This window comes from Acipenser ruthenus, chromosome 1, assembly GCF_902713425.1.
Source record: "Acipenser ruthenus chromosome 1, fAciRut3.2 maternal haplotype, whole genome shotgun sequence".
NCBI classification, from domain to species: Eukaryota; Metazoa; Chordata; class Actinopteri; order Acipenseriformes; family Acipenseridae; genus Acipenser; species Acipenser ruthenus.
The window spans coordinates 102,242,294-102,374,136 of NC_081189.1; the positions used below are offsets into that span (position 1 = coordinate 102,242,294).

General features: G+C 39.6%; 2 protein-coding genes across 21 annotated transcripts; both read left to right on the forward strand.

Moving 5' to 3' along the window:
- Positions 1 to 346: 346 nt before the first annotated feature.
- LOC117421337 (prominin-1-A-like) lies at positions 347 to 105,168 on the forward strand. 20 transcript variants are annotated; one of them, XM_059035344.1, is made up of 31 exons: positions 348 to 687; positions 15,071 to 15,677; positions 50,280 to 50,338; positions 51,037 to 51,063; positions 52,658 to 52,863; positions 68,011 to 68,131; positions 68,336 to 68,399; positions 68,998 to 69,087; positions 70,048 to 70,071; positions 70,979 to 71,196; positions 71,533 to 71,607; positions 74,650 to 74,713; positions 77,472 to 77,631; positions 77,858 to 78,010; positions 78,097 to 78,220; positions 78,922 to 79,025; positions 82,034 to 82,118; positions 82,432 to 82,578; positions 82,872 to 82,943; positions 83,955 to 84,047; positions 84,686 to 84,703; positions 88,250 to 88,303; positions 88,543 to 88,623; positions 88,718 to 88,786; positions 89,710 to 89,799; positions 94,399 to 94,514; positions 97,835 to 97,858; positions 98,357 to 98,425; positions 100,096 to 100,196; positions 101,517 to 101,556; positions 101,773 to 105,168. In XM_059035344.1, exons 2-29 carry the CDS (start codon positions 15,455 to 15,457, stop codon positions 100,169 to 100,171), a joined length of 2,706 nt encoding a protein of 901 aa, XP_058891327.1. In that variant the 5' UTR covers positions 348 to 687; positions 15,071 to 15,454; the 3' UTR covers positions 100,172 to 100,196; positions 101,517 to 101,556; positions 101,773 to 105,168. The 20 variants fall into 20 exon arrangements, with proteins under 20 accessions (XP_058891339.1, XP_058891362.1, XP_058891327.1 ...); XM_059035350.1 differs by having other exon boundaries at positions 348 to 579; XM_059035356.1 differs by lacking the exon at positions 84,686 to 84,703 and having other exon boundaries at positions 347 to 687.
- A 9,694-nt stretch (positions 105,169 to 114,862) lies between these two features.
- LOC117421347 (fibroblast growth factor-binding protein 1-like) lies at positions 114,863 to 116,566 on the forward strand. The gene is made up of 2 exons (XM_034035642.2): positions 114,863 to 114,910; positions 115,479 to 116,566. Exon 2 carries the CDS (start codon positions 115,510 to 115,512, stop codon positions 116,191 to 116,193), a length of 684 nt encoding a protein of 227 aa, XP_033891533.1. The 5' UTR covers positions 114,863 to 114,910; positions 115,479 to 115,509; the 3' UTR covers positions 116,194 to 116,566.
- The last annotated feature ends 15,277 nt before the right edge of the window (positions 116,567 to 131,843 follow it).

Below are 131,843 nucleotides of genomic sequence, written 5' to 3' on the forward strand. Positions count from 1 at the left end.
CTAAAAACAATATACAAAACAAAACAGATGAAAAAATACAAAAGAAACAAATCACAACAATAAAAAAAAAAAACAGTGGCAAGAGGCCCACAGAACACAAGTCCTAAATGCACTGTATCACTCTGGTGAAAAAACAGCCTCTTGATTAGATTGTTTATTTAGAATCAAACAACCAACAAAAACGCATATCATTGGCGAGTTTTGCTTTATAGCTACACATCAAATCAATTGGAACAAACGTTTTGCCCTAACATAGCCTAGGCTGGCAGTGGAGGTCCAGAAAACAAACAAAAAAAACCAGCTTGATTTGGATGCTGATGCAGAGTGTATGTATTCAAAAGAATGTCTGCTTTCGGCAGCAGTAACAAAGGACTCATGAGTTTCTCACCGCGTCTCGAATCGATCTCAAAAAGAAAACGCTCCATGCAAAACCAGATGATCCTTTGTGGTTAATACAGGAGTTTGCCGTGACGTAGAGGGGTTTTTTTTTATTGGCTGTAGGACGGAGAAGCGGCTCCTGGGGTTCCTGAGAGTTTGAAAACTGAGAGTAAAACCTTTATCTCCGAGTGGCGAGAGAAGGTAGAGTTTTAAATATATTATCACAATGAAAAACATAGATTAACTATAACCAGTTTATTTGCTACTTAAACGTATTTATGTGTTAATGTGTCAAGCTCAAGAATAAAGGTAAGTACAGTAGCTGCTGTTTTTTTTAAATATATTTTTTAATAGGGTTTGAAAATAGGAGATAGCTTTTCCTGTTGGGTAGGCTACTTTATTGTAATGTAGAGATTAAACATTCCCACAAAGGTATGTCGTTTCAGGGACATTTTTAAATTAGAGAGAATATTGAGGAATGGGATCGTATAGTATTTAACAACATAACCTTTCAAGGATTACTGTATGTTTGATCTGAATGTGTATTTAGAGAACATGACGAGTAATACTAATAGCAGATTGCCGTATTTACACCATTGCTCTAAGTTTGATGCATACTACAAGCGGGGTTTGTGACGAATGAAGCACTGGTTGGCTTAATTTAAAAGTGACCAGTTTTCATTTTACCATTTTATTTATTTGCCTTACCACCGTTACCGTATATATATATATATATATATATATATATATATATATATATATATAATCTCGAAAAACTTACAGAATGTGTGTTCATGACAACAGTATGAGAGTCCTCTGCATACCCGGAGTCGATCCCCCAGACTACTGATTGAAGGACAATGGGGTTTCTTCGCTGTTTTTGCAGGACCATTTTTAATTATCCGTAACTACAAATACTGTATACCCAGTGTTGAGATATGTAGCAATACTAAAAAGAAACCAATTACAAACGTTTGGTCTCGAAGACTTTCTCAATGTTTTTACTAAACTAAAAAGTTCAGACGTTTGTCAGTGAGTTTTAAATGTTTCTGTTAGTATCACTACGAGACAATTTTCAAACATTTAAATTTAAATTATGCTATTTCTTTTACTTCATAAACTAAATGCTTCATAACAGCATGCCTGATCTGGTGTCAACTACAATAAAATAAAAGGATCAAAGTGATCGTAAAGTGTATCAGCAGAGAAAAGAATAAGTTGGGCAAAACAAAGTTTCTTTGTATTTTTTTATTTTTTAAAAAAAAAAAAATTTTATTTATTTTTTTAACAAACAAATGTTATGTTGCTATTACTGTTAATCTATTTAAAAACGATTTGATCCAACACAGTTGTTCAGCTGCTTTATATATCGAATTATATCTGGGATGGCAATTTTATTTATTAGTCTGTTCTTTTTTTATTTTATCATTACACCCTAAAGCACTAGCAAAATCTGGATGTAAATAAGTGACCCTTGAATACTAGGCAGTTAAGATATTTTTCATTTTCTAGTGCCGTACAGGTGGCTGCAGCAACCAGTATGTATTTGACTGTTCAAATTATTCTCCCGTGCCTACGTGGGTGTGTTCTCGACATAAAAGCTATACATCGCACAACTAGACTACTTTTTTTTTTTTTTTTTTTTTTTTTTTTTTTGACAATTGGGTCATTTTCCCACTGACCTGATTTTGTTTTTGATTTAACAGTCGTTTGTAGGATTGAGGCTTGGTTTGATTCAGTGTATTCAAACCCGTTTTTATTAAAGATGCAATGTATTCAACCATGAATAGTGATGCATTACCAGGGTTCTCTCTCCGTGCTCGTTTGCAGTGGCTGATTGATATTTTGGTTCTGGATTTTAAAATGCCCTATTGTTTTTTTAATGACCTGTTGTAGGTGGACCAGGGAATAATCGCTGATAGAGCAAATAAAGCCAAATTACTTTCAACATTATCCATTTGGAATAGTGCAAACTCTGAGTTGCAATGATTTTTCTAAGATTTTTTTAAAATATAATTTATAATTTAAAAATCAATTGGGGGGGGGGGGGGGGGGGGGGTTAAGTACTGCACTAGCTCTAGTTCAAGAGTTACAATTATATAATGGAAATTGTGGATGCAGATTTCACTTAAAAAAAAAAAAAAGGGGGGGGGGGGGCATCATTCCCTGTGGATTGTGGAAAACTGATATTTTCCTCTCTCAAGTTCTCAGAGTGAAATGAGTGGGAACATTGTGTGACAACCACAGCTAGAACCCTAGTGACCCTTGTGTCTTTTGTGTAACTTGTATCATCATGCCATGGCTGTGAAATTGCTGTTTGTACGTTAGTAGACAAAAAATAACGTAAATTTAAAAGTGAACGTTTCTTGAGGTATGTATCATAACCCTATCTGTAGAAGTCCAAGAAAATGAATGAGCTGACTTAATGACTTGTTTCTGTTAACGAGATAATGACCAGTTAATAATAAATAAACGTCCTCAATGATGAAACCTTTCCGTCCTGTTGCTTTGTGTAGGAGGAGTTCACAGTCTTCTATGTTTAAAATCTGAGACAGAGTAAAGGGTTTTATACTAGCTACATGCAAAAACGAACTCAAACTACAGCCTGTTGTGTGTGTGGTTAGTTCACATTGACAGAGAGGTAACAGTGCTCTACCACCTTTAGGCATTGCAACCAAAATTGCCTCCTGCAAATCATATTTTTGTAAATGGTGGGGTTCTGCTCCTATACATTTCATAATCCTACAGAGTAACACAAGCAGCTCAGCTATAGGAAGTAACAATGTTCTTGCCTTTGATGGAAACTTGAATTGAATGAAATAATAATAAAAAAAGCACTATCCCTCTTTTCAGAGGCTCATAAAAGGTATAGACACCACTAAGGTTTAAAAGAGAGTACTCGGTTATCTCGGTTTCTGCTTTCTGTGCATTTTTAGCCTTAGTTTTAGGAAAGTGACTGCAGAGTAGGTCAAGGCCTTTTCAAGTGCATATTGTTTCTTTTTTTCTGTTCCAACTTCCAGCCTTGAAAAAAATGTAATTTGAAAAAAACAGATATTTGAAAACTGTATTGTACATACTATCTATCATACAGGGTTTGGGTTTAAAATGTAAATATACTGTATAACATGTCAGCCTAGATTTTGGGTATGTTAGTTACTTAAAAATGTCCTTACCCTGTATAAACACAACAGTATAATAGGTTATCTAGTTACAAATACTGATAGTCCATATGGGCTTATGGTATCTATATTATTATTATTATTATTATTATTATTATTATTATTATTATTATTATTATTATTAAATGTATGCCATGTGTAATAGAGTCAATTGGCAGTTTTTGTTATTTTAGCCGATAATGCACACTGATATTCATGCTTGAATTTCTTCCAGAACAGAATATAATGTTTGGTCAGGCACGCTTACTATACTAATGACCTACTTTTAAGCTCGGTAAAACTTACGCGAATAGGAAAATATATATGTGCGACAAATGCTGTGGAAAACGGTTGATGTCGACTTTTAAGAAGTTTTTACTCGTATGACAAGCTCGCTCGCTACAGGTGGTTTTATTTTTTACTCACATGACAAGCTCGCTCACTACAGGTGGTTTTATTTTTTACTCACAGCGACATTTTATTCGACACTTGCATGGAAAGCTGTAACGAGCGTATTTCTAGTCCTGGCGCCCTTCCTGTCCATTCCAGTGATGTGAAATTGTTTAATGCGCATGCTCTGATTGAAAGAAAATGTCCAAAATGTCCAATTCATGCCAAAGCTGCCCGATTCCAGACTTGCTGAAGCACCCCCAGATCATCACCGATCCTCCACCACATTTCACAGTGGGTGCGAGACACTGTGGCTTGTAGGCCTCTCCAGGTCTCCGTCTAACCATTAGACGACCAGGTGTTGGGCAAAGCTGAAAATTGGACTCATCTGGGGGTGCTTCAGCAAGGCTGGAATCGGGCAGATTTGTCTTTGTGAAGGACGCATGAATCAAGCCAAGTACAAGGTTGTCCTGGAAGAAAACTTGCTTCCTTCTGCTCTGACAATGTTCCCCAACTCTGAGGATTGGTTTTTCCAGCAGGACAATGCTCCATGCCACACAGCCAGGTCAATCAAGGTGTGGATGGAGGACCACCAGATCAAGACCCTGTCATGGCCAGCCCAATCTCCAGACCTGAACCCCATTGACCAGTTGTCATTTTCTGCAAATAAATGCTCTAAATGACAATATTTTTATTTGGAATTTGGGAGAAATGTTGTCAGTAGTTTATAGAATAAAACAAAAATGTTCATTTTACCCAAACACATACCTATAAATAGTAAAACCAGAGAAACTGATCATTTTGCAGTGGTCTCTTAATTTTTTCCAGAGCTGTATATATATATATATATATATATATATATATATATATATATATATATATATATATATATATATATATATATATTGTAACACAGCAGGGAGGGGGTTAATCCTCCCTGCAGGAAAAAACATGTGCGAATGCACATTTGTTTTAATTTAATTGTTTTGCATTATTGTTTAATTTAATTTGTTAATTGTTCTATTGTTTAATTATCCCCTGCACCTGGATAGTAATTGTAAATTAGGACCAGGTGCAGGGTATAAAGGAGAAGCAGTCTGTTCAGGGCTGCTGAGGAGAAGGAGGCAGAAGGGGTGCGCTGCTTCCAAGCAGTCATTAAAAAGGACAAAAAAAAGTAAGTTTAAAGTAGTGTTTTGGTGTTTAGCAGGTAAACGGCTTAGCCGTCCTGCCATATAGTTGAGGTTCCGGTGTGTTTAGTTAGTGCTCATTTAAGATCTAAGTGTTTATTTGTATTTTATTTATTTTGATTTTGTGTTTTGTGAATTAAAATTAGCGCGTCAGTGCAGTTAAAATTGCATTTCCTGTTCCTGGGTCAGTGTTTTTAAAGGGGCAACGAACCGTGAGTGGTGCGAGTTCTGTTACATATGGTGGCCTAGAGACCAAGAAATGGATTTTAAAGAATTGATCGAGCACATCAATAGAAACACCGCTGCTCAGAAGGAGCAGACGAAGAGATGGAGAATGGAGTTAGGGCTGCCGGAGCCGGAGTTCACAGAGCTGCTAGGTCCCTCCGGCGTTTCCAGGGAGGGACCCAGACGGCTTGTCCAGGGCGACCACAGCGCAGGCCGGTGACCAGGAGCACGGACTGGCAGGCAGAGGCGCGTGGCTGTGGACCGGCGCAGCGATGTCTGGGATTCCAGGGGGAGCGGAGCAGTAGGCAGGGGGAGTGGAGCAGTAGGCACTGCCGTCCCGAGAGCCCAGAGGGGAGGAGCCGCCGCTCCCAGAGCCCAGAGGGGAGGAGCCGCCGCTCCCAGACCTCAGAGGGGAGGAGCCGTCGCTCCCAGACCTCAGAGGGGAGGAGCCGCCGCTCCCAGACCCCAGAGGGGAGGAGCCACCGCTCCCAGAGCCCAAAGGGGAGGAGCCGCCGCTTCCAGAGCCCAGAGGGGAGGAGCAACTGTTGCAAGTCAAGGGGGAGGATGTGCCGCCACCCCTGCAAGCCAGTCCGGCGTTGCCCTTGTCCTGGCAGTGTGGACACCACACCGGAATGCCCAGACCTCCCTCCGCTTGACCTGGCTCCCAGGTCGCAGTACAGCCAGACACAGTCACTTGCTTGGTCCCTTGCTCCACTCCCCCTGGAATCCCAGACGTCGCTGCGCAGGAGGAAGACGTCACTGCGCAAACGGCAGACGTCGCTGGTGCTCCCCCTGCTGGTTGCTCCGTTCCCCCTACCTACTGCTCCGCTCCCCCTGCCTACTGCTCCACTCCCCCTGCCTACTGCTCCGCTCCCCCTGGAATCCCAGACATCGCTGCGCCGGTCCACAGCCACGCGCCTCTGCCTGCCAGTCCGTGCTCCTGGTCACCGGCCTGCGCTGTGGTCGCCCTGGACAAGCCGTCTGGGTCCCTCCCTGGAAACGCCGGAGGGACCAACCCACCCTCAAACCCGCCCGTGGAAGAGGGCGAAAATTGACATTTGTGGACTTGAGGGTGGGTGGTCTTTTAAGGGTGGAGGGAGGTGGCCGTCGAATGGCCGGTGTCTTGAAAAGACAAGGGGGGGGGGGGGGGGAGTGTAACACAGCAGGGAGGGGGTTAATCCTGCAGGAAAAAAACATGTGCGAATGCACATTTGTGTTAATTTAATTGTTTTGCATTATTGTTTAATTTATTAATTGTTCTATTGTTTAATTATCCCCTGCACCTGGATAGTAATTGTAAATTAGGACCAGGTGCAGGATATAAAGGAGAAGCAGTCAGTCTGTTTTTTATATATATATATATATATATATAAAACCAAAAAACACCAAGTGCAAAATAAACAGATGCGCAAAATAAATGTGCAAACAAATATCAAATCCCCAAATAAAATCAAACTGCATAACTAATTCCTGCGTTTTCACAGGCCATGCAGGCCGTGGTGGGGTTGCACTTTGTTATCAATAAGTTACAGTGCAAAAGGCATATTCAGTAATTAATAACGCTTACTGAAACATAAGGTGTATAAAATACTAAAAAGAGAAAAAAAATATATATATTCCTGAAACAGGTTGATTTAAATAAAGGAGGAGAAGGCCAGTAATCATAAATAAACAATAACCAAATAGATAATTGGTAATCATAAATAAACAACTAAGTAAATACAATAACTAAACAATAATACACAGAAATCGTTAATAAACAGCAAAAGCATTAGTAATCTTCCAAACAGAAGCGTTCTTTGCAGTGGTGTGTTTTCCCTTCGGGGGCCCATTTGCGTGACTCGCTTTCAAATACGCTACTCCAAAACCTATTTTTTTAAATATATTGCGTCAGCACACCAAAGAAACCAAATTGTTTTTCAATAAATAAATGCGGTAGAACATTTCTAATAAAATGTAAACTAAAAATATCTGTAAAGAAATATTACTATTATTTCTTAGCTGAAACCCTTATCCAGGGTGACTTACAATTGTTACAAGATACCACATTATTTTTACATACAACTACCCATTTATACAGTTGGGTTTTTTACTGAAGCAATCTAGGTACCTTGCTCAAGGGTACAGCAGCAGAGTCTCCCACTTGGGATTGAACCCATGAACCTCTGGTCAAGAGTCCAGAGCCCTAACCACTACTCCACACTGCTGCCCCTTATTATTATGTAACTGGTTCAAGTTTCATTTCCATTTAAGGTGCTTGCTCGGTAGAATATACTTGCTAGACGCGAGCAAGTAAAAAAAAAAAAAAACTGGAAAATCATCTAGCGAATATATTTTATGCGAGCTGGCAGAAAACGTTGCGCCACATGCAAATTGGCTCTGACATCATCAAAAGAGCAGTGTTTGGATTTTTTTTTTTTAATATCTGAAGACAACAATAAGATAGCCCGAGTTGTGTGCAGCAGAATAGACTTGATGCTACATTAAATCCAACGATGAACTGTGAATAGAATATTATTCTTTTTTTAAAAAGCTCTCTCTGCGTTCCAACAGCAAAACAAGTCCTCTTAGTTAGCGCAGACTGCCAGGTTGTTAAATTATTATTTATTTATTTTAAATTTAGTTATCACCAGTGATTTTTACCTCAGCTTTCTCCCCAATTTGGAATGCCCAATTATTATTTTTATCCTGGCTCATCGCTGCAACTCCCACGCCGACTTGGGAAACGGCAGCAGACACACACGTCGTCCGAAACATGTCCCGTCAAGCCGTCTTTATTCGCGCTGCAGGTCTACAGCGAAGCCACCAGACCCATAGTGCCGGAGGACAACACAGATCTGAGTGGCTTCTGTAGCAGACCCGCAGGCGCCCTGTCGGCCACAGGAGTCGCTGGTGCGCGGTGAACCGAGGATTACCCTGCCGACCTGAGCTCTCCCCACCCGGGCGGTGCTCGGCCAACTGTGCACCGCCCCCTGGGAACTCCCAGCCACGATCAGCAATAGCATAACCTGGACTTGAGCCAGCGATCTCCAGGCTATAGGGCACATCCTGCACTCCACGCAGAGTGCCTTTACTGGATGCGCCAGATATCATTAATATTATTATTTGTTTATTTAGCAGACGCCTTTATCCAAGGCGACTTACAAAGACTAATAGCTTATTGATCCCAGAATCTCATCAAGCAGCTTCTTGAAGGATCCCAGGGTGTCAGCTTCAACAACATTTCTGGGGAGTTGGTTCCAGACTCCCACAATTCTCTGTGTAAAAAAGTGCCTCCTGTTTTCTGTTTTGAATGCCTCTTTATCTGTCCTATCAGTATTGGCCGATATAGGTAGAACATCTTTATCGCTGGAGTTTATTCTCGCCTTTGTTACCATATATTATAATGAATACAATGCTGAGCGTGGTTTATTGGCACCACCGCCTGGGTATAATGTAACAGCCTTTTTTTGTGTAGAGTTGGTTGTGTATTATTCTATACCACTATAGTAGCTATCCAGTGTTTCGAATCTGAGTAGGGAAGGATGGATTTGAACAGTGGAAGTATTTAAATTGTGCCATGAGTCCTGTCATACAGTAGCAAATAAATCCATCTCTATCTTATAATTATTAACCATCCCTGGACTGCTCATATCACAAACTGCTTCAGTTAAGGTTTACGCATGATAGAGAGAACACCTTGACATATTTGGCATACAATGTTATGCTGTTAATCCCTCTGTCAAGGTCTGTTCAGGCTGTTACTTTTAGTAAAAAATAACAGTTTTACAGCATCATGGTTTTAACCTCTGGCACTATCAATAATAGATAATTTATTTACTCTTTTGTGTAAAAGCTTTTGAAAATCCACCTCAGTGTTTTCACATTTGCTACACAGTTTCTTCTGTGACTTTTTTATTATTTGTGTTGTCCAATAAAAGTGAACCATTTTGTTGCTATATTTGAAAAAAATGTTAACAATACATGTTAAAGATTGCTTTTTCCAGTTTACAATCACTGTTTTCTATCCATTTTACTTCATGTTTACAGACAATCCTATCTGGAATTTTGTGTTGCCGGGATGCTTTATATTTGATCACAAAAACTTCTCAGTTATGATGACACAAGAAGTTTATGTATTAGTAACATATTATATTAATTGTATGTAGTTTTAGCCTCTTGTAGATACAGATATGCATTGTATAAGTGTATTTATTCATACCCCCTACACACTAAATATCTTGGCATCGCTGAACAGATACTTGCCACGATTGTAATGTAAAATCCCTCTGACTACCAGTGAGGGGGTAAAATGAGCAATTCCTATAAAATGGATCAGACTTTGTGGCACCGCTGCAATTCTGAGGCTGCTTCCTTATTAAAATCTTTTGCTGATTTTTGAAGAGGAGTTGATTCATGTATTCCGAGTAAACAAGGGGATTAAGTTGGGTAAAGCTGGCAAGACATGCCACACCCAAAATCGCCCATCTGTTTTTTTGCTGGAAAGTTGTGTATGTATGTATGTGTCATTTATGTTTTATATTAGTGTAAATCTATATTGAATTTGTTGCAGTGGATACATTATTTATTTACTCTTTAAACAGACACTAAGCAGCATTAAACATGTTCTAAATGTACTGAGAGACCTGGAGACAGTGTGATTTCCATTTGACCATAGTAGAGGCTTCCTGGGGTTTCTATTTGTAGTGCTTATCAGTTAAGTGTGGCTTGTCTGTAGCCTGGTACAAACATGAGAACACTAGTCTTTATCTGGTTTATGTAATGTTCTTGAGGTCAGCTTGTCATGATCACTGTAGGCTGGTCATTACTGCTGCTCGTTGAGAAGAAAGCTGAATCCGCTTTACATACAAGCATGCTTTTAATCTTCAATCAATATAAACAATGTTGGGGTAGAATTGAAGCGCTTTGGCCAAGCATTACATGTTATAATATGCATCATTTGGTTCTAGCGTTCATCTATACACTTTGCTAGCAAAGCTGTTTATGAAAAAAGTGCAGTGCCCCTTGCTTTCACCCCCCACTGCCCCAATGTTCACGTCTAGTAGTTGTCTCATTTTTTTATTTATAGTACTTTTTGAGGTTAAGCATCTTGTGCATACATAAACATTAATGTAAGCTATCATTAGATCACAAACTGTAAAGTAAATGATATACAGATAGACAGATATCTGTATACCCCCACAGTCTGATACTCTTAACAACTTGTGCTAAAGGTGATAATTTGCAAGTTTCCTCATAATTGGACAAGCAGTTCCCTCGGTATATGCAAACAGGTGGAAATATGCCTGTATCACTACTGTATATCCTTCAAAAGAAATGGCCAAGTAAACAAGACACCCTAACATTTCCAATAAACAATGCCATGTAAACTATTCTGTTGGCAAGTAAGAGAAGCTGTTTTTGTTAATTGCAAGAGCAGTCCTTCTCCACTGTTTCAGTGAACATCATGTTACCAAAGAGGGTAATTCTGTTTGACAACCGCATGTCGCAAGCAATGCAGCGTAATTCAGCTCAGCCAGATGCTTCCCTATTATTTTTTTCTGTAAATTTCAACAGTCCCCTCAAACAATATGGAATGAAATCCTGTGTCTTCCACTGCACTGACCAGTTTAATGCACTTTAATGGGGTTTCTGACCCAGAAGCCATTCAGAAAGAATCCCTCAAGTTCTATCCTTTCTACTTGTGTGCAGTGTTCTATAGTGACAAAGAGGTGGAGGTGGAGTGGATGGGGGGAGTCTATTAAATCGGAATGCCTCTGTGTTTAAATCAATACAATAGCTGCTATGACTATGACAGCGTATTGACTTTCATTAAAGATACAGTCTGCTTCATTCTTTACTAATGTTATACTTAATCGATAACTAAAGGGTGCATTGTGTATGTGTGGCGATTTTATTTTATTTATGTATTTTTTTATTTTTTTGCATTTGATAAAAACCGAGACAGCGCTGTAAATTCTAGTAGGTTGTTATAAATGACATTGTTCATAATATGTGACAGAATCGCCTATTGAGGTGATATTTTTAGAATGGGCATAAAAGACAGTATTAAATAAAATCTTAAACAATCCCTTACTGATCTAATGGACATCTGCTGAAACCAGATACAACTGTGGGTAAAAAAATACAGTTACCAATGTATTATCTAAAAGATGTTGCACCCTGGTGGGTTTGCTTACATTTTACTTCAAAACAAGGTATTTTGATTTAGATTTTAGCTGCTGCATTTTTTATTTGAAGAACCACTTTATTCTTGAGCCTCTAAAACAGGGGTTCCCTTCAGAGACTTTTTTTTTTGCTGCACCCCCCTTCTAGTAAACAGTACAATATTTAGAAAAATGTGATTTTCCTAAAATAACATATTGTAACATAAAAACATAAGAAAGTTTACAAATGAGAGGAGGCCATTCGGCCCATTTTGCTCGTTTGGTTGTTAGTAGCTCATTGATCCCAGAATCTCATCAAGCAGCTTCTTAAAGGATCCCAGGGTCAATCCCGGCTTCAACAACATTACTGGATAGTTGGTTCCAGACCCACAAAATTCTCTGTGTAAAAAAGAGAAATTCTGTTCTGAATGCCCCTTTATCTAATCTCCATTTGTGACCCCCTGGTCCTTGTTTCTTTTTTTCAGGTCGAATATTGTCAATACCTTTTAGAATTTTGAATGCTTGAATCAGATCGGCGCATAGTCTTCTTTGTTCACTGAATAGATTCAATTCTTTTAGCCTGTCTGCATACGACATGCCTTTTAAACCCGGGATAATTTTGGTCGCTCTTCTTTGCACTCTTCTAGAGCAGCAATATCCTTTTTGTAGCGAGGTGACCAGAACTGAACACAATATTCTAGGTGAGGTCTTACTAATGCATTGTAACATCGTGTGTAAAATGAAAGCAGGCTCCACACAGGCAGTAGCTTCATGCTCGAATTATAGCACAGGTCAAATAAACAATTAAGGACCACGCCAAAGCAAAACAAAATAATAAAAACCTCTCTGTGCTAAATTCCATTCTACCTCTCGCTCTCACAGAGACAGCCTCTGTCACTCACACAACTGCGCTCAGGAATGCACTCCTGTTTATCTCTTTGCATTAAACCGAGCCCTCCATCCACCTTCACCAATCCCTTGCATTCTGGGGGTACAAATGCATGTGCAGGATTGGTGAACCCGGACAGATTGGCAACCCCCTCCCCAGCTAGTGGCGTGACAAAGCAAAACATTATGTAATACAGGAACATAAAAGACAAACAAACGGGACAGTCAATAAGTCTTGCAGTGATGGAAATTGGCGGGTCGTTACAATATTGTAGCATTGAGCGTGCTGTAGGTTCTAACAGGATACAGTGCAGCTGGGACAGCGGCAAAGGTGCAACATTTAAATAAGCGACTAACCTTTCATAAAGTTATAAGATATATATATATTTAAGATGGATACACTTTATTACAATCACTATTCATAATTGTATTAACATCAATACATAGTCACGTATTCTTGTTCATTCCACATTTGGAAAGTAAAGACGTGGAAGATTTAAAAGCCCATTTAATTGTTTCACAGCCAAACCCCGTAAATTAAACTGATTGTACTATTATTATTACAGTATACCTTTTATTTATATCACGGCCTGTTTTTACAAGTAGTAATGCCCTTAGTGCTTTTAATCTACGATCATTGAAATTTCAGTTTGTTTATGTTTGTGAAATAAAAGGTATACTTTATTAACAATACTACAATAATAATAGTTATAAAATCAGTTTAATTTACAGTGTTTTGCTGTGAAACAACTAAATGAGCTTTTAAATCCCCCAAGTCCTTATTTTAGCATTTAAAAGCAGAATAAAGAACCAGAAAATGAGGGTGCAACATTTTAATAAGTGACTAAGTGAATAAGCAGTTATGAACAGTAATTGTAACATTTGTCCAGCTTAATTTTTTTAACTAAAAACTAAGACCCCCCCCCCCCCCCCCCCCCCGTTTTATAAACTGCAGGTGTATCTAAATCTAGTTTTTAATTTTTTTATTTGATTTTGTTTGTGAACAAAATGTATTTGATGTTAAAACCTGGCGCCGTTGCACTGTCAAATGAAGGAGGGCTGGGTGATAGAGTCGCTGAAATGACACAAGCTCTGTGGACGGGATTGGTCAGATTAAACATGATCCCTGTGTAGTTGATTGAGTCAATCATCCTGGAGCCCACTGAGTCTGCCATTTACCGTGGAGGTTTTACAATCGCCAGGAAGTCCGAAAAAATGATTTTCCAGTCAGGTATTGGCGCCCCCCTAATAACCTTGTCGCGCTCCCCCAGGGTGGTGTGTCCCACAGTTTGAAATCCTGTGCTCTAAAAGGTCATGGATATCCTTAAACGATCTCCACAGGGAATTCTCTCCTACTGCAGCTGGTTCATTACTGCATTTCTGCATACAGTGTGATACTGTAGACTGGTGAATTCATCAATTGCACCAGTTACCCCCACCCCCTCCTTTATTACATTTCTAAATCCAAAATACAGGTTAATGCCAGACTTATTGAAAAGCCCTGATTGTTTCTGTTTCAGAGGAATGGCTTATATCATTGGGATTGTTGTTGGCTGTCATTGCTCTTGACAAAATAAAAGATAAAACCACTAGTGGGTAATTGTAGGAAGTATTTAAGGACACACTATCAGTCCAAGTACTTTTGAAGTACTTTTTAAACAAATCATTGTGTTGATGCTAAATTAGATTTCTGTGATATTTGGCAGTATATGGGCAGCAGTGTGGAGTAGTGGTTAGGGCTCTGGACTCTTGACCGGAGGGTCGTGGGTTCAATCCCTGGTTGGGGACACTGCTGCTGTACACTTGAGCAAGGTACTTTACCTAGATTGCTCCAGTAAAAACCCAACTGTATAAATGGGCAATTGTATGTAAAAATAATGTGTAAAAAAAATAATGAAATTGTATGTAAAAGATAATGTGATATCTTGTAACAATTGTAAGTCGCCCTGGATAAGGGCATCTGCTAAGACATTAATAATATTAATATCTATTAGACAGAAATAGCAAGTTCTGTTTCTCCATGTTAATTTTACTGTTCTTCCTTGGCTGTGTTTATGGGTGCAATAGGGTTCCCACAGTACAGCTGGACATTTTATCTGTTCACTTCCTGAACCTGTGTTGGTGCCAACTGTGTTGTATTCTTATAGAAAAAGAATAGTTTTAATCCACCTGACAGGGAAAAAAAACCCAGCTAAGAAAAAAAGCAAAAGCCAGATACTTTAATGCACAACCAGGCATGTTCATTTACCTTGATGTTAATGCTGATGCACAGAATAATTTGGTTGGTGATCCTGGTGTTTTGCTTTTGTATCTGCAGTTGGTAGTTATAGTAGAATCTTGCAAAAAAAAAAAAAAAAGGCTTCTGGGTTTAAATAGTTTAAATGGTTGATCCCTCATAAAAGTTAACCATATTAAAAGCATTGGTAGATTTTTTTAGTAAGCAAGATTCTAAATGGTAAATGTATCTGCTTCCAGTTCCTTTGCAAAATGCTCACTTGCGGAGAGGAAGTAAACATATTTACAGTATTTTGGATTGTGGTAAAGGATGGAGGCTACAGAGTGCTAACAGGAGCATATTACTGGGGTTTACTGTAAATCCTGTACTGTAAAGTATACAGTTACTGTTTATCTTGGTGCTTATGGCATTTCCTTCAAAGATTCTACAGTAGCTCATTTGTCTTTGTTTTCTGTGTTTCAGGTTTCTTGCTGTGTCTCGGGCCTTTCCAATAGGAGAGGTGCTTGTCTGAGCCGTTGTTTCCCATCACTGCCAGAGATGGTGCAGTGGCTCCGTTCTGTTAAGAGCTCCCACAGAAATCCACTTGTCATTTAGAACTGAAGAGTGCACACACACCCACACACACTCATGGATACACACTTAATACTGTAAAGAAGAGGATTGAGAAGCTTTTGTTTTTGTGTTTTATTCCAGTGGACAAATATCCAACCCTGGGAGAGCTGTTAGCAATTAATTCATCACATCAGCTAAGGAAGTACAATTTAAATGTAACCCTTTTGTTCTTCAAAAATTCTGACAAGAAACAAAATATTCCTGAAATCTTAATCTGTATGAACACTGGCAATCATGATTGGTAAAGCAGGGTTGATCTTACTGATGCTGTGGGGCTGTACTCTATGTGGAAGCCAAACTTCAATGCAGAAATCGCCACAGGGAACTTTGGATTTTGGGTTTGTTCCCTCTGGAGTTTATGAAACGCATGCATATTTTGAACCTGGACCTATAGGAATCCTTTTTCACATGGTACACGCTTTCCTTCATGTGGTGCAGCCCAATCCTTTTCCTCATGGTAAGTCCTTTTTAAATGTGCTTTATTCTCCTTGTCCTTGTTTGTCGCTCAAGATATGTAACCAGGTAAGCAATCTGTGCTTACAACATGTATAGAGCTTACAACAGATGTTCTAGTAATGTATAGCACAAATATGGAGAAATGGTATGATATTTGTTTTTTGTTTTTTCTTTGTAGACTGTTTGTTTTTATAATTGATTTACAGTTTTGCCCATCATTAAAAAGGTTCTTAAAAGAATCGATTTTAACACAGTGTTTGTGTTGTTGAATCAATAATAGTTTTAATGGGAAAATGTAATAGGCCAACAGTCTATCAGCTGAAAACTAGTTTCATTCAGACATCTGCAGTCCTATTTATAGTAATAGCCTTCAAGGGAAAAGGATATTTTTTATAACAAAAAAAAATAATTGGAAAGGATTACCAGCATCAACACACTGGAGGACGAATCAACAATTATTTTTATTTCAACCCGGGTCACCACTGTCACTGCCGTGCTGACTCGAGAGAGACGAAGACAGACCCTCCCCCACCTCCTCCTCCCTCCTCTATCTCCCCTGATGACTTTGCCTCCTTCTTCTCTTCTAAAATCTCAGATATCCGCAAACTCTTTAACACCTCTCCCTCCCCCGCACCCCCTCCTGCTCCAACCCCTACACCCACTACATCCCCTACTAACTCGCCCTCCTTCTCCACCTTCTTGCCCCTCTCAGACTCTGACCTCTCCTCCCTGCTCCAGGGTCACAAACCCACCACGTGTGCCTTGGACTCCCTCCCCACTCACCTCTTTCAAGCTGCTGCTCCTGCTCTACTCCCCTTCATCTCCTCCCTCCTCAACACCTCTCTACTTTCTGGTATCTTTCCCTCTGCCTTCAAAAAAGCCTCTATCACTCCCCTCCTCAAAAAACCTACCCTCGACCCCACCTCCCTCCAGAGCTACCGTCCTGTCTCCCTCCTACCCTTCCTCTCCAAAACCCTCGAGCGTACTGTACACCGCCAGCTCTCTGCTTTCCTGTCCAACCACTCTCTGCTTGACCCTCTCCAATCTGGCTTCCGCTCTGCTCACTCCACCGAAACCACCCTCCTGTCTGTCACCAACTCACTTAAGTGTGCCCGAGCTGCCTCTTTCTCCTCTGTCCTAATTCTCCTCGACTTCTCTGCTGCCTTTGACACTGTTGATCACTCTATTCTACTATCATCTCTTGCTGACCTGGGGATCTCTGGCACTGCTCTGGCCTGGTTCTCCTCCTACCTCTCCAACCGCACTTACCAGGTAACCTGGCGTGAAGCAACCTCCACACCTCACCCTCTCTTAACTGGAGTCCCCCAAGGGTCAGTCTTGGGTCCTCTCCTGTTCTCTCTCTACACCCGCTCCCTGGGCCCCCTCATCGCATCCTATGGCTTCTCATACCATTTCTATGCTGATGATGCTCAGATTTTCCTCTCCTTCCCCACCTCTGACTCCACCATCTCCTCCCGTATCTCTACCTGTCTGTCTGCTATTTCCTCCTGGATGCACTCGCATCACCTCAAACTCAACCTCTCTAAATCTGACCTCCTTTTCTTTCCCTCCTCCTCCCCCTCCTCTGATCTCTCTATCTCTGTTCCTCTTTAATCTGCCACACTCTCTCCCTCTTCCTCTGCTAAGAACCTTGGAGTCACCCTGGACCCCTGCCTCTCTTATTCCCAGCACATCTCCACTCTGGCACGCACTTGCAGATTCTTCCTGAGCAACATCCGAAGAATCCGACCCTTCCTCACAAACTATGCTACCCAGCTCCTGGTCCAGGCCCTGGTACTCTCCCGCCTAGACTACTGCAACTCCCTCCTGGCTGGCTTCCCTGCGTCCGCCACCCGTCCGCTCCAGCTCATCCAGAACTCTGCTGCCTGCCTGGTGTTCTCTCTGCCTCGCTTCGCCCACACTACTCCACTACTCCGCTCGCTCCACTGGCTCCCGATCACCGCTCGCATCCAGTTCAAGACTCTTGTACTGGCCTACAGATGCCTTGACCAGACTGCACCCAGCTACCTCCAGACCCTCATCTCTCCCTACACCCCCACTCGACCTCTCCGCTCCGCCTCCACTAGAAGACTTGCTCTACCTCCTCTACGCTCCCCTGCCTCCAGATCCCGCTCCTTCTCCACCCTTGCTCCACAGTGGTGGAATGACCTTCCTACAGATGTCAGGACTGCCCAGTCCCTGACCACATTCCGGCGCCTCCTTAAGACTCACCTCTTCAAACAGCACCTGTAGAACTCCTCTGTTTGTATCCTGGGACACTATCACCCTTCATTTAAATGTGCTTTATTTTGCTCTTATCTGCCCCCTATCTTACTGCATTTAATCCTGTACTTCAGAATGTGTTTAACCTGTAGTATTTTGTATTTAATCATATCCTTATGTAACTATCACTATTTAATCATATCCTGATGTAACTATCACTATTATCTGCTGTATTGAATTGTGGTTTGTCACACTTGAACAAAAGTTATTGTATTTCTTGCTTTTATTGTATTACTTGTATTGTAACACTTGAAATGTATTTGCTTACGATTGTAAGTCGCCCTGGATAAGGGCGTCTGCTAAGAAATAAATAATAATAATAATAATAATAATAATAACAACACACGCGTGGGGTCAGTCGTCCGCTTCTTCTCACTCTGCGGGCCTGCCATGCAGCCACCTCAGAGCTTCAGCATTGAAGGACCACGCAGCTCTGGGTAGCTTACAGGCAAGCCCGCAGGCACTCCGGCCAGTTTACTAGGGTCGTTGGTGCGTGGTGAGCTGAGGACACCCTGGCCGACCTAGGCTCTCCCCACCCTGGCGGTGCTCAGCCAATTGTGCGCTGCCCCCTGGGAACTCCTGTCCACGGTCAGCAGTGGAATAGCCTGGACTCGAACCAGCGACCTCCAGACTATAGAGCGCTTCCTGCACTCCACGAGGAGCGCCACTCAGGAGCCCCTGTGCCAGCTCTTTCAAACAGGTCAGATACACGTATTTAACAAATACATGTCAGATAATTTTTGTTTCTCAAAGTATTTGTTTTAAGGAGGAGTATTAAGGTTAGGGTCCTTGTTAGTGGGGGTGGGAGCGATTAGGTTAGTGGGGGTGGGAGAGATTAGGTTTAAGTCTGTACCATATCTGTGTTTATAATCAATTAGAAAATCTAGGGATGAGGAGTGGCTTTGAGTCGCCTGCTTAATTAGGTCATTCTATAATCCCCTGCACCACATGTCGCTGTGTTTCATTTTCACCTTGCAATAGTTGGTCATGTATTTATGCAGTGAGACAAATGTGTGTTTTTATATCTCGGATTTAATGTGCCCCATGGAAAGAGGAAGAACATACATTGACTTCCAGATTCTATTGTACAGTCAATTACAAATGGTCAGACTGAGTTTTTCAGAATTCTGGAACTACTAGGCAGAATGTAAATAAATACAGTATAACTAATGCAAGTAAATACTACAGGAAGTGATGCATTCTGTCTACATTTACAACAAATATTGTGTAGGACTTGAACATGTACTTCAACAACTTATATATTCTGAAATATATATATATATATATATATATATATATATATATATATACAGACGTGCTCAAATTTGTTGGTACCCTTACAACTCATTGAAATAATGCTTCATTCCTCCTGAAACGTGATGAAATTAAAAGCTATTTTATCATGTATACTTGCATGCCTTTGGTATGTCATAGAATAAAGCAAAGAAGCTGTGAAAAGAGATGAATTATTGCTTATTCTACAAAGATATTCTAAAATGGCCTGGACACATTTGTTGGTACCCCTTAGAAAAGATAATAAATAATTGTATTATAGTGATATTTCAAACTAGTTTACAATAGCTTACCTGCACTGTCTATTATTATCGGTATCGGACGATATGGGTAGATAACCATCGGCTGTTGGCCAAGAAAATCTTTATCGGTGCACCCCTATTGCCAAGATATCTAACCCCACTCTTATCTAATGGTTAACTTTGAATAAGTCTATATGTACTTTTGACCCCTTAACATATTAATTTATAAACCGGAATGGAAAATGTGAGGCAAAAGTAAATCCTAGAGCTATGTCCTTAAACATCATGAACAATGAAACAGATTATGACTGATAAAGGTACTGTAACACTCATTTAATGTTCATGATACAGTTTTTAAAAAATGTACAATTCCCCCAGGTATGGCAATATATGTGGCTCAAATGAATGTATCTATACAGTTCATAGTTGTACATAATGCAGTATGTATACTTACTGTATGGACCACATTCACAAAAACATGTTTGACACATTTATTTTGTAAAAAATCTTGGTTTCTTGTTTTTATTTTCACAAAAATGGTGCAAACTTAGCATGGGGGCAAATGCTTTGTGAATATGGATATATGACTAAAGTCTATATAGTAATCCACTTTTTTCTTCAAGGAGAATCCATCAAAGGAAATCCTAAATATCTGTAAAAGCCATGGGATCCTCCATGTAAAGCAGAAAACCTGTATTCTGTTAAAATGCCCAAATATCTTGGTTCGTGTGACAGAGGGAGTTCTTAGATGTGGACCAAGCCCCATCTGCTTTGAAAGCAAATTAAATACATACCACACAAGCAAAATTTTACTTTATGCTTAACAATTACTAGATGCATGTATGAAAAGGCCTATTGAAAATGATCAAACTCAGACTGCACTATACAGTAAAAGATTGGCAGTTTTCAGGACTGTTTCCATGGCAACAGATAATCATATTGCATATCATTTGTCTTGCTGTTTTGTTTTATATGACTTTTTTCAAATCAACTGAGAAATTATATATATACAGACGTGCTCAAGCTATTTTATCATGTATACTTGCATGCCTTTGGTATGTCATAGAATAAAGCAAAGAAGCTGTGAAAAGAGATGAATTATTGCTTATTCTACAAAGATATTCTAAAATGGCCTGGACACATTTGTTGGTGCCCCTTAGAAAAGATAATAAATAATTGGATTATAGTGATATTTCAAACTAATTAGTTTCTTTAATTAGTATCACACATGTCTCCAATCTTGTAATCAGTCATTCAGCCTATTTAAATGGAGAAAAGTAGTCACTGTGCTGTTTGGTATCATTGTGTCACAATGATCAGCTCTATGTTCACAGACGAAAAAATGAAGCTTTCAAAGAAAAGAACACCATACCTACAGTGAAACATGGATGAGGCTCGGTTATGTTTTGGGGCTGCTTTGCTGCGCCTGGCACAGGGTGCCTTGAATCTGTGCAGGGCACAATGAAATCTCAAGACTATCAAGGCATTCTGGAGTGAAACGTACTGCCCAGTGTCAGAAAGCTCTGTCTCAGTTGCAGGTCATGGGTCCTCCAACAGGATAATGACCCAAAACACACAGCTAAAAGCACCCAAGAATGGATAAGAACAAAACATTGGACTATTCTGAAGTGGTCTTCTATGAGTCCTGATCTGAATCCTATCGAACATCTATGGAAAGAGCTGAAACTTGCAGTCTGGAGAAGGTACCCATCAAACCTGAGACAGCTGGAGCAGTTTGCTCAGGAAGAGTGGGCCAAACTACCTGTTAACAGGTGCAGAAGTCTCATTGAGAGCTACAGAAAACGTTTGATTGCAGTGATTGTCTCTAAAGGTTGTGCAACAAAATATTAGGTTAGCGGTCCCATCATCCATGCCATTTTCATTTGTTTTCTTATTTACAATATTATGTTGAATAAAAAATCAAAAGCAAAGTCTGATTTCTATTAAATATGGAATAAACAATGGTGGATGCCAATTACTTTTGTCAGTTTCAAGTTATTTCAGAGAAAATTGTGCATTCTTCGTTTTTTGTGGAGGGGTACCAACAAATTTGAGCACGTCTGTATATATATATATATATATATATATATATATATATATATATATATATATATCACTTTTGAAATCTAGATGAACAGGGAGATGTATTTTGTTTGCCACAAACCAGGTGGAGTGCACCGCTGGAGTGTCATGTCATTCTATCATGTTCAGTACCGTGTGAGACATCCAGCAGCAAAGAGCAGTTGGCAGGAGAACATTGCCTTTTAAACTGTGCCTAAGCTTTTATTGGTAGTGAGTGTTGAGTTTCAAGGGAGGTTGTGGTAACACTAATCGCAGTCGGAATCCCCGAGAAACTGTAGGTGCTGTTGAAGTAAATGAGGTTCTATTCAGTTGCCAAGGCAACATTCTGGAAGTCTGTATATTACATGGCAATACATGTGTATTAAAGCTTTACATATATTTTCCTGAAGTATACACAGCCAGTATGTTTTCCGTCATTTGCAGCTGCTGGCTGTTAACCATTGCTGTAAACATTGTTATCTCCGTAGCCCTAAGCTTTTATTCTTCATTTTTAGAAGATTTCAAAATCTTAAGAATCAACTATTTAATGTTAAGGAATGTTTATGCTGCTAAAATAAACTGATAAACTTTGCATTGTTTACCTTTTTTCTTACCATATATTTAGAGTCACTACAAGTAGAGAACAGACCAATCAGCTGACCCAGTGTGTGTGTGTGTGTGTGTGTGTATATATACAGACGTGCTCAAATTTGTTGGTACCCCTCCACAAAAAACGAAGAATGCACAATTTTCTCTGAAATAACTTGAAACTGACAAAAGTAATTGGCATCCACCATTGTTTATTCCATATTTAATAGAAATCAGACTTTGCTTTTGATTTTTTATTCAACAAAATATTGTAAATAAGAAAACAAATGAAAATGGCATGGACAAAAATGATGGGACCGCTAACCTAATATTTTGTTGCACAACCTTTAGAGACAATCACTGCAATCAAACGTTTTCTGTAGCTCTCAATGAGACTTCTGCACCTGTTAACAGGTAGTTTGGCCCACTCTTCCTGATCAAACTGCTCCAGCTTTCTCAGGTTTGATGGATGCCTTCTCCAGACTGCAAGTTTCAGCTCTTTCCATAGATGTTCGATAGGATTCAGATCAGGACTCATAGAAGGCCACTTTAGAATAGTCCAATGTTTTGTTCTTATCCATTCTTGGGTGCTTTTAGCTGTGTGTTTTGGGTCATTATCCTGTTGGAGGACCCATGACCTGCGACTGAGACAGAGCTTTCTGACACTGGGCAGTACGTTTCGCTCCAGAATGCCTTGATAGTCTTGAGATTTCATTGTGCCCTGCACAGATTCAAGGCACCCTGTGCCAGGCGCAGCAAAGCAGCCCCAAAACATAACCGAGCCTCCTCCATGTTTCACTGTAGGTATGGTGTTCTTTTCTTTGAACATAGAGCTGATGTGACTTGTCAAAAAGCTCCAGTTTTGACTCATTTGTCCAAAGGACATTCTCCCAGAAGGATTGTGGCTTGTCAATATGCATTTTAGCAAATTCCAGTCTGGCTTTTTTATGTTTTTCTTTCAAAAGTGGAGTCCTCCTGGGTCTTCTTCCATGGAGCCCACTTTCACTAAAAAAGCGACGGATGGTGCGATCAGAAACTGACGTACCTTCACCTTGGAGTTCAGCTTGTATCTCTTTGGCAGTTATCCTTGGTTCTTTTTCTACCATTCGCACTATCCTTCTGTTCAATCTGGGGTCGATTTTCCTCTTGCGGCCGCGCCCATGGAGGTTGCCTACAGTTCCATGGACCTTAAACTTCTTAATAATATTTGCAACTGTTGTCACAGGTACATCAAGCTGCTTGGAGATGGTCTTGTAGCCTTTACCTTTACCATGCTTATCTATTATTTTCTTTCTGATCTCCTCAGACAACTCTCTCCTTTGCTTTCTCTGGTCCATGTTCAGTGTGGTGCACACAATGATACCAAACAGCACAGTGACTACTTTTCTCCATTTAAATAGGCTGAATGACTGATTACAAGATTGGAGACATGTGTGATACTAATTAAAGAAACTAATTAGTTTGAAATATCACTATAATCCAATTATTTATTATCTTTTCTAAGGGGCACCAACAAATGTGTCCAGGCCATTTTAGAATATCTTTGTAGAATAAACAATAATTCATCTCTTTTCACAGCGTCTTTGCTTTATTCTATGACATCAAACAGGGCAGCAGCGTGGAGTAGTGGTTAGGGCTCTGGACTCTTGACCGGAGGGTTGTGGGTTCAATCCCCAGTAGGGGACACTGCTGTTGTACCCTTGAGCAAGGTACTTTACCTAGATTGCTCCAGTAAACATCCAACTGTATAAATGGGTAATTGTATGTAAAATAATGTGATATCTGTATAATGTGAAATAATGTACAATGTGATATCTTGTAACAATTGTAAGTCGCCCTGGATAAGGGCGTCTGCTAAGAAATAAGAAATAAATAATAATGACATACCAAAGGCATGCAAGTATACATGATAAAATAGCTTTTAATTTCATCACTTTTCAGGAGGAATGAAGCATTATTTCAATGAGTTGTAAGGGTACCAACAAATTTGAGCACGTCTGTATATATATAATTTCTCAGTTGATTTGAAAAAAGTCATATGAAACAAAACAGCAAGACAAATGATATGCAATATGATTATCTGTTGCCATGGAAACAGTCCTGAAAACTGCCAATCTTTTACTGTATAGTGCAGTCTGAGTTTGATCATTTTCAATAGGCCTTTTCATACATGCATCTAGTAATTGTTAAGCATAAAGTAAAATTTTGCTTGTGTGGTATGTATTTAATTTGCTTTCAAAGCAGATGGGGCTTGGTCCACATCTAAGAACTCCCTCTGTCACACGAACCAAGATATTTGGGCATTTTAACAGAATACAGGTTTTCTGCTTTACATGGAGGATCCCATGGCTTTTACAGATATTTAGAATTTCCTTTGATGGATTCTCCTTGAAGAAAAAAGTGGATTACTATATAGACTTTAGTCATATATCCATATTCACAAAGCATTTGCCCCCATGCTAAGTTTGCACCATTTTTGTGAAAATAAAAACAAGAAACCAAGATTTTTTACAAAATAAATGTGTCAAACATGTTTTTGTGAATGTGGTCCATACAGTAAGTATACATACTGCATTATGTACAACTATGAACTGTATAGATACATTCATTTGAGCCACATATATTGCCATACCTGGGGGAATTGTACATTTTTTAAAAAACTGTATCATGAACATTAAATGAGTGTTACAGTACCTTTATCAGTCATAATCTGTTTCATTGTTCATGATGTTTAAGGACATAGCTCTAGGATTTACTTTTGCCTCACATTTTCCATTCCGGTTTATAAATTAATATGTTAAGGGGTCAAAAGTACATATAGACTTATTCAAAGTTAACCATTAGATAAGAGTGGGGTTAGATATCTTGGCAATAGGGGTGCACCGATAAAGATTTTCTTGGCCAACAGCCGATGGTTATCTACCCATATCGTCCGATACCGATAATAATAGACAGTGCAGGTAAGCTATTGTAAACTACAATAGCTGACATAGGGCCTATATTTAATTTTTTTTTAAATTCTAACAAAAATTTAAAAAATGAACAGATATTGTTTACTTGTTGTATATGACAAAAATGAGCAGGTATTGTTTTCTTGTTGCATTTCAGTTCACGGGTGGGAGCTAGGGCTGCGTGAAGAATATGGATTAGTATTTAGAGGCTTATCCTCGAGGGAGTGATGATGCACTGCGGGCCAGGAATGCTTGTGATGATGGCCTGCGGGCCAGTACTTCAGGGACTGATGATGGCCTGCGGGCCAGGATTGCTTGTTTTAAACTATTGGTGGCTGTAGCAGGTCGGTAGTGAGCCCTGTACATTTATTTATTTGTTTATTTATTTTTAGATCGGGGTCTCCCCCTCCGCCCCTGTGCAGTGTATTTTGTATTTGTTTTTTATTTTATTTATATATTTATATGACGGTGAAGTGCCGTGTGTTCTGTTATTATTGTTCTGTTTAGTTATGTATTTTAAATGACAGCGAGTGCCGTGGGTTTTGTTCTTGTTTTGTTTTATGTAAACGTGTTCTGGCAGAGGCGAGATTGGTGCTTGTCCTCTGCCAGGAATAATTAGAAAACTCGTGCAGAAGGTGGCCATCTCCCGAATTAATTAAGTGATTAATTTTGTTGCTAATCGGGAGATGGTCACCTGAATATAAAAGCCTGCAGCTCTCCAGCTCGGGGTGGGTGTTAGAGAGGAGAGAGCAAGCGAAGGAAGTGAGAGGAGCGAGAGAAAGACGAAACTTTATTTAAAAAATATACAGGAACAGTGACAGCGACTGCCCAGCCTGACCTGTATTTATTATTTTGTGTTTGTGATTTGTTTTGTTTAAACCTTTTATTTTGCTCTGCGAGCACAGTCTTTTTCTGTTTAAATATTTATTTTATTTTTGTTATTTAAAAAAAAAAAGGCGCGCCGCGTCATTTACTTTAAACAGCAGTGCCTGGTGTCAGTGTTTTTCCCGTCCCTGCTTTTGCCTGCGTCTACGAGGCGCTGGTGATCCCACTCTGACACCATGTGTGGCAGGACTGGCTGGGCAGTGACGGCAGAAGCAGGGACGGGAAAAACACTGACACCAGGCACTAAAATAAACAAATAAATAAATGTACAGGGCTCGCTACCGCCCTGCTACAGTGGTCTACAGGCCAGGGCAAAGGACACGGTCCGGACTTTATACCGCAACAACCTCGTACTGCGGAGGTCGGCCCCATGGGCCCCCGGGACCCCCTGAAAACATAGAAATCCTCTGACTCTGCAGAGAATCCTTGGAGACGCGGCCTCGTGGACCGGGCCATGCCTTCAGAGAACGGAAAGGTTCATAACCTGGAAAGAAGGAAGAAAAGAGAATCCCTCTCCAGGAGCCACCCTCAGAGAGGTGAGGCAAGTCTTCCAGGGCCAGGCACCGGAGTGTGCCCGCAGGGATGTCTGAAAGATAGAGTTTTGTTAGTATTTGGATTTTAGAATTTAAGAATTGCAGAAGACCACCGCTCCTACTGGTACAGTGAGAGAGAAACAACAGAGTCTCTGGGCGAGACAAGAAAAAGCGCATGAGCTGCGAAAGAACAGTGTGGCCGGTGGTCCCCACTGACTCGCTGCGGCGAGGACCCCCCCCCCCCCTTTTAACGAAGGCATGAGTAGCTGCAGTTGACTTGAGGCTGGGGAAGTGAGACTCACTTACCCCCCAAAAGGATGGACCACTGGCTCCCCGCAAGGACTGCACCTGTGAAGACAAACAAAGTACTGCGTGCCAATGCGCAACAAAAAACAGAGAAGGACAAACAAGGACAAAGAGAGATGGTTAGTAAGACAGGCTGTGTGCAACCCTTCTCTATGTGGAGAGGAAACCCCCTCTGTTAGGAGGAAACCTCTGGTGGGAAGGGTGCCCCCACTCCGGGCATACTAGCAATTGATTGGTGAGCTGCTGAGATGTCTGTAGGAAGAGAACGGATTTAGGAGTGAACTGCTGCTCATGACCAGCGACCCATAGTTTTAACTCATAATCAAGACAGATTTCCAGTCTCATACCACGTCTCTCACCATTTATTAATGCTTGTAGTATTTGAGAGGATGAGCGGACATTTTAGATGGGGATTAGCGTTAGCCTTGACTGCGGAAATGGCTGCCATGATCTGAGTATCCGGAGGAAAGATGGAGCGTTGGAAGCTTTGGAGGAGGGTTTCTTGCTTCTGAAAGATATTTACATGAGAATCCAGGTTTTTGTAGTTGACAGTTTTTTTGCAGTCGTGGCGACAGCGAGAAGGCGCGATATGAATGTTCTGCCTTGGGAATAATGTGAATTGCGAAATTGAAGTGGCCAAAGGGAGTTAACAGGTTGCGTTTAGAGATTGATTTTGATACTTGGAAGTTGTTAGTGAGCTGACGAATGCGTTCCAGGATTGTCGAGTGGGAGGCTGGCTTCGGATTTGACAGTGTCCCAGATGATTCAGAGGAATTCTAGTCAGGCTGATGGTTTATTTTGAGAGTGGGATGCCTACTGAAGAAAGCAGGGGTCGCAGATTGAAGATTGCTTGAGCGAGGGGGTCCGAAGGTGGGGATATAAGGAGAAGGTTGTCTTCCCCGCAGATCCCAAACAGGTCGTGGAGGGAGGGATGAATGGGCATGATTTAAAAGAGTCTAAATTATCCACTTCTGCGAGCCAGGTGCCGTGGCCTGCTGCTTTGATGGATTTAATAGCGTTGGAAGCTGTAATGTAACAAAGGGAGAATTGATCATGGGAAATTAGGGCGTTGAGACTGGAACTGCCTCTCGGGGTGGAAAGATCGATGATTAGGCGCTTTCCCTGATATTTTGTGGGTCACTGTTCCGATGGGGCTAATTCTGAAGATGGGGAACAGAGCTGGGATGGAGCCGGCCATGAATTCTTTGTCCATGTCGACTTGGATTAGAGACTCAGTGATTCTGGGTTCGGAGGAAGCAGAACGAAGATTTTTGCATATGAATGGGACAGAGGGAGATTACGAGGGGGGCCAACCAAGGCTTTTAAAGTAGAGCGAGTCTGTGACCGTGGGGTGGTGCAGTGTATGTGTGTCTGTGACTGCGGGGCGGTGCAGAGCATATGTTTGTCTCGTGTGTGGAACTTGGCTTTCTTTATTACTTGCCTTTGGATCAATGACAAGAGGGCATGATGTCGGATGGCGGCTGCTGATTGGGAGCCTGAAGCAGATGCTGTAATCAGGTTGTACTCTGGAATGCTGATAGATGGGGGCAGGGCCAGAGCTTTCTGGGCTGGGGTGAGCAATGGAGCCACTGAAACAGAAGGTGTAATGAAAGAGGGGGCGAAAATTGGCACATGAGAGGCTGAAGGAGGAACTGCAATGCTGTTGGAGCAATTGACTATGCTATCTAAACGTGTGTTTATTGATGACAAGGCGTTGCTGGTGCTGCTGAGCGAGCAGTGGTGGGGAGTGAGTAAAAAATTCGGCTTAGCTGGGGTAAAATCGAATATCTTTAGTTCAGTAGCAGTGAAAACTTGAAGTGTACAGGATGGGAAAGTCTAGTAAAATACCATTGAAAAGCCTGTTTCCCAAAATTAAACAACAACTCAGCAATTTTAGTATTTGCAAGCAGTCTCTTTCAAAAAATAAAATTAAAATGAGCTTGGAAAATAGCTTTGAGAATCAAACCATATGTGGTGGCTGGACTTCATTTCTGACTACAGGCTCTTGCTGTGGACCATTGAGGGCGGCTGATGCCCAGTTGTAGGTCGGAACGTCAGCTGTGGGGACCGGAAGTGCTGAACCCGAAGAGACGGCGGCCATGATTGGAGTGGTGAATACTGGCTTGAAGTAATGGAGAAGCAACCCGTTTGTCCATATCGTTGAGCCGTGCGTTAATTGAGGCAATTGAGATGGTGATGTGGTGAATGAGAGACTTCATGTCCTTGAAAATGTTGTTATGAAGCTGAAGGATAAGTTCGGGGGCGTCTCCTGGTTGCTGCGCTTCTGTGCTGAGAGGAGGCGATGACCATGACTGGAGAAGGGGGCTGCTGCAGCCTGTTCTGGGAGCTGCAGCCTGTCCTGTGAGCGAGTTGTGCGAGCGAGTTTGCGGAAGCGCGCTTGTGAGAAGGAGGCAACGTGAATATAGCAGATATAAAGGTACAATTTATTGTGAACAATGCCATACACTCGCTTCCAGCCGGGATGTTGATATTGTTGTTGTGCAGGGTTTTTAAGAGTTTGGCGAGTGGCCGATCCTTATAATATAGCTGCTCCGGAGGCTGAGCCTGCTGGCGGGGGCGTTTTCATCTGCGTAGTGCCGGGACAGCAGGTCTGGTTGCTGGGTAGAGGTCTGCATTAGAAGTAGACGGTCCATTGGAGAAATGAAGGAGATATTTTGAGGTGAATCTGGCAGGAAAGTTTCCTGCAACGTATGCAAAAAAGCAAAAGCAAAACGCAAGAGAAGGCACATAAATTGTGACGTGGCTCAAATAGGCAGATAGCTTTGATAGGCAGGAGAAAGATAGGAGCAGCTCCAGCTCCCGACCCCCGAACTCCACTTTAAAGTTAACATAAAATGAATACAAAGCATAACGGAGTATTATATTGTGTGCTTGACAGTAATTTATACATTTGTTTTACAACAGTCACACAAAAATAACACTTTGCATTTGTAGTAGTAAAAACACTTCTGTAGAAAAAAGTATATAATGTGACATTAACTTTTATAGCCACTTGCTGTAAAACATTGCTTATTATAACTTCGAGCTATAAAATGTAGCCTGTGCAATGTGAACTACATTAAATTTGTTCTTTAAATTCTTGTTTTAAGCATACACTGCTTAAAAATACAGCCCAACTTAAATTGTTAACTTAATCAAAAACGAAAAGATGTCATAAAAATATCCAGTTACAAAATTCAGTCAAACTTGAATTTGTTACTTAACAAAAGATGGCACAGTAATCAATTCCTGCTTCAAAATTCTACCGAATACACCCACAACCAATGCAGATTAACTAAGCAAGATAAACAAAAATTACAAAAGGTAATTTTGAAGTACATAGTGTAGTCATAATAATAATAATAATAATAATAATAATAATAATAATAATAATAACTTTAACCATCAGTGTTATTTAGGATTCGACCTATTTTTTTTTTTTTTTTTTTTTAAAGCATCAGAATAATATTCTACTCACAGTTCATCATTGTTAATGTAGCATCAAGTCTGTTCTGCTGCACACAACTCGCTATCCTATTGTTGTCTTCAGATATTTTAAAAAAACTCGAAGCACCGCTCTTTTGAGGCTTATTTACTGCAGGATGATCACACTTTACACAGCACTGGGAAAACGAGTGCCTCAATGTTCTTGCGTCATCAGTATGCGCCTGACCAAACATTTAATCCTGTTCTGGAAGAAATTCAAGCATGAATATCGGTGTACATTATCGGCTAAAATAACAAAAACTGCCGATAGCCGATTGTGTTTTTTTTCTTTATCAGTGCCATGTTGATAAGCTACTGATTATCGGTGCACCCCTAGCTTGCAACTGTAATTTCATAGGTATCTTCTGAAAGAAAAGGATTTACAGTACATTTGCATCCAAACACACTTTGAGACAGTCCAGATTTATAGTGTTTTACACGTTTATAGGTATTCAACTTATGCATCTTATATATGGTTGTGTGCCCACAAATCCAGTATTATCTCTCTGTCAATCAAAGGGAATAATTAAGACTATATTTGGTGATAAGATGCTGCAGTATTTTAAATGTTTTTATGGTACGTACTTTTAGTAAGAATAGGCTTTTCTTAAGAATACTGCAACACCGGAACGTCTTTCTACCTGTGAATGGAGGAGAAACAGGAATAATACTGTGTACACAAGTAGAAAGTTAAAGATTCTGTAAAAAAGAAGAAAAAAAAAGTCAATTGAATTGCCAGGTTTTAAATATCCCTGACTTAACATTGTAGACACAAATTAAAGCAGAAGATTGAGGGTAGAAGGGCTGTTACAAAGAGGGTTGAGAGGGATGGGTAAGGGTTAAGGTAGCTAATGTGGTGACGGAAGGTTGGCCCAAAAGGTGAATCAATTACTTGGGCGGTAATGAGGGGTATTGTTGGCATGCAGGAGATGTAGCTGAAAGCTGTAATGAGACACACAGGAGAGGCAGTCAAGGTTTACCACTGTCAATGATGAGCCACAAGGTGCATTTTTTCTTCAGTTGAGGTCTGTTGTATTTGATGTTGTAATGCTTCCCCTGGGTTGGGTTGCATGAGATATCCATGATTGATTTTGTTGGTGTGTAAACCTTCCAATCCATCAGGACCCCAAGGGGAGTGTTTGCAACCTTTTATAAATCTACATTTAAATGCCATGATTTAATTAGGTTTTTATTTCATTTACTGTATGATTTATACCTGTTTTTCTTCAGCATTTGTAGAATTAGGGAGGCGTGAAAAGTTCAGGACACAGGTCAGGTGTCTTTACAGTTCATTTCATCATTCACAGCTTTCTTCCTCAGGAAAACCTCAAAGTGGAACATTCATTTTTGCACACAAACACACACAATTTAAGTTTTGCATTGCTGCAAGGAGTAGGCAGATACCCTAGCAGATGCAAGCTGCATTGAGTCCCAAATGAGACCCCCCCCCCCAGATCTTAGGTTAGTCCATCATCAGAAACCTGAGATTACTTACAAATTTGTATTTCATTCACATTTAAAACTGAGAGGGTTTTATTGTAATTATGAATTGGGTAGAAGTTAGTACAATAAGAAATAATACTGTACCAAACAAATAATCTAAACCCCTCTAAAGTAAGACAAACCTCGGGGGGGGGGGGGGGGGGGGGGGGGTAAATCAATCTTTAGAAGTGCTTCCCTTGGGGGCTCCCGAGTGGCGCATCCAATAAAGGCGCTCCACGCGGAGTGCAGGATGTGCCCTATAGCCTGGAGATCACAAGTTCGAATCCAGGATATGTCACAGCTGACCGTGACCGGGAGTTCGTAGGGGGCGGCGCACAATTGGCTGAGCGCTGCCCGGGTAGGGAGGGCTTAGGTCGGCAGGGGAATCCACGGCTCACCGCGCATCAGCGACCCCTGTGGCTGATAGGGCGCCTGTGGCTCTGCAGCGGAGCCGCCAGATCTGTGTTGTCCTCCGGCACTATAGGTCTGGTGGCATTGCTGTGGATCTGCAGTACGAAAAATGACGGCTTGGCAGGAGCACGTTTCGGAGGATGCGTGTTCCAGCCTCCGTTTCCCGAGTTGGCGGGGGGGTTGCGAGCGGTGAGCCGAGGATACAGATAATAATTGGGCATGCTAAATTGGGGTGAAAAAACCGGGGCAAAATAATTGGCGACGACTAAATTTAAAAAAAAAAAAAAAAAAAAAAAAAGTTCTTCCCTTTAAAAAGATGAAAGGTACTGTGATGCAGAAGTAGGCTTGTCTTGGGGATAGAAGAAAGGATTGTGCGACTGAAGAAACTGGGTACTGACCCCAGGGGAAATGAGCTGTTCTATCTGGGCTGTCCTCTGGTGCAAAACTGTCTCAAAACTGTAAAAGCAGAATTACCACTCCATGATAAAAATCAAGAGGAGGATAGTGTTTTTGAAATGGAGAGGATTTACATAGAAACAATACTGTATGTGAGTGTAATAACTTTGTTAAAATGGGAATTCTACTGCTACACTAAATAGCAAAGCTTTTTATAATGTGATTTGGCTGTCTGGTAATAGTAATCCACTAATACCAGTTAATGTGGTTTGAGCCAGTGCATGTCACTCACTTTAAACACCTAATCGTAAGATACTCAGTCATACCAAACCTTTACAGTTAGACAGGTTGCTAAGGAGGTGTCATGTCATGAAAGCACAAAAGCAAAGTTACACAGTTTCACATATTCGCATCCCATCATATTAAAGAGGTGGGTACTGTAATGTGTGCAAACATCAGTTATCATCTGAGGGGGGAAAAAATACTCATTGATTTATTTTTTTGCCCCTGGCATTTCTGGAGTCCTTTCTGGTATTTTCTTATTTGTTCTGAGCACTGCAAGTGCATTGTGCAACTACAGATGAACCACATGTTAACATGGCAGCATTGGAAAGCACTGGAAACTTGTGTTTACACTTGTTAGAGGACAGGGTTGGTACAGCTAGCCCGTTTATTCATCATTCAGCAAGGTGACAGCTTATGCTGGGACAGGGCTGCTCCCAAAGCAACTGTAGTGTTTTGTCTTGATTCCAAGCCTGCGAATACTACAAAAGCACAGCTCGATGTTTATAAATGATTGCTACATCTGGCTGACCTGCACAGGGGAAATACAGTATTGTGAGCAGGTAGTGGAGCGCAAAAGCAAATGATTGGGGTCATTGTTGGTTGTAGAGTAATAAAAAAACATGCACTGTCACATCCTACCCTGATCCTATAGTAAAAACCAATATGGGTTTCAGTACTGTTAGCATCTGCATTGATACAAGTGATGGGAGCAGGGTGGATTAGCATGTCTTCGCTGAACATGAAGGGTATCTTATTTATAGCAATTTCTGTCTGTCTTTGTTGCTATGGCAACCAGGTGTTCGCTCCAATCAATTTGTGTTAATCTGGGATTAATTTGCCATCTTGATGTGCACAGCAAATCTTCAGCTTTGCAAACCTAGCCTCCCCCTGCCAAGCCTGAACCACTGAACATAAACATGAGACTCTCCCCCTGTGATTTCCGAAGGGTTTCTAGAACTAGTGTAACAGTAGTTTAAACTGTTTACTGAGGTGTTTACCGTATTAGAGAAAAGTGTAAAGTATTGCATGCAAGCAATACAAATGTGTATTATAAATATCATATGGGAGATACTGAAATTGAAGAAGGAATCTATGAAAAAGACCTAGGAGTTTATGTTGACTCAGAAATGTCTTCATCTAGACAATGTGGGGAAGCTATAAAAAAGGCCAACAAGATGCTCGGATATATTGTGAGAAGCGTTGAATATAAATAAAGGGAAGTAATGTTAAAACTTTACAATGCATTAGTAAGACCTCACCTAGAATATTGTGTTCAGTTCTGGTCACCTTGTTACAAAAAGGATATTGCTGCTCTAGAAAGAGTGCAAAGAAGAGCAACCAGAATTATCCCAGGTTTAAAAGGCATGTCGTATGCAGACAGGCTAAAAGAATTGAATCTGTTCAGTCTTGAACAAAGAAGACTACGCGGCGATCTGATTCAAACATTCAAAAATCCTAAAAGGTATAGACAATGTCGACCCAGGGGACTTCTTTGACCTGAAAAAAGAAACAAGGACCAGGGGTCATAAATGGAGATTAGATAAAGGGGCATTCAGAACAGAAAATAGGAGGCACTTTTTTACACAGAGAATTGTGAGGGTCTGGAACCAACTCCCCAGTAATGTTGTTGAAGCTGACACCCTGGGATCCTTCAAGAAGCTGCTTGATGAGATTCTGGGATTAATAAGATACTAACAACCAAACGAGCAAGATGGGCTGAATGGCCTCCTCTCATTTGTAAACTTTCTTACGTTCTTATGTTCTTATGTATTCAAGGGAAATAGGGACAGTTCAGTGAAACATTAAAACATTTTAAATGTGTGTTTTTTTTAAGTTTTAAAATTAGTATTGCTTTCACAAGAACCCTTTTAGTTTGCGTTCCTCATCTGCAGAAAAGTGGTACAGTACCTGTTCTGCCCTAATTTTCTTTTTTGGTTCAGGTGGTGGCTGCTGGAGCCCCAAAATGAAATGCCCTGGCTGTCATCCTAGGACCAGTCATTCAGCACAGTTAGTAAATGGATCATATTTAGGGTATCACTGCAACTGAAAATTAATGGAACATGAAAAATGTACTGTTTGAGTTATTCTAGTTGCACAGTATGTTGGTTTATAATTTAATGAACACAGCTGTAGAAGTGATTGACATATCCATTGGTTTTAGTTGTTCAGTCCTTCGTGAAAACATGTAGTCTGACTGTCATGTCAATTTACCAGCTAGAGGGTTATTTATGTATTTATTTTTTATATATGTTTTTTTGTTACAGTTTGAACTGGTTTTAGGTCCTGCTGAGGAAACTGTGGTGGCAGCTTGTCATGCTGAACATGCAGTTTAATTGACACAAATGCATTTTCCTGTCATGATTTTAAATCCGTCACACCTATAGTTAACAAGTACAATATCATGAAGGTTTTTTTGTAATATAACGTAACCCCAGCCAATACTCTGTCAGGCCTGTAATAACATTTTTATTGGAGGAAACACATTCAATAAGCAGTTCTCTAAATGTATGTGAAACTCTAAAACGTGTGACATATGTGCAGGCAGATGTTTCCACTTGATCCCCAAGGGGAATAAAAATGCTTTTTTCAACGCTATAACCAGCATTCTGCAATACTACTTAACAAATGCCTTATCAGTCTTGCATATGTCTAGAAATATAGAGAACTGCTTCTAGCACACATTATTGATTCTATCTTAATCTGGGGTTATATGGAAGCTGTCTGTCTGGCAAAGGATATTCTTGAGCACATGCATCAGATTCTGACAGTTCCAGTATGTGAGGCATCTGTCTCTTTTGTCAAAGTAAAATTATTACATGTGCATACATTGATTTGTACAAAACTCCTATCCATATCGGGCTGCGGGCATCCATCACCCAAGTAAGAAACCCTGGAGAAACCGTACATTTTCTTTATGCCTTTAGACAGGTTTGAAATGCAGTGTCATGGGTGAAGCAGAGCAGAGTGATGAAATTCCCCAATGTGCTAATGGCTCATTCAGACAGGGCTCATTTGATTAGTGAAACACTTGTTGATTTTTACCCCCAATTACTGGAAACTCTCAACCTTGCACTGCATACGGAGTAATAACAGCCTCTGATTTGAAGTCAATTACCCGAGAATCAAAAGCCTTTTTTACACAGACATGTACACATATGGGTCAAAAACAACTGAAATGACAACGAAAAGGCTAAAAATGGAAAGGATATTAAAGTATAAGTAGCAATTAGCAGCTTCTTTATGGAATGGAAGTAGAGTGGCTGATTTTAGCTAATATTAGTCTGTGGGGACTTTCGCACTGTGGATAGTAGTAAAACACATGTCTGTCAGCTTGTAAGTAGATTTCCTGTCTCTCTTTATTGTAGTCAATCAGACTGAAAGCCCTATTCATCTCATTGCAGTTGGGTTGCAACTCCCTATTCATAGCAGTGAATAAGCAGCAGTGTGGTGTAGTGGTTAGGGCTCTGGACTCTTGACTGGAAGGTCGTGGGTTCAATCCCAGGTGGGGGACACGGCTGCTGTACCCTTGAGCAAGGTACTTTACCTAGATTGCTCCAGTAAAAACCCAACTGTATAAATGGGTAATTGTATGTAAAAATAATGTGTAAAAAAATCAGATAATTGTATGTAAAAATAATGTGATATCTTGTAACAATTGTAAGTCACCCTGGATAAGGGTGTCTGCTAATAAATAATAATATTGAAGGTTTTCTAATTTGTTAATGCTGGCCAGCCTTGTTTCTGTCACATAGTAGCACCAGGGAACTGCATTACTCAAATCTACATACAACAATACTTTATTAAAATATCCCTTTTATAAAAAGGAAATACAGTAAAGTATACTTACTATACTACAATATGTAGCCTTAGTACTACAATGTACACTTATCCTAACTTTTTTAGTATCTGTAACTGTACTTTGTGTTCTGACCTGATTTGTATTTAAAAAGTTTATTCCTGTAGGAGAGCCCAGCTCTCTGATTTCCCTGCTCTGCTTCTACCTCATTTTACAGTTGTGTTCATGGGCACATGGTGGTGAAACCACAGCCTCATGGTGAGCTGGAATTTGTACCTAGAATCCCCTTTTGCTTTAAACATAATGTTATACTTCCCTAATACCAATGTACATAGAAGAGATCTGGCTTACCACTCTTCAGATACAGAGAGAACTGAAAACTCTGCTTTTGGCAGTGTAGCCTATGACCGTCTGGGACTGTTGGCATTCCTTTTTCTTGGCACTGCCACAAAGCCACAGAGTGCTCTTCTCCCTGGTGCTGTGTTCATGAAGCCCTGGAGGTGCATTACAGTTCAGCAGCTTGTTCAGATGACACAGGGTTTAACCTTTCATCTTCCTCCTCTTCATGGTGAACAATCATTTTCAATAAAGTCGGTGGTGGTGCGAGACCCATGTATAATAAGATGAGGTGGTGGCATAGGATCCAAGTGTAATACAATTGCCTCTATATAATAAGGTTTGTATAATAAGGTTAATGATAAGACAGCTTACGTATCCACAGGAGACAGAAACATTTGTGGAAGAGCAAAATAACAGCAACATAAATTTAGCAAGAAACTACCTCAGCCACATGCCCTCTGTGGGATGTTAGTCAGTTTAGACTGTTGGCTCTCAGAAAGCAGGGGCTGTTGAGTGATGAGGAGATCATCTAATTCCACACTCTCAAAAAAGCCAAGCAATTTTTCTACTCCAACTCTTAGTAATAATATATGTAGTTTTGCCATGCACCTCCACCTTAGTTTATATTTAAAAAAAAAGGTTTTCCAATGTTAAAACATTTCTGTGATGCCACTCTTTTGATATTTTGATGGATTAATTCTACAAATCTTCTAAGTAAAATTGGCTATGTGGCTTTTAGGGAAGGGGAATGTGGGGCAGATATATTGCTGATTTGCAAATCCACAGAAAACTATGGATTCGTCAACCCACAATCATCAGAACAATTAAACAGAAAAGTGAATACTATTTAATTACGCAATAATCATTTCAGCAATTAGTTAATTAAAGTATTACAAATTTCAAACGTAACACTTAGAAAAGGGCTTGCGATTACAATTTCGCATTTCATATCGTGTATAGAAAAGTAATACAATTATACATTAACGTAATAAAAGAAATCATAAATACAAATTCACTTCCTCAAACACTGTACTGCACGAATGTTTGTGATGCATCCTCTATATATAGTACACTGTCGTTTTATTTTGTAAGGGACCTCAAAGGGATTCCCTGATTTTAATATTATTTATTTCTTAGCAGACGCCCTTATCCAGGGCGACTTACAATTGTTACAAGATATCACATTATTTTTACATACAATTACATTATTTTTTACACATTATTTTTACATACAATTACCCATTTATACAGTTGGGTTTTTACTGGAACAATCTAGGTAAAGTACCTTGCTCAAGGGTACAGCAGCGTCCCCTACCTGGGATTGAACCCACAACCCTCTGGTCAATAGTCCAGAACCCTAACCACTACACCACACTGCTAGGACAGAATACAATCTAGATATACGTGCATTCCGTTTCCTTAGTCTGACTTTCACTTCAGACAGGTTAAGTGACTTGTCCAGTGATCACACTGCGACTCAGTGTCTGTGTCAGAATATAAACACTGAGTGACTGCCTGCTGCTGTGGCTTAGAGAAAAATCTGACAGCTAAGAGGAAGTGACCTAAAGCAAGACCTCTAAAAGCAATCCCTGTCGCCCACAGTCATGCAAGTTACTGGTACTGTACTTTTGTGAGGTATAGCATACTGCTTCTGGTTGAGTTATATCGTATTAGTGTACAGTCTGGAGTACAGCGCAGCACTGATTTGAACAGCTTGCACAGTGTGCTGCAGCACGCAAGAGCTGCTTGTCTCTCCTGTGAGGAAGAGATGTTTTGAACAAACGTTAAAGGGGTATTAACTAAGGCTTTCAAAAATATTTCTGTAAGTCTCATTAGCACAGCATTATTGTGTTGCTAACAGCTAGTTTCACAGGCCCTGATTAGTGTATCCCGGTTTAGTGCTGAGAATATTGTTAGATTGTTATGCTGTTGAGAAAATATTGACATTTTTATTTTATGAAGAAACCTGTCAGATGGGAACTCAATTGCTCTGTGTGCCTTACAGCCAGTGGTAAAAATAGCCACATGAAAACACAGTGTTTACCCAGCCTCGAGCATCGTGTTGGCACAGTGCATCTATATACAGGATTTTCGGTAGAATTTCATCATTTAAACTATAAGATAACAGTATGTGGAAACTATACATACATGGGTTTCTAGTCATAAAAAAAATCAATTTGATTCAGCTTGGATGATAGCCTATCCCTGGAAATAGACAGTGCTCCCCCTCCCCTGCCACCGAAAATAAACTCACCGCTTGATATTTGAAAAGGAGATTAAGAGGGGAAGACCATAAAACCAAAACTAGTCATCTCCTTATCACTCATGTTGAGTTTATTAGTCTGTAAGTGCTCTGGTAGGGTTCACTCTTGGTCAGGCAATTGGAAATGAATGATACAGAATCTCTGTATTAGCATTTAAAATGGTTTTAACCCCTGCTTTATATAACTGTTGTTTTTTTTAATGTTTTTTTGTTTTTCTTTCTTTTAAACCATTGGTAACTCTCTGCATGAAATTAAGCATGCACAGTTCCTTTGCAAATGTAATGAACATCCTCTCCTGGGCTGTATACTGTATATGAGTGTGTGTTTTTAACAGGCACCCATTGTTGCTTCCACATCACTGTGCTCATGATGGGCTCTGCTGTTCCTTCAACAGCTACAGTTCCAGCTGACACACACATTAATTGGAACAGTAAGCCACATCACAGCTTATTTCAATTGCTATTCTACTACATTTACATAATGTATCAAGATTTTGGAGTAAACGTCTGAATATGGGTTAAGTCTCCATTTTTTTCAATTCAGGCATTAGTGGATAGAGAAGGAGTGATGAATCTGTTATATGGATTAGTCCTTGTTTGAAGATTGGGGGCCAAATTTTCATCACAGCCCAATACAACGTTTTTATTTTATTATCAATTACACAGGGGGGACTATCTAGTAATATTTTGTTGTATGGATTAAAAAAAAAAACAATGAAATAAAACAATAGTGTTTGTAGATTTCTCCCAGATAAACAAAAAATGCTGAATCTTTGTTTATTTCTTCTGTCATGGAACACTGCTAATGTTTTATTTTAGTGCATACAGACAGTGAAGGACTAAACTGGTATTGTTTTACAACACACTTTACAAATGAAACATTCATAGCTGGCAGGCATTGGTATGCATGCATGTTATTTGAAGCAAAAGCATTCATCTAGCTATGCATGCCTCGCTGGTCCATGGAATCATCCTGCAGTCCATTCCGTTGCTTGCATATGGATGAATAACATTCATGAACCAATAGGAAATTGATTGGTTTTTTTGGTCACAGCAGTTTTAGCAAAAACATACATTTTGATGCTTTCATAAAACACACTCTTGGCAACGTTGTCAGTTCTTAATGCTTTTTTCCTGCACGTTCTACCAGTTGTGCTAGCTGTGTGTTTGTACTTTTTTGTCATTTATTATTATTTTTTTTAAAGAAATTGTTGCTACCAGTTTTCTACCTCCTTGGTACCATCAGATTAAGAGGTGTCTGGCAAATATAAAAAAATAACTAGAAGGCATTGTAATATAAATCCCACAGGCATCATAAAGCACCGTTTGAAAATAATACCTGTGATTTTTGAATGAGCTAAGTAATCCCCTGATTTGTATGTAATTTATGCTCAAAGTGGTCAGGCATGCATGCTCATTAATTCAGCCAGTAAATAAAGTTTCTCTTTTATAACAAAAATGGAGCTTGTGAATTTAGTGGTCATTAAAGGTGACAATTATTTATTTAGTTAACCTAGCTGAGCCTCCCCTTGAAGCATATATACAGTAGCCTATAACGGGACATTTTGGCTGCTATTAAATTTGATTTTTTTCACAGCACGTTCACAAAAAAAGTCACAGTTTTGCATTTATACTTCTAATTCCAAAAACATTTAAATAAATGTTTACTTAATTAAATATGTCTGCTAAAAAAATAATTATATACAGTAACTCGTTATTGCATCTACAATGTAACTGCAGCAACTTGGAGAACAACAAAGAAGGCCTTCTAATCAGTTACAGTATTTATCGTTCTTATATGGCCCTTCATTTTAAGAACCAGTAACTTTTATGATAAGCATTTGCTGTCACTAAGTTTTAACTATGGTTCACAACATAACACAGTGGAACGATCACAGTACTACCATACAGTAATTGTAGTGCAGTATTGGCACGTGTGAAATCTTTAACAATAAAGCAGAAACGAAAATGCTTTTATTTGCTTCAAAATCATTTCAAACTGGTTAATAGACTAGTAAGAACTGGCAAAATCAACTCAGTTTTATACGGTGCAAAACGTTTTAACGTTTTGTTTTGTTTCTGGACTTTGCGATACCTGCACGATGCCTGCATTAATAGTCGTATCTACAACGTATCAACCATTTTGTTACAGACTTTCAACAAGTCTGACACAAACAATTTTGGCTGTTACTTAATTAAACCCTTCAAAAAAAAGAACACAAAAATGCTTAACATAAAAAAGAACAGTCCTACTAGCAGGCAGTTTACACTGGGCTTCTGATCGCATCCTCAATTCCACATTTTTTAAATCCATTGATGGAAATGTCCAGTCTACTTTTAATGTTTTCAAGCGAATTGACTTCATCACTGCCATTATTTCTCTTGTCCAGCGCTCCTTTAATCTGTTCTGTATACCAGTCTGACAGAGGGTGGGATCGGTACGAGTACTGTATGGCATGCAACCCTCTGATTGGTGGAAGTATTATTGGTGATCCAATCAAAATAGCTAATAAAGCCCAAATAAAGTATGCACCCTTTATACGGTATAGCCTAGGTTAAGATGTGCACTGTAATTTAACTTTTTTTTTTAAAACCAAAAAAAACCATTGAACCTTCTCGTGCCCCCCCAGGATACAGCCCGCGGCCCACAAGTTTGAAACCGCCTATGTACATGACACCCCTGAAGAGACTGCAACCTGAATCCAGCATATAATACAAACTAATTTACACCCACCTTAGTAAGCAAATGTTATTTTATAGTACAGTCCCGACAGACAACCCAAGATGAACTACTTACAGCACAGCAGTCCTTCACGTCCCTTTTTTTTCCAGCAGAATTCAGTGCCAACACAGCAGGGGATAAAACAAGGGCTGTCTGTTTACCTCGTCGTCAGCTTGGATGGTGAAAACTTAAAGTCAGAGGAACTTAGAGCTTCGCCGGTAACTAAGCGCTATCCGATAGCTGGCTGAAGATATCTTCATGTAGGGGGTTTAGTTGTTTTGTTTTTTATTCAATTGTAATTTTACTCAGTCCTGTACAATTATATAGGACTTTTAAATACCATTATACACAGCTGTAATAATTTCTATGCTTACACAATTATTGTTTTGAGATTCAGCTTTTATTAGGGAGCTCCCCTAAATCCCTTGTTTAGAAAGATACAGGGTATTAATGCTTGTGACAGGGCAGCCATCTGCCATGTGGGTGCGTGCATTCCCTGCTGAGTGACAGGCAGGAGAGCAAGACGGAGGTTGAAGTTGATACGCCCCACAGGCGAACAGGATTTATTTATATATCAACACACTGGACAGCTCATGTGACACTAGCAGCAATGGTAGCACACAGAGTAAATACAATACAATGTACGAAAACTTTGGTGGGATCTACAATTTCTGAACTAATCCTCTCTCGCCAGTAATAAACAAACTCCGGCTACTCACCAATGGTAAGGCAACTTAAGGAAGCCTGAATCTTCTCTGTCCCTTGCTTTCCATTAGATCTCCTAGATCCAGAAAAATTCTTCATTCTGCTATTATGAAGTGTGCTACGATAATTTTTTGGACATGGAGTTTCTGGGGTGCTTGACAAAACTTACAATTTATATTTGTTTTAATGGTAATATGCCAATTGAATCTTTATTCCTAAAATGACGCTTACGAGGTATCTTGATAAGAGATCTTGACAAACTCTCCTCTAAAGCCAGAGAAATATCTGTTTAGAGAGAATCCCTGCTGTGAGGATCAGCCAGGAGGAACATTTTTAACTCTTTGCGGTCCATTGTCGGACTGGGTCCAACATTGCAATTATTCCTCTCAGGTCCTTTGTCGGACTGGGTCCGACATCATTTTAGAAACACAAAAAACAGGTTTTAGTCGTTTTTTCTCCGGAAAAAGTCGAGAAAACCATTCAATGGCCAAGTGGGAACGACAGGAGCCGAGACAAGTCGAAAAAAAAAAATAAATAAAAAAAGGTGTATCTCATGAATAGTCATACATGCCCATGGTATCAGATAACGGGGCGGTCATAAGTAAACAAGCTGGCTGCCTGTGAATCAGCGCACAGAGAACACGGACATTTGCAGAGCTTTTTTGAGATGTTATAGTAATAAAATAATGACTTGGATCGCATTATTGAGGAGTTTGGTGATAAAACGAGTGATCAGGAGATGATTGATCGGTATGTACGACTATTATTATTATTATTATTATTTATTTCTTACATAGGTGAAAGCGATAGCGAACGAAAGGGTGGGGCGGGGCTGGAGATGCCTAGTGAGTGCTTTGTTGATATGCAGGGCCATTTAAACCCGTTTGACTGTGGAAAAAAAATACTTTTAAACTTTTTAACTGCGCGTGTGAAAATAAATTGGACCTGACGTGCCTGATGCGCACTTAATAAATGGACTGCAAAGGGTTAAAAGACAGACTTAATGTCTGCATACCATGTATTCTAAACAGATCTGGTAAAAAATTGCCCTCTGGTGACGATGGAGATGGTTCAGTCTGAAATTAAATTAACATTGTTTTCAATGGGGATTTAAGTTAATTGTTATAAAAACAATATTCTTGCGAATTTGTGAATTTACAAACATTGAAAATGTAGTATATTAAAATCCTTATTGAAATTACTTATTGAAAATTAAGTAATTTATCATATAAAATGTAATTAATTCATTAGAATGACAAATATTGGACTTTTATGATTTAATTTGGTACTGCATTGTGTAAAATCACATCAGAAAAATAGAAATGTGATTATCAAGTAAAAATGTGTAACTTGGGAAAAGTTATTTCACAGAAAAATATTTTTAACTGAATGCATTTTGTAAGATTTACAATATTTTGTTCGAATGAAGAGGGGTGGTACTTTGTAATGAAGTTATTATGTAATTCAAAACAAAAAAAGATAAATATGCTAATAACAACTCTTCTGTGATTGGATAATTTGACTAATTAATTTGGATAATGTCCGACACATTTGCAATATTCATTTAAACGCTTGCAAGATGAAAAATGTCTCTCAAAAGAAAGTAACTCTCTATCTCTGAATGTCTCACAAAGACATGAAAAACTCTCTCTGAAGGAAAAACTACACAGAAGCAACTTCAGAGCAATCTAACTGAATCGCTGCCAAGATGACAACAACTCTCAACATTCTAACTTCAATGAACGAAAAATAAAACAGCTGCTGAATACAACAATAAAATGACTTAATTGAAGAAAATATCTAAATTCAAACGATGAATAAACAAAAGACTTTGTTGCTACAAAATTTAAAAGTATGCTGAATTACAAATAAGTAAACAGAAGAATACTGAAGTTACTTAAAACCAAAGTGCTTTTTAAATCGAGTTGGTGCTGCATTACTGGAAACAAACAGTATTGAAGCACACAGGAATGGGAAACCATTTGGTATGTGGCTTCATTGCATTTGATTTCCTTGCTCTCACTGAAACCTGGCTCTCTCCTGATAACACTGTATATCCTGCTGCCCTGTCCTCTCTCCACGTCCTGTCCCATACTCCATGTCTCACTGGACGGGGAGGTGGGACTGGTCTTCTCCGCTCTTCCTCCTTACTCTTTTCTGTTCCCTCTGACCTCTCCTCACTCTCTGTTAACACCTTTTGAATTTCACGCCAACCAACTAACCTCTCTGTCTACCCCAACTGTCCTGTTAGGTAATTTCAATATCCATCTGTCCAACCCCACCAACTCTGCCGGATTCCTTCCCCTCCTTCACTCCTTCAACTTCTCTCTCTCTCCATCCCCTCCTACCCACAAAGCTGGCCGTCAACTGGACCTCACCTTCTCCAGGGCTTGCTGCCCCTCCACCTTCTCTATCACCCCTCTGGACCTCACTATTTCATCTCTTTTTATCTGTCTCTCCCCTCTCTCCCTACTCCACGTACCCCCACTGTCACTTCCCGCCATAACCTCTGTTCTTTCCCCCTCTGTCCTTGCCTCCACCGCTCTCTCTCACCTCCCCCCCATCGACTCCTTCTCACAAATCTCTGTAGACTCTGCTACCTCCACCCTCTTCTCCTCCCTCACCTCCTCGCTCAACTCCCTCTGTCCCCTAACCTCCCGACCTGCCCGCCTCAACCATGGCTCTCCTCTGTGCTCCACTTGGCAAGAACTGAACTGCGCTCTGCTGAAAAGAAATGGAAGAGAACCAAACCCTGCTGCCCTAGACCTCTACTGCTCCCTCCTCTCCTCCTTCTCTTCTACTCTCTCCTCTGCTAAATGCTCCTATTTCCAATCTGTTATCCAATCCTCCACTAACAACCTCCGGAAGCTATTCTCTACCTTCTCCTCCTCAACCCTCCCCTCCTCCTCCTCCTCCCTCATCTATCTCCTCTGATGACTTTGCCTCATTCTTCTCCTCTAAAATCTCTGATATCCGCAAACTCTAACACCTCTCCCTCCCCCGCACCACCTCCTGCTCCAACCCCTACACCCACTGCATCCCCTACTAACTCACCCTCCTTCTCCACCTTCTCTCCCCACTCAGACTCTGACCTCTCCTCCCTGCTCCAGGGTCACAAACCCACCAAGTGTGCCCTGGACCCCCTCCCCACTCACCTCTTTCAAGCTGCTGCTCCTGCTCTACTTCCCTTTATCTCCTCCCTTCTCAACACCTCTCTCAACACCTCTCTCCTTTCTGGTCTCCTTCCCTCTACCTTCAAACAAGCCTCTATCACTCCCTTCCTCAAAAAACCTACCCTCGACCCCACCTCCCTCCAGAGCTACCGTCCTGTCTCCCTCCTACCCATCCTCTCCAAAACCCTCGAGCAGGCTGTACACCGCCAGCTCTGCTTTCCTGTCCAACCACTCTCTGCTCGACCCTCTCCAATCTGGCTTCCGCTCTGCTCACTCCACTGAAAATCACCCTCCTGTCTGTCACCAACTCACTTAAGTCTGCCCGAGCTGCCTCTCTCTCCTCTGTCCTAATTCTCCTCGACCTCTCTGCTGCCTTTGACACTGTTGATCACTCTATTCTACTATCATCTCTTGCTGACCTGGGGATCTCTGGCACTGCTCTGGCCTAATTCTCCTCCTACCTCTCCATGGCGAGGAGCAACCTCCACACCTCACCCACTCTTAACTGGAGTCCCTCAAGGGTCAGTCTTGGGTCCTCTCCTGTTCTTTCTCTACACCCGCTCCCTGGGCCCCCTAATCGCATCCTATGGTTTCTCATACCATTTCTATGCTGATGATGCTCAGATTTTCCTCTCCTTCCCCACCTCTGACTCCACCATCTCCTCCCGTATCTCTACCTGTCTGTCTGCTATTTCCTCCTGGATGCACTCGCATCACCTCAAACTCAACCTCTCTAAATCTGACCTCCTTTTCTTTCCCTCCTCCTCCCCCTCCTCTGATCTCTCTATCTCTGTTCCTCTTTAATCTACCACACTCTCTCCCTCTTCCTCCGCTAAGAACCTTGGAGTCACCCTGGACCCCTGCCTCTCTTATTCCCAGCACATCTCCACTCTGGCACGCACTTGCAGATTCTTCCTGAGCAACATCCGAAGAATCCGACCCTTCCTCACAAACTATGCTACCCAGCTCCTGGTCCAGGCCCTGGTACTCTCCCACCTAGACTACTGCAGCTCCCTCCCTGCCTCCGCCACCCGTCCGCTCCAGCTCATCCAGGACTCCGCTGCTCGCCTGTTGTTCTCTCTGCCTCGCTTCTCCCATGCTACTCCACTGCTCTGCTCGCTCCACTGCCTCCCGATCACCGCTCAAACCCAGTTCAAGACTCGCCTACCGATGCCTTGACCAGACTGCACCCAGCTACCTCCAGACCCTCATCTCTCCCTACACCCCCACCTGACCTCTCCACTCCGCCTGCAGTAGAAGACTTGCTCTACCTCCTCTACGCTCCCCTGCCTCCAAAGCCCGCTCCTTCTCCACCCTCGCCCTGCAGTGATGGAACGACCTTCCTACGGATGTCAGGACTGCCCAGTCCCTGACCACCTTCTGGCGCCTCCTCAAGACACACCTCTTAAGACAATACCTGTAAAACTCAACTCTTCCCTTCTGGACAATATAGCACTCTGCCTTTAATGCACTTTAACTTGCACTTATCTGCTCCCTATTTTACTGTATTTAATCCGGCACTTAATTCTATAGTATATTGTATTTCACTTCCACTCGTATCTTAACCCTGATGTAACTATCAACACTGTTATCTGCTCTTGAACTGCCCCGATACCAATTCATACTGTGTTTTGTGTTTGCTCTTATTAGGACTGAAGTCATTGTATTTTGTATCTTGCTCTTAATTGTACTGTAATTCTTGATCTGTATTTTATTTTGTATAATAAATAAATAGTAATAATTGTGGAACACGGAGTCCTGAAGAAAAAGCCATTTTGTTTTTTTCAAAATCCTTTGACTAAATACCGTGGAGAGGACTACAAACTGAGAACCTCCACTTTTAACCACTTGAAGAAAGCTATATAATTCTACATTGCGAGACTGTTCAACTTTCTTCACATGTACTGGTAACTGAACAACTTATGAGTTTCCATGGTGCATAAATCGACTGTTTGATTAAACTTATGAGTTTCCATGGTGCATAAATCGATTCTGTTTAAATTGAGTATTAAGTAATGATATTAACCTATGTTAAATTATTTCATGATAAAATATATGAATGCATTACTAAATGTTGAATATATTTAGAATCCTAATTACAACTGAATATATGGTTATTTTTTCTTAAACATACTTAGTATAAGCCTTTCCTATACATTGAAAACAAATTATTACAATCTAATTCAGTCTGCTTTTACTTTTTGTAACTTTTATAATAAAAAGTATTACTTTCAACGAGATTGATCTGTTTTGATTTTGACTGAATAGCACTAATATATGAGAACATTGAATTTAATCGAAGTTGAATATTGTCTAAACATTAAATCATGTGCCGAATGAATCATCATATGTATAGCCAGAATTCGATGATTACCGTAAAATATATATTCATATGTTCAAGTGTAGCTTTTGATTATGCATAAATATGAATGTAGTTTTGATGGTGATATAGAAGGATATAGTGGTAAAAACCTAGATAATTTATAATAAAATATTGTTCATACATAATTGTGGGCTTGGGTCTTCAGATAGTATCAAAAACATGTTTACTTGTCTCAAGATAGCTTAAAGATTTATGTTACAATTACTTTATCATAAAATTTACACCACAACTTTGTTTAGGCATTTGTTCCATGAAATTGTGTTAAATGACATTCTGTAAATGTTGGTCACAGATGTAAAAATGCTTACTCTGTGTGTGTGAATTAAGGCGTTAAATATCAAATTGTTCTCCTTGGTGGATCAGGACCCTGCCTTGTACTGTGCATTTACTCATCTTTGCTGCTCTGCGGCCTGGGCGGTTCCACCTGAGGCTCGCTGCACTGCTATCCCAAGTGTGGCTGCGTTTCCAGGCTTTAGATAATGTGTATACAACTACAGGAAAATGACCTGTTAGGAAATGTGCAGACTGTAAAACATCTGTTTTGTTTGTGTGTCAGTTCCAAAAATAATTCATTTTCATTTGTGACCTTTTGAGTTTATTACATTTCCGTGTGTAATGTTACAAATCTATAATGTTAATATTCAATCTATCTAACTATTATAAAATATATTAGTATTTATATCCCTTAAACCGCACATTGAAAACGAATCGCTGAGAGCTGTTTTAAAACTTTCAAGTAGGGGAAATGTTCACGGTCTCTGACAATAAACAAGAGTGAGCCACTGGCATTCAAAAACGCCCGGCAGCAGAGTGGTTATTTACTCAAAAAGAAGTGGGAATGGAAACTGCTTATAACATGATACTCGTGGTGTAACAGCATAGCATTTGGAGCATGCAAATTCCAAGGTACTTACTCAGCAGTGAATTTTTCTAGCAAAATCTGAGACGGTCGGGCAATAGCTCTGGGTGAATTGCTATGGAATGACCCAAATGGTCTTTCCTTTTAGAAAACAGGAAAAGACACTACTGTATATCAATATCTGTGCAAACAATTCAGCATCCTTTAATCCAGAAACACAAGTGCATGTAATCCTGTTACGCCCTGTGACAGGGATGACGTTGTGGTGACGTCAGGCCACAATGCAGGAAGAAACACAGGCACTGCAGATACGGTGCAAAGGCGCTTGCGCCGTTTTATTGTTCTGATATAGATCTGATAACATTTTGTGCCAGTCACTTTGTGTTCAACTGAGGGCATTTCTGCTTGAAGATTTGTAATATGGGAAGACAACATGGTCAGTGCCGTCAACAAGCTTACAGGAACAGAAAAGTCAGTTGGGCAGATGGTATTTTTCTCCTAGATTGAGTAGTAAATTTGAGATGAAGTCTATTTATTTTAGTACTGCCGTTTCTACTGAAGAGCGTGTATCTTGAATTTAGTAATCCATCTGTGAGTGAACTTTTTTCCATTAAAATACAGTAATGTAAACAGCCTAAAACACAGGAGATCCCTCCTCTGTTGCATTGAAGGGCCTCTTTCTATTAGCAACACTGAAAACTGTGTTGGGCATAAACTAATCTACACAGAACTAACGTGTTTCTCACTCATAATGCCATTGATGCCTTTGGGGGTGGAGGAAATCTTCAGCAGTGGCAGTCAACAGGAAGATAAATATTCTTGTGAAAAGTGGGCTGCAGATTTTTATAAATGGTGTAAACTTGGCACTGGAGCAAATGCTTAGTAAATCTGGCCCACATGCTTGAGTTTTTTTCAGTATGTTTTTAACCATCATATAGTATTGATAGCTGATGGACCCAAGGTATTTTATTTGTATTGTATAAACTAACTTTACTTTTGCATAGTAGTATTTCTTTTCATGCAGAGTTTGAACATATGAAGGTAAAAAGGTTTGTATAAGTGTAACATGTTGCAAGAGATCAAGTATATACCTCTGATGAAAATTTAAAAGCATTTATTTTTTACACCATGCATAACCTTTTTTTTCCTAATGTATTTCAGATCTCGTCACAAAGCTGGCACAGCAGAAGTTGAGAGAAGTGAAACAAGACTATCAAAAGGTAATTGTTGTGTGTGAAGAGAGCACAGATAATGTAATTAGAGAGTAATAGCTTTTTGTGAAGTAAAATCAATACATTAAGTGCAGCAGCATCTCTTGCCTATAGTCCAATTAATGCACTGACAGATCCCAGCCAGCTGGCTGCTCATGTGACAGAGTTTATAACACTTGAATGTTAATAGCAGTTCCCATTTGTGTTCTCTTTGAGAAGCAAATCTCTAGATGACACGATTCCATTCATGTGGCGCTAAGTGTTCGTTTTGTTTGTAGCTGATGCATATCCTACTGAGTACATAATATACTTCATTGAGATGTGCATGTATGCTCCAATTGGTCAATGTGTCTACAGAGCAAAATAAGAGATTTGAGAAACAATCCAATGATTGCCTTTCACAGACTAGTTATTAAACACCCTGCGTGTAACACTGAACAAGACAATATACACTTATGAGCCATTCAGCTGTTTCAGAAAGCCATGCAATTGTTTGGATTGTTCATAATGTGCTGTAAGGATCAACTCATCATTACTATTTGTTTTCTTTCCCTTGGAGTGATCCATTTGTTTTGTTTTTTGTTTCTTGATTGTTGTTCATGTCTCTCTTGTTGTTGTTGCTGATTTCATTCATTCACTCAATCAAATGGCTTTGTTTTCTGCATGCTGCTGCTTCGTTAAATGTCCTCCGTCTGCTCTGGTCTCAGCCAGAAAACATTGTGCTGACACTCCAGGTAAAGTTGCATAACGTCTGCATTGCTAGTCATCTGCTTCCTGTGTGCTACTTTAGCTTCCTTCATAACCTAGCAACATCCCTGGAGAGTGTAGAATCTAGTTGAGCCACATGATTTAGAGCAGATACACTAAATGCATAATGATGTGCTGTATTACTGTATTTCTTTTCATGAATATCCTTTAATACATCATATTGCATATATTTGTATTGCATGCTGCTGTTCTAGTATTTCTAAGACACTGTCCCCACAGTTGAGTTTAAAGGCTTGCACATATATAGCATGCTTACTGCTCATAATTTATAGGATACCCTTGATGTGGGATCGGGCACAGCTTCCTTTCTTCCTATTCCATGTGATGAGTGTGTCTGGAGTAAAGTACGAAGTTAGTATAATGACTGCTCTACTTTGAACCTGATTGGCTGAGACTATCAATGAGGTTAATATTTGGTCCACTATTTAATGGTGTGTTCCAGGAATTATGAGCAGCAAGTTTAGGGGATATATGTAGATAGAATAGTCACATTTTTTAAAACAAATGTTATCTTGTCTGATTGACTATAAAACATAGTTTTACATACAGGTAAGGTAACATTTCAAGAATATGGTGATATCTAATAACTATTTGAAATAAATACTGACTTACCAAGAGAATAATTTTTGTTTTATTTTTGCTTTAGAATGAAATGTTCTCTTGTGTCAGTTTGCCTGCAGATTTAATGTATACAACTAAAAAAGGCCCACGCTTTGCTTTTAATAATGAAAGTTCTGGAAATGTCTAAATATTTACATCAATTGATATGAGGAAAAATATTGGGTGGGGTGGCATACTTTAGATTTTTTGCTAGTTTGTTCATGGGAAGACACTTGACTGCCACTTGACTATCATTTTGGTTATCCATTGAGGACATATTGAAAGATGCTGCCATATTGCATAGCCATATCTCAAGCACCATGTGGTTGATAAAAGCTGTAGACAAGCATTGATTATTCTGTCGGCTTAGATGGATTTTGGCCTCCCTTAATTGGAACGAAAGGGCTCAAATTGTTAGGTCAAGTAGAGTATATAAGGCAGAGAGCAGTAAGTCGATAATTCGTCAGCTGAATGAGGACTAATAGTCACTGCTCAATTGGTTTGAGCATCTGTATCTGACAGACTGCAATTTCAGCAAGAAAAAAAGGACCACTGTGTCACACATCCTTACGAAATGTTCCAGAATACCAGTGCTGATTGGTGAAATTGTAGTTCAGAAGTGTCAGGTGATTGACGTGGGAAGGCCTTGACTGCAGGGTATTGTGGCATCAATTAGGTTACTCAATTACTCAAACACCTAGTGCAGGCAGTGAGAAAGTTGTATAAACCAGAACATGCAAGGAGTTGTGTAGGATGAATTTGGACAGAAAATGCTGCCTAATAAAGTGGCCGCATTTAGTTGCATTAATAATAATTTTCAAAGCTTTCATTGTTAATGTTAACCTGGGGCTAATTGAAATAACTTTTATAAGTATTCCATTATATCTGATCAAAAATATATATTGTTTGCTTGCCAGATAATGTATTGAAAGGAACTCAAGTATTCTCTCTTAATCGCAGGCCATCTACTATGAAATCGGTTTCATTGTATGCGCTTCTCTGGGAGTGCTTTTTGTTCTGTTCATGCCTCTTGTGGGGCTTTGCTTCTGCATGTGTCGTTGCTGTGACAACTGCGGAGGGGAGATGCATCAGAGACAGAAGAAGAATGCTGACTGCCGGAGAGGCTTCTTCGTAACATTACTCTTTGTGACGTCTCTCATAATCTCGTAAGTTTACACATATGGCAGTAGATGATTTATACTACCTTGTATATATGTTTGACAGGTGAGCTATTGAAATAAACAGCATACATAAGAGACCTCACAGTAAATAGACATCCATTCCCATTTTATGGCTGATGATGGAGCTTGTCTGGCATAGTTTAACAGATAAAGTATTTTTATTACCAATGCTTTGAGTACTAATGCTTCACTTGTGGCCACTTTTGGTGCCGTAATTCAAATATAATCCATTCCATGGTCTAGTTGAAAACACATATACAGTGTGTGTGCTCTTCATAAGCATGGTAAAAATAAACAATATGAATGAGCGATGCAGTGTGCTTGCATTAAGTTGAATGTAGTCTTACTCTGCAGCAGTGTGGAGTAGTGGTTAGGGCTCTGGACTCTTGACCGGAGGGTTGTTGGTTCAATCCCAGGTGGGGGACACTGCTGCTGTAATTGTATGTAAAAATGTGATATCTTGTAACAATTGTAAGTCGCCCTGGATAAGTGTGTCTGCTAAGAAATAAATAATAAAATAGTACAGCATCACATTCAGTTCCCTTTCAACTATGAAATGTAACCATTACCGCATGGGTATTTACCTCCTAAAGACCCGGAAACCTGAATCATTATATCAAAGTTGCTCGACGAGCTTGTGACGCAGTCATGGCCCGCCCCCGAAGACATACATTTACTGCACTCACAGACCTCAACGCCATTTTTCCTTTCAAGACTGGCCTGACAGGTGAGCTTGGTATCAGAGAAGTACTTGTTGCTTAATTATTGTGTTTTACATCATTTATGCAGTATTTTAATTACGCTGTAATAGTTTTTTTTTAAAATTGTGCATATATTGTGCACTAAAGCCTGTTGTTTGTTACGTCAACGCAGTGGAACTTGTGTCCCAAATGAAGCTCCTTCAAGTGGCTTGAGTTGCTCCTTTCCAGGGATCAAGCAACGTAAGTCGGCTGACTTTGTGCTCTGCCCAGGCTGCATAACTCCAACTGGAGTTAAATTAAATTCTCGTCTTAAATTCTGAAATGTTTATTTTGTGAACTGCAGTTCTGTTTTTTTTTTTTTTTTTTGCATAAATACTTGCACAGCTGCTGGGCTCGGCAGTGCTGTGCTGGACCAAGATATGCGCTTTGGTAGTGATTGCTTGCAGTCCCACCCACAGTATCTTGCTGCTGCTTTGGTGACTGCTTTTGCATCACCATTGTGAAGGCTGTTAGTACCTCTAACAAGCAGGCTTCCCTCAGTCTTGTGTGTGGTACTGACTGAGTGGTTTTGCCAGTGGCCCTGAACGTTGCCACCCGCGGTAACTGTGAACCAGTGGAGCTGTACCATACCGGTCACTGCTCCGTTTGTGATCTGGGTTGGTACTGGTGCGGCAACCTCGGTCCCGGTTCGGTACTTCTACGGTTCTTGTACCAACCCGGTGCTAAAAGTCACTGACCTGGTACCGTCACGGTCCGACCCGGTGATCCCCTGCGCATGCACCCTCTGCAGGCCTGGTTCAACAGCAGGGTTTTTCAGCCCACGTTGAACCGTGACCACCTATTGACAGTGTCTCATCACTGTCTAAAGGCACTCTCTTGGTGGAAACAGCTGGCCCATCTACGCCTCGTCATAGTGCTAGGCAGTGTCACCAGAAGGGAGGTCGTCACCACGGAGGCATCCAGCCAACAAGATGCTTGGATATATAGTGAAAAGTGTTGAATTTAAATTAAGGGAAGTAATGTTAACACTTTGCAATGCATTAGTAAGACCTCACCTAGAATATTGTGTTCAGTTCTGGTCACCTCGTTACAAAAAGGATATTGCTGCGTTAGAAAGAGTGCAAAGAAGAGCAACTAGAATTATCCCGGGTTTAAAAGGCATGTCGTATGCAGACAGGCTTAAAGAATTGATTCTATTCAGTCTTGAACAAAGAAGACTATGCGGCGATCTGATTCAAGCATTCAGAATTCTAAACGGTATTGATAATGTTGACCCAAGGGACTTTTTCGACCTGAAAAAAGAAACAAGGACCAGGGGTCACAAATGGAGATTAGATAAAGGGGCATTCAGAACAGAAAATAGGAGGCACTTTTTTACACAGAGAATTGTGAGGGTCTGGAACCAACTCCCCAGTAATGTTGTTGAAGCTGACACCCTGGGATCCTTCAAGAAGGATTCTGGGATCAATAAGCTACTAACAACCAAATGAGCAAGATGGGCCGAATAGCCTCCTCTCATTTGTAACCTTTCTTAAGTTCTTAATATCAGAATGGAAATCTGCGCAATCTAAATCATACATGTGTGGAGGTGGAAAGTACGGATGTGCTAGATTCTGTGTTTTTTAGTGATTTAAAAAAGGGCTTCTGTAAACCTTTGAGCTAGTAAACAAAAATGAAATATTTATGCGCAGAGATAATATATAATACTATTTAAAAAAAATGAATTCAAGATCATTATTTTATTTTACTTTCATTTTTATTTTATTTCTGAGGCTTTCTGCTGAGACCCTCAGAAGGACCTGCAGGTATATGCGTACCCCCAGTTGAAAATCCCTGGCATAGAAGATGAAGGAGGTGTTTGTGTTTTCTTTTTAGCATATGAATGAGCATCAGCCTTCATGCCTTGGTTTACTGTATTACTTTTCTGGGCTGGTGGTGTACAATTTGTTAAAGAGTATCTGAAATATGTCCCAAGTCAGAATTCATCTTGATCCTGTATCAAAGTAGACGTGTATTAATGTGCTCCTGGATATTTATTTTTGAAGATGAGTAGGAATTTCTAAAATAAAAAGCTTTAAATATTCCACTGGCTAAACTTGTTATTAAAATTACTCAGTCAGAACCAGAGCATAAAGTCTCATGTTTGTTTGGTAAAAAACATGCACAAACAATTACATGAGCAAGCAAACCCATCAAAGAAAGAAAAGCTACATCAGAATTAGAATTTGAGGATTACGTTGTCACATTTAAGCATCTCATCACGTCTGATTTGCAAATAACAACTAAACAAAATAATATCTGTAAGCACAGGAAAAAGGAATGTGGGACCTGAGCATGCAGGCTGGAGTTGTATGACACATTACAAGGCTTCATTGTAGTCTGAAGACAATTTACTGTTTGAAATTTGTGCCAGTTCATATTAAATTAGGTTAGAGTTTAATATGCTTGTGGAATGAATCTAACTTGTATTCATGTTTGTATTCATGTAAACACGAGTGCATGCGATTCCACAGTTATTTATAATTAATTAAATTGGAAATCATGTGATGGTTGCATTTGAAGTGTAAAGTTAACATTTAACTTTTAGCAAGTGGTGACACACAACACAGTTGATTCCATCAAGTTCAGAAATGTTGGTCATTGCACTGGCGAGGAAAATTTGGTTCTGCAGGTGAAAAGAATTGATTAGCTTCACAACAGGGGCAGAGGTTTGGCCATTCATCTTCAATCCTCCTGACCAGAGAGTGGGCTTCAGAAGCCCTGATGCTGTACGTAGTGTTTGTGTGTGTGTGTGTGTGCGAGTGTAAGGTTATTATTATTATTTATTTCTTAGCAGACACCCTTACCCAGGGCGACTTACAGTTGTATACAAAACATACAGATCAATAATTACAGTACAATTAAGAGCAAGATACAAAATACAATGACTTCAGTCCTAATAAGAGCAAATCCGTAGCAGGTCGAATCGGCAGGTGTGTGCTAGAGTGGAGATGTGCTGGGAGTAGGAGAGGCAGGGGTCTAGGGTTACTCCGAGGTTCTTGGCTGAGGAGGAGGGAGAGAACGTGGTGGATTCCAGAGGAATAGAGATAGAGAGATCAGAGGAGGGGGACGATGAGGAGGGGAAGAAAAGGAGGTCAGATTTCAAGAGGTTGAGTTTGAGGTGATGCGAGTGCATCCAGGAGGAGATAGCAGACAGACAAGTAGAGATACAGGAGGGGATGGTGGGGTCAGATGGGGGAAGGAGAGGAAGATCTGAGCATCATCAACATAGAAATGGTATGAGAAACCATAGGATGCGATGAGGGGGCCCAGGGAGCGGGTGTAGAGAGAGAACAGGAGAGGACTCCTGTTGAGAGAGGGTGAGGTGTGGAGGTTAAATCTGTCCCTGCCAGCAATTACAGGTGTGGTAATTGATGCTAATTGGGGTGTGGCCACATGTATAAAAAGGAAGCAGAATCATTTGTTTGAGAGGAGTCTGGGGGTGGTTGTGCTGTGATTTATGTATTGTTTTGTATCTGTAGTATTGAATTCCATAGGTTCGATTTTTTTTTACCATAGAGAACGCAGCAAATAAACACTATACTGTTTGTTTGTGTTGGCTTCTTTCTGGAAAATGTTTGAATGGACAAAACTATATTTAAGATGTCAAAATACTGTATTCTTCCAATCTAGGTCACACTTTTGAAAGTACCAATTTGGGGAGAGCTCCTTGGATTCATAGGCCTCCAACCATTCAGCCCATTATGGCAGTTACTATAAAACTAAGGTTTGAGGCATAAAAATGTACATGTTTGTATTAAAATACAATTTTCAACATGTCCTTTCAGTAATATTAAATGTAACCCATACTGTACAGTTGCCAGTAACCAGTGACAGGTGAAAGCAAGGTGCTGGATTGCATTGTACAGATTAACCTCAAAATACTCATTTAAGCATCTGCTATTCTTAGACACACCCTTAGCTGCTTTAAGGAAATGGATTTGTTGTATTTTTTTTGACTGACGCACACCCATTTTTAAATGGCAGCCGGTACTGTTTGATAAGTAACTAAGCTGTATTGTACACAAGGGATAAATAACCATACACGCATCTTGTGTTTTAAGTAGCCTGCTTTTTTTTCAGGCGGTCTGATTTCACACCATGTGGAGAATGTGTTTGTCACAGATAAGCTTACCTTAAAGGGGATGAACGTCAGAGGGCTGCTCTCAGCAGGATCGAAGTGTTGTGTGACCATTCATTGATTGCTTCACTTTCATTTCATTAAAGTTTAAAGTCCTTTTGAATTACAATGCTGTTGCAGCAGACACCTATAAGATTGGACTGTCAGCAGCAACTGAAATCAAATCTTGTAATTTTCCAAAAGCTTTTCAAAAAACTATATTCGATGCACTGTTCTCGAGATTACATCCTTAAATACTTCTAAAGGTGATTCATAATAGAATTATAATTTGCAAACGCCATTGGTAGTCTATTGTAAAATGTTATTTAAAAGCCTGCAAAACTTGTAAAGTATACTATCAGACAAAGTCAAAGCCAAAGATGCTGTTCTATTTATTAGGGGTTTGTTGTAGAAATGCCCTGTCCTTTAAGTCCCCAGACCTAGGGCATCCAAGGTCAGATATATTGTAAATCATTTGATTTTTTGGGGTGGCCTGTTTTTGAAAGCTGGTGTTTGTACAGTGTTAATTAATTTTCTTTGAATTGTCATGCTTTAACACATAAAATGAATCTCTTCATTTTAACATTTAAAATAGCATGTTAACTGGGACAAAAGATAACAGGTTTTAAATCATTGGAAACCATGGCTGTGTAGAAAAAATGTAAATGAGGAGAATACATTGTCCTTCTCTTAAAAAAAAAAAAAACTACTCAAGAAAACTGTTTTTAGGGAATACATTACATTGATGAATGAGTCGTGTTTCAGAGCTAGCAAGCAGCTTTGAAGATTTTTTTTGTTTTAATTATTAACTGAAATTAACGGGGTTAAGTGTACAGTACTAGTTCTTGAGGCTATTGCAGATAGCAAAGTTTAATTCCTGTCAAATCATGACACTTCACAGCTGTCACATTTAAATTTGCAATGGAAAAACATACAATAATCAACAATCCTTTGTAAGCTGTGGAGGAGGAAGAAAACCGTCTGCAATTTTAAACAGGTAGATTTATTTTGTACTGTGACATAAATTAACAAAAAAATTTTGGCACTGTGGGTGCTTTTTCATACAAGCCAGCTGACTGACTGTCTGACTGGCTGCTACTCATGTTATTTTTTTCTGATCGTACTGCTTATCCCTGTTCAGTGCTCAGATTGGAGTACTCGAGCAGTGTTTCTGCATAAAGAGAAGGTTTGAACACTGGAGTGGATTGGAGTTTTGTGAACATATTGAAGTCCCAGATACATACTGTATTTTAATGAGCAAGTTTGTTAACAAGTTTTGGTGTAACTCAAGTAGTTGCCTTCTCAACTCCTTCAAATGAGGACCTGTAAATAAAATGTTAAAATGCAATACTGTATAAAAATGTCAGAAGTGCTACAGCTATTATATGACTCTAACCAGATAGAACAGGAGCATATGGAGTCGTCATTTGCAATCAAGTTGGCTGTTCAGCTGTATCAAATACTACAGCTGTTCTTAATTAATGTTTCATAGAATGGAAAAGAAGCCTCTAAACAAAGTGCACAGAGAATAGGAACCTGAGACTCCTACATAGTGGAGCGCGGCTGAGAATGAGTTCTTAAACAGTGATTACAAGAGGGATACATTTCTAGAAATATGAGCCAGTGCTGCACTGCAGTCAGCTCACAGGTGTGTGTTACACAATCTGCCATACCTGCGATTGTGTGTCTGTTGCAGGTATTCGGTGTCTAACAAAGTGACCTATAAACCAAAGTCTACTGTTTTGTTTTGTTTTTTTTTAAGATAATTAAGCATCCCCCTCTTTGATGGCCACAGTATTGGGGGTGTGCAACTTTTTTGTGTGTGGGGGTAGGTGTATTTGTGGAGCATTCTGCTTGTTTTTGGGGTTTACTTTGGCGACATTGAAGTCTTTTGGTTGGCCCTTGTCCCGTTATCAAAAACACATCTGCAATGTATGTCTGGATTTAGCCAATTTAACAGTGGAGTTAGGAATCCATGCATGTGTTGCAAACATGTGTGGGAATTGTAGCCAGCAGTATCTCTCCTCTACCACTTCCAATACTATTCTCTGTGTTTATATTTAACTCTTGGGACATACATCCACTAATTCAATATCAGAATATTTGTTTCATTTACTAAGCATTTAATGTCATTTTTATATATTGCTTTCCATTAATTTTAAAGGAATTTGTATGCATTTAAAAGTTTACTGTTAACCTGTAATGTACTTCGTGTAAAACATTTGAAATGTGACGAGTATTTCCTGGTGCTGTTTATGTTGTCAGGTCAGTCAAGTAGGCAAACATTTTGCTTCTGCCTTCATTAATGTACAGAGCAGTAGTCAAAACATGTATCTACCTGGCATTTCTTTACATTTTAAAATATATTCACTATAGAGCTAGCTCATGCTTTATATGATCTACTGCAAGAGATTAATAACATGTAATGATGGGTATGAAGCAGCCGTCCAATTTTGGAATTGGTGTAGGTGCACCGCATTTCCCCTTTTGTTGGTTCTGCTAGTTGGCATTGTCGAAGTCTCTTGGACAGACATGAGAAAACAGTTCTGCCTGAATGCAGCGTTGTTCTGGGTCAGATGATCACTCCCATCTTCAAAGCACCCTTGTTCAGAGGAGATGGTTTTGCTGACCCTGCTGCTGTGTGTGGACAGCAGTCTTTGAGATCTAAAGAGGAAACACAATGGGGTCTTTGTAAGTGTGGGGGTGCAGATGGCTCCTGTTGCATGATTCTCAACATGATATCTTTTTTTTTAGCAAGGAGTTGGTACATTTCAACATATTTGTCATTCTGCAGTTACTTAAATATCAACTTTCTCTTCAGTGGATTGCTTCGTTCACTGTGTCACACAGCAATTTCTCTACAGCTCTCCGTTACTGTGCTTGAGAGAAAGACACACAAGCACTGTGAACAAATTTAAAAACAACATGTATATTATAGTAATCATAAAATTATATAAATGGGTTTTTTTAATGACTTTTTCCCTTCTATGATGATTGCAGTAATTCTGAGTAGTCATTATTGTAATTATTCACATTTTGTTTTTTGTTTTGTTTCTAAACTGCTCTTCTGTTCTATCTGACAGACGTAAATAACAAAGACTACATTAGATACTACAGAGAGTGTGTTTCCTAGATGACCCTGATGCTTACTAATACAGACACGCGTGACACATTTATTGATTTAGTTACATTTTTATAGCGCCTTTAGCCAAGGCCTTTACACATGTGTTACTAATGTCTATGGCTGACGAGTAAAAAATGAACAGCCGCTCCTGAACTTACAGTAGGTCACACCACCTTAACATAGACTTAAAAAAGATAACAACTCAGTTAAATAAAAAAAAAAGAAAAATCAAGATTGATTGTAATACGAACCAGAGATTCCCTATATATTTCCAGGATACAAAGTTTGCTTCACACAAGTTCTCACGCCAGCTTTAGGTGCATCCAGGATAATAACTCAATTATTTCAATGGCTTAATAATTTAAGCAACTGGAATGTTCATCACACGGACCAAAGCATGATTCATTTATTTTTCAAAAACTGAAACATGCACAGTAACAAAATGAAACTAAATCAAATGCATCATTTTTCAACTACTGAAAGATATGCTACCTAGGTCATCTAATTAAATGCCCAAAATACTACTTTTTTTTTGCATTTTGGGAGCAGTAAAAGTATCCCATGGGACTGTTTTTACATAAATTCAGCAAGTCATTTCTAATCTGATGATAAGTGGTCATTTGGCACACGTGGATGACTTTTTTAATAAAATTATATAAAGTATATTTATTTCCATGGCATTTTCAGTGCATACACTTGCAGCAACAAGAGCTTTGGTAACTGATGATTAAGAACTATCTTTTTTTTTTCTTTTAAGATATGCCCATATCACTGACGGATAACTGCAGCACACCACAGCTATAATTAGCACAATCCAGTATATGGATGAGCCTGTGGCTCAGCAGCAACAGCAAGTGGACTGTAACCGTTCACTTCTAATGTACTATGTGCCTCTACTATTTAACTGCAGCATTCTTATAGGTATTTCTAATCCTGATGGGAGGTGCATGTCCTTGCCAGCTGGAGTCCATGTCTTGAACTTTCCTTTTGCATGTTTTTCAGCTATATTAAATCTTGGACTGATCTAGGCTAGGGTATTCTCTATGAAGGAAACCACTAGATGGAACTTGATGGAGAAACATATGTTCTTACCTGGTCAGATGAACTTCACACACAGAGTGAACTCCCAGTCTCCATGGAGATCCTTAAATAGTCCTTGTTGGGGCCAGAATATTGTCCCTCCTCCATAAAAACCCGCCCCTGTTTAGTAACATTGTCCAATTTTCTCCTGAGTAGCTTGGGTATGGACTCGTTGTATAGTTTTGCTCTCGCTCTATTTTCATGAAATCACTTTATTTTGTGTTTTGTCCAGAAGTAAAAAAATAAAAAAATAAATAAAAAAGGTGTACACTCAGGTTTAGCTAGTTATTAACTTTTGTTTTTCATGTTTATTGCACACTTGGCCTCTGTCAGTTCTCAGTGTGGGTCACCCCTTTCACCGTCTTGTTATAGAGATTTGTGTTTTATATGTGTTGACATATCCGGCGCACGGACACAAGGTGGTGGGACTCCTTCAGCTCTTATACCTCGTTCTGATAAGCCCCTTGGTTCATCTAAAAGACAAGTAGTTCTAGACCCCAGAACACCAGCACGTCTCCCCTGAGAAAAAGGTCTAGCAAATCCCAAATCCTCTCATTCTCACGACAGCAGAGAGAAAGAGGCACCTCAAAACACCGGCAACCATTGCTGAAACTTCCATAGTGACCGCACAGCCGACTCCTGCACAGGTGATGATGCCCTCTGTCACAAATGATATTTTTTTTCAATGGATGCAGGAATTCAAAAAGTCAAGACTGGCTATGAATCCACAGCGGGCCCTGGCAGAGGCTTCTTTTACTACGATACAAGAAAGTTTCTATCCTCCAGAAACAGAGTTTTGAAAGAGTTTTGAAGAGTTTTGGACTGTGCCCCTGATGATGACGTTCCAGTGGTTGGTGAAGGTACTGCATCAGTTTATGCTAATGCAGAAGCAGTATTAAGAAGGATTTCATCCTCTCTTAATGTAATTACCCAGACTTCTAAGGATGATGATGATTTCTTGAGCATCATCGATGCCAAGAATAATAAAACCTTTGAAGGGTTCCCCTTCCATGAGGCAGTCTGGAGGCCCATTGAAGCTTTATGGCAGAAACCTGCTAATACTGCACCACTTCTCCCATGAGCAGATAAATTTTACAGAGATCCTTCGAATCATAAAGACTGTCTTTTTAAGCAGCCTAAATTGGATACCATCATGGCTGTTCCAGCTGCTGGTTTCTGTTCCTGATCGGGCATGCAAAAAGATGAATACCTTTTTAAAGAAGGACTATTCTGCATCTGCATGCAGCATGCGCATTCATAATTACCAAATATATGCTACAAAATACCAACACAAGCTGTTGATCCAGTTGTCTGATTCCCTGCAGTCCCTTACACCTGAAAGTGTACAACTTGTCATGCAGATTGCAGAACAAGGCAAGAATGTGGCAAAGATCCAGCTACAAGCAGCATGTGACACCATTGACACTAATGCCAGGGCTGTGGCTAATGTCATTTCGGCAAGAAGGTACCTACAGTTAAGGGCATCACCTTTATCTCCTGATACACAGACAAAAATAATGGCGTTACCCTTCCACATCTTGCATTACAGAAAGAAGAGGTGCATTCCCCGGTAGAGGTTACTTTAATAGACAGATGTTGGCCAGACGTCAACCATTCTAGGGTTCTCCCCAGGAATTCTGTACAGCCGAGCGGCAGAACATTATAGCCTTCGCTTAAATATATAATACGACAAAGAATTTGAATAATGTGTTGTCTTAGGTTGACTGTCTGGTTGCTCTTTTTTATGTTCTACCTTTTCTTTTTCATTACTGTTTTTTTATTATGGTAAATTACCATGCTTATTTAGGCACTCTACGATTTGACTGGGGAAAGATAACATAGTTTTTTGCTGTTTTTTTTAATGCAACTGTTCATTTTAAACATTTTTTACACAACAGTACTCACATATTTGGTCACCATCATAACTGTTGCATGAAACCGGACTGTAATAATCCAGCACCACTGCACTTAAGCATTTGTAATTGTATATCAGCTGACAAGTGTTCCGCTGATATCCCATCATGCCTTTCAGCAGTCTAGCATGTTAGCCTCTCAAGTGCTTAACACAGAAAACCCGCCCCTTCAACTCTCTGATTGGTTAAATGTTGTGTCAAGACGTAACACAGCTGTCATGTGGTTCCAAGATTATTTTTTTTCACCCAGCAACATGCAAGTGATCTAGTCTGCTAGAATCGCAATCAATCCTTATTGTTAAAGGCACACTAGCATCTACAAGACGGGCGGATCGGGTTTTTTCAGCCAGGTGGCGACAGACACTTCACCAGGCGGCCTGTCCTGCTGAGAAGGCCTGGGGAGAACCCTGCATTCCAATCATCTTATGGAGGGCAGGGCCGTTTCCAACAAGGTCAAGCTCCAGATTACATGGATTTTCCTGGGGTTACAGTAGAGGTAGAGGTAAACCATCTGCTTCTTCTTGACTGTGTCTTCCCACCTCCTCATCTTTGTCAGTAGGGGAAAGAGTCTCCTATTTTTTAGAACATTGGCAGCAGATAACATCAAATCCCTGGGTCCTAGGGGTAATACAACAGGGCTACAAAATACCTTTCCGACATCTGCCACCATCAACAGGTGTCGTTTGGACTTCACTGGACTGCTCAGGTCCACAGGGAGTCTTTCTACAGGAGGAGATAAAATCACTGCTCATTTCCCTCACCATAGAACTGGTCCCTTCATCTTCTCAAAACCAGGGCCACTACTTTCTTAATTCCCAAAAAGAGCAGGAAGCTCAGACCCATTGCAGACCTCAGGGGTCTAAACAAGTACATTCTAACAGAGAGGTTCAAGATGGTGTCTCTGCCCAATGATGATTGGCTCATACAGTCTCCATCAAAGGAACGAGCAATAGAACACAGAGACAAGACACTTCAACTTTTTCAACATCTAGGCCTGTTAGTAAACAAAGAAAAATCATCGCTGATTCCAGCACAGTCATTAACCTTCCTGGGGGCCCCATTCAACACAATTTCAGGGAGAGTGTATCTCACAGAAAAGGATGACCACCATTCATCGACTGGCAGGTCAGTTCAGCATAGGTGCCAGACCTAGAGCACATGGCTGCAGCAGTCTCCCTGGTAAGGGACACGTGATTACATATGAGACACACTCAGAGGTACCTTCTTTCTTATTGGAACCCAACGCTTCCAGATTCCAGCCGGGACTGGTGCAGGACAAGGGACGGAAACATCCAAGCAACCTATCTACCTGTTAAAGCAGGAAAATGACACCTCACAAGTGGAAGATCCAGCCAGAAGTGTTACACTGCGTTTTCTAGATGTTAGGTCAACCACAGGTAGACCTATTTGCTGCCACAGGGAATGCTCATTTGGCCCTGTTTATGCTGTTATGGTCCTGTTTCAACAGAAGAAAGCAATGACAACAGACGGTCTGTCCATTTCATGGTAAACCACACTGATGTATGCATTCCCTCCCATACCTCTAATCCCAGTGGTACTCAGGAAAGTGAAGAGGGACAGGGCCATTATCATTCTAGTAGCCCCTTATTGGACCAAGAGGTTTTGGTTCTCGGAGATTCTGGAACTAGCAGAAGCGGGACCTTTGAATCTACCAGTAAGGTGCAATCTACTGCACAACAGCTGTTCATGGTTACAACTAACAGCCTGGAGATTGAACGGCAACAATTAACAGGTCATATAAATAGTCAACATCATACTTGCATCTAAGAAGACTTCTACTTTTTTAACCTATTCAGGGAAATGGAGAGAAATTGTTCTTTGGTGTAACAGCAAATCACTTGATCACACAGATATCTCTCTAGCTAGTTTTTAACACTCCAGCGGTTTTAACTTACCTTAGCCACTTATTCCATAAAGGTATGTCACTGTCTTCTATCAAAGTGCATGTAGCTTTTGCGCAATATCCAGCATTTTACCCTGATGGGAAAGTCAATCTGTGGACTCCCATCCCGCGTTGTCAAGATTTCTTAAGGGAGTCAATGACTTAAGACCCCCGAAGAGACATATCACCCCTCAATGAAGCCTTAGTCTGGTACTGAACAAGCTCATGGGATCACCTTTTGAACCTATGGCGACATGTGAGGAGAAGTTTATTATGTGGAAAACTGCATTTTTAGTGGCACTTACATCAGCCAGAAGGGTAAGTGAACTTCAAGCATTAGTCATTGATGAACCCTATTTCCAGTCATTTAAGGATAGGATTGTCTGCACGCCTAATCCCCAATTCCTGCCAAAAGTGGTAACACAATTTCATCTGGACCAGGTCATCATTTTTCCTGATTTCTGCCCTAAACCCCATAAATCAGAAGAGGCCAGACACCACCTAATTGACGTCCGGAGAGCGTTGAATTTCTATATTCACAGAACCATCAAAAGAAGGCCACCAGGACAACTTGTTGTGTCTTAATTCACAAGCTTGAGGCAAACCTGTCTCTAAACAAACAATCTCCACCTGGATCTCTTCTTGTATAGTTTTGTTATAGACTGGACAAGAAACGTATACCAGGATCTGTAAGAGCCCATTCAGTAACAGGAGTGGCTACTACAGGGGAAAATTTAAAATCGGTTCTCATTCAGGACATGTGCAAGGCTGCTTCATCTGTCAACACTTTTGCAAATCATTATAACTTTGATGTGTCTTTTTCTCAACCGACCTTTGCTCATTCTGTGTTATCTGTGGCTTCTTGCACTAACATCTGACCTTCCACCGTTGTATTCTATTCCTTTGGCAAGGTTCACTCGGTGTGTGGAGTTTATCTGACTAGGTAAGAAGATGAAGATTACCTGTAATATGGTTTCTTCTTAGTCGATGAACTCCATACACCTCCTTTCTTTCTTTCTTTCTTTCTTTCTTTCTTTCTTTCTTTCTTTCTTTCTTTCTTTCTATCTTTGCTATGTTTTTGTTTTTGAAAATTGGACAATGTTACTAAACGGTGGCGGGTTTTTATGGAGGAGGGACAATGTTGTTGCGCCAACAAGGATTATTTAAGGATCTCTGGGAAAGAGATTGGTTTGTTCACCTGACCTAAGCAACATGGAAACTGGGAGTTCACTCTGTGTGTGGAGTTCATCGACTATGAAGAAACCATATTACAGGTAATCTTTGTCTCATTGTAGTGTTCTGAAACCAGCAAAGCAAACAAACTGGACATTGTTTTATTTCTGCACAGAAGGCTAAACTATGGTAGGATTTAGTAAACAGATTTGAAACCTATGAATTCCAATTTCAATTTTTGATTTAACACGATTGTTGGACACTGCGGTAATCTATATTGTTAATTTGCTGAACTGTGTGAAGAAAATGTAGTTCACTGTTCACATTTTGGTGGAGGTTATTTTAGAATGAGCTTTCCTGTTTGAGAAGATGTGCTACATGCACAATCTTGTTTAGTTTAATAGCTGCTCTTCTGTAGTGTTTCCTTGAAGTTGGGTAATGTTATGCTTTAAATTTTAGAGGACAGACGTATAGTGCCATCTAGTGTACCTTATGCATTTTTTCTTGCAAGTAGTTTTTAAGCATCTTTGTAAAAAAAATATTTAAAAATTAAATGGATTTTTAAAATGTGATTCATAATGGCAATTATTTAATCCAATTATTTAATCGAATGATGTAAAGCTAATCTGTATATATGTAATCTGTTTTCACTGTAATGAACTTCATGATCATGATCACATAAAGTAATAGGTTTTGTTTTGGGTGAACAGCTATGGGAATTACATTTGTTATTCATCTAACCAGTGATTGCAATAAGCAGTTTTCATTGTACTATTGACAAAATCCAATATTTATTTTATAATTATTATTATTATTTATTTATTAGCAGACACCTTTTACCCAGGGCGACTTACAGTTGTATACAAAAAATACATATCAAGAATTACAGTACTACAGTACATTAAGATTTTGATATGACATTAGTTGATTTGTAGCTAAAAAAAAGTATGTTTGAATCTGTGTTTTTGTAGAATATTTGTGCTCAATAATGAGTGAAGACCGCATACATGCATATTTGTTATTTATTTGATAAAAGCAAAGAAATCTGTTAAATGATTTTTCCTAACTTGTCTTCCCAGAGCCGGTGTTCTGTGTGCGTACTCAGCCAATCAAAATCTATCGACTCAGCTAAAGGGAGTCCGGAAGCTTGTCAATAGCAATTTCAGGGATCTGAAAACCTTTGTAAACGACACTCCAGCGGTAAGGACACAGGCTGGAATACTGTAATGTGTGTCTGCATTGGCTTTAGTTGTGTTTGTTTTGAGTCACAGCTGTGATTTTGATCCTCAAAAAAAAGAATACGTTGGAGTGTAGAGTAAATGTGGTCCAACATAATTATTGTAATTTCTTTTAATATATGTATTTGTTTATTTATTTATTTACATCAATTTATTTTTATTCCAGCAAATCGATTACCTGGCTAACCAGTACAACACTGCCAAATACAAGGTCATTTCCGACCTAGATAGTAAGTACGATAGTATTGTTCTTATGACCTAAATGGTCATATTCCTGTTTCTAAACATGGTCTTTTAGGCTTTTTATGCATGTGCTGTTAATCACAGCCAGTTATCGCTTTAATAAAAACATAACATTGAATAGAGGCTTTAATGTTGAAGAACAACAAGTATAATAACCTAATCTTTAAGCTTTAGGTCTGAATCAACCAGAACGATGTCTGGTGATATCATCTTGATACAAGCATGCCTGCACTTCAGTCACAGTTGTGTTGGTCCAGGTCAGCACACATACAGTACTGTACAGTTCAAGTCTTGAAATGCACGGGTCTTTCTCATACTTACTTCAGGCAGTTATTTATCATAACGACAAGCTGCAAGTATCAATGAATCTAAATGTATTACTGTTGCAGAGAGATGTTCAGTGGCTGAAAACAAACATGCATGTAAAGCTTATACTGTGTTTCCTTTCTTCTTCTTTTGGGGTTCTTTTGAGTTTTCAGGACATACATACAGTATGTAAAACTGCACTCTGTGTAATGCAATCCTAGTCTGCAGTGCTTTTTAATGTTTCTTGCACCACAATATGTTTTCTTGTTCTTGTTAAAGATATAGGTCCTTTGCTTGGCAGTAGGATTTGTGCACAGTTGGGAAAAGAGATTATCCCTGCACTAGATGGGGCACTAAGTTTGGCTGGAGGTATGATATTTCTATTCATTTCTGTATCTTGTTTATTTATTTATTGAACATATTTATCTGTGGGAAACAATCAGAGATGTACAGGTGTTATTTCACATGACAGATGATGCAGTAAAGTTTGTGTTCTGCATTTTGTTTTTCCTTGCATCTTCTCATTTCATATTTATTTATTTATTTATTTATCTAAACTTAGAGTTTCTTTTTTTAAAATTGAAATTTGGATTTTACATTCCCTTTGAAACATTCAAAAATTATCTTTAAAGATCTTTAAAAAATTCAAGTACTGTATATTTGTTATGTTACCCTTTTCCAGGATGTTCACTAAAAAAACTACCATTAGAATTAAAAGGAAGTGTATTTAGCCATAATGTTTAGATGTTCTTGTGTCCAGCCCCTGTAGTTTTAACCTACTATTTACCAACACTCCCATAGTATCCATTTTATTTGGACTTGCTTCAGTAACCTTTTGAATTCCTGTTACTATTTTGTTTTCTTTAAAAAATATATATTTATAAAAATAATCTCTTTAGAGATTTTTTTCTTCTTTATATCTCCTTTAAAAGGAATACACACAATGTTTAAATAAACTCTGTAATTATTTCTCCAACGTTTCAAACTGATTAGTAGTACCATTAAAATACAATCATATTAAAATAGATATCTCTTGTTGGATTTTATTACAATATTAAAAGGTATGTCTAAATAAGGTAAAGATTCACAATAAACAATAAACATGTTTCACACTGTTGTGTATTCAGCCATAAATAACAACAAAAACAACAACAACAACATAATAATAATAATAATAATAATAATAATAATAATAATAATAATAAAACATCCCATTTACCTTTGCCAGTATGAGACCCTTTTTATACTTCTTTTCTTGAATTCTTTCCAAATATTATTTTCATCATCATCTCCTCTGCTTCATCTTTTTCTTTGTCTTTTGGCTTGAAGTCAAAGTGGAAAGGTCTATCAAAGGTAACAGTGGTTAAAACGTAACAAGTGCTGTGACGTGTGTATCCTGTGTCATTTTGCGTGTTGTGTTTCGTTTTGTCACTGTTTTTGCCTAAAATGGCAATTGTCGGTTCCATAGACGTTTTTGTTTTAATTCTTTCAATGACTTTCAGACATGCCAAAACCCACCACCATAGTTCCACTATAACTAGCAACATTAAGGCAAAACATTTTAAACTATTTTAGTTTTTAGCTATTTCTTAAAAAAAAAAAAAAAAGGCTATTGCTGTTGTTTTTTGTTAAATGTTGCGATAAAACGTTTATGTATATTAATGGTGTAAAATAGTCACAGGAATTCAAGCAGTTAAATCTTATCCTAGGGTTACATTTTAATTGTGGCGCTGGCATTTTATGCATTGTTAGTATTAAAATGATACACAGCTTTTACTTCTGAAAGGTCGCCGCAAGGGTAGCAGCCCCATAATTACAATGTAATCTTAGAGTTAGTGTGTTCTTATTGAACCTGTGAATGTTTGGTTTATTGTGGAAAATTGAGATGTAGGCATGGTAATTATTAAATTGACTGCTGCAGTTCTCGTTTTGTGTTTTTTGTATTTAATTTAATGTTCTATCTTTAATCATAAAAAGATAAATAAACTGTTGACACTGGATAAAACTATCAGATATTCAGTGACAGTATTAAAAGTTTAGCAGAAGCTGTAAAATACACTCAAGTGCTTGTAACAATAAGAAAACAAGAATTATTAAAAATAAGAAAATGTCCACGGTTGCATTCGTTTGTATTTTGTAGTGCCTTTGTTTTTATTAAAAATGTGATGGGTTTTTGTACAGCCAGAGCCCTGTTATGGATTTTGACTGATTTTCCAGAAGTAAAGCTAATGCTCTTAACCCCCTCTCCCCATGTTTGCAGCCATGAGAGAAACGAAAGAGGCTTTGGAGAACATGAGTGTTTCGCGGGAGGTGTTGCAGGAAGCAACCAACAGTCTGCAGGTGAACCTGATCAACGAGCAAGTGAGGCTGAGCAACACACTCAACGACCCAGCCTGCTCCGCGCCAGGGGTGTCCAGTACCTGCAGTGACATCAGAAGAACACTGAGTCAGCTCAGCATCAACGCAAACTACAGCGCGGTACGAGAAACGAAGTTTAGACAGGCTGCGAGGTGTCATCCTATAGTGTCAATATGGCCTTGGATTGTTGTTGAAAGACGAATTGTCTCAAGATGTGCAATTAAAAGGCAACAAGTATAACATTCAGACAGAAAGACCTACTTCTTGGTTTTAAACTTGAAACCATGATACGTGTTGTTGGTTCAGTTTGAATCATGTTGCTGTATCACAAAATGTACATCAAAGTATCAAAGCTGTGTGGAAGTAGATTAATGTATTTGAACAATCAGAGCTATAACATTAAAGATAATTCAGTATCCTAGACAGTAAATCATTTTTTCTTCTTTTTTTTTCCAGTTGCCTAATGTAGACACGGAGTTGGCAAATGTGAAAAATGTTCTTAAGACGGACTTAAGTAACATCGTTCAAAAGGTGAGTTTTCTTGTATACCCTTCTCTACTTGACCAATAGCTCTGCAAGCAACAAGCCACCACAGGATAATATCCTGAAAACAGTAATACAGTAAAGCCTGTACTACATGTTAGGGTCCCAAGTCAAAATACAACCCCATCACGATAAGAGTGATCCTGTTGGCTTGTGACTCATTGGCAAATTGAGAAAGCTGAAATCAGTTGTGATGCAGAAATTGCTGTTCACTGGCGAGGGAAAGCAGTTAATTATTTATTTAAAAGGTACAGAAAAAAGTCAGGCATTGTGTGGTGTAGATTGTGTGCTGTGTACACTTCCCCACAGAGCTCCTCTATCAGAAATCAGTCCTGATCTGCAGCTCGATTGGGCAATCTAGCCCCCTCAGACACCACTTACTGATGAATAGGATTTTAAGTTCATATTTTCTAAAGGTCAGAAGGCATATTTGAGTGTGTGTCTTCACTTTAAGCAGGGCCTGCCTCTTATGTTTATAAGTGATTGGTAGCTGCCTCTAATCAAGTTGAGAGTGCATTTCTTGTGCACAGCTTTGTCATACAAACAGTGCAAGAGAAAGTACACATTCAACTTGATTAGAGATAGCCACCGAACACTTCTGAACATTATCATTAAATCTAAATTAAAAAAAAACCATGATATTAACACAGGTAGAGGTAGATGTACTATGATGGGCCAGTCGCAGTGCAAACATACCACAATTTGCATTTTCTTTGCAACACTTAGCAAAGTATACATTTTGTTGTATATTTTCGTACATTTTGTTATATGAACTAAGAGAAAATATGTTAATGAAAAGAGCTGCAATATACTAATTTAAATATTTGTTGTGTCATCTTCACAAGATCCCTATTGCGACATTGTTCAAATAAATAGCGGTAGTTGAGTTGTGGTTTGCTGCAGCAGCGGGTGCCTAAAGGATAACGTCTATACATGCAATGGTTCAAGAATCACACCCGCCCACATGCAAAGCGCACACACCCAGCCTAACTGAAATGACGCAGACAATCTTAGAATATATCACATTAAGCTTATCAGTGGTATATAGATTAAGCATATGATAAGTTTACTTTTAAAGAAATTATTCATACAACAATATGAGGTAGATTACTTATAGTTACTTCATGAAGTTTCACTAAAAGTTATTTCACACGCAAAGTGTGCAAACTAAATAATTAGTTCAATTCTATGTGAATGTGTTACAATTCATTAATTTAGTTCCATTAAAGAAAATGCAACTGGAATTATACTCAACGGTTCCTTGAAGCTTAGACTTTTGATCCGCTAGTTTGGAAACTCAATCTGTTGAAGTGTCCAGTACAAAAGCTCTCCTCTCAGCAACAGTCTTCAATCCTACATTGGATCAAACTCAGCAACAAAGCTTTCAATTCTCGATAGAATCAACAACAGCTGCAACAAAAGTCTTCAGTCCTTGGTATAGGATCCACAACAGCGCCCGTCCGCTCAGTCCTTTTCCCTGAATCTTTTAGCTATGCAGGTAGCAGGGCACAGTTTCTTTTGGATACTGTGGTTTTAGGTGTACAGCAGACCCAGACTGGTTTGTCTGATAACAGTCGATGTAAGTTTAATGGCAGTCCTCCAGCCGGGCCTCAGTCTCACTGCTTGTGGTCGTTGACTTGCTTGCTGCTTGCTTCTTGCTTCCTCGTCTTGGCAGAGTCCCGGAGTTGCAGCTTTGCTTAGCAGAGTGACAGTACCTTGTTTAGCATTCGATGTGGAGCGCAAAATGTTCAGTTTTGCTTGGATATTTATAGTCTTTTTACTCTGCTGAGTAGCCACTTTGATGAGATCATTTGTGTGTCTTGCCTTTTTAACTCACAAATCTTTGAGATTTGTCCTTGTCTGCTTCCTTTCGTCCAGCAGCTTGTTGTTGCAGTTGGGACTTGTTGACATCTATATTTTATGTCTTCCTTGCGCCAAACCGTTTGTGTTTGCAGTTTTGCGGTCTCTTCACTGTCCTTTCAGCTACACCCAGTCCAGATGCCCCCTCCTAGCCCTGGTCATCTTCAGTTCAGTATTCCTGCCGGAACCAAGGGGCCCTTTTTCTTAAGACACAGCAGTTTGCTCTTTTTCTTAAGACACAGCAGTTTGCTTTTTTCCTAATACACAGCAGTTTCATTAAGTAGTCCAGTTATATTATTAATACACGTTCAGGTATTAATATCATATTCAGGGAATATGTCCCACATCGTATTATCATTAGTAGCCTATAAGCCAAATGTATAATGTCTTTTTTATTTAAGTTAGTCAGGGGTGCAGTGCTAAATTGTGCACAATTACAAACCACCTGCACACTAATAGAATAGGTGTGTTTGAATGAATGAGCTGGAGGGGTTAGCGGCACATGTGTGCAGTCTATTGCTCCCAACACATTGGAAAAACCAGAAATGTTCTAGAATGTTAGGGAAAAAAAGGTATTTGGTTGTTCGCCTCAAAAATGCATTGAGCACAACTGGCTGTGCACGAGAAAAAGCGGACTGGGAAATGCCAGCAACAATTGTGACTTTTAAAACATGCTTTCAAAAATTCTTAACAAATTGATGCAATTGTAAGTGTCGCAATTCTGCAGCTTTCATGCATCTCATTATAATATTTGAGAACCCTCATTTGCACTATCTCCGCCCCTTTTGATAATTTATGCAGGAACACCCATAATTACATATTCATCTACACCTGAACCGCAAAGAAAAACTGCTGCCGCAAAGCATTCCCTAAAAAGTCACATAATAGCGCTTGTTTAGTACATTTCACCTCAGACTTTGACTGATTTGTGACTATTGCGACAGGCGCAACACTTTAGTACATCTTCCGTTCAATTTGTTTTTATAAAACGTTTAGAATTCTTTGTCATTGACATTATATATTCTATATATAGATTCTATATATTCTATATAGATCTCTATTATAAGTGTAGTTGCTGTCCAATGAGGATGTGACTTGTAATGTATTTTCAATTGTAACTTCTATGTATAGTATCAAATTTGAGCTGTACGTTTTGTTTACTGTTTTTAGGGATATTCAACATTTAATGACACCCCAGATCTGATAAAGAACCAAACTAAGAATATTGTGGCAGGTGAGTTTCTTTCAGCATGCTTATACTTGAGGTAAAAAGCTAAAAGGAAAGACTGTACTTTCCTAATTGGTGGCATTATGGAAGACACTGTATCATTTGAGCAAGGCTGTGTTTGAAGCTACCGCTTCTCTGATAATCTGGTATCAGAGTGCTGAGCCTCCCAAGTTTTTGTGTTGATTGTATTAAATACATAATGTATGCCAATACAACATTTGATACAGAGAAACTATAGAGCTATAAATCAGAAATACTAAATGTAATGCAAGCTGTTACTGTGATTTTTAAATTTAATTCGATTTTCATTTTTTGTTCTTTCTTTTAACCCTTTTACAGCTGTTCCCCGTAAGTTTGCTGAAAACAGTGTGCAGTCTGTACAGCTTGAGGCATAATGTATTTTTTTGTTGTTGCTGTGTTTGAATGTAGTGGATCACTGTTGGTGTTTTGTAATCCCTCGTATATCATTTTTGGAGAGAGATACCTTGAGGCAAAATTGGGCAAAGTTTGGATTTACATACTTGCATAATTTGACAGTTTGTCTCTGTCTCCTATATATATATATACCTCAATGGAAATTTATAATTTCTAGAAATGTCTCAAAAACAAAGCATTTTAGGAAAAATCTTTTGTAGCAAAAGAAAAAAAGTTACAAGAATTAAATGTCTACAATTATTTACTTCAGCAATGTTTTTGCAAAACTCCAAAAATGCTAATTCAAAAGTATTCATACCCTTTGATGCTATGATAGTATTGTCTACAAGGTGCTAGAAATTTCAATATGATAATACAGAACCTAATTCTAGAAAAGTCTAGAAAATGCTGGATTGTAGGTGAACATTCTTAGAGAGTATAAAAGGGTTAGCAAAATTACCAATAAGTCAATATGGGTAGTAGAGCTATCTAAAGACCTTAGGCAGAAAATGATTTATTGTCATAAAGCTGGAGAAGGATACAAGCAGATTTCCAAGCATCTGAGTATCCCAATTTCAACTGTAGTTTCTATTATCAAGAAGTACAAGACTCATGGTACTGTCACAAAGCTTCCTCGGTCTGGAAGAAAGAAGGTTCTTTCACCAAGAACAAGTAGAAGAATTGTGAGGAAGGTTAACAACAATCCGAAATTGACTGCCAAAGATATTCAAAGTGAATTGGCTGCATGTGGGACTGGGGTTTCCATTTCAACCATAGGTCGAGTATTGCATGGTGAAGGCCTCAATGGTCGCAGGCCAAGGAAAAAGCCACTCTCAGGAAAACGTCACAAGGACAATCGCTTAAAGTTTGCATAACGACATAAGTTTGCATAACATGAGTTCTGATCCAAGGCTTTGTGGAGTGATGAAACAAAAATCGAGCTATTTGGTCATGCTGCTAGTTGGAGAAAGTCTGGTGAGGCGTACAAAGAAAAGAACACCATACCTGCTGTCAAGCATGGAGGTGGTAATATCCTTCTATGGGGCTGTTATTCCTCTAATGGCACAGGAAGTGTAGTTCCAATACATGGTAAAATGGATTCCATAGCAAACCAAAAGATATTGGCCAATCATCTGAAACCCTCCGCTACAAAACTTGATTTAAAGCACAACTGGATGTTCCAACACGACAACGATCCAAAGCTCACATCAAAATCTACTTCAGAATGGTTAAAGAAGAATAAAATCAAGGTTCTGGATTGACCTAGTCAAAGTCCCGATCTAAATCCGATTGAGAATCTTTGGTATGAGTTGAAGAAGGCTGTGCACAAGAGAAGTCCTCAGAATCTGAATGAACTGGAACAATTTTGCATTGAAGAATGGTCAAAAAGCACTAAAGAATCATGCCAAAAGCTCACTGACAAATATCCTAATCATTTAAAAGAGGTTATTATTGCTAAAGGTGCCTCAACTAGATATTAATTTAATTTACTTTGTCAGGGTATGAATACTTTTGAATGACCATTTTTGGAGTTTTGCAAAAAAAATTGCTGAAATAAATATTGTAGACTATTCTATTTCTTGTAACTTTTCTTTTCCTCATCCACAAAAGCAAAACTTTTGCTACAAAAGATTTTTCCTATAATTTGTATTCAAGAAATTTATAGAAATTATAAATTTCCACTGGGTTATGTAAACTTCTGACTACAACTGTGTGTGTGTGTGTGTGTGTGTGTGTGTGTATATATATATATATATATATATATATATATATATATATATATATATATATATATATATACAGTACTGTGCAAAAGTAATAGGCAGGTGTGAAAAAATGCTGTAAAGTAAGAATGCTTTCAAAAATAGACATTTTAATAGATTATATTTATCAATTAACTAAATGCAAAGTGAGTGAACAGAAGAAAAATCTAAATCAAATCCATATTTGGTGTGACCACCCTTTGCCTTAAAAACAGCATCAATTCTTCTAGGTACATTGATTAATATAAACTATTAACATGTCTATTTTTGAAAGCATTCTTACTTTACAGCATTTTTTCACACCTGCCTAAAACTTTTGCACAGTACTGTATACATATATATATATATATATATATATATATATATATATATATATATATATATATATATATTATTGACATTCACAACCATGGTGTATTAGTGTGCTGTGTTATTTTGTGTTTTGATCACATCAGTTGATAGAATGTTCATAGTAAGTTTCACTTGAATGTTGCCAGTGTAAACCCCAGCCTCCTCCGCTTGTGTGTTATTATTAACGGTTCCTGAAGCTTGAGCTGTCTGCCAATTACTTTGCACTGTGGTTTCAGACATCAAGTCCATTCTGGATGACATTGGGTCTAACATCACCAGCTTCTCCAAGCAGATCCCTCTTCAGGACACTCTTGCCAATTTCACTCTGTACCTCAGTCAGAGCCAGTCATACGTGGAGGACTACTATCCTGTGATTGACCAGTATGATTTCTACAGGTGTGAACAACATTTGTAATTACTTCAACAGTGAGAGCCTCTGGATGAGAGACTTTATACACAGGTGTATTCTATGATTATCTCAATGAAGGTGGTGTCAAAGGGAGCCTTAACCGTTTCAGTGCCACATTAGTTTTGAACCTCTGGCTATATCCATGATACAATATTTATCACATTTCCATTTTACTTCAAGGTTACAAACCATTTCTGATATGAATGCTTTTAGGTGGATGGGCTGCATCATAGTCTGCTGCATGGTGGTTCTCATCCTTGCCTTCAACTTCCTGGGCCTGCTGTGTGGCACCTGTGGCTACGACAAGCATGCCTCCCCCACCACCAGGGGCTGCATCTCCAACACTGGCGGCAACCTGCTCATGGCGTGAGTATACTTGCTGTTGTTCTTGCAACGGCTACGAGCCTACGCTGGTTTTCACATTTAAAATGCGTCTCCTCCCATTCTTCCAGAGGTGTTGGGTTCAGCTTTATGTTCTCCTGGGTGCTGATGATTATTGTAATGATCACTTTCATCGTGGGAGGAAATGTCGAGAAGCTGGTCTGTGAGCCTTTCGAGAGCAGAGCTTTATTTAAGGTAATGTCTAAGCATGGTGCACTTAATACATACATAGTTTAAACTAAAGTAAGTACAGGTCAAGAACCAAATATGAAGGATAAATGAAAAATTTGTGTCCATAAGAGGAATTATTTTTTATTTTATTATGTAGGAAAAGCCAAAACTGTCATGTGGCAAATGGGGGGGCTGTACATCTACTATTAACTTAGGTTTAAGTCGTTTTCAGGTTCATTTCATTTTTATTGGCCCCTTTCTTTTTGGCATTTACAATCATTCTGAGCCGTTTTCGAATGGCTTTTTATAAGTCTTGGTTTGGTTTCTTTCACCCGAGTACAGGAGCTGCTTTACTGATCTGTTTACTTTGGTTTTGCTGGCAATGTTCCGTTGTGCCCTTGGTTGTCATGGGGCTTACCAATATAAAGACACATTATATCGTACTATGGCTGTCAACTGGAATTGAAGAACAGCTTCTGAACTCTCAAGTCAAAGCACCTTAAGATAGACTTAAAATATAATGTTTAAGAAGATGCAATACAAAAAAAAGGTAAACACTCATTGAAAACACCATTCAATTGCAATGGAACAAAAGTAAATACATTTGAAGATTCTTTAAGAATAAACAAAATAGAAAGAATTAAGAAATATATCATTTAAAATGTTAACATTCATTTTTTTTAAATATATTTCTAGATAAACCAATGTGGTTTTGTATTTTGTAGGTTCTGGATACTCCCTATTTGATGAATCCATATTGGAAGAACGTCCTCCCTGGCTTCCTCTATCAGAATCCCGAAATAGACCTGACCTTTGAAAAGCTTTATAGGTAAAGTTAATTAAAGTCAAATGATTTACTATGTCCAAATTCCACATCCAACATTAGCATTATACAGTTTTTTGTACTGAAACATTATACACTAACTGTCCACTTTACAAGGACATCCCTCATGCACACACCATTTTAAGTTAACCCTCTACCAATCTGCAAATGCAGACTAGCCTGAGTCCTTTGACTTCCCTGGAAGGCTGAGTAAAGTCCTGTGTGTACCTAAACTTGTAGGTGTAGAACGACTACTCATTTTATAGAGTGGAATACTTAAGGGTAAACTAGTTGAACTAGTCGACTAGTCGGGATGTAGCACACAAAGAAAGAAAAAAACACATCACTGTTTTATTTTTTTATTAAGTAGTTCTCTGATGCATCAGAGATTAATAATCTTACATAAGATCTCCTCTTTACCAGAAACAATGACTTCTATTTTGATGATTAAAGCGGAGAGAACTGAAGTAAACATGCATTTATGTAACAAACTAATTTGTGCGTCATTGTAAAACCAACCAGTAGAAAAGTCAGGTAGAACTTCAACTAAAGTACTGCATGGCCATAGCGAAAAGCAACAAAGGCAACATTGCTGTTTAACCGCTGTTTTTCATATAATTATTTAGCCTATGATCAGAATTATTGATTACTTTTATTTTTTTTAATGGATTTGAATCATTAGTTCAGACAATATGCTTATGTATTACAGTAAACAACAGAAACACTCTGTTGTTGTATGCAATAGCATAGCCTACCATGGAAAATAATAATAAAATAAATAAATAAAAACTTACCCTGGTGATTTTTTAACTTGGGTAACAAAATCAAAGCCTTTCATATAAGAAAACAATATTATATTGCTGGCATTAAACTTATAAACAAAATAGTTTTTTTTTTCCAGCGTGTAGGAAACTGTCAGTTTCGATCTTTACTCAGACTCATCAGATACATCATTCCTTGGTGTCAGTTCCTTTTCACGTGTTTTTAAATTTACATTAAGGAACACAAGGACATCAACATGATCTGGGTGGAGACTTGATCTGTGTCGGTTGACGGTATTTCCGGTATTTCTCTCGCTTGGCGTACTCATGCACGAGGTAGAAAGATATTTCCTCGATAAAGCTGCCAGACGGGGATATCGGTCTTTCCTTTTCTTCCACCACAGTAACAGGTTATCCGTTGTTGGAATGTGAAGGGTCAACTTGAGGTAATCATTTATTTCGCTGTCATCTTTTGCTGACCGTGGTTTTCTTCCTTCCTCGAAGTGACGTCCAAACATTTCTGCATAGTCCGTTTCAATTTTGGACTTTTTCGTTTGAGGCTCTGTGTCCGCGGCAGCATTTTCTGAGGCGTCACCATCACAGGGCCGGCAGGTGGCAGCAACAGAATCACAGGATCTTGACTGGTTCAGATTCAGAACCAATTCTGAAAGATGGTGTTTGGCTGCCTCTCTCGCATCATTCTGTAGAAACTGCAGGCATGCCATGATGGGAAGTGTTTCCGCAAGTCCTTGCTGATCCAGTTTGAATCGTTTTGTTAATTGCTTGCTGACTTTTGCCTTAAAGGCTCCCATGTCACTGTCTGTTGGCTTGACGTTGCTGTCCAACAAATTCATAATGACAGGGTAAATGAAAGAAAGCCCCACATGCTGTTCTGCACACATAATTGTGGTTGCTTTTGCCAGTGGTCTTAGTACAGGTAACAACTTCTCTGTCAGATCCCAGACGTTACTTTTCAACAACAGTGACTTGCGAGCTGCCGCTTTTGTGACAGTTTCATCAGACAGCCTGAACAGCCAGTCGTTGCTCAAATAAGCGCTCCAGCATGAAGAACGTAGAGTTCCACCATGTGGCGCAGATGCTAGCGTGGGATGGAATTGTGTACCCGGGTTCAAAAAAATGGATAAGATCCTGAAATCCCCTGCCCATGAATTTCCTGTCTTTCATTTATTGGATGCTTTGAAAATACAAAAATTCTTGACGGCCTTTTCTGCGTGTCACTTGCCTTGACTGCAGTACCTTGACTTTCAGCCGACAGGTTTAATGGATGTTTTCCTCTGAGGTGCGCATGCATATACGATGTGCTTTGGTTGTATTTTAGTACTTTCTGACAGTGTGCATTGTACTTCACGTTTGTCTTCCTGTTTTTTTGAAGTACTTCCACACTAAACTAGTTTGTTGCATTTCTTTTGATGCTGAAGTACTCATATCGGATGTATCATCTGCCATTTTTGCAAATGGTGTGAATGGTCATGTGACATTTCCAGTTAGTCGAATACCAGCGCTACACTCAAATTTAGTCGACTATTTGGTGCTGATGATCAAGTCCGCTCCACAATGCTAAATGATTGTTTACCATGACAGATGTGTGCTAAACCCACTGTAGGCCCTCATTAAGCTGTTAAGGGGCAACTTGAGTTTAACTGGGGTTCCAATAAAGTGGCCAGTGAGTGTATTATGCCTCCACTGTTTCCACTGCCGGCATGGCTGGGCCAGGCCGGCCGTGGCCAGCCCAGCCCCTGTTCCTGAACTTTTTGCAAACCTGGCCATTATCTGAAGTTCTTCGCATGTTGTAGGAGGTCCCAGAGGGATTGTGGGATAGTATTGTGTTCCCTTTTTTAAAAAGCACGGACAGAAAACAGCTCTACGAGCGATGGAGGCTGATGTGGAAAGGACTTAGTCTCCTCTCACACTGATGTCTGTACAGTAGCAAGGCTTTTATACTTGCTCTTGCATTTGTATTTTGTTTTTCAAAAAATAAACTGTAAACATGGGGTTTGTTGCTTCAAAGTGTGGGAAAACCTCATGCTGTTAATGGTTTAAAAACCAGCAGGTAATTACTGTTGTACTAATATACTCCACCAGGAGGCAGCATGTCTTGCCTTGTGTCTACAGTTGGTAATGTACAGTTGTGTACAAAAATAATTTCTTTCACTTTTTTAAAATAAATATTTATTGCACTTGGTCATAGTTTGCTCTTCACGTTTTGTAACAAATTACTTTTTTTAAATTTAGTAACTGCAAAGAGAATAAAGGCATCTATGCAGCACTACAGCTGGATAATATTTTCAACATCAGTGAATATTTAAACACAAGCATGGTAAGTAGAAATATCAATCTGAATGAAATATTGTCCTAACCTATAAAAGATGATTTCTGTCAGGTCTTATAGTAAATGCAAATTTGAACAAGTTCAGTAATGTGTGTGTGTGTGTGTATGTGTGTGTTTTTATAAATTTTATTTCTCACAGTCCAACACTATCAGTTCACATATGTATGTACAATATAGAGTAAATATCAAGTGTAAAAGAAAAGTAAGGGGTTTATAGAAATTGTGAATGTAATTGGATACAAAATAGTATTCCCCTTGGTACCATAGTGATCGTATCCACTCGTGTGTCTTTTATTTTCAGTATACCAAGGATGTGGTTGACGTGTTTGAATTTGTAAATGTGGATCTGAGTGACATGGTCCTACTTGACGCCAATGCAAAACAGAATCTTCTGAATTTCACTAATACAGGCATAGTGAGCATCAACTATGAGGCCTACTTAGCAGAAGTAAGTTCATATCTTATTGCTCTTATGACTTAAATTACTCTCCCGTACAACACTGTACACGTTGCCTGGGTAGCGGTTCATCAGCTAAGCCTCTTAGTTGAAATATGACACAGTACTAGACCATATCTATACAGTTCATGACAGTTCATTGCAATGGATTTATTGTATGTTACATTAGATTTTATGAGGCAAGCATGAGAGCTTTGAGACAAGGTCAAAATGCCTCACAATTCTGACGCCTTGGTGTTTGTGGATTGAGTGTTCTTGTTACCATTTCTTTGTACCTTTTTCAGCTCAACAAAGGTGTTACAAAAGTGGATCTATTGTCATTTGCTAATGACCTGGAAGATCAGGCAGACAAGCTGGTAAGTTTTTAGAATAAATAAAATAAAATAAAAAATGAGGGTGAGAGCTTTATTTATTTGGAAATTTGTATTCGTCATGAATGCATACATTTTCAAGCATAACCAGTTTGTGTCATCTGTTTCCATGAAGACGTGAAGGCAAAATGTGTGCAGTGTAATAGCCTTTTCTAAAGCATTTTAGCTATAATTACCCAAATCTGTCACTGAAAATCTTCCAGTAAGGCCCACTATTTTTTATCGACAAGATTTCGAGAACAAACTCCCAATTCATTAAGTAAACGTGCTGCAAAGAATGAAATGTGTTAATAAGCTAACAGACCTGGGTGTGGATATGTAAAAAAGGGAACTCATTATGTTCAGCGCTGCAACATTACAGCAAAAGCACCCTTTCATACAAGAATAATGGAACAGCTATTATAAATATTATTTGGAACAGCTATTAAATAAACAACTTGGCTCCCAGGGTTTACCATGCTGTGCTTGATCAGGCCCCTGACCCCTTAAGCAAAGTGAAACATCAGTTGGAATCGAAACTAGAAACATAAATTTCACAAGAGGATTGGGTCCCCTCTCTTGTAAATCTGAAAGTGTTTCATGGATGGCATAGGACCCCAGCAAAGCTGCATAGGTTCAATTTATCACTATATGAAAAATGCTGGAGATGTAGGATCTATTACCCACAACTTACTTAAAAACTCGCACTTGTTTTAAAATCTAATACTACCCAGTTTTCGACAAAGCCAGCGCAAACCTTGACAATCTACATATTAAATGTAAACAGCTACTAAACTGATTATGTTAAGGGTCAACTCTAGCACTGAGTGAGTTAATACATTTCAGATACGAAGGATAATATTGGCAATGATATTGGGGTCCTTCTCTTCACTAGGCATCAAATGCAGGTTATGGGTCTCAATTTTGCCCATTGAAGGGTGCAGGCAATCTCTTTTGTTGACACAGCATTCCTAGGTATTCAAAGAGGAAGTTCATCTTTTGTACACTCTCTTGCAGCCAAAGGGAGCGCTGGAGAATGCATTGAAAGGTCATGCAAGCAGTATTCGGTTCATTCATGGTCAACAGGTGGTGCCACTGGAGCAAGCCATGGTAAACAGAGTTACACTTTATTTATTTTTTTTGCTCATATAAAACACTATATATATAAGTATCACACACACACACACACACACACACACACACACACTTATTATTTAAAATAAAGTACTAACAGTATCCTGGGGATATGTGGGGGCGTACACTTATTTTTGTGCTTTTATCAGGAGAGCCACGTATCCAATTACCATGAAACTTGGTAGTAACACGATTTAGTATAAGTTACTGAGATTAGCAGACTCTGGAGATAGACATGGACAGATGTACAGACAGTCACCTCTATATATCACACTTACATCTTTGCTTGAATCTACTTAAATTTGATTTCTTATGAACTATTCTGTAATACTGTCGATACATGCCATGGTCATCAGCATCATACTGATAGCTCTATTTTGAATTTACAGCCATGGCGGGGGATGTGTGTTATTGACATGCCTGTTTTTTTAAATAAGTTTACTATAACTATGCTACCAACTTTTTTTATTTTTTGAGTACATTCAGTACCAATTCCAGTCCTTTTCTGAATTCAACTCTGTTTGTGTCCGTGCTTTGTAGGCTTGCACTGTAAGGCTGTGTTTATCTTATTTTCCAATTTTTTCTTTTACTCTCAACTTCCTTTGACTGCCAAGAAATATGTTAAAGCAAGGGTAAGCACCTGTAATCCCTGTTTCACTGAATTTGTTTGCCTCATTTTTCTAACTTGTAACGTAAGAGAATGTTATATCCCTCATCTGGAAATAAATAATAGTGATACAAAAATAATAAACATTCTTCTATTTTATATTAGTTAACCTAGAGGCCACTGGCCCAAACCTCAACAAGTTAATGAAGGAGTTCCCTTTCAAGTACAAAATGTAACCATTACCGAATGGGTAGTTACCTCCTAAAGACCCAAACCCGAATAAGATATAAGATATACCAAAGCTGCTCAGCCGAGCCTTTGACACAGTCATGCCCACCCCCGAGGGTATAAAGGACTGCGCACACAGATTTCAGCGGCATTTTTCCTTTCAAGAACTGGCCTGGCAGGGGAGCCTGTTCAGATAAGTTACTTTTTCTTGTTACCAGGGTTCAGCAGCACTGCGCAGGACCAAGAGGCTGCTTCAGTTGTGATTGCTTGCATCTTGATGCCATTTTGGTGACAGCTTTTGCATCACCATTATGAGGGCTGCTAGTTCATTCTAACAAGCAGGCTTCCCTAAGTCTCTTGCGAGTACTGACTAAGTGGTTTTGCCAGTAGCTTGCACAAGTGGGCATCCTTGTACAGTGCTACCCGCAGTAACTGAGAACCGGTGGACCTGTACCGTACCATACCGATACCAAGATCACCAACCCACTCCGTTCCCAACCTGGTACCGTACTGAACTGTGATCGAGGTTACCGCACCAGTACCGCACCTCCCGACCCGGTGCTTCAGTCACCGAACTGTCCCGATTCCGACTGACCGGTGCTTACATCCTCAGTCCGGTACCAAGCCGGTCTTGTTTGGGTCTTGAACAGCCCGTTGCTGTCTTTAAGCAGACTGAGGCAGCACCCGTACATTGTTACTGAACACTGCATTGCTACTTGCATAATGCCTGGGTTTTATCCCTGTGACACATGCAAGGCCAGTCTGCCTGTTGAGGACAACCACGAAAGATGCTCTTCCTGCCTGGGGCCAAAGCATCCAAAGTAGGCACTGGTGATTTTGTACTTTCTGCAAGATTTGTGCACATTTCTCCAAGCGCATGCTGGAGAAACATCTCTCGTGCAGCTTCTACCACTGATCAAGAGGGCCACTGCACTCTATGACAGCCACAGGCCCTCACTACAACAGCTGGATGAGCTCGGCCTGGTTAATAAGAACCTGTTCCATATGTCAAAACTGAACTAAAGGCTGTAGGTAGAAACCTGGCTGCACTGGTAGCCGCACGCAGGCAGCTTTGGCTTTCCCAGGCACGTGTGCCTGATGGGGATAAAGCACCGCTGTTGCCCCTATTGTACCAGGGCATACCTTTGGTCCTGCGTCGGACGAGATGCTCTCACCGCACGCAAGAATCCGCAAAGGAGCTGGTGTGCTTGCTTCCCAAGCGACCACCCCCAGTGCGCAAACCAGTGGCAAACTGGCGACCTAGGCCCTAGCAGCCTCAAAGACCGGCACAGCTGGCTGCACCTGCTGCCAGAGGTGATGTTCTGGACTGGCCCATGGCTGCTGTCCGCAGAGGTTACAATAAGTTCCGTTGTCCGGCACAGAGGCAGAAGCCACAGGCCAAGCCACAAGCCATGCAGTAGTCATAGGAGTTTGCTGCCATAGGCCCAGGGCCCCTTTTCAGGGAGCCATCTGGATTATTGGCATCAGTGCCCCACGGACATCTGGGTGCTTACTTCCGTTCAGACCTGCTACTCGCTGCAGTTCAGGCACAGTCCCCCTCCCTTTTCAGTGCACAGGAAGTACCTGTGGTTTGCCTTTCAGGGAAGGAGGATCTTCGAGGGATGGTTGATCCCATAAAAGTAACGTTCTCCTATTCCTTTGGTTAGCCCTTGTAGGATACAACCTAGTGGAAGCTCTGGCAGGTGGAGAAGAATACCCCAGAAACCGAATACACAGAGTAAGGAAAAGAAAGCAAAAAGGATGCCTGTTTCTGACGCAGCAGCAGAGACGGAGAACTGGCAGCAAGACGGCTGAAGTCAACAGCCAGGATAAAGTTTCTTTACTGGTGACTTACAGTCCAGGGAGAACGTTATATATATAGTTTAGCTCAGGGGGATCTGGGCACCCCACGAAAGTAGTGAGGAATAGGAGAGCGTTATCTGGAGCTCCTGCCTTGCAGGTTAGCGGAAGTAACGAGACCCTGCTTAAAAGCAGGACTTTGGTTTGTAGTTTGATTTACAGTGTTTTGTTTTCTGTTTTGATTTCCCCTTTTTCATTATGGATTATTATTTTGTCACTTACAATACCTCGGGGGGATACCATTGTTGGTAGTAGTCCTAAAGAATCCAAAGAAAACCTGGGTGGCGTCTCAAACACAATCTCTGACTCCCGTGTCATTAGTGAATCACTCACACACCCTGTCACACGCTCAAAGCGGCTTTCTTGCTTGCAATTACCTCCGCAAAGCTGGTGAGTGAGATGCAGGCATTCTCAATAGTGAAAGCCTGCTTAATTTTCACAGAAGCCAGGACAAAGGTTACGCTCAGTACCAATCCTCCTTTTTTGCCGAAGACTATCTCAGCATTTCATGTCAATCAGTCTGTGGAACGGGCCCTGGTGTATTATGTTGACAGGACGAAAATTTGGAGGCAGTGTGAACAATTTTTAATCTGCTATGGGGCCAAGTCCCATGGTCAAGTCCTGTCTAAACAGAGGCTTTCCAAATGGATAGCAGACACAGTCAGGACTGCCTATGACCTGGCCAACTTGCCCTCTGCAGAAAAGCTCACTGCCCATTCCACCAGGGGCATGGCAACTTAGTAGGATTTATTTCAGAGTACATCTGTCAAGGACATTTGCAATGCAGTGGTGTGGGCTACTCACCATGTATTAGGTTCTACAGACTTAATGTCATGGATCCACAAAACTCTGGTTTTGGAACTAGTGTTTTAAGGGCAGCTTCTCAGTCAGCCTTTACACAACAGGTGAGTTTCTCCCTCAGTTTAAGGGCAGCTTCTCAGTCAACCTTTACAAAACAGTTTTTTAGCCCTAACTGTTTGTTACTGGGGTTCCGAAAGGTAAAGCACAATTCAGCCTTGGCTTAGCCTTGTAGCATTCCTGTCATGCAACAATCTTGCCCTTGCGACGGCTCGGGTATACTGGTCCATTCGGTAATGGTTATATTTCGCACGTGAAAGGGAACGTTAGGTTATTATCATAACTCTGGTTCCCTGAAATAGAAATTTAGCCATCAACCTTCAAGGTTGCTGTGTCCATAATTGCAGCAGGCTTGAAGAAAAAATGACGCTGAGATCTGTGTGCGCTGTCCTTTATACCCTCGGGGGCGGGCATGACTGCGTCACAGGCTCTGCTGAGCAGCTTTGTTATATCTTATTCAGGTTTCGGGTCTTTAGGAGGTAAATACCCATTCGGTAATGGTTACATTTCTATTTCAGGGAACCAGGATTATGATAATAACCTAATGTATTGTGTCTTTAAATATTTGATATAAAGAAAGAAGCATGGCCTGCTAATTTTTTATTTTCTTTTATTTTTTTGACAGAGCACTTTAAGTCAGAGTGTCCGGCTATTGCAGAGGACTACGTCTGATCTCCCAGTAAGTCATTTGTCAACGCAGTCCTTTTAAAACACTATTTAATCACTTGTGTTCCAGTTCAGAACATGTCCAGTTAAGTCAGGTGAACGTATACAGTATAATAACTGAAATCATGGGTTCTGTAGAAAGCAATAAACAGTTAATCACAAAAAAAAACATTTTATTAGAAAAATACTTAATAATTTCAAACATTGAAAACTGTTTTTTTCTTTTAAATCTGTTGAAACTGTTTTTTTTAGAATAAAGTGAATAATGTTATCGGTGCTCTTGATGCAGCACAACGCCTCATCAACAGCAATGGATCCTTAATTATTGCCCAGGTAATTATTCTGACATCACTGCGGTCACTGTTTCCAGAATCCAGTCTCCATTCCATGAACTGTTACTGTAAAATGTCTCCTCGTGTCATTGCAGGAAACCGAAAAATACATGGAAATGATGATCGGCTACTTTAAACAATACATAGACTGGGTCAAGAACTCTGTGAGTATTTTATTTGCTGTTGCTCATTGGAAAACACAGGAAAAACTGTGGAAATGGTTAATCAATTCAGGTTGACTTTACTCTTTTTCCATTAAAAAATAAAACCTACTACCAAAATAATAATAAATATATTTCCCAGTGCTGCTCGGCAATGTCCCGTCTTCCTGACTTGCATCTATCATTGATTAGTTCTGAATACTTTAAACCCGCCCCAACTACTGAGTGACAGCACATTCCTACATTTCTATTGGAGACTCCGCGAGATTTAAAATGAGATTGCAATCAGGATGAAGGCTTGTTAGCGGGATTTAAAGATGTATTACAGTTAAGATACAGAGGAATTAAAATAGAATTGTGGTGAAATGTCGAAATATGCCTACACACAAAAACGCCAGAAGAATGTGCCCGTGACCACAGGGAATTCGTTGTGGAAGACAGCAAAGTAAAGAAGGTACAACTTAAGTGTGCAAGTACTGTTGAGTTACTACTATACATATTTTGACAGAAAAAAAAACGCTCAAGCATTTTGGAAAGTAACCAAAAACACTAATTTCATACAGTATATCAAAAACGAAAGCCCCCAAAAAAACGATTTACATAAAACTCAAAAACAGCTAAAAATAAGCACCGAAAAATACAATTAATAAAACCCGAAAAACAGAAGCCCTAAGTATAATGTATTCTTTCTGTGCCCTTTTAATCAAGTCAAGCACCTGTATCCAGTGATGCTCTCAATGTAATTTTTCATTATCATTTACCATTCTATAAAATACTGTTGTTTTGTTGTTTTGAAACCACTTATATTTGGTATATTGGTATTTTGCCCTTTTTAGTAAAGATCATTTTAAAATGGAAGTATTGAATTGTGGTAAATATTAAGTACATGTTTGATTGTGTTCCAATTTCTTTTTTTTTTTTTTAAGATTATAATGGAAGTTGCAGCTTGCAAGCCCATTGCCAATGTAGTAGATACGGTTGAGATTCTAACCTGCAGCTTCGTGGCAGATTCCTTGGTAAGAATGTTTTCCCTTCTAACCCTAAATTATTATTATTATTATTTATTTCTTAGCAGACGCCCTTATCCAGGGCGACTTACAATCGCAAGCAAATACAAATACATTCAAGTGTTACAATATAAGTCATACAATAAGAACAAGAAATACAATAATTCTCAAGTGTGACAAACCACAATTCAATAATACAGCAGATAATAGTGAAAGTTACATCAGGATATGATTAAGTAGTGATAGTTACATCAGGATATGATTAAGTACAAAATACTACAGATTAAACACTTGGGAGATTACAATATTCTGAGGTACAGGATTAAATGCAGTAAAATAGGGGGCAGATAAGAGCAAAATAAAGCATATTTAAATGAAGGGTGATAGTGTCCCAGGATACAACAGAGGAGTTCTACAGGTGCTGTTTGAAGAGGTGAGTCTTAAGGAGGCGCCGGAATGTGGTCAGGGACTGGGCAGTCCTGACATCTGTAGGAAGGTCGTTCCACCACTGCGGAGCAAGGGTGGAGAAGGAGCGGGCTCGGGAGGCAGGGGAGCGTAGCGGAGGTAGAGCCAGTCTTCTAGTGCAGGCGGAGCGGAGAGGTCGAGTGGGGGTGTAGGGAGAGATGAGGGTCTGGAGGTAGCTGGGTGCAGTCTGATCAAGGCATCTGTAGGCTAGTACAAGAGTCTTGAACTGGATGCGAGCGGTGATCGGGAGCCAGTGGAGCGAGCGGAGTAGTGGAGTAGCGTGGGCGAAGCGAGGTAGAGAGAACACCAGGCGAGCAGCAGAGTTCTGGATGAGCTGGAGCGGACGGGTGGCGGACGCAGGGAGGCCAGCCAGGAGGGAGTTGCAGTAGTCTAGGCGGGAGAGTACCAGGGCCTGGACCAGGAGCTGGGTAGCATAGTTGGTGAGGAAGGGTCGGATTCTTCGGATGTTGCTCAGGAAGAATCTGCAAGTGCGTGCCAGAGTGGAGATGTGCTGGGAATAAGAGAGGCAGGGGTCCAGGGTGACTCCAAGGTTTTTAGCTGAGGAAGAGGGAGAGAGTGTGGTAGATTCCAGAGGAACAGAGATAGAGAGATCAGAGGAGGGGGAGGAGGAGGGAAAGAAAAGGAGGTCAGATTTAGAGAGGTTGAGTTTGAGGTGATGCGAGTGCATCCAGGAGGAAATAGCAGACAGACAGGTAGAGATACGGGAGGAGATGGTGGAGTCAGAGGTGGGGAAGGAGAGGAAAATCTGAGCATCATCAGCATAGAAATGGTATGAGAAACCATAGGATGCGATGAGGGGGCCCAGGGAGCGGGTGTAGAGAGAGAACAGGAGAGGACCCAAGACTGACCCTTGGGGGACTCCAGTCAAGAGAGGGTGAGGTGTGGAGGTTGCTCCACGCCAGGTTACCTGGTAAGTGCGGTTGGAGAGGTAGGAGGAGAACCAGGCCAGAGCAGTGCCAGAGATCCCCAGGTCAGCAAGAGATGATAGTAGAATAGAGTGATCAACAGTGTCAAAGGCAGCAGAGAGGTCGAGGAGAATTAGGACAGAGGAGAGAGAGGCAGCTCGGGCACACTTAAGTGAGTTGGTGACAGAGAGAAGGGCGGTTTCAGTGGAGTGAGCAGAGCGGAAGCCAGATTGGAGAGGGTCAAGCAGAGAGTGGTTGGACAGGAAAGCAGAGAGCTGGCGGTGTACAGTCCGCTCGAGGGTTTTGGAGAGGAAGGGTAGGAGGGAGACAGGACGGTAGCTCTGGAGGGAGGTGGGGTCGAGGGTAGGTTTTTTGAGGAGGGGAGTGATAGAGGCTTTTTTGAAGGCAGAGGGGAAGATGCCAGAAAGTAGAGAGGTGTTGAGGAGGGAGGAGATGAAGGGGAGTAGAGCAGGAGCAGCAGCTTGAAAGAGGTGAGTGGGGAGGGGGTCCAAGGCACACGTGGTGGGTTTGTGACCCTGGAGCAGGGAGGAGAGGTCAGAGTCTGAGAGGGGCAAGAAGGTGGAGAGGGAGGGCGAGTTAGTAGGGGATGTAGTGGGTGTAGGGGTTGGAGCAGGAGGGGGTGCGGGGGAGGGAGAGGTGTTAAAGAGTTTGCGGATATCTGAGATTTTAGAAGAGAAGAAGGAGGCAAAGTCGTCAGGGGAGATAGAGGAGGGAGGAGGAGGGGGGGGAGGGTTTAGGAGGGAGGAGAAGGTAGAGAATAGTTTACGTGGGTTGTTAGTGGAGGCTTGGATTACAGATTGGAAATAAGCACATTTAGCAGAGGAGAGAGTAGAGGAGAAGGAGGAGAGAAGAGTGCGGTAAAGGTCTAGGGCAGCAGGGAGTTTGGTTCTCTTCCATTTCTTTTCAGCAGATCGCAGTGTGATTCTTGCCGAGCGGAGCACAGAGGAGAGCCAGGGATGGGGAGGGGAGGGGCGAGCGGGTCGGGAGGTGAGGGGACAGAGGGAGTCGAGGGAGGAGGTGAGTGAGGAGAAGAGGGTGGAGGTAGCAGAGTCTACGGAGAGTTGTGAAAAGGAGTCGATAGGAGGGAGGTGAGAGAGAGCAGTGGAGGCAAGGACAGAGGGGGAGAGAGAGCGGAGGTTACGGCGAGAGGTGACAGTGGGGGTAGGAGGAGCAGGGAGAGGGGGGAGAGACAGAGAAAAAGAGATGAAATAGTGATCAGAGAGGTCCAGGGGGGTGACAGAGAGGTTGGAGGGGCAGCAGGCCCTGGAGAAGGTGAGGTCCAGTTGACGGCCAGCTTTGTGGGTAGGAGGGGACGGAGAGAGACAGAAGTCGAAGGAGTGAAGGAGAGGGAGGAATCCAGCAGAGTGGCTGGGGTTGGAGAGATGGATGTTGAAGTCACCCAACAGGACAGTCGGGGTAGACAGAGAGGGGAGGGAGGAGAGTAGATAGTCGAGTTCATCCAGAAAGTGAGTGAGAGGCCCAGGGGGGCGGTACAAAACAATGAGCAGGAGTTGACAGGGAGAGGTTAGTTGGACTGCATGAAATTCAAAGGTAGTGACAGAGAGGGAGGTGAGATCAGAGGGGACAGAAAAGAGTAAGGAGGGAGAGAGGAGAAGACCCGTCCCACCTCCCCGTCCGGTGAGACGCGGGGTATGGGACAGGACGTAGAGAGAGGACAGGGCAGCAGGAGTAACAGTGTTATCAGGGGACAGCCAGGTTTCAGTGAGAGCAAGGAAATCGAGCGAGAGGTGGGAGGCAAAGGCAGAGATGAAATCAGCTTTGTTAGCAGAAGAGTGACAGTTCCAGAGTGCACCAGAGAGTGTGCGGGAGGGGGGGAGAGGCAGAGAAATGAGGTTAGAGGGGTTGGAGGAGCAACAGCGGAGGGAGGGCAGAGGACGAGGACGGGAGGACAGAACAGGGATGTGAGAGACAGTCATAGCAGGACAAGCAAGACAAAAGGCACAGTAGGAGCAGTGGGGTGGAGGATACAGACCTGACTAGTAGATGGCTTCTTCCAGAGCGCTGGTAGGTTCGGATCTAGTCGAACAGCGTCTCAGCGCAGGCCTCCCCTCGCTGGACTCCCACAGCTAGACTCCCGGCTCTTTTGTTGAGGCGCTTCTGTTGGCTGGCGCTTCGTGCTGGCGCTAAAATAAGCTGCTTGAATAAATGTTGTTACCCCTGCTTGGCAAAAGAACCAACTAAACTGTGTGGAAACCAATCAAATAGCAAAATCAACTGCTAATCAATTTAGCCACTCACCTGGTACTAATCACACACAAACTCAGCCAATTCAAACACCACCTTACAATGTCACCAAATGTAGTAGTTACAATTACAAAAAGCAGGAACTTATCTATCTGCCTCTCTCCCTGGTTCCCTGAAATGAACATGTCCCGTCAGTGATCGGTTAATAACTGTCCTATTTGCAATTTCACTGTAATGACTATTCTATATGTAGCACATGGTCATGCAAAGTCATTTAATTGAATTCAGTTCTAAAGATTTAGCCTCATTACCCCCAACCAATCACAGGGAAGGGCTTATGTTTAAGAAGGTCACCATGACTTGGGGTTTTCTACCCTTGTGTACTGTATTTGTGCTCAGGAATGCCTATGCCAAGTATCATGTAATATTTAATCACAAGTTGTGGCACATGCTTGGTAAAATACCCATTATAATCAAATGTGCCCAAGAACAGCTGAGTGTATAGAAGCGTGATCACAATGAATACTCATTAGATCTGCATTTTGGAGCTCTTTTGTGGTCACAGGTCAAGTGTTATTTTACAATCATATACTTATGGGTATCTACACAATATACAACAATGACAATATACTGTATAGTACACTGCTCCAACCAATTAAGGGGTATTCAGAGATGCATGTGTATATAGGCACTTATCAACACTTATTTCCAGTGTGCATAATCTGATCACAATAAACACAAGGAGTGAACAATTGGGCCTTCCTTTTCTAACACAGACTGTAATGTCTGATAATTGTATTTTGCCTTCATGTGATACCTGATCTGGTAAATGTTTTGCATTGAAATGAATGAATGCAGGGATTTGTTGCACATCTCTGAATATTCCTCAGTAGTTTGGAGCAGAGTATAAAACGTGAGGTTTACAACAAACATGCAAATGTAAATGCTGTTCAATAGCAGGTTGTAAGTAACACTGTTGCTTTACTTTTAGAACACTTTCTGGTTTGGCCTGGGGTGCTGCACTGTATTTTTGATCCCAAGTATAATCATTTCTGTGAAGCTAGCCAAATTCTTTCGCAGAATGGACTCCGAGGATGTGTATGATGAGTAAGTTATGAAGAAAACCAATTGCAACAACCTTTTTTTTAGACTCTTTATTAAAAATCCATGTTTCACACATTGCACAGATTATAGTTTTGGTAGCCTGTATTTGATCTATTTAAAAGCAGTTTGTTTTGATAGCTTTGATATTCATTGTGTTGGACATTAAGCAAGTTATTGTATAGGTTATACAAACTTTGAATTCAGTCTTTATTTCGTAATTCTACAGAGCCCAGATACCAATAAATAATTTGTGTTACAAAATGTGTTGGAGGCGAGACGACAGCCCCTCTTCTTCCCTCAATGGTTTCTCCTCATCCTTCTGTTTCTTTGTGTTATGTGAAGCCCACTTTTCTCCAGAGAAGTATTTCTTTCCCGACTCGCATCAACATGGATAATCTTTCCAGAAATCTCATTGCGGCTCCTGGCTCACCAGCAAGGAAACTATGTGAGCAGCTGATGGCCCATCTAAGCTACCAAAGCATCTGCACGAACTAAAAGTGTAAAATCCAGCAGATCAAAGGCGTAAGAATCTGTTTCATCAGCATTCAGTTAATCAAAACAGCTGGCTTTTAAAGTAATGCCTATCCACCCTTCTCAATGGCATCTTTTCGGGATCCAGGGAATGGAAAAGTTTAACTTTTCAGTTTGGTTAACATTTGTCTGCTTTAGCCTGAAGGTATTTAACTCCCTGTCTGAAGCCCAATGCTGGATTATTTTAAACAGCCACAGAATCCCTTTTCGATTGCATCTTCTTACCCCAGGAAAAGCTGGACCGCGTTTGAATTCTAATTGACGAATTCCAAATTACAACAACCTCATGATGTGAACCATATTCCTAAACAACTGGAAGTGCATCTCCTTTGAGAATTGTGAGGGTCTGGAACCAACTCCCCAGTAATGTTGTTGAAGCTGACACCCTGAGATCCTTCAAGAAGCTGCTTGATGAGATTCTGGGATCAATAAGCTACTAACAACCAAACGAGCAAGATGGACCGAATGGCTTCCTCTCGTTTGTAAACTTTCTTATGTTCTTATGTTCTTTCTTCTATGAGGGTGAAATCTAGTCTCCTGACTTCCACCTCTTCACTGACGCATCCTCAGTGGGTTTCAGGGGGTTATTTGGAAATTCCTGGTTTGCAGCTCCCTGTCCCTGCAGATCATCGATCGTGCCACGGAGCTCTTTAGTCCTGTACAAACAGTACCATATTGTTGTAGCTGAGTTCAAGAAATCCATAAATACATGGTAGCCAAAGTTATGGGGGCGCTCCAGGTCACCTTTAATAAAAAAATCCTCTCCATTGCCTGCCTTGGCTTGCTTTTTCAGATAATTTCCTAATCAAAGCAATACACGTGCCTGGCCTAAATAAATTAATTGCAGACTTGATTTCAGTTTCAGAAATTCTGACACCTGACAGCCATCAGCTGATAAACACAGCTTCCCCACTAACACGGTTCTGGTTTTCAAATCACCTCTCAGACCTCCTAACTAAAGCACACTTGCGAACCCCCTTTTTTTCCACATTCTCTACAACTGCAGTCTAGGCCAACATTAATCACCACATGCTTAAAAATGTGAAGATTCTGCTGTGGAACTGCATGTCCAGTCCTCTGGTTCATACATCTGGACAGCTCAATTCAAATGTCCATCCTCGAGCTGCCAGCACCATGCCCAGGATCCCTTTTGGCTGTTGGGGGTCGTTGGTTCCCATTACCCAGCCTTGGTTGAACTCTGATAGCTGTCAGAGGTCTCATCTGAGGCTGGCTCCCGTTGGTCCAAAAGATCTTGCGAGCAGCACCTGGGATCACTGGCTGCATCCCATGTAGCTCTGGTAACGCAAGGCATGTCCCATCACCTGGCCTCAGAGAACCATTCTGAACACTGCATTCAAAACACACCTAACTGTCCAGTAACAACCACTCCGTTAATTCAGAGGCTGAGGGTCCCCAACACCTCCTCCATGACCAAAAGGCCTGAATAAATTCGGATGGTTTTCTATCCATTTAATTTTATTGATTTTCTTTATTGGGCCACATTAGCCCGTAGAGGGGGTTATTCTAAGATCTGGGGTACCAGAGGCTTATTTTCCCTGATGGGTTTTGTTTCCTACCCACCCTTACTTTAGATCACCTCTGCACTGGATACTGAAGCTCTTGCCCGGTTCCCGTCGTTGGAGGCAATGGTCCCCATCACTTGGCACTTAAATAAAATATTGTAACGCTTATTCATGCTGTCGTCTCACCTATTGAATTAAAAGCTTGCGAGACGACAGCCCCTCCTCTTCCCTCATTGGTTTATCCCATAAAACTTGGATTTAGCTCCATTTTCCTGGGAAGTTTCTTTCCTCCTCCTCCTCCTCCTCATCTTCCTCTTCCTCCTTTGCATCTTCTCTTTTCCGGGGTCGATAGGTCCCATCACCTGGCCTAGGTTTACCTGTGACAGCTGTCAAAGGTCACGCCTTATATGAGGGCAAGTCCTTTCAGGCCGAGATCCCTTGAATAAATATTCTAAAGCTTAATCATGCTGTCGTCTCGCTTATTGAATTGCTGTAGATAAACTGAATAAACTTTAAACTTTATTATATACATTAAATAATTATTTAAATTACCTCATTTAAAGCTTTGTGAATAGAGTCCAGTTTTTAGCTGGATTTTCTCATGAGCATAAATACCCAATACAATGACTGTCAGGCCTTTTAAATGTATAGCATTTGTGTTAATTAAATATTGAATCTAATGAAGTAGTCATTTAGAAATGTGTAGTGCATCTTAAAAGTAACTCTCATTACTAGGGTGAATTAAAATTACAATTTTGGCTTTTATCACAAAGCACTATTATGGTGCTAATCTTTTTCTTTTTTCTTTCTTTTCTTTGTTTGCAGTTTTGAGGAATAGATCAATAAATACAATAATCTAATAATTTTGCTTGGATTGTTTTGAACCAGGAGAAACTGCTACCCTTGCCCTCTCCCTGCATTTTCTGCCTTCTTTTCCTTTTCCCGTTAGTTTGCCCCTGTAGTAACTTGTTTTTCTCTCTTCCTTACAGTTCCTCTGTCTCAGGGACTTGGCATTTCACTCTGTGATAACCATTCTACTGATACCATGTTTTTCATTCTCGTTTTGTGTTTTCCACTCTTACGGCATGTTACGCACACTGCACTTTTAAAAAGACCCAACCTTTCTCATTACACTTTCACACACAACCTTTCCTTTACTTTACTGTACATAGCTCAGAGCTTGACAGCAGAGTAGCTAATAACATCAAGCTAGTAATGTATACTCTCTGGTACAGCTTATTAATATTTTGCTTCTTTGTATCTTTGTAGCATTGAGACTATACCCATGAAAACGTAAGATTTTTTTTTCTTTTTTGTTTCTTTTTCTCATTTTCGTCACTAATAAAACTGCAGGGTTCAGAAGTTTTGTACATATGTTGAAGAGATTTTTAACTTGCACTTCATGATACTGTTTGAAATATGTTTGGTGCGGAGTTTAATTTGTTGTTGTATATATCTCTTTGGTGGAGGGTTTTTAGTTGTTTTCATGGACTATAAAATCATTAGATTAAAAGTATTTTTCTTTACAAACAGGCGAAGGTCATTTTAAAATCCTCATAAGAGCAAAAAAATAGGATATCATTATTGTAAATGAAAGAACATGTATCTTAAAAGGTGCATTTTTTATAATGTTTCGTATAGCTTATGGAAGTTATAGATCATGACATCACTTTCCATTAGACAGGATTAATCCATTTGTCATGTCTTGTTTTTCATGGCTGGAGACGGCTTGACACAAGTGCTGCATTTGTAATTATTATTTAAATTGTTATATTTAATGTTTTGTTACAGTATGGAAATTGGTAATAATGGTTATCATAATGAACGTTTACATGGTATTCCAAACCCTGTAATGACAAGGTAAAAACTACTAAAGAAACATCTAGATGCATGCTGTTGAATGGGGTAGTCGAGTAGGTAGCAGTGTATCAAAATTATTTGAAGAATATCATTTTTTTCAAAGTTAGTGCATGCAGAAAGAACATTTTTATCTGAAAAAAAAAAACCATCTGGAACTCCGCTTTGATACTAATTAGACTGTGTTTTGGGTTTCAAGCTTTCTTAACCCACTATACAGTATAGGCATGCTTTGCATGGGATGTGTGGAATGCTACTAATACAAAAGTATGTGTGTCCAAACGTTTGTCTGTTTCTTTTTACAGTAGTACTGAATTCAATTAACAACTGCTGTGCAAAAAGCTGATGTGTTAAAATATTAAAATAATAACATACAGTTTTAATTAAATCTATATATGCGGACCTTGATTTTTATATATACATTATAATTTCAGTATTTGATTGTTTTTTGTTTGCACATTATGACAACAGAAGCACAGTTGTCATTGTGCTTTGAGTTTTTTTGCACAGACAATTGAGATTTTTTTTTTAATGCATGCATTTTTGATTGAATGCTCCATCAAGATATTAATTTATCATGTGTGTACTCTTAACAGCATGATTTTAATGCTATTGCAACATAATGTGCATCATACTAATTCTCAACAGCAGTAGAGTATGTAATTGATGCAAATCTCTGCAAAGTCTTTTTTCTAACAGCTTTTACATACAGCATGCAGCATTAAATAAATCCATTTAGCTTGGGTTCAGCTGCTTAGGCTGGTTTTATACTATCAAACCCTTAAAAACTTGTAGTAAAGTACTGGGTGGGCTATAATTAATTAAATCATATATAAACTTCTCAAATGTGGTCTCCTTTTGCTTTTATATAAGGCAAAAAAAAATCTTCTCTTCTGTACACTGTCACAATGGAGACTTTAACTTCTACAGGGAGTGGGTTGACTTTCTACTCTGAACCAGACATCATGATCCGACATTGGCTATTGAGCGGCCATTTGCCCTTTTGTAATCGATCCAGGAACTTGCTTTTCTCACTGTTTATTAGAGGCACTGCCTTGCTGAAATGTCTGGATACCATCTGGAAAGGAGCTGTCAGCCGCTCTCCAGACCGTATTTGATCTATAGATTTTTTACAACAGATACACTATGAGGGAGCCCTGGCCATGGGCAGACCTCCGACTGCCCTTATCCACCCTGTAGTACATTGAAAAGGAACACATTGAAATCAAAAGCAATATCTGCATTGTATACATTAATAGTGCCTGGTGGGCACTGCAGTTGCATGAAATGGAGTTCTTTCAAGACATCTCCAGTGTTCCATTCAGCTCACTGTTGCATGAAGCTTTGTTTAATTGTGCAGCTACTTTAATTGGTGCATTAATGATACACATCTTTTATGCTGAAATTAAACAGAATAACCTATATAATAGCTGTACACGAATGTAGTGGATTTCATGGCTACAGCAGAAAGGAATGATCATATACTATGTAAAATGGCCATGGTACTGTCATGAGACTAAGATATATGCTATAGTTTGTAAATTACAGGCGATCTATTCCAAATGAAGCACATCAATAATAGGAATAATCGTGTTTTTGTTTCTGTAATTCTTCTATTGTTGAAAATGTTGAAACATTAATAACATTCCCTGGAATTGTTTTCACATCAATAGCATCCCTTCCTATGACACTATGACTAGATTCCCCCGAGCTTCTGCTCCCCCAAGGCAAGCTGAGTGGGGAGACTAACCCAGGGTTTTCTGATCCAGCCAAGGTACTTCATAAACCATATGTTTGTCCATTTTTTATTCTGTCAACGTCTTCATTCCATAAATAGCAATACTTGTAGTCAGGGCAACATAGTGTGTTTTTTTTTTTTTTTCATTCACCTCCATCAAGAAAATATGCTGTTATTTCTAACACATTGTGACCAGTATAAGTCCTTATGTTTTCCTATCCAGACATGTTGCTCATCGTGTTGTAACAGTATTGTTGTATTGGCATATTCCAGAGGTTCATTCACGAGTCACTGATAGACGGTTTTTTGTTTTTGTTTTTATCACTTAAACTCTGTCACAGGCAAATTAAATGTTTCCTTTTGCAAAAGTAGACTATGATTTTAGCCACAGTATAAGTGCAAATTACAGGCTATGTAAAATGTAATGTTGAAATACAAACACTGTGTATAACTGTATATGTAAGATCAAACAAGTTATACAGTACACATGTATTTTTGTATGTTACCAGAGATAATGTTTACATTACATTATTCAAACAAACTATACCACAATTGCTTCAAATGCCACATTAATTAAAAAAAAAAAAAAAAAAAAATGTTCATGGCTGAAGATTGAGGTTATGTAATACATACCATTTTAGTCATATATTTGAGCAGGTAGATGTAGACATAAGCTTTTTTAAACATTATTTTCAGTTTTGCGGTTGCATAAAGCATTGTCTTTGTAGTTTTTCTTGGGCTTTATTTCTCACTACTATAAACAGTTTACACACAGTTTAACATAATCTAAGCAGGGTTTATTTTACCTTTCAAAATGTACACACTTATGGTCAAGCCTGAGACAGAATTACAAAACCATATTCCTTTCCCAGTTACATTCTCCATTGTTTCCTCTGTTTTTGATGTTACCTTGTCCTAAGTCTGTTGTGCTTTTACAAACCCAAACAGAGTATTTTTCTAAAGCTTGTAAGCCTTTGTGACCTGGGGCTACCTGTATAGGGAGCATACTGTCCTATTGATTTCATGAGTACTAGCTCTTTACACTTTGAACATTTTCATTTAAGATGTTTTGAAAGTAGATAAAACTACCAAGATTCCTAAAAAAAGCAAAACACAAAATAAATTAAAACTAACAAACATATATTGTAAAGCTCCATATCCTTAGGGTTGTACTTGTAATTGTCAAGTATGGCACGTGGCCTGTAATGTCTTTATTATTACCACACTAGGGTTTTTGTTTTTATTAATAAAAAGTACATTTTTATTAAAAAAGATTTATTATTTTAAATATGATACTGTTTTTGCAACTACTAACTTCTATGTACTACATTAACAATTTCAATGATTTTTCTCTAGTCTGGAAAATTGGTAGAAGACACTGAAACTTTCTCAAGGGGTAAGTAACAACCCAGGATATTTGGCTGTAAATAGAGTAACTGCATTTCTAGGGTTACAAAAGAATAAAACAGAAAATGCAGCAGAATGAAGTAAACAGACACCACGGAATATCAGTATTGCTTTAAACAAAAAGATACTGAGACACTGCAGGTTTTAAGGTGTTTTGAAACTGAGCTGTTATTTCTTTATTTTAATATCTTATTTTTTATTCTAGGAAATCAAGCTCCCATTTGATTGACAGAATGCCATCAGTATGTGCTATCTAAAAGGAGTCTGTCACCTAGGCAGATGGTTTCCGGCAGTTTCCGCCATTCTTCAATCCCACTATCCCTATCTTCTATCCCTATCTTCTAAAATCAACGAGGAATGAAAATGTATAACATTGGTTAGCCCCCCCCCAAAAAAAACACACACACACACCCTACCTGTATAAATCAAATCCCAAATGTACGTTTACACTGTAGAAATGTGTGGTAACAGTTAAAGGAGAATCATGTCACACTTCACATTAGATTATGTAAAACCTAAATCTTTCTTTAGCAGTGCTATCCTACATCACAGCTTGCCACAGTTGTTTTGCACGTTATGTAGTTGTTGATCAATTTACTTTTGTTATTTGAAACAATATATCTGTACGTACAGTGCCTTGCATAAGTATTCACTCCCCTTGGACTTTTCCACATTTTGTAGTGTTACAACCTGGAATTAAAATGGATTTAATTGGGATTTTTACCATTTGATTTACACAACATACTTAACACTTTGAAGGTGCAAAATATTTTTTATTGTGACACAAAAGTTATTTAAACAAAAAAAAAGACATTTGTTGGTTGCATAAGTATTCACCCCCCCTGAGTCAATACTTGGTAGAAGCACCTTTGGCAGCAATTACAGCTGTGAGTCTTTTTGGGTAAGTCTCTACCAGCTTTGCACATCTGGATCCTGCAATTTTTGCCCATTCTTCTTGGCAAAATTGCTCAAGCTCTGTCAAGTTGGATGGGGACCGTTGGTGAACAGCAATTTTTAAGTCTTGCCACAGATTCTCAATCGGATTGAGGTCTGGGCTTTGACTGGGCCATTCTAAGACATTCAGGTTCTTGTTTTTTAGGGTCATTGTCCTGCTGGAAGGTGAACCTCCGCCCCAGTCCCAGGTCTCTTGCAGACTGAAACAGGTTTTCCTCTAGAATTTCCCTGTATTTGGCTCCATCCATCTTGCCCTCAATCCTGACCAGTTTCCCAGTCCCTGCCAATGAAAAGCATCCCCATAACATGATGCTGCCACCACCATGCTTCATCGTGGGGATGGTGTTCTCAGGGTGATGAGCAGTGTTGGCTTTGCGCCACACATAGCGTTTTGCACTAAGGCCAAAAAGTTCAATTTTGGTCTCATCAGACCAGAGAACCTTTTCCCACATTTGCTGTGTCTCCCACATGCCTTTTGGCAAAATCCAAATGGGATTTGATATGGGTTTTTTTCAGCAATGGCTTTCTTCTCGCCACTCTTCCATAAAGCCCAGCTTTGTGGAGCGTCCGGGCTATAGTTGTCCCATGGACGGTTTCTCCCATCTCAGATGTGGATCTCTCCAGCTCCTTCAGAGTTACCATTGGCCTCTTGGTTGCTTCTCTGACTAATGTCCTCCTTACCTGGTCACTGAGTTTTGGTGGACGGCCTTCTCTAGGCAGAGTCGCGGTTGTGCCATATTCTTTCCATTTTTTAATAATGGATTTAACAGTGCTCCGGGGGATGTTCAAAGTTTGGGATATTTTTTTATAACCCAACCCTGATTGGTGCTTCTCCAGAACTTTATCCCGGACTTGTTTTGATAACTCCTTGGTCTTCATGATGCTGTTTGTTTAGATATGCTCTCTAACAAACTCTGGGGCCTTCCAGAAACAGGTGTATTTAATCTGAGATCATGTGACACTTTAATTGCACACAGGTGGACTCCATTCAACTAATTATGTGACTTCTGAAGGCAATTGCTTGCACCAGAGCTTATTTAGGGGTGTCACAGCAAAGGGGGTGAATACTTATGCAATCAAGACTTTTCAGTTTTTTATTTGTAAGTAATTTTGAAAAATATGTAGATTTTTTTCCCCACTTTGACATTATGGACTATTTTGTGTAGATCAGTGACAAAAAATCCTAATTAAATCCATTTTAATTCCAGGTTGTAACAATACAAAATGTGGAAAAGTCCAAGGGGGGTGAATACTTATGCAAGGCACTGTATCTATAAATGTATCAAAAAAAAAAAAGGAAAACTGCAGGTATTTTGAAAATGGTATATATTTATGCTAAGGTAGTTCTTTGTTTAGGTTTGTTTGTTATTTCAGTTATGATGCGATTGTATCTGCATCTAGTATAGTGGCAGCAATTGAATACTTGCAGTGCTGTGCTGTGGAATAGCATCTCAGGTTACAGTATGAACTACTAGCAAGCACAGTATCCTTTCAACCACACAAAGTGAGTATACTGGTCTCCATGGCCATCTCATCCTCAGCCTCTTTGAGAGGTTGTCTGCACACATGTTCCAAATGGTACAGATTGTCACATGGGCTCCTGTCTGCTGGCCTCAGACCAACACAACTCATTTCATGTGTTATAGGTTCCCCACAACCACCAGGTCAGTTTGAACAGAAGCCTTTAGGAAATATATATTTAGGTCTAGCAGGCCATAATAAAGAGGTGTTTTTTCTTCATGGTGGTGTTTCAGTAGGTATTTTTTATTAAAAAAAATAAACAAAGGATACTGTTGTTTTAAGCCATTTTTTTGGTAGATCTCTTCTTCCTTGTCTCAGCTCTTCAGAGAAAGAGTCTGTTTACAATGAAATAACAAAATGGTTGAATAAGGTTACAACTTTGATTGCATAATCAAGTTTTACTTAAGATACAGATTTAGTTACAGATGCAATATAATGCTAAAAAGGATCTGACGGCTAACTGCATTTATAATGATTTCACAGAAAAAGACATGGCAGCTTAGCTCATTCTTCAGGTGTTTTCTGTGTTGTTGTTTTTTAAACATTTTAGCTTAAATATAAAAAGTCATTTAAATGAAAGTTGAGACATTTTATGGATGAGTAATGTTCACTTTTGATAAGTGTCTTGTGTATTTTTTTCCATGTTTCTATGTGTTGTTAAATAAAAGGCAAGGTCGTTCACCTTAACACCTGTAAGATCTGCCATAAACTGTTCCCTATGAGTGCTAAACACAAACATAAATCTACATGTATAGGTGCTTGCAATCTGCCCATGTTTAGAGTTGCACAATTTGTGAAATAGCTTTTTACAACAGTAGGAATTATGATGGCAACCACAGGAAGTACAGTATATACCACTGGTCAGGTGAAGTGTAAAAATGTTAATAAAGATTTTAACCCAGTGAGTTAATGTGGTATTTAATGTTACTTTTTCACAATAATTTCAAGTACAATGCGCAGATACAGTACAAGTTAGACAAAATAAACCTCTTTTTTCTTTTTTTTTTTTTTTTAGTAAAAGAAAATTTGTATACAACGTTCACTGTTGTAAATGTACAAGCGGTTTCTATTTTTAACTTGCTGAAATGTTCCCATTCAATAAAAAAAAGTATTGTTAAATATGTAATGCTTTGTGTCCAATTTCCTTTTTTATGTACTCTTTATCAAAGTGCAACACAATCACTGCTATATATAAATGTAGGTTGCTTCAGTAAGAAAACACTGACCTGGTTCAGCTTTCTCATAGTATCAAACTTGGGGGGGGGGGGGAGTTGATAATAACTACATTTATCAATTAAATTGGTTCCCAGGCCTTTATTTCCACGAATGCATAATTAATTGACAGTCTTCTATTTTGCCTACTGGTTTTGTTATTTTTCAGTTTGAACTTTCATATCTCTTTACATTGGACATTGAGGATTAAACATATCAAACCAGGTAATCACTAGTGGTGTAAATACTGGGGAGTCTAAATTCAAATGGTTTGATATTGATCAGTTGTGAATAAAGATAAAAACTGAATTATTTTCAATTGCATTTGTCCCAGTAGCAGCTGAAGTGCTCTGCAGATATAAGACATATAGTTTCTGAGAGGAGTTCTTATTATTTTTAGCTCTTGAACTGAACAAGTTTATACTGCATCATATGTTGAAATATCTCTTACCATCCTGCAGTGTTTGTTCTGCAATGTGGGGGAAAAGTGTATTATATGAAGACCAAGGCATTAAAACCAGCATGCATGAATGGCTGAGTATTGAATGAAAAGGATTTCTATATTGAATGTCAAGACTTGACCCCTCTTCTTGGCATTATTGTGAGAAAAAACTCCAAATAATCTTCATCTCCATGACCTCCATACTTCAGCTTTCACAGCTCATGCAATGCTAAGTGGTGTTCCTTCACATTGCATGAGCTCCTACTTCAACCTATTCTAAGGTTAAAAACACAGGTGAGATGTATTTAGAATTTTAGTCAAGTGGAAATATGAACAGTTTATAATAGCCTGGGTTGAGGGCTGGGGGTCCTTAAAAAATTGATGTTAGTGGCATTTCACCCATAACCAAAACACATCATAAAATGAAACTGAAATTAAATACAGTACATGTCTTCTGCAGATATGACACCTTTTAGTAGACCAGATATCAGCCCAAGCTAATAATGTGAACAAGGGTACCTATTACATCATATAAGTAAGGAAACACGTTGAAGAAACTAAGTACAGCTATGGCCAAAGGTTTTGCATCACTCTATAAAATTAACTAATTTTGCTTGATAATGTTATGTTAACAAACTGAATTACATACATAGTGCTTTGTACTTTTCCCATATAAAAAATGTGACATTTTGAAATCTAAACATGAAATACTATACTACTACTATTACTTTTGCGATATAAGTAGACTTTTGCGATATAATTTTGTAGTTTCTTTGATTACCTGATGTTAAATAAAATATCTAAATTATGTTTGCATATTTTTTTGTTTGTTTGCTTGTTTTTTTATATGTATGTCTCAATCCTAAAATTCTAGGTGAATCAAAACTTTTGGCCATAGCTGTAGACAAATGTTTCGGCTGGTGTCTTCATCAGTGTAAATTCTGGAGAAAAAGATGCCACAAATCTTAGCAAAATCTGGTTTGCTGTGTGTTGTGCACAAGAATCTGAAGGGGTTAACATATTGTGTATTACATTTATACATGTTTTTCATTTCAATACCTGAAAATGCTGTTGTTTCCCAGTATTGAGCTTTATTATAAAAAAAATTAGCACCAGGGGAAATACATCTATATATCTAATGTGAACGTCTGTGAAAGACAATGAACAGAAATCTGTTAGTTTGGAGCTAGACACAAGTCACAGTCGCATAAAAACTGTTAATTTACTGGGAACTGAGAGATTGTGTTTTCTGTTTCAGGTCAGAATCCCTGTCAAGAAGATTTCGGACTCTGTTTTACCTTTATTCAGGATGGGATCACTTGGACACACAGTCCACTTTATTAGGATCCACTTGCATAATTACAATAAAAAGTATATATATATATATATATATATATATATATATATATATATATATATATATATATATATATATATACACACATACTTTTTACCATACAGACCAGCAATGGTAATAACTTAGTCTCAATAAAGTCTGCTTTTCTTTTTGTCATTTTTGGTGTGTTCCATTACGCAAGCATACATACAAAGAGATGAGAATAACACGTTCAGTGTCATGAAAAAGTATATCCGTAGCATTTAAAAGCTTAAGCAATCTGGTGACAGAACTGTCAGTGTCACTCTGACTTAGATTTTAACGCATTCAAGAAGTAAAGCTTAACTAATGCCACAAATGGATGAGCAATTTCTCAAGATTTACCTAAAAATGTAACATGTTTCTCCCTTCAGTCAGGTCCATTCTGATATAGGATAGATGTACCCCTTAAGTTTGAGTACTAGCTTTAGTACTATTAAGCACCTTTAATAATAACTAAGAATGCTCAAAGCACCAAACTGTCTCACAACAACAGCCTGTCAATAATCCCACGCCTACAGTTGGACTTTGCTTTGTGACATGAGCCTTTAAAGATATGGCACCTACCCAGCAAAGTTAGTCTAGTACCTTTACTGTCCACTGGGTTGAGCTATGGCTTAATAAATAATAATAAAAAAAAACACACACACAACAATAATGAGCCTCAGTTCTGAAGAATTAATTATTAATACCTTATTTTAAATATAACAACAATATAAAGTTTACCACTACAAAACAATGCACCATTGATATAAAATTGCACATCTGGGAAAATGTGTACTAGGTATTAATTTTGAATTACTTAAATCATTTTTATTTTTATTTTGATACAACCCTCTCTAAATCAGGCAGATCGGTTGAAAGTAGTGAACGCTTTGAGCTTGTGAATGTGGATAAACTGAGAGGCAACTTCTCCAGGAAGATCCACGCTTCCATGAATATTTACAGATAAACCCAATCCTAACCTTACGTCAACCCTTTAACTTAATTCTATCACTATCAGTTTATTCACTATCAAATTCAAAATGTGGATCATTTACCAGATCTCCCCCTACATGGGCATTTGTTTTGAGCTACAACTTAGAGTAGATGGAGGTTAGACACACATGATGTATTTAAAATTGTATAAATAATAAACAAAACTAAATTGTAGATGTGCAGTAAGCGTATGTCTCAAAAGGAAAGCGAGGCGTGACGGTGATGGGCAGGATGTGTAAGATTTTTGACCTCCAGTCTTAAAGAGTGAGTAGCTTCAAATTACATTTTCTTATTTTTTATTACTGTTCCCTTGCCTTGTAAGATCGTTTAGCACGTGCCATCTAGTGCACAGCAGTGTATTGCCGACAAAACAAAACATAAATCACCAGATGCAGCTGCTCTTACTTCTATAAATACCCTTGGCTGGTCTAGCCTAGGTTACATGTAGAAGCGACTCAGCTCAAATGAAAGCTCCTCGCCACACACACTGCAATTAGACTCTGAATTATTGATACCCATCACTAAAAGTAAGAAAAGGAAGTTGTAATTATTTACTTTTCAACTATGTTTTGAGTCCTGTGCATTCACTCTGCCTGCTTTGAGAATGCTTGGTTTGTCTTTCTGCTTGGTCTCAGGGTCCAACCCCACAGTAAGTCATGCATAATATTGCCCTTTAACAGTACCACAGCACACAGTTCAAAGTTGGGCAGTTATGTATTGAGATAGTCACCATGACAGGGTCAAGAAAGGGTGATTGTGCAGAGGTAGGACACTCATGGTAAGTGACTTCCCCCCCTTATTGTCTTTTAGTATGTTGCTTCATCCAATGTACACATATTAAGGGCAGAATTAGATGTATATTTAATAAAGGATGGCAATCCAATTCGGTCTCATTCATCTACAATGAATAGATATAATTCGTTGTCACCCACATTTGAAAACGGTTTCCCATACAATCCAGAATGTCTCACTAAGGGATCAATTGTGTAAGTAAAGAAACTGGGATCGAATTAACGACCGGGACGATCTCCCTGTTCTGTGATGCTGCTACACAAATAGAATAACCCAGGCATTTGAACACAAATGTGAAACTTGTGTGTTAACATTCTATAACCCATTGGTTGATGCAGTATTATAATGTGCACATGGGTCATAAAGTGATTACTGGTATTGTTGTTATTAATATGGTTGACGTGGGCCATATTTTTTTGTGTCAGTCACTTTTAGAAGGTTACACTACATTATGAAAATAAAAGTTGCAACATTTGTCAAATTCTCCATATGAGGTTTCTTATTGGGTTATTAATAACTGCTGTGCATTTTTACAATGGATACATGGATAAATTACCAGGTGTTCTAGTATTACATGTAGCGGATACGCCAATTATTGAACATGGAATATGGTCATTTGTATATTATGAGATGGGTAAACCAATGCATTTGTTTTGCTAAATGTTAAGTGCACAATGTAAAATGTAGCAATTGTAATGTACTGTATAGCCTACATTTAAACTTGTATTTGTTTTTCGAAGTATGCAGGTTTACCAACATACAGAGCAATAATTACTAGTCATAATCACTGTAAATCCTTTCAAAGATGGGTTTAGAATGCTATGCTGGAATCCTGAGCTGTTTTTTTTTTTTTTTTTTGAATTTCTAAAGAAAATGCACACACTTGTTTTTAAGTCATTCAAATTTGATTTAATCACCATAAAACCGGATATCATTTAAAAGCTTAGATCTTGAAGAATATTATTTTCAAACTGTTTACAAAATTCAGAACATTGTAAAATGTAAAAAGGTACCAAATTGGCAGGAAAAGGTTTTAAAAAGTTTCTTAAATATACTTTGTTCTTTTGTTACACTTGATCTTGCCGGGATGAATCAGCACTAGGAAGCACCTGACTCCAGCGACAGTGTGCCACTGACTCTGGCATGTGTATCGGGTGGAGGAAGCTGGGATATGGAACAAACAATGAAATGTATGGAGGATAATTTGTGCCAAAATTAATAAATAAATAAATAAATAAATAAATAAATAAATAAATAAATAAATAAATAAAATTCGAAATAAATAAATAAAAAACGAAATAAATACATACCAATATAAATAAATAAATAAATAAATATAAAACTAAATAAATACATAAATAAGTAGAAACTGAAATATATTTAATAATTTATCTATTTATTTATTTATTTTGTTATTTATTTACGTATTTATTTCGTTTTTTATTTATTTCTTTATTCCGTTTTTTATTTCGCTTTTTATTTCGTTTTTTATTTCTTTATTTATTTTGTCTTTTCATTTTAGCACAATCTTTTCGAGCTACCGTCAATCATGCTCTATGGGCGGGACAATAAGTGAAACGGTGATATACTAACTTTGCCTGGTAATAGTGCGGAGAGGTGTGCAATCAGGGCTACAACGGCGTTGTTGTTTCAATGCTGTGAATATTCCATACGTTACAAATAAATGTGTGCAATATGACTTATAGGAGTCTTATCCTAGAAAAGATTAGGGAGCTTTTAATTCAAGTTGAATGTGGGTCGGTAAATGGCGACTATATTTTGTGTCGAGTAGATTGGCTGTTGGAAAGAATAGGGCAGATATTGGCATATACTGATGAAAATATTGATGAAGGAGCCAGAACTTGCAGATAATTCGCCATCAAATTCAACGCAGTACCAGTGACGACAGTATAGCAGAAGAGTCCGCAGCGTTAGACCAAACTGGGACGGGAAAATCTGGACGTCCCAATTTATTTTTTACCCAGGGAGCCCCCTCCCCGCACTAGTGATGTGCAGTTCGCGAACGAATCGTTCTCTTTGAACGACTCACTAAGGTGAACGATGGGAATCGGATCAGAGACCCCATTGAATCGGGGTCAGTTACATCCTCCAGACCATAGCTATGTATCTATGATCCAGACAGTGTGTACTTTCTAGAGTGCTGCTTCACGCTGTCAGAAACTCAGATTACAAGTTTGTGCACCATAATTTCTTACAGTTCTTCTTAGTTTACTATGTACGTAACCTTGTGTAAGTCTGCCAAACAAATAAATAATAAAATGAATCACTACTAGTTGTAGCCCATGTGTGTTTGTTATTTTTATACACATACAAAATTAATCATATCTATAGTTAACTATTTTGCACAAATTATGATTAATACTTCTAAGTCATCTTGAGTAAAGTCAGCCAAATTACTAAATAATAATAATAATAATAATAATAATAATAATAATAATAATAATAATAATAATAATAATAATAATAGAGATATACCTAATTTCCAAAATAAATAAATACAAACATCTACTGGTATTGTAACGTGCCTCCAGAGCCCGCTCCTTCTCCACCCTTGCTCCGCAGTGGTGGAATGACCTTCCTACAGATGTCAGGACTGCCCAGTCCCTGACCACATTCCGGCGCCTCCTTAAGACTCACCTCTTCAAACAGCACCTGTAGAACTCCTCTGTTTGTATCCTGGGACACGATCACCCTTCATGTAAATGTGCTTTATTTTGCTCTTATCTGCCCCCTATTTTACTGCATTTAATCCTGTACTTCAGAATACTGTAATCTGCCAAGTGTTTAACCCGTAGTACTTTGTATTGACTCATATCCTGATGTAACTATCACTATTTAATCATATCCTGATGTAACTATCACTGTTATCTGCTGTATTATTGAATTGTGGTTTGTCACACTTGTACTTTGCTTGAACAAAAGTTATTGTATTTCTTGCTCTTATTGTATTACTTGTATTGTAACACTTGAAATGTATTTGCTTACGATTGTAAGTCGCCCTGGATAAGGGCGTCTGCTAAGAAATAAATAATAATAATAAATTGTACCCAAGGCTTAATTATATAACTTGTGATTACATATTGTGGTTACAAAGATTACATGACGATTTACAACTACGGTTAAATATTTTATAATTTAATAATGACGGCGATTCACCTTAGTCCACAAGGTGACACGTAGTATCAGCTACGATACAACGACCTTTTAGGATGATATTGCACATTCTAACGGATGACGTTCTTAAACGTCTATTATATTTTACATTATTAAATATACATTTTCTAAATGTTATTTTACTGTGGTAAATACTAAATATATACACGTTTAAACTTTGTTTATATAAAATGTACATGTTGTGGTTATGGGTGTGCTTCAACGTGTGATTGATCACATGACTAATCCCAAAGGTTTACTGGATAGAAGAGGAATTGGGCAAACAGTGTTTTGCTATGTTCTGAATAAATACCACGGATTAGTTCCACAAATACCACTCGTTCGAGAAATCCACCTTTTTTTTTTTAAAGATGAAATTAAATTAGATTGATACTGATGGCTAAACAATGCTAATGGTTCAAACTGTTATGTTATCTCTAGGATTGTAAATATATATATATATATATATATATATATATATATATATATATATATATATATATATATATATATATATATAGTCAAACTGTATTTAATGTTTATGAACCCAGTCAACCAAATATAGATTCTCCCTAGCTTTTGTGACGTGCAGTTCGTGAACGACTCGTTCTTTTTCTGGTTCAAATAAACCTACGTAAACAATCTTAATGCGGTCTACATTGATTGGTTTTGTGTCATTGAATCAGTGAATCAAATGAACGAAATGAATCAAATAAATCGAGACACTAAAAGAAATGGAACTGCCCATCACTGCTCCGCACTACTACCAGGCAAAGTTAGTATAAATAGTATAAATAAAAAACGAAATAAATACGTAAATAAATAACAAAATAAATAGATAAATTATTAAATATATTTCAGTTTCTACTTATTTATGTATGTATTTAGTTTTATATTTATTTATTTATTTATTTATTTATATTTGTATGTATTTATTTCGTTTATTATTTATTTATTTATTTAGTTATTTATTTCGAATTTTATTTATTTATTTATTATTTTTGGCACAAATTATCCTACATAGAAATGCACCCTGACACGATTGAGCTTTATGGCGTATTAATTAGATTAAATTAATTTCTTAATACCTTTCACAAGGACAAAATGTTTTAAAACTAAGAAAGGTGCATTTAATTACATGCACTGTAATTCCTATCGTTTTATAGCCAGGTTAAACATAAAGCGGTTCCATAATTCTTATATTAGTATATGTGCAGTGTCAGCATAGTTTATAAATCGTTGATTGACAACTGTTGTCAGTTTAAATCAGTGCTGAACGTCTCCCAGTTAAAAAAAAAATTACCCGGTGGAGTACTGATTCATGTTGCTCGATTATCACCGCACTAAACAGGTGGTTTCAGAATTTTTACCGACATCTGTACATTTAGTCCCGTGCAAACCGTCCATTTCTTTTTATCCCAGATCATTTTCTCAAAGGTCCTTTGATTTTTTTTACAGGACATCAGGACACGCTGTAAAATGTCAAACTTGGCCGTCCTGTGTCTTTTTAATCCCGCAATATAATATTAAAATTGGTACGATCTGTCCGGAGATTCTACAGTTAAATAAAACGCTAAAATGGGCAAAACCAGATTGGGGACGGGCGAAAAACATGCTAAACATAAATTGGCGACTCTTAAAAAATATATATGTTTTGACGGTGCTTTTAGCTCAGGACGAAATCGTTCTAGCCTTTGGAAAATAAGTTGTCCGGTGGTTATAGAAAAGGGCTTTTTAACCAGGAGATCCCCGGTTCAAATCCTGGGCTCACTTACTTACTCACTGTGTGACCTTGAGCAAGTGACTTAACCTCCTTGTGCTCCGTTTTTCGGGTGAGACGTTGAAGTGACTTTGCGAGAGATTGCTGCAGAACGCAGACTCTCACAGCGTGCTCTCCCACACAGGGTAGTGCTGCGTGCGCAATTGTTACCGAGTTAAGTTCTGACCGGACATGTTTATATAGCCCACTTAACGTTAATAATTCTAATAAAAATTATCAATGGATTAATACAAAATAGGCAATCTGAGTGTAAGATTATGTGCTAATGTCACCTGCATTTAAAAACATGTCTCTTAATAACATTCCCCTTAATAAAGTGACGGAAAGATTAAAAAATAAAACTTAAATTACAGCTCATTTACTCAGTGAAATAGCTAAACGAACAAAGTCCAGCCTCAGACCTAAAACCTAACCCTAACCCTAAACCTAAATTAAGAGTTGCGCACGCAGCCAGAGAGCTACGCTTGGAGTCTGCAGCTGATGTTCACACGCCCTAGTCTGTAAATCGCCTTGGATAAAAGCGTCTGCTAAATAAACACATAACAATAAAAGGTACAACAAAATGAGTTATTTACACCTGGTTCATTGTTTACAAATCATGCAGAAAAGCGCCTTCTCAGGCCACAACATCACATTTCATTTTGAATTTACCCGACCTTACTTGATGTAAACTAATCTCCAGTGGGTAGACGTCCTCTGGTTTTGATAAAGACTGAGGACACCTGGTTTTTAGTTTTGTGAGAATCATGCTTTTGAAACCAACACTGTATAAACACACTAGCTTTCACAATTTGTAATCGGGAGTTGAGAAATAAGATTAAAATCTGTTTCCGACAAGAGGCTATTCATACGTGCTTTATCATGCTATCGTGTTTAACAAAGACCACCTTAAACCTCTGGCAAGTTGATGTTACAGTACTTGTTTGAACAGAACAAACGGCTGAATAGCGTGCGTAGTGGAATGAAGCAGAACTCAGGCATTCACGGTTTCGTGATGTAATATCTGGCGATGGGGTGTACAGTAGGCGTGACAGGTATGTATAAATACTACACACCATGACTTCAGGTACAGGACCTCGCCCATCCGAATTCCTGGCACTCGCACTAAATCACAGGTAGGGATTTTTGTGACCTTGCAGTGATCAGAGTCAATGTTTGAATTATACTTAAAACATGTAATATCTGTATATATTTTACGTTTGTTTAGTTAAAAACTACTAACAAAACGACCGAGAAAGCGTAAAACGTGAATAAATAGGTATTTGCTGACCACTAAAGTAAAATTACGTTTTACAAAGAAGAAACATATAAGCAACAATAATACGCACACCCACACGCACACTCACACGCACGCACACACAAATTCAACAGAGACCTACCTACACTATTGGCATGTTATTTTTTTTCTTAAGAAAATGTGCATGGGAAAAGCAAATATTGACATAGAATAAACACAAAAATGAATTAAAATAACAAGGAAAAAAATGCTTTTCTGTTTTTTGTTTTTGTTTTTTATTATTAATAAAATAATGTACATTGTTTTATGGAATTGTTATAATAACAGGTTATTCAAGAAAATAAGTATAACAAGGTCTCATATTGGCAAAAGGGCAATGGGATGTTTTATTATTATTATTATTATTATTATTATTATTATTATTATTATTATTATTATTATTACAGGTCCCCAACCAGAAGCAACGCTAGAAGAAACATGGTTAAAAACACTGCACTGATCCTGGCCATCCTCTGCCTTGCACAGCTGCTCCTTGTAGCGGAGTGTGAGAAGCAGGAGGGTGGGAAGAGGCGGAAGAAGGAAGGCAAGGACAAATCCCAAAGCAACGGTCAAGAGGGGCACCATCCAGAAAAGCATGACGCCGCACCAAAAGAAAAGAAGGCGAGAGGACAGAAATCATCCATGCAGGGCAAGTTTACCACCAAGGATAAGGCGCAGTGCACCTGGGCAGTGGCTGAGGGAGACACATTTAGCCTGCGGATGAATTGCAATAAGGGCGAGGAAAGCTACTCCTGTGAATATGTGGGAAGACCTTCAGCCTGCACTCAGTATGCTTCCAATTCAAAATCCTACTGGAAACAGATTTCCAGGGCTCTGAAGAAGCAGAAGAATCCATGCCAGCATGAGGCATCTGTGGTGAAGGCGGGCATGTGTAAGAACGCGCCCAAAGATTCGCACTTCAAACTAAATACCCTGTCAACTGGAAAGCAAAACACGCCCTCCTCTGTGCCAGGGAACGCACCAGCACCATCGCTAATCCCAAAAGGCAAGAACTGCACAGAGAGCATAGATCAGAAAAAATTAGCTGAAGAGTACTGCAATGGATCGTGGAGCTCACTGTGCACTTTCTTTATCTCCATGGTACAGAATGAGGATTGCTGAGAGTCTTATTATTGGCCTGATGTATGTACATATCCCACAGACAGATGCATTTATGTGATTAGTGATTTTTATTTTAATATTACGATATTCAAATCATATGGCCATAAACAAACCCTACTAACTATCTTATTTTATAAAATCACAGTTAAAAAAAAAGAACAGGTAATATATATGTATGAACTTTGAAGCTGTCTTGGATAGGTTATATTTTGTTTTGCTATCACTTTATAAAAGTGCACTGTTTTCTAATTATGTACATCCCTGATTGATTTTTACCTTAACAGGTGTCATGTATTTTGTCTTTTTAACTGTGGTTAACTGTTCTGTCCAGTTTAGTTTTATAATGCTAATAAATAAACTATTAGTTTTTATACTTCTTGGCACTGTGTTTCTTTCTTTCGTAAAGGGTAACAATTGGTTACTTAGATCATTCCTGTTTCTGACAGGTTTATTGAATAGTTAAATATATTCATAATAAATAATAGGAGAGAAAGGGGGGTACAAAATTGAAACTGAGCCAATATTTAGCAGACCTGTCAAAACAGGAGACGTGTCAATACTTTATGGATTTTGTAAATCAGTTCTGTGTTGAAAGTCAGCAGTTAAGTGCTTAAAAGAAACAGATCTGACAAGTATTACTCATACTACTAAAGAAGTACTACCAAGTAGTTTTGTACAGGTTCAGACTTCATGTTAGAATTATTCCCACACAAACAAGCCAGCCAGCACTTGGTTACTGTACGTTAAGGTGATTTGTTTAACCTCTACCCACAGTTGGAAGGGCACACTTCATTTAACTTTAACACATTACTTAGTATAGATTGGAAATTGGCTACTGGTATTTGGATACCACAGGAATCCTCTGCTTGCTTCAAAACTACAAAGCCCCCACTATGTAGGGAGAGTCTACTATCATTTTGGACTCTGGCATAACAGCAGATTCTGAAATAATTTTGATATACAAAGGGTTTTGCAAAGCAAGGTGTTCTGAAAGAAAAAAATAAGCATAGTGTGGTTATTGTGACACAATTATTTTACTACTGTGTGTACTACTCTGAAGAACGTTGTACTAGCTTGACCTGACCACCTAGTTATCAAATTAGGCCAAAAATGTGATACCTTTGAGAGGAGACATTGCATTATAAATATAATTTCAACAAAGGGTGGTAAATACAGTGAGCTAATGTGGAAAATATGTATGTTATTGCAAAGTTTACTACTGTGTAACGAAATTGACTAATAATGGCAGTCAATTGCCACAACGAAAAAAAAATTATGAAAAAGAGGCCAAACAGAGGCTACCAAAAATAAATGTATTGCTACTGAGGAAATGAACAAAAGTTGTCTTAATAACATTCTATAGCAAACTTTCAGGAAGGCAATAAATATGACTGGTAGTAGAAATCAAGAAACAACAGTAACAGTCCCGATCAAAAAAACCTATAATAAAGGCAATACATAAATCACCAAAAAAACAAACAATGTCCCGGAAAAATCCCATGCCAACCATCCCAAAAATAAAAAACATGAATGGACATTCAGAAAAAACTGTAATCCAATATAGAAATAACAATTGAAGAAGATCTCACCCTGGCTGCTCCTGATACGGTGCTGGTTCTGTGAATCTGCAATGCAGTCGTTGTAAATCCTTAGAACAAAAAAACTGGCAAAACAAACAGAACCCCTATCAAAAAAGGGATGCAGGGAAAAAAACTGGTGGTCAAGAAAATGCAGCCTTAGCTGTTAGGATAGTTGAAAGAAAGAAACAAAAACTATACTTTGCAAGCAAATAATGGAAAAACAAAAAAGTAAAATACTACAACAAAATATCCTAACAAACAGAGGTGAGCAACAACCCACCCTAAAACAGGAAACAGGAACTGAAGGCCTGCCTCCATCAGGTGACTAATGGATGGAAAAAAAGGACCAAGCACAAGTAATGATTATATATTTCTTAGCAGATGCCCTTATCCAGGGTGACTTTTGTTACAAGATATCACATTATTTTTACAAACAGTTACCCATTTATACAGTTGGGTTTTTACTGGAGCAATCTAGGTAAAGTACCTTGCTCAAGGATACAGCAGCAGTGTCCGCCACCTGGGATTGAACCCACAACCACTACTCCACACTGCTGCCTGTAAAACCCCACTATAAGGGTAGTGCAAAACACACAGGTACAACAAACCAATTGACTGAATACATATAGATGCCCTGAAAAGCTCTAAAAATAAGAGACAGGAATAACTATATAAGGCAAACAAAAATGAGCTAATAAATCAAAAAAGAAAAGACATTGCCTGGCCAGGCTCTGCTATTCAGAATTTTGAATAAGCAGGTGATGAGTTTCCTGCAACACTGTGTAGCTACCGCCACAACTGTATACCATATAATATTAATTTCTGCAGCACTGACTTCTGTTTTCAAAATAACAGGCACCTTATACTGTTGTCACATTCCATAAACCTTACATAGATCTACCTCTCCATGCAAAAGCATGATGAATGGGAGTTCAGACTTGAGTAATCAAAGAACATCAGTATGCTGGAAACGGGACTGAAATAGCCAGATGTTATAAGGTTTTATTTTTACTGTCACACTTCCGTATCATAACTAATACGCTGTTTTGATTTTTAGAATTGTTATGGGTGGCCTGCCACCCACGTGTGCACAGGAAAGCAACAAGACAGCTGAATCTTTGAATAGTTTGTATTTTCTTTTTAACAACTGATCAAAACATTTTATTTTTATAGTTAACCATTTATGTTTTCAAAGCAGGGTTGGGGTCAATTCCAAATGTGTTGGTAAACTCCAATTCAGTTCAAAAATTGGAATTTGAATTCGAATTAAAAGAATCTTCAGAATACAGAATTGGAATTTGAAATGGAATGAAAGGAAATATAATTTAATTCCATGAAATTCCACTCATTTTAAAAAGGTTGAATGCCACATTTATTTTATACATCACTATGAACAATACTGATTGCAGCAGCATTAATATATACTTTCAAATACTGTATCTTAAGCATGGCTCAAAGCTTTCAAAACTTAGTTTTTTGCATTTTTGTAATGAGATGTTTAAGAGCTACAGTAGTCCTTAATTATTTGTTTTTCTTTATTCATCCATTATTTAATCCTTTAGTTTTTCACTCCTATGTTGTTACATGCCACTCATTTTTAATTCCAATTCCATTCGGAATTGACCCCAACCCTGTTTCAAAGGCATTCCTGATCAGGTACACCCTACAGTCTTCATTTCTCTGCTTTAAAGTTATTCAATATTTTAAAATCCATTTTAGCTCCAGTATCAATGTCACTAATTAATTGTTTAGCCCCCATGTGGGCTAGGTGGCACAGCAAGCTAATTCACATGCATGGTTGTACAGTAGCCTCTTTTTTAATGCCTACCATGTTACCATTAAAGAATGTACAGTATTTATCAAAATGACGCATGACTTCAAGGTAATGTTGCATTTTACCCCCTGAAAATACATTTTACTCTCTCAGTGTTAAAACTAGAGGCTAAGTTACTACCGGACCCCAACCCTTATCTGGAGCGCTGTCTCTATGGTAGAATCTCAGTCTTGGGTCAGAAGTAGCAATACTTGTATTTCCTCATTGTAATGTACAAGGATGTGGTTTCTAATTTTCTGTGCACTTTTCAACTATATGTAGGTTTATGTCCTGTATTGTGCATACTTTGCATTCAAGTGTCACTAATTTCCACCTGCACTCCAATCACAAAATCTTTTTTATTTTTATTTTGGATACTTAAAGAGCAACATGGTACAGGCCTGAAATATCACCATTTTCTTATCTAATGTATTTGTCTTATTTTTGAAAAACAAAACTCATCCCTGTGGCTTCAAAAGGGCTCTCAAACATGTCTTCTCTCCAAGTTCAACTGTATCCATTAACCTGTCGCCCTGCAAGAATCTGTACAGGTTATCCTCTGATTATTTGTCCAGTCAAAACAAATGCCCTGCTTGAGGCACTGCAGTCACAGACAGTTGTTGTACGTTTTAGTGTCTTCTGACACATAAGAACATAAGAACATAAAAAAGTTCACAAACGAGAGGAGGCCATTCGGCCCATCTTGCTCGTTTAGTTTCTTGAAGGATCCCAGGGTGTCAGCTTCAACAACATTACTGGGGAGTTGGTTCCAGACCCTCACAATTATTTTTTCATGTCAAAAAGTCCCTTGGGTTGACATTGTCAATACCTTTCAGAATTTTGAATACTTGAATCAGATCGCCGCATAGTATTCATTGTTCAAGACTGAATAGATTCAATTATTTAAGCATGTCTGCATATGACATGCCTTTTAAACCCGGCATAATTCTGGTCGCTCTTCTTTGCACTCTTTCTAGAGCAGCAATATCATTTTTGTAGGGAGGTGACCAGAACTGAACACAATATTCAAGATGAGGTCTTACTAATGTATTGTAAAGTTTTAACATTACTTCCATTAATTTAAATTCAACACTTTTCACTATATATCCTGAGCATCTTGTTGGCCTTTTTTTATAGCATCCCCACATCTAGATGAAGACATTCTGAGTCAACATAAACTCCTAGGTCTTTTTCATAGATTCCTTCTTCAATTTCACTATCTCCCATGTGATATTTATAATGCACATTTGTATTGCCTGAGTGCAGTACTTACACTTTTCTCTATTAAATGTCATTGTCATTTTGTGTCTGCCCAGTTCTGAATGCTGTCTAGATCATTTTGAATGACCTTTGCTGCTGCAACGGTATTTGCCACTTCTCCTATTTTTGTGTTGTCTGCAAATTTAACATGTTTGCTTACTAGACCAGAATCTAAGTCATTAATGTAGATTAGGAATAGTAAAGGACCTAATACTGATCCCTGTGGTACACCACTGGTTACCTCGCTCCATTTTGAGGTTTCTCCTCTAATCAGTACTTTCTGTTTTCTACATGTTAACCACTCCCTAATCCATATGCATGCATTTCCTTGAATCCCTACTGCGTTCAGTTTGAGAATTAATCTTTTATGCAGGACTTTGTCAAAAGCTTTCTGGAAATCTAAATAAACCATGTTGTATGCTTTGCAATTATCCATTGTCGATGTTGCATCCTCAAAACAATCAAGCAGGTTAGTTAGACACGATCTCCCTTTCCTAAAACCATGCTGACTGTTTCCCAGGATACTGTTATCAAATAAGTAATTTTCCATTTTGGATCTTATTATAGTTTCCATAAGTTTACATATAATAGAAGTCAGGCTTATTGGTCTGTAGTTACCTGGTTCAGTTTTGTCTCCCTTTTTGTGTATCGGTACTACATTTGCAATTTTCCAGTCTGTCGGTAGAACTCCTGTGGTCAAGAGACTGTTGCATAATCTTGGTTAGTGGTTTGTAAATAACTTCTTCATTTCTTTGAGCACTATTGGGAGGATCTCATCCGGAACAGGGGATTTGTTTATTTGAAGAGCTCCTAGTTCCTTTTACATTTCTGCCTCTGTTATGCTAAAGTTATTTAAAACTGGATAGACACAGGTTGACATGTGGGGCATGTTGCCCGTATTCTTCTTTGTAAAAACTTGTGAAAAGTAATAATTTGATTTTGCCATTTGTATCTCTTAAACATTTTACCTCCTCCTTGAATGTTCTGTTGCTGTTATAATATTGGAAAAACTTTTTGGAATTGGATTTAGCCCCCTTAGCAATGCTCATTTCTAAGTCTCTCTTGGCCTTTATAACTTCCTTTTATTTATGCCAGCAACAGGAAACAAAACAGAAAACAGAAAAAATAAAAACTTAGCTCCCTCGAAGCTCTAAGTACTGTTCCCCTAACTGTCTCAGGAAAGGATAAGCATTGTATCCCTTAGTTCAAACAAAACAACAATGTTTAAATTACAATCCAAAATCCTAGACCTAGTCCAAAATACAGTTTGTAACACGGTTGGTTAATATTATAAGCACATTAAATCAAACCTTCACAAACAGCGTTTGTCTCCTCTGTATCCCTCCTCTCCCAACAATACATCACTTCCTTAGTTAAAAGTAATTGGCTTGACCTGCGTTCTATAGTCTGGCTCATTGGCAGCCATCTTGGCTCCTTGTGATTGCCCAGTGGGTACCTTTGAGCCAAGTTGGTGGTTGGTTGGAATAGCAATACATCAACCAGCTTGGAAGCACACTGTAGCGTTAGGGATTGGTGGTAAGCACGTGTGGAGCGGTGGTCAGTGATTGTGTTGGAATTCAGTCAATGACAATTAGCAGTAGGTAGAATCTATTATTAATACCTGCAGAGTGGCTGGGGAGGGCCAGATAGGCACTGACAAAGAACAGACCTGTCCTAGCGTCTAAAGGAGGGAAAGTTAGGGCTGTCTCACAATGTATTAGGGCTTCATGTTAAAAGCTAAGTAATGAAAGCTTTATGATTCCCAACAAAGCTTTTTTTAAAATAATGTTTCATATTCATGACACTATTTTAAAAACAGTCTAGAATGAATATCATATTTTATATTAATAAAAGTTAAGCTTTGTGAATAGGGCTCATATATGTACCTTGCTCCCTTACCTAGTGGACACTGCAGTTTTAAACTCTTTCACATTCCTGCTCTGTACTCCACACACTGAACTGCAGATCCCAAAAGACTTTCTGCTTGAAACGTTTTAAACAGAGCTGAAATAAGCAACTACCAAGAGTTACTCACCAGCAAGTGAAAGGAAACTATTAAAAACTCTGGACCAACTCAGTCACAGCTATCAAGTCAATTAGACTGTGGTCAGTGAGCCAGTGCTGTGAATAGAATACAGACACATTGCAGTACATAACAGTTTATTTTTCAGTGCCCATGTAACAAAAATATTTCCTGCCCATAGGAACATACTCAATCTATACCCATTGATTAGGGACATATACACAGCTACCTGCCCCATGTATGACAGGGTGGAGGCTGGGTGTGAACCAGAGACACCATGCTCTGCAAGCGAGTGTCTAAAACACTATGCAAAATAGTTTGTTTCATTTGTGGTTTTGGAGCTTTTAACCTCTTCTTATCTCATCGACAGGGGACAGGACAGAATACATAACGGTGGTGCATCACACAACATGCATACATTTTAAAACAGCTCAAAGTTCAAATCCACATTACAGTATTTTGTTTACAAACTGGTCTATAAAATAATAAGCCAACAATATTGCCCTTAGGATGATTATACTGTATAGTGATCTCAACACTTTCTGTAACTTCCTGACCAGTATTGTGGCATGCTAATCTCTGAACCCGTGCAACGTGGCTAACCAGTTGAATAAATATTAACTTTTATCATTCTATTTACGATACGTACAGTCTGCTGAATGAACATCTTTCTGTAATTTGACACATTATTTATATTACTAGAGTTGAATGTAGGTGTAATTTTATCAGAATTCTATTCATTGTAGTGGTAAAGCCAACTTTTCTTCTATTGTAAGGGTTAGTCCTAACCATGGTTGATACCATGCAGTATGTTCAAAGTCTATTGAGTGTGGAATGGTCTTATTCTGTTGACCCATATAATATTTTGATAAACTTTATTAGCTGGAAAGTTTGCAACCCTATTGGCCAATAAGCTTAATCTCTGGTCATCGCAAAGCCTCACCAATGCTTGTCAGTTACTTCATAGACAACCTTGAAAATTATGAAAATTGTTCAACCTGTATGTTATGACTGAACTTGCCACATAACTACTGTAGACATAAGCATTAAAAAAGTATACATGGTATGAATAATTTAACATTTACATGACATTTAGAATTAGTTGCGCAAACACAAAGCTATGCCAAAAATACTCTGGGTACCATTGCCAATTCCTTTATTTGAATTTTTTTTTTGGAGTGACTCATAAGGTAAATGCTAAGTTTGTATCCAGTGTGAACTATCCCAAAGAGTTTCCTGTTGCAAGGTGAGTCATATAATGAATAGAAAGAGTCAATTATTCTCCAATGTTAAATCTTTAATGCTATCAACAGTGGCATTTCTAAAGTGACTTTATTATTATATATACAGCTATGCCCAAAAGTTTTACATCACCTAGAATTGTAGGATTGAGACACAATTTATATTCTGCGCACCACCAAAAAAAAAAAAAAACTCCAAAAATCAAAAAATTTAAAAAAAATTCAAAATTAAAAAAAAAATACTGCTCTGAGCCTCTAGGTGGCGCTATCCCGCTTCTGACACCACGTGTGCCAGGATGACAGAGGTTTGAGGCTCAGAGACAGTGGAAGCGACCCCAGGAGAAGCAGGACCCTCAGGAGGCGACGACGGCAGCGGACCCTCGGGAGGCAAGCTCGGGAGGGGAGCCCCTGGCCATGAAGACGGCAGCGGGAGCTCCACTTCTCCCTTGTACTCTGCAAACGGTGGCTGCCAAGGCGATGCAGAGCAGCAGGCAACCCCAGGCGAAGCAGGACCCTCGGCGACCCCAGGCGAAGCAGGACCCTCGGCGACCCCAGGCGAAGCAGGACCTTAGGCGACCCCAGGAGGAACAAAAGCAGAGCAGCAGGCAACCCCAGGCGATGCGAGGCAGGCATCCTTGGGCGTGGCCAACATTGCAGGAACCTCCGGCCAGGGTGGCAGTAGCCAGAGTTCCTCTTCTCTGTTGGCAGCAGGAGGTAGAGCCTGCTCCAGCTCCTCTGGTGGCGGACGCGGGAACAGCAGCTCGTCTCCCTCTGATGGCGGAGGCGGGAACAGCAGCTCGTCTCCCCCTGATGGCGGAGGCGAGAACAGCAGCTCGTCTCCCTCTGGTGGCGGAGGCGAGAACAGCAGCTCATCTCCCTCTGGTGGCGGAGGCGAGAACGGCGACGCTGGACACTCTGGACCCCCTGGCGACGCGGGACCCCCTGGCCCCTCTGGCGATGCTGGACCCTCTGGACCCCCTGGCGACGCGGGACCCTCTGGACCCCCTGGCGGCGCTGGACCCTCAGGCCCCTCTGGCGCTCGGGATAGTAGCTCCACCCCAGGCGACGGCGGACCAGCAGCAACCCCAGGCGACGGCGGACCAGCATCCCTAGGAGAAAGCACACTGAGAGTTTCTCTAGACGATGCGGGCAGGCAGGCAACCCCAGGCGATGCGAACAGGCAGGCAACCCCAGGCGATGCGAACAGGCAGGCATCCTTGGGCGGTGCTGTGCCTCTTAGCCGCCGGGCAGTTTGTCCCCACGCTCCCTTCAGCAGCCGGTACAGAGGCTGGGAGGGACCTCCAGCATCTTCTGCTGGCGGTGGAGGGAGAGACAGCTCCGGCTGTTCCCCCTCTGCTGGCGGTGGAGGAAGAGACAGCTCTGGCTGTTCCCCCTCTGCTGGCGGTGGAGGAAGAGACAGCTCCAGCCGTGGACGCACCGACTCCTTCCGCTCGGGCCGTGGACGCACCGACTCCTCCCCCTCGGGCTGTGGACGTTCGGGCTCCTCCCTCTCGGGCTGCGGACGTTCGGGCTCCTCCCTCTCGGGCTGCGGACATTCGGGCTCCTCCCTCTCGGGCTGCGGACGTTCGGGCTCCTCCCTCTTGGGCTGCGGACGTTCGGGCTCCTCCCTCTCGGGTTGCGGACGTTTGGGCTCCTCCCTCTCTGGGCGATGACAGCGGCTCCACCCCCTTTTCTTCAAGGAGGGGGATCTCCCCCATGTCTATCGCCAGGTATGCCAGGACCATGACGGCTATCTCCTGGAGGGACCCCGGGTGGTGCTCTCTCTCCCACTCCTCCCACCTCTCCCCATCTCGATGCCACAGCGTGCTGAGGGCTGTGGGGAGGTCGTGGAAGAGGTCCACTTCGGGGTGCACCAACCACTCCCAGATCTCCCGTGATGGTGGTGAAGGCGGTGTTGGTGGGGTGGCTGCCGAGGACGGGGTTGGTAGCTGCTCCTGGTCCGGGTTGTGGGGGCATCCTGCCCAGCTGTGGCCATCCAGCTCACAGCGCCCACACCAGTCAGCTGGTGGCCCATCCGGACAGGACCTCCACCGGTGGTCCTCCTTCCCGCACCAGGAGCGCCACAGGAACAAGCTCGCTGGGTCCTCCCACAGGGTTTGGGTTGGTGGTGGCGGCCGCTACTGCCGCTGCTCCTGCTGCTTTCTTCGCGGCCTTTGTTTTTTTCCCATTCTGCGCACTGCCAAAAAAAAAAAAAACCTCCAAAAATCCAAAAATTAAAAAAAATTAAAAATTAAAAAAAAAATACTGCTCTGAGCCTCTAGGTGGCGCTATCCCGCTTCTGACACCACGTGTGCCAGGATGACAGAGGTTTGAGGCTCAGAGACAGTGGAAGGGGCAAAATAATGATCTTTATTAAACAAAAATAATCAAATAAATAGGCACAAGGGCCCAAACAAAAGGTTTAAACAAAATACAGAAATGTAGGCTGGGCATTAGCCTTCACTACAGTTTCTTTCTCAAAAAAACTGCACTGCACTGCACAGCACAGCACAGCACAGCACAGCACAGCACAGCACAGCACAGCACAGCACACCAACAAACAAACTCACCCCCAAAAAAAACCCTACACAAAGGGGTTCACCTGCCCTTTTATAGTCTGTGGCTGGAGCCCAATTAACTAATAATTAACAATTAAACACTTAAGGCTCCAGCCACATTCTCACATGTATTTTACAGGGAGGAATTTAACCCCCTCCTTGCCAATCCTAAACAAACAAGAATTCTAAGAAAAACAACAGTAAAAATAACAATAATAAACACAAATTATAGGAGCGAGCTGGCACCCCATCACAATTAGATAAAGGGCCATTCAGAACAGAAAATAGGAGGCACTTTTTTACACAGAGAATTGTGAGGGTCTGGAACCAACTCCCCAGTAATGTTGTTGAAGCTGACATCCTGGGATCCTTCAAGAAGCTGGTTGATGAGATTCTGGGATCAATAAGCTACTAACAACCAAATGAGCAAGATGGGCCGAACGAAAAAAGATCTAAATTATGTTCATACTGTATAGTTTTTCTTTTTTTTAAATTATGTCTCAATCCTAAAATTATAGGTGAAGCAAAACATTTCGCCATAGCTGTATAGGATTCTTTTACTTTTCAACAGTGTGATGCAACAGTACGCTTACTTCCTTGGAAAACAGTGTACGGTAAGTAAACAGGAATGTTCACGCATTTGTGCCAGACAATTATGATTGTATCATAGCTACCACCCAAACTAATAGTTTACACCTCTAAGACATGCTGCAACCAGGTTAAAATGCTCTTAGGTAATTGGATAGATGGAATCACCATGTTTTTATAAGACCAATCTCATGTCTGGTACTGGCAATCTCCTGATTTTGAAGAACGCCTCTTAGGTGTGTAATTTAACACTACCACAGAATGCTAAGCTTTTTAAAGCAATACAGAGGTACAAGATACATTTCTAGCATTTAACCACATCTGAATTAATGTATTGACAATTTATACTGCCAGTGAATTTTACCCTTACCTGTTCCAACTACTGACATATTTTAAAATTGTCCAATGGTCTCAATAAGATTTGTTTTTGCCACAAAATGATTTCAGGCACAGACTGCATTGTAGGAACCAGCATCATATGATTAAAATAACTCCTAATTCAATTCCCTGTGTGCATTAGGTTAAATATAAATAACCCTCAACAACACAGCCATGTATGACTGGGCCTGAAATGGGGTTCACTGTTTGTATTGCCTATGAAAGGTAATTTGGAGACTGCAATACAGTATACAACTTCATGTTATTTTTACGTGGCATAATGCCATTGTTGGAAGTCATGCCAGGGGCAGCTAAGATACAGCAAATGCCTTTATAATGAAAAGGTGTGCACCGTCCTGGAAATTTATCGAACTAGAATGAATTATTCAAACTTTACATTCCTAATGGCGCAAATTGGAAAACAGGGCACTGGGGAAATAAGATTAATCTTATTTCCCCAGCACCTTCTTTCCTTGAAGGAGCTTTTAGGGGTCTATTTCATTGATCTAAGCGGCATCTTTACATAATCTCTTATAAACTCAGTCAGAAAACTTACCGTAGACCTCTTTCCACAAGTCAATGAATCACCTCCAGAAACACTCATGGGGATAGTGTAGGTAATGGGTGGCTGTATTTAAATGTGCCGCCATTTAGAACAGGCTTAAGTATGCAACAAACACCAGACCAGGCCCTAAAGCAACTGCAAAACGGTGTACCTGCTAATTATATATTCATAGGGTTTAAAATGTTCCCTTTCCCTTGTATGATGTTTGCTATCATTCTCAGTTGTTCTTATTGTAATTATATATTCATAGGGTTTTAAATGTTCCCTTTCCCTTGTATGATGTTTGCTATCATTCTCAGTTGTTCTTATTGTAATTATTAAATATATCTGTGGTTTAGGCTTTATCACCGACTGTGTCTTTATATTAGTAAGCAGCATCACCATCTAGAAGTACAGCAGTGAATTTCCAGCAAAACAGAAAGGAAACTTAATCCAAAGTGTCAGATCACTAAATGCCATTGGCTGATCTACCTTATGCTACATGTAACTTTGGCAGTCAACTAAAACCAAAAAGCAGGTCAAAGCACCTTAACACAGAACTATATATATGGAAAACATAGCAATAAGAACCACTCAGACCAAAAGTAGTAATTTGTTTAAGTATTCTGCTGATGTCAAATCTAACTGCAGTTGTGTATTTAATAGTTTCCTGAATTTTTAATAATTTTCTTGTTTGTTTATATATTCTATATGTTGGTTTCAAATTTGTTCATACATAGTTCTATAATATTTTTTCAACAATTATGTTATCCATCATGGTGTCATCCCTCCATATTTTCACCTTTCCAATATTGTACTAATATCTTTGTTTTTGCAATTAGTGAAGTGGAAAATACAATTCTTTAATTGTTATGTTGAATAAATAATTGTAGCCATCTAAAAATGCTAATTTTACAGCACTAGTAAATCCACCTAGCACTTATTTTAGGGTTAATCCTTGGCGATCTTCTCTGTGCTGTGAATGCTCCGTGGTATATCCCATAGGGCGTATGGGCTGATCAAATCAACCCCAAAGTCCACAAACATGTCTATTGAGATGTTTCAGTGTACAAAAACATAACCCTTTCATGTTAGTTTGTCAGTTCACGGTTGTTTTAACAGGAAATGTATGTGAAAAGATTAAAACACAAAGAAATGTGTGTAAATCCAATCCCTGTAACAGAAACATGTCTTGCCATGTTTAATAGAATGGCTTAGAGCGGAAGGTATTTTTCACTTAGGCATATAACGTCCCTTGTAGGCAAACATTGCTGTCAATATTTCTCTACCAAACAGCTACAATTAGCCTTTTTCACCTTCTTGTTTGACATTTTAAAGACTTGCTTTCAAATTAGTGAGACAAAATGGGTGGGTAAACCAGAAAGCTGAAGAGTAAATATGAGGGTGCAGCTGAAAAGGTCATGATCATGTACAAAATGTTTTTCATTTCAAAGTATCTTGGCAGGCAATTTGAGATGATTGCCCATAATGGAACGCAATATAATTTGGCCCATGTCCTTGTCCATAGAGAGAGAGAGACGGTGCAGTCACAGGCCCCGACCTGGGGCTCTACGGTCCCTCAACCGCAGTCTGGTGGCTTCCATGGGAAATTCGATGGCACGTCCAGCTGGGAGGCATTCTACTATGTGTTTGAGGCTATTGGAGAGGCTAATGGGTGGATGGGGCTTGTTGCAGCCCTAGGTGGCAAAGCCCGCAACTGTGTGCTCACCATCCCCCTGCATGAGAGGACCAATGCAGTGGCTCTGGCTGCTATCTTGGACCAACAGTATGGGCTGGCCCCCTACCAGGTGGCACAATCAACCCAGCTGTGGGAGAGATGCAGGCAGCCCAGGGAATCCCTGGGGGCGATGGGGAATGACATCAAAGCCCTGTGAATGAGCTTACCTTGACTGGCCACTTTCCTGCCATGACCAAGCTGCGAGGGAGGCTTTTATAGGGGCCACGACCCCTGCTGCTCTGAGGGAGCACCTGTTACTGAAGGAGCCCAGGTCACTTAAAGAGGCCGTCACCGAGGGCCGCCAGCTGGAGCAGATCCTGGAGAACGCTCATGCCTCCCCCAGGACCGCGTTGCGGCAGCGGGCACCGATCTGGGAGCAGCCCCCAGCCCTGTCCAGTGATACCAAGCACAGCCTTACACCACCTACTCCGACCACCGGTTGTGCTGGCAATGCAACCAACCTGGGCACCTACAGACGCGGTGCCAACAATTAGCGAGCCCTGCCGAAGGCCCTGGACCAAAAGAGTCCGGGCCGGCCTAGAGGGGAACGCCAGCCCGCCACCCCACTTCTAACACCAATGTAGCGTTTATTTGGGTAGGAGTCCTGATGAAATCAGACTGATGCAGATCACTGGGGAAAAGGGAATAACAACCCGTATTTATTGTGAATAAATAAATAGAGGGGGGAAAAGCATGGGGTAAACAGAAGGATGGGGGAAGGATCACAACACACACACACACACAGTTCCAGAGGCTGCTCCACCACAGCCCAAATGTTGTTTCTAGTCTCGTTGGTCTCTCCTTACTGGTCCGTTTGTCTGTTGTCTCCTTCTGATGCTTTACAGAGCCTGCAGCCCTTATGTAGGGTCCCGTCCTCTCTTCCTTCCGAGAATCCGGTTGGCGGTGATCTCTAAGTCGTGGTTCACCTCATTGGTGTCAGAAGTAGATGAAGGTACCACGTAGAGACCCCAGTGACCACACGGTTAATTTTCAAAGTCTTCAAGCTCAGGTTCATTTACCTTCCATTATACTTGCAGTAGAGCATTTGTGTATTGTAACCTTTGACAAGTCACCTTGCCTACCTCTAATACCCCTTCTCCACTGGCACATCTGACCCGTGAGGGCTCGGTAAGGTACGGGTATGGGTGGTTCTCCACTGGCTATTAGATAAGCCAAGCGAGAACCAAACTGTGAAACTCCGGCCTCAAAAGTGTCACGTTTTCACTTTTCACGTTCTCTTTTATTATATTATTCGCTCTGCACACACTCTTAACTCAGGGGAGACGTTAAGGAGGACAGAGATGTTTAAAACTCCTAGTGGTTTATGTTCGAGCACTGGACGAGCGTGTGTCCTTAAAACCTTTTTATTTAATCAAGAAAATCACTCAGACTCATTTATTCAAAGTTTTACGAATCAGAGCAACATCAGCGCTCCTTCGTTTTATTAAAATGCCTTTAATATTGGTTTAGTAGTTTGCGCATACTACCAAAACCCGAAAACATGTAACAATAATTAGCAATCCTAAGTTTATTACAAGCTTCAGCATTTAATACTTCAATAACATAATACAATTATATGTATTCAGTGCAGCCCTCAGGCTGGTTAAGCACAAAGCCTACAAGCACCCACTGCTATGTTTTAGCACATTCAATATAACACTCTTAATACTAAAACATTGTTTCAAAACCTCATAGCAATATAACCAATAAATGTGAGATACAATAATACCATTAATATGCTTACCTCCTATTATAAGGAAGAGTAGCGTGAACAAAAGAGAAGGACTGTTCTGTAGAGATCTGCAAAGGATGGACCACATAGCCGGCCCAGGGTTTTTATACAATTTTCGTCCCATTGAAAGCAATGGGAAGCCCCAATTAGATTCAATCATCAATCTATATTGACAGTCCTTATCTCTTGGCAAAC

Coding starts and splice junctions, on each gene's coding strand:
- LOC117421337 (XM_059035344.1), top strand. CDS start 15,455: ATGATTGGTAAAGCAGGGTTGATCTTACTGATGCTGTGGGGCTGTACT. Junction 69,088..70,047: donor GGCACTAAGTTTGGCTGGAG/GTATGATATTTC, acceptor TTTGGCTTGAAG/TCAAAGTGGAAAGGTCTATC. Junction 70,072..70,978: donor AGTGGAAAGGTCTATCAAAG/GTAACAGTGGTT, acceptor CCATGTTTGCAG/CCATGAGAGAAACGAAAGAG.
- LOC117421347 (XM_034035642.2), top strand. CDS start 115,510: ATGGTTAAAAACACTGCACTGATCCTGGCCATCCTCTGCCTTGCACAG.